The sequence below is a fragment of the Aphelocoma coerulescens genome, chromosome 2 (genome assembly GCF_041296385.1).
Source record: "Aphelocoma coerulescens isolate FSJ_1873_10779 chromosome 2, UR_Acoe_1.0, whole genome shotgun sequence".
NCBI lineage: Eukaryota > Metazoa > Chordata > Aves > Passeriformes > Corvidae > Aphelocoma > Aphelocoma coerulescens.
The window spans coordinates 154,843,613-154,950,056 of NC_091015.1; the positions used below are offsets into that span (position 1 = coordinate 154,843,613).

The following is a 106,444-nucleotide window of genomic DNA, read 5'->3' on the forward strand; positions in this document are numbered from 1 at the left end:
AATAAAAGAAAAAACCCAATGAAAAGTCTGCATTAGAAACACGTAAGAGATACTTTAGCATTACATCTTTGCCCTACACTTACGTGTGTTCTAACATTTATATTGAACAAAATAAAGGAATTCATGTTAAAAGCAGAGATACCAAAATAAATTCTTCAGACTTTGACTGCTTTGCATATTTCCAACAATGCATTAATTTCTATTTTATATGTGTAATGTGCATTCTTGCAGTATTTGGATAATACTCCAATTAAATAAAATATTTTTCCTTTTGTTTTAAGAAGAGTGCACTATAAAGCAGGAGTTTTAACCAAAAATCAGAACCCAGGTCAAAAGCAACTGTATAGGTTACAGGCAACCCATGAGGTTGGAAGGTGCAAAGGACAAAGAGCTTAATCCACCATCCAAATACCAGACTTTAACTTGAATCGATGTCAGGTTATAACTTTGAAACAGTCATCAGTTTTTCAGCAGAAGAAAAACTCGAGCTAAACCACAATCAGTGAGATCTTTGGCAGGCAAAGACTTCAGTTTCCTAAACCTTCCACAAGTGCCAGTCTCATCCAGGGAGGCATCACAAAAACTACACCGACAAAAATGGAAGATCAAAGAAACCATGAAAACAACCATAGCAGTGAGGTCCCTGCACTGTGGCGGGGTGAAGCATCCCATAAACATCCCCTCCAGACATTTGCCCATCTGCTGCTTAAAAGCCTACAAGAAATGAGTCTTCACATCATCATTAGGTGCCTGTTAGAATGCTTTTCATCTTAATATTGAACAAAAATATTTTTTCTTGTGAATAAAGCTAACTTCTCCCTTCCCAAAGGAAGTATCAAGAACAACTGATACACACTTTTTGTTGTAGCAATATTTTAGGTATGAGAAGGGCAAGTTCCTTCCTCAAACTTCTTTTATTCTAGACCAGGAATACCCGGTTCCCTTTATTTATTTTCTTATATGCAATGTTATCTCATTTCCATTTGCCCTCATTTCTTAAAATGTGTTGCCCCAAATCACTGGCACGACAGGATAATTACTTTCACATCTTATATTAAAAAATCCTGTTAATCCTTAAGTGACTTTTACTTTTACAATAGTATAAAACTGCTCACCTCTGTGCAACCTGATGCTTTTTTTTTTCACTGCACCATACAAGATGAGCATGGCTTGCTTTCATGCACTCCATTTTCCCTGGAGTTCAGTATTTCACATTCATTCCTTCAGAATTTCAGTTTGCTTTTTTATAATCACCTGTGCAATCTGCCGAATTATTCTGACTTCTGAGCACACTTACCAGTTTGTGAACATTGCCTATCCATGCTGCACCACCTGCAGACCTCAAACTTTGTATTCCATCAAATACACTAATGGATATTCTGAACCATGAATATGATGAAACCTCAGAAACTGCACTAGAAAAAGCTTTTTTAGATTCTCTCTGTCCCTCCCCTACCTTCCAGTTTTCTATTGGCAGTATCTTCACCATATATTTTCTATCTATTTAACAGTTCACTTAAAGTCATACAGCAATACCTCTGAGGGCACAATTTCTGTGCTACAGCTCCGCCTCAGTTCTCTGCCTGTATCAGTGAACAATACATTTTCCCCCCAGCCTAAGAGTGTAAATCCGCATCTCCAAAAGTAGAAACTACACCAGCCTAAATTATCCATGACCTCATTTTTAAAACATAAATGCATCTGCCTTCAATCTCCCAAACAATGCCAGCTTTCAGTGCTTATTAGCCCAGGTCTCCCACAAACACCCCTGGCACTGTTACATCACTCCTTAGCCAAGGGAAAAACACCTCAAAATATTTCCATTGAGCTATTACTTGCTGTCTCACAAGCAGTGCTGAGCTGCACATATGGTTAGTACCCAAAACACGCTCAGTACCTCTTTCATCCCACGTTTAGGTGTTTCTCTTGCACCGTTAGCTCACCTAAGCTCCAAGATCTTGCAGTTATTGCTAAAAGGACACCCAGGTGGGCTTCCCCTGACAAGGCAAAGTCACAGATCAGGAGAGGCTGCGGTGTTGCCCAGGGCCATTGTGTCTGAATCCAGCCTTAACATGTGTTCCAAGTGCAACAATCAGCACAACTATCCATGCAGTATCGAAAGGATATGGTGTTTGAATAACAAAATAAGTATATGCTTATTACAAATACCTGAACCTATCATCATTCTAGTCTACAGATAACTTTTTATTCCAAGAACTACAAGATTCACCAGCAGGTATAGAATATAAAAGTATTTATTAACTTCCATGAAACAGAATATGGCTTAAAAAAAGTTTTCTTGGTTCCCTCTTGAACTTCTCTTTTTGCTCTAAGGAGGAGAATCAGTCTCTCATAAAAATTTGTGAAAATTAAAAAAAAAAAATATTAACCCAAATACAACCATCTTATAGAACACCTTGTGAACTCTGGGTAACAGAAGCTAACCAGTGCATGGAAATAAAACCCTGCTTCTACACACATATAAAGAAAACAGATAAAAAGTGGCAGAGATTATTTATCTCTATTATTAAAACTTTTTTAAAATTAAGCTCTTAAATAAAACACTTCCTAGGTGTAAATAGTACACTGCATAAAACACAGCTAAAGAAATTTAAATGTATCCATAGTTTCAAGTCCCAGACCTAGTTTCATCTACTAACATATTTCTTCTGTGGATTCATGAGCTGATCTTGCTTCCAAACAAACCACCCCTCAGGAGGAAGAAACAGGTATTTTTCAATATTTTAATTTTTAAGTTTTTCAGATTTTTTTAATTTTAGCAAACATCTTTCAAAAGCATATTCCAATGTTAAACTTCAAGAAAAAATTCTGCCTCTGTCAAAATAATTCGCAAACTTTATTGGATTTTTAAAAGCCTGATTACAGGACAAAACATGCATTACGCATTTTGCTAAAATTCCAAAAACAATTGCAGAATTTAATCATATTCAAAGGCTCATGTCCATAATAAATACTGCCAGCTTAAAAGCAGCCTGGAATTTTTCAAGAGTTTTAGTATCTGAAAAATGCAAATGTTCTACATACTGTTCTTTTAAGTCTGACAACGTTGCAATGGTTAAAGCAAGAAACAGGCCATCTGAAGACTAAAGAAAATCCCTGTCTTCTCAGGACATCTACACTTAGTTACACAATACTGCTCTGGAAACAGCCTGTCACCAAAGGCCTGGCAATTGGCTTCTGCTTAAAACATACTCTGCCTCTAACATTCTTCAAAGGATTAAACCATAATTGATTCTGGCAATACACATGGTAAGCGTGATGTGCAGGGGGTTGCCAGTGGACATGGGGCCCTTACATAAAGGGCTGTTTTCTTTGTTTAAAGTGGAAAAAAGAGTGGGAGGTGTGGAGAACAGTGAAATACAAAATGAGTCAGAATCATAAACCATATTTTTTGAATCAGATTTCAACAACCACATATGCAAAAAGAAGGCTTCAAAGGTGGCAGAGCTTCTGAATTGCTAAGGCAATTCGCATATTCTTAGTTCCATAAAAAAAGATAGAAGCTATAGTTATGTACATCCTTCTAAGCACTCCAAGAATATTGCAAGTTGAACTCCAGAGAAGCCACTGGTATCAGTCTGAAAGTGATGGGGAACGAATTGATCGTGCACTGGCTGGACTGTTAGTGAAAACAAAGGGATCCTTTTCCTTTTCTTTAGTATCATGTTTATGTTTATGTTTATGCTTATGCTTGTGTTTCTTCTTCTTTTTCTTGTGCTCATGGTGGTGATGGTGGTGGTGATCGCTGTGTTTTGAGGAGTTTGATTCTTTACTAAACACAGAGAGTGGAGCTGCTGAGACAGGGTGCATGTTTATCTCTCCCGAAGATTGTTCCTTACCTAAAAGAATGGGGATACAGTGGGATTAGCAAATGTTTAACTTCCATTGTTTCCAAACATAAGGAATTCTTCAATATTAGATAAAACCTACATTATCATTTAAACATACAGACATAGAATCTGTTATGATGCTTGTACCATTTAGCTTCAGAGAAGGTTCTGAACATGCCATTAAAGTTCCCACACTACTGACAATTTTTAGAGATGATCTTTCCTTCCTCAACAGCATAAAAGTATTCCAGACAATCCGGAACTTTGAAGAGCCCTAGGAAACTGCAAGTCATACTGGTGTCCTGAAATTGATTTTCAAATAGAGTAGGAATGCTGCTATAACTCTGAACAATGCAAATATAATTGCTTGTGAAAATTCTGATAAAAAGTGCAAGAGTGGCATAAAAAAGTGCATTTTTGGGATGTGCATTCTTTTTAGTCAGGAAGTAAAGCTCCCCACAAGAACATACAAACCTTCTGACAGTGGAAAATTAAACTGATTTTTCTAAAAATTGCCTCTTACAACCAATTTAGCCTACTTGAAAGATTATACAAAGCTTTTTTCTTAAACAAAACCAAATCCCAATAAAGACAATTATACCATCTTTACCAGTACATATTTCACAAGTACACTAGAACAGTTATATATTGAGCAAGCCTCGTATATAAACCTGAGGAAGGAAATACGATCCATGACATCTCAATTCTCATTCTCTCTTTGGCTCATTTAATATTTCATTATTTCAGACAGATTGCAATAGCTTCAACAGTAGAGATTAAAGGGCATTATTTTAAGGATACCTTTGTTAAAGAGTGCAAATGCTCGGAAGGTAAGAACACTCAGATTCCTTTAGGCTGAAATTGAATCAAATCACATTGCAAGAATGCTTTAACAACTAGATAAATGTAGAAAAGCATCAACAGATTTTTGAAGGCAACTAATCCTCTAAGTTTTACTTAAAATGGATTTTCTTCATAGCTTTAAAAATTTAAACTTTAAAAATGCTTTTTTTCCCATCCAGTTTTTGGTGAAAATATCCCCATTAACAAATAACAAGAAATTGTGTTATGTTCTTTGCAATTACCTTCTCCTGTATATTTGAAAACACATTTATTTTCTAGTGCATCTTTTTGTTTGGCTGGTTGGTTGTGTAACTCAAACGGCAAGAATTATTTGTCTGTGGGAATGATTCCTGGAAGTCTAAAGAGACAGCTCCCTGTACTATGACAAGCAAGTATTGAGAACAACTTCCATGCAATCTTTCTAGCCTTACCCAAAAGATTAAGGACTGATTCAGTTATGAATATATACAGGAAATTTCTAGATGGTACAGCTGTTTTGTTTGTTTTTAAGTAAGTCTGGAAAAAACAAATCTACATCTATACAAAGTGTTTGTAAGTCAGAATAGAAACACAAAACATTTTTATAGTGAGGATAATCAGTAACTTACTATGGGGACATGGTGGAATTTCTACTGCTTGAAGTCTTATACAGTAAAATGATGTCTTTATAGAAATATGTTTGGTTTTAACCACAAGACAGGAGTATGGTGCAATATAAAACTCTGCTGAGGTTATGAAGGAGGCTAGTCTAGAGTACAATAGATTCCTATGAACTTGAAATTGCTAATATAGAAGTATTTTAAAAGCTTTAATTTTTATTTAATCAGAACTAAGCAGCAGTAAGCTCATGTTATCAATGCAAAAATTTATTGTCAGAATTCACAACTTTACTTTTTTATGTATCTTATGGCAGGTAGAGGAGATGCACACCAATTCCAAATTCAGTGCATACCTACTACCACTTTTTTACATTGTTGTCTGGAGCCATTCTCAACAGTGCAGACAGTGTGCAAGTACACTGCATTTGATGTACAAAGGTACAAGATTGCTTCACAATGTAATGATTTCCAACTTCATTTTTAAAGGAATTCCTCCTGTATCTAAACCTATCCCCATAACCTGAGCTCCTTCCTCTAAAGCATTCAGTGCTTAGACAACTTTATTTAGCAGCTGCAAGGATACAAAACCAGCCACTAAACAGAAGACACAATGGTGAAAAAAAGGAGTATATCCAACTCAGGCCATTAGAAAAGGAAAGGGTGGAGGCTGTATCTCAGAAAACCAAAGCAGGCAGTATTTGACCCTGTTAAAATAGTCTGCAATAGTTAAAGGTGAACTGTGGCAGTGACACAACCAGGGCTCCCAGTAACACAGAAATAAAGGTCTTGGCAAAAAGGCTGAAGACCACTTATTGGTTGTATAAAGAAATGTACAAAAGACTACCTAAAGTACAGAAAACATTGTCATGTGTTCTCAAGCTGCAGGCACATGATACATAAAATACACATGGCAAACTGAAGTCAACTTCAAATAGAAGAAAAAACCCACACAACGTGACATAAACTCTTAAAACTTCTCAGCTCCATTAATTCCAAATTGTGGAGTTATTTTTATATGGAAACTAAACCTGTAAGTCTAGACACTAACTTTAAAAATTTTAATCAGAACTGTTATAAAAACACTGGCTTAAGTCTGCAGGGATGATGTAGCAGCAGTGTCAAGTGAAGATGGAGGATGCAAGCAGACTCTCCTGACTCTGTTACACGACCTGCCACTTGTGCTAATTTCCTGCAGTTTACTGAACTACCAGCTCTGCTAAGGCAACAGTCTGTATTATCACCTCATTACTTATTTCAGGTGTGTTATTAAAAAAATCTGTTTGTTAAAGCAGCTAAATACCATTGACTGTAATAAGTTAGGGAGCAAATACAACAGTAGTTTAAACCAACAGGACTGAAGGGGTGGTGGTCACCACCTAGAGAGGCAGGAAGATCTTCAGGAAGGAGAGAAATGGGGTCCAGTTGCAACTCAAGGGCTACTGACACTTAGGGAGACAGTCAACATTGGTAATATGGAAAAGATGTCAGTAAGAAACAAAAGAGTGTCATTACAAAAATCTGCTTCTACTGAGCCAACAACAGGAGTACACACACAATTTCTTCATAGAGGTCAATAGTGACTCTAGTCTGCTGGGTTTTTAAATGCAAAAATAACAGCTATCCAGAGAATTTCCTCCTACTGTTAAAGAGTGCTTTGAAATCAAGAATCAAATACATTGATCCTGGATGATGGCTCCAAAAGATTGAACACCTATAAATGGTCTACCAAAAATGTTACAGATTTCCACACATAAAATTCAGTGTTGAACCTTTTTTTTTTTCCTTTCTTTTAATTAGTATCTACTTACAGCCTATGCCAGGAACATGCCAAGTGTAGTTAAGGAAAGCAAGACTAAAGAGAAATTGCCTCATAGGGCAGTATAATCATCCTTTTATCAATGAGGATAGCAGGACTGATGCAAAGAGGCACAGAGCACTCCCTCTTCCTGCAGGGAACCCACTTCTTCCTGGCACAGAGAGCAGGACTGAAACCCACGTTTCTCAAAACACAGAAATACACAATAAGTGGAGGGCAAGCCCAGGAGCTCGCTTCTGAAGTGGTTAGTAACATTCCTTGGAAGAAAATTCACATACATGTGTCTATCCACATGGATCTCCTCCTTTTTAGGATGTGGAGATTCCAATGTAATTATTGGCTTTGTGGTGTTCCAGCTAGCTGGGTAGGTGTTTAAAATTAGACAGGATTATGATCCCATAGGAGAAAGATCAGAATCTTTGTGTACCATTTGCCCCAAGGACAAATACAAATGCTGTAGATGTTGTGAGAAGAATAAAATATGAAAGCACAGATCTGGTAGCTTAGTTTTAAAATTAAAGGGATTTAGGTCCTGATAAGCTTTAAAGTACCAGAAATTGCTGTCAGATAATTATAACACCCTGCTCACTGAATTTTTTTCCTTTGTAAGACTCATTGGTGCATTAACATTGAACTGTTGTTGGGTAGTGTTTTTCTCTGATTTTGTTATTGAACTTCTACAGTTTGAAAACCTGTAACTTGAGACTTTAACATGTCAACAGGCTTTCATGAGATCTTTCATATGGTCCCTCCTATGTTTCTGACTTTTTCTGTGTGAAGAGAGTGGGATGCCACAAACTTACAGTCTCTGTTTCTTTGCAGGGCCAATCAATGTAAAACAGCTAGCTTATACAGGATTTTTACAAATTGACACTTGTTTGAAATTATCCCATTTGCACCCTGATTTATTCAAATATCAGAAAGGGAAAAACCAAGTTCACAAATCATAGCAAAGGCTGAAGCATGGGTCCTGAGGACAGGCTGGTGCCCCAGCACCTGACATGGACAAACTCTGGGAAGAGGGAGACATCAACATAAGCACGCAAGCACTTAACGTGTCTCTCCCAGAACTCAAAGAAAGCTTACCAGTGAGGAAGAGAATGCACTCTCTTTGCCTAGCAGTTGAACTGCATCTCTGGCTACCATTTTCTATAAAGAGAAAACATTCAAAAAATGGAAAAGACCATAAAAACTGTTTCAAAATTATCCTGTTCTTATTTCTTCTTTTCTTTTTAGTGTTACCCTGGAAACATCCAAGACACACCATTTTTTAATTTAATGCTCTGTTTATGCATCTGTTGAACCACCAACAAAGTAAATAGAAAAAGTTACCAAGCATAAATGATTTCAAGTTTCCAGAATGCAAAGTCCTGTAATTAGTCTAAAGAAGCAGAATTTTCAAATTATATATCTCTGAAAAAGATTATCAATTTTCTCTCTAGAAGAGTGCTCTTAAGGTCCATGGGACAAAAGAGTTTGAGGGTGAGAAGCAAAGGTCTTGTTAAAAGAAATAAAACCAGCCCAAAGGTTTCTGAAGATGTGCTAAGTAAATCAGTTAATTTGGCTCCAACATAAACATTTTAACTAGTTCCAATTTACAGACTAATTTGACTTCAATTCTTCAGTGGGATTTAAAAGCAGATAGAAAATTCCATATAACTATACCAAAGGTATAACTAAAGTATTGTATAGACAAGCTTGTGTTTTAAGTAAAATATACCTTTAACTGGTAAAAAGTTTATTAATTTCCTCATTTGACTTTGATTTAACAACTATATTGCCTTATACTTAAAATAATAGCTTGACTATGGTGTTATTTTTACTTCATTTATTTTAATATTCTAGAACATTCTAGTGAAATCCCTATTTTTGAAAGAAAGAACATTTAAATCAGGAAGCCAATTCAGAATACTTTGTGCCTCTATCAGTTTCAGGTAGTTCACTTGAAAACTTGCTAGCCTTATTCATCCTCTATATTTGAGAGTGTTTAGTTGTTTTCTCAGAGACAGTCACAGCTACAATATTATGTTGTTTTTAGTAAATCATGGAGTTGACACACTGCAGCCACACACTGATGCAATTCTCATTTCTGTTGTCACTATCTGCAAGGCTTGTATTTCTATTAAATCTGCTTTCTTTACTTCAGGGTAAAGCACTGGAAAACACCATTCCTTGTGAAGTGTACAATTAACCACATACTATTTCAGTGAGGCAAATTTATCTACAAACCTCAAAGCCTATGAGCTACCCATTTGGAAACAGTTATATCTTGGGTAATAAAGTGTAACAGATACTGTATTAATATTATGTGTTATTAAGAGACATTCTAGCAGAACAGCTCTAACAACTTTTACCTCCTTAGAAAGTAAAGCAAAAAGCTATCATTGTCAGTGGTGTCCTCATATCCAAGAAGTGTTCATTTATATACTGATGATGTTTCCACAGCACTTTTTGGCACAGAGCCACTAATGGCTGGACTTGGAGGTACCGGAGCATTTACAGCTAACTTGGGTCACTGCAGAGCTTCTCATGCAGTTTGGACTGAATTCCTATTTATTCCTGCATCCAAACTCCAAGTGCAGTGATTTGCACCTTAGGTTTGGATCTGCTGTTGTAAATGTACTGTTTAAATATAGGAACTACACTAGTTTACTTCTACACTTTACTGCAGCATATGCAGTATGTCCAAACTGTTCCAGAAAAAAGTCAATCCAGATAAACCATAATTTCCTGAAAGTGCACTAACTGTGATAAACAAGACCATAATCAACACTATGACTGTGGTCTAGACCTCCAAAGTTTCATGTACATCTACACAGCAAACAGAACAACCTACAAAGTCAGCAATTTCCAATTTGGTTATCCTGGAAAACTACAAAAGGATTAAAGGAATGGCCAAGGAATCTGTTTGATCTGAATCTGAATGCTCAGGATGAGTCCTCAAATCCCACTGCCTCTGAATGTGACCAGAAAAAAGACTGCCAGTGCACAAAGTGAACATCACTGAACTTTTTTTCTTTCCTTTGCAGAAATAGAGAATTGGATACTGCTTTTTATCAACTTTCAAACCATCAAAACTAGTTGGAAAAAGTTCAATCAAGTGTTTGTCAGTGATGAGCCATAACAACATGTAACTTCACTGGCAGATCATGCAGCCTACAGCCAGGCATTTATTTTGAAAGCAGAAAAGACCAGGCCAATCAATAACCACTGACAGATACAGCAGAACCTTTTAAAGGTTACTTCTGATGTACTGTACTTTCATATGAGTGAAATATTAAAGAAGTGTACCTTTATCTGATTTCACTGAAGTCAACAAAGCAAGACAAGTCACCTTACAGCCTGAGAGTTCATATATGTTGCTTACACAAAATCTGATCTTGAAATTCTTTTATCTTAAGATTTAAGTGAAGGGAGCATTCCTAATATTCTTGATGATTAATAGCAAATAAAATCTATTCTCACATTAGAAATGTAGCCTTGCACAGCCTTGGAGGTCCAAAGGAGGCTACCAAGTTCCTAGCCCTAAGGGCAGATGAGTAATCATCACAACAGCATTCTTCAGACAGTTCACAACTACTGTTTTGTTCGTTTTAATTATTTCTTGATAAAATGATTAGATTCGCTCACAACTACCAGAGTCCACAGTTCTACTATCATAGTCAGGATGCTTCAGTAGGATTTAAACCATTCATTTTCTGTATGAACTAGGACAGATACTGTAATTGTAACACTGAAACCTGTAATCCAGCAAAAGCTGTATTAGACTACCTTTTTTATTGTCTCAGCCTTAACTTTTCATATCCATGGGCAGAACCATAAAAAAAATCCACCCCCCTCCCCCCCCAACTTTTAAAGGAAAATCGTATTTTCCTGGAGTTAGGGGGGTTACAGCAACTTGACCAAATCCAAATCATCATTTGCAGTGGTCTGGGAAATGTGAAAAAAAAACAAAAAACAAACAACCCAACAATCCAGCAAAAAACAACAGATACGACAGGACCCAACATGAACTTCCTCCTGGCAGCTGCTTTTCGCATGCTGTGTTTGGCTGATGACCTAACACTTCATGTGACATGTGGGGACATAGCCCACAGCTGGGGGAGGAAAACTGCGGGTGGACTAAGAGCTCACTCCTTCCAAGTAGGAGTCAGAACTGAGGCAGATTTACTAACAAGATACTGAGACCATTTCAGAACCTGCTGTCAATCTATTTCACAACAATCACTCCCTGAAATGCACCTATCCTCCATCACTGTTGTAAAACCTCACAGGCCCTGTGATTACTTTGTAAAACAGAACACTCCTATGTGTGAACAATTTCATTTATGCATGCTTTTATTTCTCCCCATCTGTTTCTTCTCAGCAGTGTACTGTTTCCTAAAGATTGAACTATCTTTATTTATTTACTCAGTCTGTAATTCATACACCTCTACTTCTAAGAAAAATGCCATGAATAAGAAACGGGTGAAATTTTAGAAGCAAAGAATATGTGAAGTGGAACCGTTTCTAACTGCACAGACTAAAAAAAAAGAATAAAATAATCCAAAGTGCTTCAAAATAATGTTTTTCAAAGGCTTACTATTTAAAGTGAATTCTGGTGCAAAACCTGGCATTTGTCTCATTTATTACCTAGGAAAGAAAATGTGCGCTGAATGTCTCAATAACAGAGGTGAGAAGGTCATTCAGGACACAAGCAAGACTTGAAGTAGCTTGTGTCTGCTGTAGGTCTATAAAAGGACCAATCAAGTGGCCATTGCTCCATTCTTGGTCAGACTTTACCCTTTCTGACCTCCAGCACAAACTTAATCCGCGATAGTCCCTGACCACAGAGCTGGCGTGCAGAGGGTCCCCTAAGTCCTATTTGTGAGGTATTTGGCAGAGTTTTGTTTATGACTTTATATTCCACAGAGTGTGTAAATCTAGTAAAAAAATAGTTGCAAAATATCATGTAAGAGTTATAAATACTAATCCTCAGCAGATCAGCTTTGCACTTGCATGCCCTGGATGCATCATTGTTTGCCATAACAGAAAATGTGATGGTTGACCATACCATTGAGAACAAAATTCAAAGCAGCTCTGAGAAGTTTAAACTAAAGCTTTGCAGATACAGGCTCCTAGGTTCATGAGAGTAACCTACATGCAGCCTGCCCCTTTACCCTGCTGAAGTAAGTCAAAAAGTTGGTTTTGCTACTCTAGATAACTAACAGCAAAGCTGTCCTGGCTGTAGGCACATGTTGTTAACTGAAGGCCATCTGGAATCCAGAAACTAGACCTCCCTGTGTCTTAATGTCCCCATATGAACTTAATTTCTTAGCTGAGAAGTGACAGCAGTTATGTTTTATAAAAATAAGGAAATTAAAAGAAAGAAATAAACTTCCTTAGTGGCTACAGCATCTGCCAAAGAAGAAAAAATGTTATGTCCAAGGCCCTAATGGAGTATGAGCATCCAGCTTCTGCACCACTGGCACCAAGGCACCAGCCTCAGCAGGATTCTCAGGGCAGCAGAATCCACCAGTTCTTCTCTTAAAATGGAGCCACTAAATTGCCTGGTCACAGAGAAAGCAGATGAGGTCCCCTGTCAGCATAGCTCAGCACCTAGAGCAACTCAAGATTGAACCAACATTCCAGATCCTGCTGCTAAGGTCTACTCTTTTACATTAGCCAGTCACTGGATAAAAAGAGAAAAACAAGCAAGAGGGCAATTACTCTGAATTCTACTTCTAAAGCCAAAAACTTCACTTTAACACAATACAGTACTGCAACCTTAAAATCTTGTTCTGGATCTGTATGGAAGATCCCTCAAAATGCTCTGTACATTGTCACATGACCTCAGCTTAGCTCCACTGGCATATCCTGGAACAGAATTTTGAACAGTTAAAATATTTTGAGAAAATGAGACTAACCAATTATTCTTTGCTAACGACAGAGAAGCAAAGAAGGTGGAAGTTCATCAATGATGTTCAACCTGTCTTAAGGTTTCTAAGAAACACTATGCTTTGAGAATAATTTTGTCAAGTGTATGAAAATAGATACTAAGAGAAGTAGTGAAAGAAAGGAAGTGCTTGAAATGAAACAATTTTACTCACAGATGAATCTTTTCAGCTTTGGAAAGCCCTTCTAAATACCTTTGAGGCTTGTATGTTTTTTAACTGCTAATATTAAGTTATAAATCATTAATATTTGAGGGTTTTTTTTTTACTTAAGAGTCTCGCTATTTTTTTAACCTTCAAAATTACTATTTTTTAAATGACACCTATGGTGAAACAAGTTTTACCTAAATGCTTATGGGGTTCCACTTCAGGTTTGTGCTCTTTTATTCATTCCTTAGCTTTTCACTTTTATAAGCATGATTTATACTTGTCTTACTTAGTTATGTGTGAAAGTACATATGTATACACTTACCTACACACCTACTGAAACCTAAAGAAAAGTTCTTATGCACCCTTTATAATCCTGGAATTCCAGTAATATTTAACACTTACCAACACTGTATGTATGGAAATAAGCAGTAGCAGAAAACACCTTGCAACTGAAATAGTTAAAAAAAATACAACCATCTTGCCTATAAAATTACTCATACCTGGTGTGGATGGTCTCTCCAGCATATTCAAATGATGGTAAATGAAGGCTTGGCTGTCATGAACTGTGTCCATATCAATTTCCTCTTCCTCTTGAGAGTTAGAGAACTAAGATATCAGGAAAAAAAATAAGCAGATGCTAATAACTCATAAAAACATCACTAAACAGGATTTTAAATATTTCACTTTTGAGGTAAACTGGGGGTGAGAGGGAAAGGAAGTGATATCTACCACTGCAAAGGAATAAAAATTCAATAAAATTAAAAAGGGTCAGTGTGTTTCCTTCTTTCTAATTTACTGTGAAGCTGTGCGAACAAGAGCATTATCTGTCAACTTTAGTTCTTGCCAGCCAATAAAGAATCTGATAGGAAATGATTTTGCCAAAGTAAGCATAACAACTGCTGTACACATATACACAGCATGTCTTTTGTTTGAACACAGCTTCAAGGGAAGCCAGCAGACACCACTGCTGTTATTCTGAACACTCTACACATTGTGCAAGTTGAATTTCCATTTCTTACTCTGATTTTGAGTTTGACTTTACTGTCTTCATTCTTCTCTAGTATTTGCCCTGGCTCCAATGGAGACCCGAGTGGCATATCAGCCTTCCTCTTCACCCCCTGCTGATGACCAGAAATGCTGGATGCTGTTTCCTTAATAAGATGATCATCCTCCTGAAGCGGCATTAAAAGACCACAATTAGAAGATAGCAAGATCCATGTTTCAGAGAAAGAGATCTGATACCTGAAAAATCTTCTGAGTAAAGTGAGTGATTTGAACAGAGTTTTCTCTGTAGTTCTGGCAAGAAGTATTTTCTAAAACCCTGTATGGATTTGTGCCAACCACTCCTACAAACATAGTTTCTCTTTACTTCTATCCCTGCTCCCTCTGCATATCTAGCACTGGCATCTTTTCTGTCGCTTCTCACAATCACGGTACTGTTGGTGTGCAACAACATTTGCTGCCTCTGAATAGCCTTTCTATAAATCTGTGCCTCGCTGACTCTCCTCAGGCCGAATCTCAGTTGAAAAACTGCGATAGCCTCTGATCTACACAAGGGATTTAGCTAAATCTTCTTTCAGTTTGTTTTAAAAGCTAAAGCTTACTTTACTTAGTTCAAATCATAATGAGTACTTATAACTTCTTTTTCTTCATTTTACAACAATATTTACTAAAAAGAATAAAACTGTCTTGTAAATTACTGCTTAGATATAAAAAGAACAAGGTCAAAGAAATATAAAAATAGGAGTCTCCTAAGTTATACATATGGAAATGAAAACAGGAGACAGGTGTTTCAACAAGTCCAATACACAAAATTTAGAAGGGAAAATAAAGTATCCACAAAAGGAAACATAATTAGAAGCTCACTAAAAACTAGATAAAAGGCATATATATAATGGATTCTCAAGGGCATATATTGCTCTCCTGAACTGCTCTTCCTCTCTCCTACAAAGAGCACTCTAGCCCCACAAACTCTTGCCCTGAACAATCAAGTTCCATTTTATGAAGTGGGTAACTTTTACCATCCTCAGCAGCTTTAGTGGCACTCGTCTATCAGTACTGATTTTAACATGTTTATGCTCTCAGAGTATGTCTACTTCAAAGAATCTTGTTAATCTGATAAATTCTATTATCTGTTTATTCTTTTTTTCCCTCAGATACATATATCCCTTTTTTCATCCCTACCATTTTGTCCAAGGCACTGCTATTGTGAAACACTTCTGGATTGTCTGACATAAGAGGCAGTCTTTGTTTTATGCTACTGGAAAATCAGTATCCTGAATTTTGGGGGAGTTACAGTGAAAACGGTTACCTTAAGGTAAGGGGTAGGAAAATGCAGATGAGGAATAGGAAAAGATACAAAGGATGAATTGCAAATTGAAGCTTATACCAGTGCTATATTTCCACACCAGTGCAAGCCAATACGCTGCTAAATGAAGCAGCCTCATCCCCACACAGTTCTGTCCTGGGGTGCCACAAGCATTTTTACAACTACGTGACAAACTGGCTCAGGAAACTGAAATATCTGTTCATAAAACAGTACTGTTCAACCAGATCCTTCCTGATCCAGCTCACTATGCAGCAACAAGGACTATGCTAGCACAAGGAAGAGGAAAGTTTAGGAAAAGAGGAGTTAAGAGGAAATCTTTTGATAGTCTGGCTCAAAAAAAAGTTTGGGTGTTCACTGAACTGCAGCCTAAAAACCTGCCAACAAAATGCTTCCTGGTATTTAATTCTAATGATTAGGGGCAGCAAATTTGGACTTACTACATGCTCTGTAAATATGCAAGACAGGTCTAACAATATCTGACTCTACCAGCGTTTTCTCCCCCTGCTGGAAAGGGCCTGCAGCATGCTGTCAACCAGTACTCTCAGTATACTTTTCAATAAAAACTATTTAGACATTAACTATGGAACTGATAAAGTAACAGTAAACCATCCCCTTCAAAAGGGTGGAGAGAGTTTCAAACATGCTAATCACATGTTTACGTTCTCTTTCAGGATTTACTCCTCGACAGTTTCCACCAAATGCAGTTTTTGAAACTGTTAAGAAAAATCACTCATTTCCATGTGTGTTGATTTTTCTTTCCCTCATAATTAAATCTGTCCAACAAAAATACTTAGTCTTGAAGCAGTGGCAGTTATTCTTGAGGAAAGTATGACCTTAATAGTTTATAAAAATTTATTTTCTAACTACAGAATGGAATATGTGTTAGGACTGAACCCTCTGAATCCAGAAAGATACCAAACTGAATGTATGCCATTCTTCAGAAGTTGTTACAAATCCTGCAGAGCACAGTACTAAAACATCAGATTCAAATGTTCAATGCAGATGTGTTAGAATTCCAACTTTCACATCTCTTAAAGTTATTTAAGATGACGTGTATCTATGTATTTTAAGATGTAATAAATTTACTGATAAAAGGTTTTGTTTTGGAAAATTGGATAACTTGCCTATAAGAAAGTCTCATGAAAAAAGTTTTCATCACAGCATCAAACATTTCTGTGAATCATTTCATATCTCATAAGCAATATATAAAGTTTCGTAAAGAACAGAAATGATGAGACTAGAAAAAAAACAAGTAAAAAGCTTGCATACGCGACACAAAACAGTTAAAAAATGTCCAAAAAATCATGGTATATGCCAGCTTTTCAGGTGGACAGAATAAAGAGCAACGAGGTAAGAAGGTAGCTTAGGTAAAGCATGAGAGGCTTGAACACAATACAAAATTCAATCAGCAACCCATGCAAGAACTCAGAACCAGCTGAATAGGATGGATGCAGATGGTTTGTGCTTACGGTGTTCTGAAATCCTATTGACTGTCCATGATTGTTAGTACTATTCACAGGTTCCTGATTATTTGCAACTGATTCAGGGATAATCGTTGGATTAAGTACAGCCTTCTTTTCTTTTAGGTTAAGAACAAGTCCAAGCTCTGGTAATGGTAAACAGGAAGGTCTGCTGAGGCCAAAGAGTGTGAAATAGAGGTCCACAGCACCACATCGTAATCTCCAGTCATGTGAAGTTCCTAAAATCGAAAAGAGATTGTTAATACAGAGATAAAATCTCCTCTCTCACAAATAAAACAGCTTAAGTAATCTAGGCCCAGAAGAGTATGACATTTTCTGTGCTGGAGCTACACTTCCTTCATTATTCCTGGCTCTTATTAGCTCTAATTCATATGCTTTCTTTTTAAACTTTTTTCTTTTTAAACTTTTAAACTAAAAGGAAGGCTTTAAGTTTCCTGGGTTGTAAGTTAGACATGTTTAGCAGAACAAGACCGGAAAAGTAAGTGCTGTAATAACATAATGAAAAATAAAAGAAAAATAACCACACCCATATGCCTTTATTTTTCAAGTTGCATTCTTAAGTTTTCCTACTGGGCAAGTAAATAGAGCATTTTATTACCAAACTGGCTTCCTGTATCAATGGATTTGGTTGCATTTGCCTATGTATTCCACAAAATGTAGTAAGAGCTTTAGGCACGACTAAGATCTTTACTCTCTGGAAACTCGATTGATAGAGAAATGCACAGGCATGCTTTTTAACACCATTACTATGTCCTGTACTTCACTGAATACACAATACTGTATTAAAAAAAAGTATTCTTACTGCACAAAGCAATGCTTTATTTTTTTATTATTTTTCACTGCAAACTGTGTACTGCTTTTATATCTTCATACACAAATGGTCTAAGCACGTTTGGCACCAATCACAACAGAAAGACATTTAACATCTGGTGCAATCTGCAAATACAGTGATTCTGGTGTTAACTCAGCCCAGCTCCTGACTGACTGCAAGTTTATTGAACATATTGTTCCCCAGCAGGAATTGAACTGTATCTGGTAAACAGGACACAGACATGCCAACTGCCATGTTAATGTGGCTGTGCAAGACTTAGCACAAAATAAAATTACAAGATCTATCCTTGTAAATAGTAGTTTTATGGGGCCAAAATAGTGTTTTGAGTAAGCTTAGCTTACTTACCAGTTACAAATCACCAGTCACACTCACCCAGTTACAAATGAAAGCAACATGAATATTCATCTGGACATTTCTAACATTAAAATACTCTCCAGAGAATGACACATTCAAAAATATCAATTTTAGAACTATTGTAATATTATCAATTTAATTCAGATTAACACAGAGAAAAAAAAGATTGCATATATCAATCAGAGTCTGTTCTCTATTACATGTGCTTATGTTAAATGAAAGCAACTCATGATTCTAGAACCATGCACGTTTAAACATGGCTACTAGCTTGTCACACATTAACAACGTTTTTCAAGGCACCCTGGAAGGCTACAATTATCCCTTACAGAAAATTAATTGAAACATTATGTCATCTTGAGGCATAGAAATTTAAGTGCTTAAAGCCCCATGAACTTTAGTAAGAATGTATACCCTATTTGTTCCTTGCAAAAAGAGGTAATGCTTGTAACACTGCACACACTCTTCTCTCATGAAAAAGCAAAAACAACTTCTCTGATGGGAACATCAAAATTGTTTATTTTGTGTGTCTGACACTTGGAAAATCCTATGAAACTGAACTACTAGTAGTCTCCCCACTTCAACCCCTGGAGTGTAGCTGTAAACTTTCAAACACTAAATATAATGACACACAGAGAACAGAAAGCCTGCAATGACCTAAAAAAAGCTATATAAATGTTTATATGTAATCTCTGTAGTAATGTGCCAGATGTTAAAGGGCAGTTTGTCAGGACTGGATAAAACTGCGTCAGTAATGAAAAACAGGTCAATGGTAAAGATGCAATCCCTTCTCTCACTAGGATCTTTCCTAATCTCACAAGGCAAATTGAGTTTTAGGTCTATAGTGCACTTCTAAAAATCTCATTTAAATTATCTATACCAATGCTGTCCTCTTGTATTCTCTGTAAAAGAGACAAAAAGAGGACAAAAAGAGACATAAAATAAACTCTTAAGTGTGGCACAGACACCATTATTTGAAGAAACACTTCCTTTGAACATTTTTGAACATTAGAAGTATCATTCTGTGAAAAAGGACATCAAAACACACTACATCAGTAGACAAAAGAATTAAAAACAAGGTTTGGTAGCCTATGTCACTAAGAATGTTTTGGAAGCACATAGATGATATTCAACTTCTGAGACTGGATTTTCAGTTTCTAATAACTGAAACTAAGAGAGCTCATGGCATATTCTGAAGCAAGTCTTTATTTCAAAAAACCTCACAATAAAACTCCAACACAACAAAACAACAAAAAAATCAAAAACCCTAACCTGAATTCATCAGTTTCCAAAGCTGATCTACCAAAGCTTCATTACATAAAGGGGACTCCATGTTCTTGATGAAAGGTGGATTCTTAGTCAGCATATCCAAAATCTTATGCCTGAAAGAAGCAGAACAGTAATCTTTATTATCTTCCAAAAGAAAAACCCTAAGGATACAAAGTCTGTTAGTTTGCAATATTCTTACAAAATTCTTAAATGACAAGATTCAATCCAAATTTTTAACCAATGTTTTATGCCTTTAGTTCTTTCTTCTGTCCACAATTACGCACAGACACAGATTTACCATCAGCAATATAACTTGGAGATAAAAAGTGAGGTGCAAAGCACTAGGATGTTTTTAGATGCAACTGTTAACAGTTGTAGGCTACATTAGGCTCTTCTGTTTCGTAATGATCTTTTTTGAACACTAACATGGAAATTTACCAAGAAGAAGCAACACTGGCAAATAAACTCCTTACATACTGATACCAAAGAGTTTCTAAATAACTGCAAATGTTTGTGACGGACACAAAATGGCAGGCCCAAAACCACTGACTTGCACATTTTTCTGAAAACAGACACTGCCACCTCTTAAGTTACATTGGTGTCTGAAGATCCTGCACTTACCATATTGCTTACAATATTTACACACTGAGCTGAAAGTTGATACATTTTTGTTTCTTCAAACTTGGCCTTGAAAACATTTCATGAATAATTCTTTGTTCCATTACTTGTTATTTTAACAATTTTTCTCTGTATAGCCAGCTTTCACCTTGCTGTCTTACACATTTGGAACAAGAAGACTCTTGCAGATACTTTTTTTTCTGCATTTTCTTTTGGAAGAGCCTAACATATAGCACTCAATTCAAATTAAATCTCCTTCTTAAACTGAAGCTAAACCTGTATTTATTTTCATTAACAAGAGTGACAGAAATGAAACAGAACAATCTTGCAGCTATGATATGTGTAAGAAATCACCTATACAGAGAAAGTAAAAGTAATATTATTCAACTCTATATTAGAAGTAATATTATTTAATGGTATTTTAATGGTGGTCATAAGAATAAAGTGTTGGGAAAAAACAATTATGAACCTTGGTGTTCACAGGTTTGTAATGAATATGCTAAAATACCCAACCACTCATGTGAAAACAAAGTTGAAACAAGCAATACTAGAAACTTCACCACATCTTCACATGATCCTTTCACCCCATCTACAGTCTAACAATTGCTTTACACCCCTTGCTGTCCAAATATTGTGTGTACGATGTCTCAGACTGTCTTTTCTAAATATCACAAAGTCTTTTTTGCCATATGCAACATCATATTTATACACTTTATTTATGTTCAGGAAGTAATCTCTAACTTCAGACTTCTGCCACAAGGTAGAACATAAAAGACAAAAATAACATAATGCAGAATTAGAACAGAATATACTAATTTTTGAGATGAGAATTGTTGAAACATCAAAACATGTTTCAATTAATCTAAAATAACAAGAAGGAAAAACAGTTTTGTGAAGAAGCAGTTAAGGATCTGATCTGTTCTAGTGATTCCAGGTGAAGAATTTACTTAGTAGCTTCAGCACTGGTAAAAAACCTGTCTCTTTATTAACTCACCTTATGTAGGGTACAGGATCACTCTGAACCATAGTAAGTAGCCACTGTAATTCTTCATAGCTCCTATCAACTGCAAAGCAAAATAAACCAAAATGCCTATTAGAAGGATTTTGATGAAGACAATCATGAGTTCCTGAATTAGCACATGAAGAGCCTGAGTGATTGCAACTAAAGAGGAATTCCACTAATTATAGAGCAAATTCAAAGTATAAGTGTTTTCCTTTACATTGAAATAGAAATTTTACGAAACTCTTCCATGCCTCAATTGTTCAATAACAACCAATTTGACTATTTGCATCAGCACTGACTGGGAAAATCAGAGTAAAGGCTCATCTTGCTATTGTGAGCTTCCTAAACTGAACACATTCAAATATCCTTTCAAGATATTTTCTGTAGAGAATATACAACTCTCATACACAGGAATCTGTGAAGGATTATCTTTAAATAGGATAGAAAGAGGAATACTACAGAGCTTATATCAAACTGCAGTCATAGCTCCTGTCAGTAGCCTTCATTAGTTTTTTAGATCATTATACTTTGCAACTAAAATGGATTTTGAAACCTATCAGCACATGCTTCTAGAAAATTGCTGTTTGACACTGTTGGAAACGAAGTCAGCTTGTTAGATTGAAATGTAACTTACATGACAAAATTCCTTTGATTATCAGAGTAGTATTGCAAAATATGGGATACCATGATCACTCATTACACAAAACATGAAAGAATTTTTATGTGATCTTTTTGTCAGGTGCATAACTAAGATTTTTTATAGCAGTATTCTCCTTTCTTTAAAACAATGAAGAGGGTGTAATAATCATTACTGGACAGACAGGTCAAAAAACATTTCTGTTGCTTTCCATTTTGTGGTCCTAGCAAAAGGGTCTTTCTTCCCCTAGCCAATCATACTTTCAGTTCTAAATACCTCAGTTCAACTTTTCTTCCTTATTTCTGTTAGTTTTCAGTCAACAATTTTAAAATATAACTTCTTTCATCTGACCAATTCTTATACCTATTATTCTCTTGTTATTTCAGTAGGGTAAGGTGCCTTTAACAGAAGAGTCATTTATTTATACTAGAAGAACCAGCACTTTAGTTCTATTACAAGTTTTAGAAATACTTTGGACAGCTAGAACATAAGACCCCTTTCTGGGCTAGGAGAAGGCAACTACATTAAAATATTGCTTAGAAGATGGCTGAAGAGTCATTTGCAAGCCACTTGCGAATCAGCACTGCTCTTCCTACAGTCCAACCAAAACAAAACTGGTTACACTGGTGAGGCTCCAGTAAACCCTGTTTGGAGGCAGAATGTATTAGCTCACACAGTGCGCTGTTCAGAGCACAGCTACACAGTTCTGCACGATGCCAGAGCAAATTTGTATCCATACACATCAGAACTACAATCTCAGATTTGCCTTAAAATCCAGAGAAATCTTTGAAAAACTATGCCTAGAACATACTTTTAAGGGAGTAGTGACTGCCTGTGCTCAGCTCAGTGCACAGCTGCTTTTCCTGGCTTGGGACAGAAGGCAGCTAGAACACTGCAAACAAAAGTTGTTTTGCATGTAACAAAAATAATATTGTATTACCACACAGCAAAGAATTACAACACTGCAAACATGAAGTCACAATCATTAGCAAATTTTAATTACTTTGACTAACAAAAGGTATTTTAAAATGCTTTTTTGTTAGAAAATGCAAAGTCTGGGAGATAAATCCTTTAGGCTGGCAGTACTGGATAACAAAACTGCGTAACACCATACTTTTTGTAATTTTTTTTTTTGTATTTTAAACTTATTTCTGCTAGAGATGAAGTAAGTCTTCCCTGCTATTTGCCTTATAGTGTAAACTAAGTCTTCTAGGCTTCCAAAGCTTTGCTACTAATGCATTTAACCAGCTCCTCAAATTTACACAGGAACTATGAAACAGTTTGGACAGCAATGACAAATTAAACCTGACCTCAGGCAGAACCAATCTTATTACCCAGAAAAACCATACACCAACCTGGTTTGGAGACCTCGCAAGATAATCTGCTCCAACCTTCCATGGGAAAAGGAGCCTAGATGAGATTATCTAGCACTCTGTCCAACTGCACCTTGAAAACCTCCAGTGATGGGGACTCCACCGCATCCCTGGGGAGGCTGTGCCACTGACTGACTGTTCTTACTGTAAAAAAATTTTTTCTTGTATCAAGGTGAAACCTCTCTTGGTGCAACTTGTACTTGTTAATCCTTCTCCTTTCCATGTGGAGGAGAGAGACACTCCATCCACTTTGCAGCTGCTCTCTAAGTACTGGGATATTGTGATGAAGTCTTCCTGAGCCTTCTCTTCTCCAGTGAGAAAAGACCTAATGCTGTCAAGTCCTCCCTCACAGAGCAGGTTCTGCAGCCCCCTGATAATCTTCATGGTCCCTCTTTGGACCCCAGTCTGCCCACAACTTTCTTGAACTGTGAGGGCTGCAACTATACGCACTGCTGGAAGTACAGACTGAGTACAAAGTAGAGTGGGATGATCACATCTGTCTCTGTTAGTACTGCCCCTGCAGATGCAGCCCAGGATCTGATTTGCTGCAGCCACACACTGCTGACTTGTGGTCAGCTTGTTATCCACCAAGACACCATGTCCCTTTCAGTGATGCTGCTCCCCAAGCACAGATCCTGGCCTGTTCTGGGCTCTTTGGTTATGCTGTCCCAGGGGCAGGACCTTGCACTTGTTAAACTTCATCCAGTAGTCGCTCACCCGCTGTCCCAGCCTGCCCAGGTCTCTCTGCGAGATGTCTCTCCCTTCTGATATGTCCACCTCACAACCAGCTTTGTCATCAACAAACTTGGTGAGGCTGCTTTCAGAGATTTCTCCACATAATTTCTGAAGATGCTCCCTGAGGGACCCATTTGTGACAGACTGCCAGCCTGAGTAAAAACCACTGATCACCACGCTCTCAGTGTGGCCCATGACCTGAATTCTTACCCACTGCACTGACCACCCATCCTGTCTGTAGCTTGCCAGTTTGTCTAGGAGGAGGCTGTGGGAAAAGCAGCATGTGTAGATTTTCATACTTCTGGTAGATATAAACACAAGTCATTGCTTTCGGAAACAAAAATCCTCTTGTGATTTTTTTCCAAATTATAAGCAGTGTTGTCTCAGTTCTCAATTGCAGCAGAGCATCTCTGACACTGAAGTTTAACATTCATCAAATTTGATAATGGTTATTTATTTAGAATAGTTTGTTGTTATCTCTTTTAAGTATGCAACTGCCTTGTTCCATGCAAATAACTATTAATAGTCATATAGCTCTCACAAGTTAACTTTTAAAAGTCAATAAACCCTGTTCACTTCAAGCCACTTTAGATAAACTGTCAAAGCCCTTGTATGCTGCCTCAAGCATTTTAAAATGTTACCATGTCTGAAAAAAACCCTTGCTATTAATGGCAAAGAAAACAACTTATTCAGTTCCATGGAGAAATGATTTCTTTTCAAGTAACTTAAAAAAAGGTAGTGTTATTCCTACTCTGAAAGTTCCACCCAGAAAACACAGACTTTCCTTTTTATGGAAATTACAAAATCTGTCAGCTTCCTTTACAAGAACTGTTAAAAGCCAGCTTTGGCACAAGCAACAGGCATTTGATAGCTGCTGGTTTGCATCCAGTGTGAACTGGAAACCAGGTAACTGGGAACAAGAATCAGATCTCTTGGCAACACATGGCCAATCATTTCTCCTTCTAAAGCTAGGTTTAGGGCTCTGCAAGACAAGCACTGCTAGCTTCTCTATGGGTAGTGGAAGAAGTCAGTTAGCAAACTGTGTTTCCAGATCACCCCTCCACCAAAAACTCACCAGTCTTACAGCAGGAGCAGAAGCTCCTGTGTTCAGTGCTGGAAGCTTGTATTTGAGAAATGACAGTGATGACCAGCTAGACACTAGTCTGTGTGGTGAACTGTAGTGACTTTATAGCAGATAGGTATTTGCAGCTGCTACCTCTGCATCTGAGAAAAAGCTGTTGGCAAGGGGCAAGGCAGTTAGGCACAGTAGTATTCTGCTGTGTCTTTTTCAGATCTCACAGTGAGCTGTCAAAAACTCTGTTCATTTCAACCACTGATTTCAAGTAATCTACTACTTTTTACCATTCAAGTTTTAGCTTCCTGTACAAGGTTTCAAGCAACTTACCCTACTATCTTGCTTATACAGGACCCCATTTGATCAGCTGTTTTAAAGACGTACTTTATTATTTTGTAGTATGCTTTCTTATCCAAGCCACTTAAATACCATCCATAAAAGGTCAAGAATTTAATGAGAAAACATTATTTCTATCAGTTTGTCTTTCCAAAGGGTGGGATGAATTAGTGACATTATTCTAAAGGAAAAGAGCTGATGAGTAAGCTTTCTATTCTCCAGCAAATCTTTCCACGAACATTCTATGAAGGGTGGAATAAAGCCATTAGCCCACCAGTGAGAGATATGCATAGCACTAGCACAATTGTGAATTCTAGCTTGTATCACTCACAGGATTACCAAATGGTCTATGTGCAGTGGGTTATGGATACAGAGTGCCTGGTGGATTACAGGAGGGAGCCTGAGTGCTGCTCAGCGCACAGGCTCCCTCACAGTTACCCGCTGTTCGGAATGACAGCCTTGTTTCAGTCTGTGAGTGGATGCCTGAGTTCCACTGATTGCATTCACTCAAAGATTCTAACTACCTTAAAACCTCCCACTGCTCATCTAGTTTGAGAAGTCTTTGGATAGAATAACAGGAGTAATGTCAAAGTAATACAGCCCTTAAAAAAGGGAGAAAACAATTATTCATGTAACAAGCAAAGGAAACTCTCCTTTACCCTGAAAACAAAACAAACCCATGAAATCTGAGACAGAATAAGTAGAAATCTACATCCACCAGTCTGCTACAGAGGAAGAACTGAAGGATTTGGCCACTCTGAAAGGTATAAACCTTCAAACACAGAAGTATTACAAATCTGCTGAACAAAGACAGACTAACCCAAATAAATGAACGGGACAATATAATACTAAATTAACTTTATGGAATGCAAATCACTGAAGCTGTAATTTCTAACTGCATTAGAAATCTGTCAGGATTGAGCTTCAACTACAATGCATTTAAGAAACTGCCCCGTTTGGTTTTTTTTTTCATGGACCGGCAATAGTCAACTTGGATAAAGGCAATATTAAAAAAATGTAAACATCTCACAAACATAAGCTATGCATAAGGAATGGCAAAACATAATCAGCCAAAATATCTCTACAATAATGTTTCCAATATTTATAGCCATAAAATGCATGCAAAAAGCACAATAAAGATATTAGGAAAAAGGTAAAGCAAAATCAAGGACTTTGACTAGAAATTATGGCTGAAATCAACTAAATCAAAGTCACTGAAGAGTTCAAGAGAAATTACCCAATCCCCTTACCGCCACTTATTATTTCAAAACTTTGGTATCTGATTCAATTTGCAAAGCACTGGGAAACAATGTTCAGCACATCTTCATCACACTTATACTTACTGGGACAAAGCAATAATAGAAATCTCAATTTCTTATTAATACAGCTGTCATCATACAAGCTCTTCTGGTGGACATAATTTCAACCTAATATTAACGAGGCAAGCACTATATTTCTATGAGAATTGTTAAAAAATGTCAAAATACTTGGAAAAAAGTACCTTTTGTGTAGTCAACGACAGCCTCCAATGCTGCTATTCGTACATCCACGAAGTGCCCGTATTCTGCGTACGACTTGAAGAGAGCAGGATCACTTGGGACATGACCATTCTTCTGAAGCACTCGAATAGCTTTTAAACAGCTAGACATGGTAGAAAGAGAAAATTTACATCAGGTTTTTGAAATACCAGCCAAGAAAAACAAAACTACTTTTCCCCAAATTGAATACTGAAGATTTTCTGAATTATGTTATCCATACTAACATGATTACCATGTTACAATTATTTTCACAGCATTAACATACAGCTCTTATTACCTCTGAATCAGGCAGAAACACAAATTAAATTCTCCACCCTGTCAAATCCATTGCTTGGTTTCAGTAAGGCCATAAAAATTTAGAGAAAACACAGCTCAGATGATGTGTGTGCTCTACAGTTACTGTTACAATGCAAAACTTTCATAAATGCTCTTCTTAAAGAGGCATGGCACGATCAACCTGTCTGTTATTAAAAGTCTACACTGACAGAAATTAATGCTGAAAAATAAAGCAATCTAGACAAACTTGCATTTATCAGCTTTTGAAATTTGAAAGGAATTTGACATTTAAGATTAAGACAAACAAGCTAAAATCTCAAAAGCTAACTACAGAAAGGTACATAAAACCCAAGAAAAGTAGTGTCATTAAACCCTACCTGACTGTAATAGTATGTCTGTAACTGGGAAGAAGCTTTTCCATATTCAGAAAACGGGTAATTTCCTCAAGAATAAGTCGTACATCAGGATTTAAGTTATCCAATGTTCGAACTTCATTGTTCACACTGACTGCGGGAGTTACAGAGTTGGCTAGGGCATCAATCAGCTCAGCACGATAGTAGTTGTCTGAAAACTAAATAAAACCAACATTTAACACAAGAAGATATAATGATATATATTCTTTCAAAGCAAAGAAATGCTTAAGCTCTGTTACAGAACAAATCTTAAAGCTAAGACAGTGGGAGAAACTGCATGAGAAAGCAAAACAGGAAAAAATTAGTTCTGAAAATCATACCATGAATCCAGCCAGCAACTTCATGAGCTTCTGAAATGAACTAATGAGCTCACTGCTGCTTAGTGAAGAAAATCTCGCTTCTTCATCCACCCCTCTTACCTGGGCTCGTAGTTTCACCCCTTCCATTATGCTGGCCTTTGCATCTGTTAGTTGTGTTAGTAAGCAGCAAAAAGTATAAAAATAAAATTTACAAAAGCAGAAAGAAGTACTGGACTTGAGTGTTAAGTTACTTTAACCTAAACAAACCCCACATCTCTCAGATCCAGCAGATGTTGTCAAATGTGCAGAAGGGACGTGGAAAAGTGAGGCTGGATCTCTCCCTCAGTGGTGAGAAGATGTCAGCACACCTCACCCCTTTCTGTGACTACTGATTCATGTGTCCAACTCTCTACCTCTCCACCCTCCATCATCCTTATTTCAGTAAAAAGCAACAAGTGTCTTGTTACAGTATGTGTTCTACACACAAGAAAAAATGAGGCTTAAGACACATCAGACTGGTTCCACTTAACTTTGGATACTTAATTGGGAAGATTATGATAGGCTCTGAGCTCGAATTCTCTATCATCTCAGGATCTCAAAGGTCATCTAATCCTCCTTCAGAAGTGGTCTGTGTGGGAAGGAACTTGAGGTGACATTTCCAACCCAGATGTTTCAGTTTAGTGATGGAACAATATTAACCTGTGGTTCAGCAGTTATTTAACTAGATGAAGACAACCCAGTTCTGTGAGCTAGAACTGATATTCAAAACACAGAAACCCAGCGTTCTGTATATTTTAAAGAAAGATTATTTCCTCTCTTTGCTCTTTCAAATACTCTTTTCAAGGTCAAAAAATCATCATAAAAACCAGTGCTTAACTTTGCATGCTACATTCTCTCCAAACACTTCGGTATTTTTAATGAAAAAGAGTAAAGCAAGGAAAATATGTGTGCCAGTGAAGACAGGCAGGTCCTTAGTAAGTCAACAAGCACACAGAGCTTTGAAATATTGTCATGGGTTAGCAAGCATAGTCCCGGCAGTGATGTTCTTGCAAAGGGGTGCTTACAGCTTCCTCTGTGACCTGACCTGACAGAACCTATCAGCTGGCCAGTTTGAATATGGACAATTCTTTAAGCCACTTAAAGTTGTGACCGCCTCTGTGATGCACACTTAAGAATAGAACCCCCCCCCTCCAGCTCTGTCTCGTTTCCGGTGCTGGGACAGGTGGCTGCGGGGCCCCATGTGGGGGTCGGCGGGCCTGGATAAGGCCCTGCTCAGGCCAGGCCAGGCCAGGCCACGGCCAGCCTGGAGCTGATGGGCCCTGTTCCACCTGTGGAACCCCCCCCACAGCTCTGCTGTGGGCAGCCAGAGCAGCCCGGCTCCCCCTCTCCACTGCGGCCAAGATTCAGCTGAAGCTGCCCTGCTGTCCGGCACAGATCGTGTGACCAACAGCGATAAGCAACATTCCAGCTGCAAGGCCTGGGTGAGATTAACCCTTTTAGTGCTGTGAAGAGCTGAAAACCTGAGGGAAAAAAAAGAGGAGATGCTTAAAGCTGAAATTCTGTTGTAAAGCTATGATGCATCAGAGTACCCGTTGTAATTTCATGAAGGCATGGGGGGTGGAGCGTTCAACTTGTACTTGTGAGCAAAAGCACCTGTGCTGAGATAGGCAGATGCTGATGCAGCTGTAATTTCATGAGAAGTTTGAACAGGGAGAGATGGACCAGATGAGGACTTTTGCTCCAAATGGAAAAGGAGAAAACCTCAGTTCCTAGATGCTCCCAGAGATAGTCCTAGAGATGAAGATGAGGAGGACCCTTTGCTCTCAGGGAAGGAGAAGGGCCTCTGTTCTTAGAGATGAAATGCTCCCAGATGGGTGAAGAGAACTTTTATTTCTGAACGGCTCAACCTTAAAATTTTACCCCAAAAAACTTCAAGAGTGGACCCTCGAAAGCAGTTGTGGGAAAAGCTGCAAGTTGTGGGAAGGGACTCACATGTGAGCAGAGAACCAACCTGGGTGGCTGTCTCGTTGTGATAACGTGTTCATAGCATGGGCAAGAGAGACTCCTCTTCCTAAATGGACTGAACAAGGTTATTATGGAAGTGATAAACAGACTGAACATCTCAAGGGTTGTCTTTTTACATTGTCACTGGGAGAAGGGAGGAAGGTGGGGAGGGGGAGGAGAAGTGTTCTGAAGGTGTGGTATGATTTTTTGTTTCTCTTCTTTTAGGTCTGTTAATAAACTTCTTTATATTCTTTCAAGTTTGGTGCCTGCTTTGCGTTTCTCCTAATTCTTATCTCACAGAAGGTAAACAGTAATGAGCATTTTGGACCAAACCACTACACTAAATTGGTGTTTCAGCCTGGTTACAAACCCAACCCGCTACAAATATCCAAGAAGTGCCGCCATAGAATGTCAGTTACAGAACATTCTCTTAACATTTACCATTTAGTTTAGCACATCACCTTTTCATCAACTCTGAGCCAGGTATTTACAGTAGTGGCATCAAACGTCATGCAGGTATTAACTAAAACTTTTTTCAACAAAAAAGGAAGTAAGAGATTAAAATTAACACAGTCTTTACCTTATTCTTCCTGTTATCGTTATACTTGATCAAATCCAAAATAAACATTAAAACCTCCTTAGGACAAAGGTTGTGAACATCTCTCAGAAGGGCCATGGCAACAGGCATAGTCTGTGTAATAAAATTAATACTAACATCACTCTTTACATTAGGGAAATGATAGTTACACCCTGGAAAGAGGTACATCTTGAAAATCAGCAATTAACAAATTTACAATAGCAAGTGTCTGAAAAGTTGTATTTACATACTTTTTGAAAGTCAGACCATATGCTGTATAATTTTCAGATCAAATAAACTATGTAGTTATTGTTCAGTAATTAGTCACAGTACAGCTATTTGGAAAAAAAAGAAAAAGTATATCCAAAACCAGACTCCCAAGTCAAGACACTATTAAAAAAGTATCAAATGAAAACCAGTGATACACAGAAAATGAGGATGGAATTTATTTTGAGACAGACACTGAATTTGAGTGTTTCATGTGAACACAATGTTTAAGCTTCCACTTTGACCGAGACATATAGACCCAACAGGTCAATGAAGCCTGAAGAATTACTAGCCAGACAGGTGCTACTCTGACTAGGTATTTATTTTAGAATAAGCTAAGCAGATGTCTAGGCTCCACTTGACATAGATTTAGGAATCTTACTCTAGATATTCAAACTTGGCACACAGGATTAAAAAGGGAGAAAAAAATTGAAGATTTAGTGGTAAAGAATGAACAACGGGAAAAAAAGCAGAAAAATACAAAAAGAAGGTACAAGAATGACAGGAAGGATGAAACAGTTTTGGACAGAGTAAAAAACCAAAATTTGAGTCTTCTATAGAATCAGTAATATGAAATCTATGAAATAAGAACTCAATCACCCAGTAAAGCGAATCTTGAGAGAAAAACGTAATTAGTTATGTTATCCAATGAACAACCAAAAATTATAGATTGCAGTAAAAAAACCTGTGCTAACACCAAATATGTGATTTGATAACAGAAAGAAGAGGGCAAGGATTATCCAATGTCTTGAACTAAAAAGCCCACCAATTTAAGAGTTTTAAGATTTTACTTGCAGTATGGTATAATTGCTATTAAAGAATAAAGGCAGTTGCTGAATTCACTTAAAAGATAAAATTAGTATCTTCCTTACAGTGTTATTTAAGAATGAGCTCAGAAATAATTACAAATAATTATTATATAATAACATAAAATTCTCCATTCTCCTGAAGAAACTGCTAATTTAACTTCAGCTACTCAGAAGAAATTATATTTTTTATTTTGTTTTTTACTAAGATGGAACAACTGAAACCATATGAGAAGGAATTAGTTACTTTGACTTTTATTACAGAATAATTGAGGCTTGGGCTATCCATGTTCCTGTCATTGTCAACTGTAGGAACATTTTAGTATTTTGACAATTCTTTTAAAACATTCATTGAGAAAAATAAATTTTACCTTTTGAAGAAAGTAGCTTTGAAAGTTCATGAAGTTGTTGGTCTTCACAATGTTTGGACAAGTCTTACAACAAAACATTCGGGTAAAGAGTGACTTCATGGCTGGTGGTCCCGTCCACGTACTTACCATGGAATTTGCAATCTGAGTAAGTAGGGGGGAAGGGAAACTGTATTAACATGACCAGTGCAAGTTTAGTTTGGCTGTAGAAAAGTACACATTTACCATAATCAAAAAGGATAATTGCCAAGAACATTCTCTCCTTTAAATAGATACTTACTTTCATGAGTGTACTATCTTATATTAGCTAAGTATTCACTGTCATTCCCAATATATCTTCTCTACATTAAAGGTAAGTTTTATGAAAATGGTTCCATTTGGAAGACATCTGCAACTAACTACCCTTCCATGATAAACTTCTGTTCTTGATTATTTTCTCTTCTATGTACTTTAGATGAAAATTCTGTGTTTACTATGCCAAGTTCTCTGACTTTACAGAAGCCAGTGATGGAATGGGATTTTGCAATACCAACTTCCCAAATTGATCCTGCCAGTAACCTCAACCTAGACTTTAAAACAGGTCTCAGCCACCCTATTTTTATTAAAGACCACCTCTAAAGTTAAGACAAGGCAGCTCCCTCTAACTTTGATTGCAATGCACTAAAAGACTGTGCACTGAGAACTATTTATTACTATAGTCTGCTTTGGTGTAAGGCAGTTAAGGTTCCACAAAGACAAAACTGCTTTTTGTGCCCTTCCAGCATCCTGGGTTTCATACATTTGCTGTATGGAGCACTGAAAGCCTGCAGACAAGGACACCTGTGCCTGCTGATGGTTAATCTGCCTGATGTGCGTGCACACAAACAAATGGCACCAATGCACCCTACAATGTAGCAGGAATTTCCATTGTTACAGACCCACCACAAACTAAGGAAAAATCTGTTTTCACAAAGAAAAAACTGAATTTGATGACTTCCTTCCAAATTATTTAGCTTGTTTCAAAGGTTATTGCATATGCACTAAGTGAAGGAAAAGCAAGAGACTATCTGAACATGCACAGCAATCCATTTCCCCATTGCTTTTGTGGAAGATGGGTGCTCTGTTACTAAAAACCATTTTCCCACTAATCCAGGCTTCAAAGGAAAGTCAGAGAGGGAAAATACCGCAGTCAAGCACGATCTTCCCTTTGCAACAATGGAAGTGTTTGAACTACAGATGCAGGTACAGCTTTTTCTGAAAGCTACAATAATTCTTCCTGCAGATGAAGATTAATCCCAAAGACTGCTTAGAAACCATGATAAAGAACTTAAAACTGCAAATATGAAATTTATGTAGCAGTGTCCAATAAAACTCAATCCCCAAAATATCAAAGTTTACTATGTTTACAAAATACTCACTATTCCATTAATATCAGGGTGTACATTTTTAAACATTAACTTCTTATTTTAAAGCATTTCATTTCACAAAGTCTGTAGATGAACAACTATTTTCAAGTAAAATCAACAGCAATTAAATCATCATCGTTTCAGTATTTTTTTTGTCTTATATGTGTTCCGACTCATTTGAATTTCTCTTTACTGACAGAATCTGATTTTTCTACTTATTCTACTGAGACATTACACACTTTGAACTAAATGAATCTGTGCATTCCCCACACAGTAACACAAGTGGCGTTTCTTGCATTATTTTTAGTTAAAAAGGCAGGAGGCACACTCCATTTCTGCATCATTCAATTTAGCACAGCATGAAAAAGTAGACTAAGGTGTAACTCTCATGCACATCTATGAAACTCCTCAATGTTTGGGAGGGAGAAGTTTGTGGTGGTAGTGTTCCTATCATAAAGTTTATAGCACATCACCCACACTGCAATGGATCTGAACTGGGAAATCAGCCTGCGTACTCTCAGGAATTAAGATTGTGACATTTGCTGCTTTCTCTGTATTTTTGTCCTGAAGGACTCAGCACAGTGTGTGTGCATGTATCTTCACACATATCTCTTAATTTATCAATGAGGATTTAATATGTCACCTGGATACTTCATGGCTGAGAGACTGAAGTCTTTTTTTACAATGAAATATACCAAGAAAGTGTAGTAAATTCGATAATTGCATTGTCACGTATAATTTCTCTGTCTCACGTGAGTACACCAAGAACATTTGACAACAGTAACTGCAACCCAGCTAGAAACTGCAAACCAACAAAAAAGTACCCTCCTTCTGAATAACCACGAGGGACTTGGCTTTTTTCGATAAAAAATACAAATCCTGAATATTTACAAGCTGAGAAAATTAAACTCAATGACAATAGGAAGTTACTCTCATTAATGTCCTGACGTTGGAATCAGTAATACAATGTTTTACACTTTCCTCCCAGGTAACTTACATAAACATATCTACAACTCTGCTCTGCCATGCTACTTCACCTTCATTTAATGTCACAGCCATACTTTTTGCTTGCCTTATTATCTTCTTTTCTGTAAGTCAACCACCTTATGCATAGACCCAAGATTTTCCATACAATTACAACTGAACAAAACCAGCAATGATTATCTGCAGCCCAACTGCCTAAGAAGTTAAAGACAGAAAAAACTATTGCATTTAAATATTGCAACAACTGCTCTTTTAATATTTACCTGTGGAATATACACTATTAGATATTCCGAGTGAATTCATCATGAAAAGTGCAAACTCTAAGTCAGATACTGGCAGCACCAATACTAGCACATACACTGGCAGTTTTACATCAGTGCTTCATAATATTAAAATAGTTTGTCAAAAACACTTGTATTTTGATTTTCAAAATATGGCCAAACATTTTATTTCTGTATGGGAACGAAATTATTCCCAAGAGGTACACAGCAGAAAGCAAGCTCTATGACAATAATCTGAACTCTACAAATTGGCAATCAATGTCTTCATGTCCATAAAAGTATGTCACCAACATGTCATTTTTAGAAATTATTGTTTTTCTGTTATTGTAAAATTAGGGTTTTACTAATTTTTATTCTTAATGCTAATTGTATGTCTAAGAAAAAAAAAGATCTTCCTTTTTCAAGGCAATTATTTGGCTTCTTAATATTTAATTGTGGCCCAACTTGATGTTTATTTTGTGACTTATTCAATCTGAAACGACATAAAGCAGCAATGGGAATTCCAGTTAGAAAAAGATGAATTTCAGCACTTCAGAGTTCTCAACAGACCAGCCAAGGAACTTCCCAGTAAAATAATAAAAAATATACTTTGGTTCTGAAAAAAAATTAAACAAAAGTCTTTTATTTCTGCCACTTAATGAAATCTGGAAAAATCCCTTGTGGTTTTCATGTCTGACATCTCAATTTTGACCATTATGAAAGCTTTCTGCAGTCTCCACTTACAGACTAAAATAATACAACTTTCCTTTCAAATCAGTCATGTTAAAAATACTTGGCAAATAAATTTAAGAAGTTAAATATCAAGCCAATTTAGGAACTGTGATGAGTTCTGACCCATTTTCAGCCATTTACAAAGTCTAGTGGATTTCTTCCCTTACTCCCATCCACACAACCTCACCTTTGCAAGGCAGAAGCAGGCCAGCATTCTCACCCGGTAGAAACACTGTTCCTGCTCCAGGATATCAGTCAGTGCAAGCCGTGATGCTGGAGTAGGGAACTTTTCCAGTGCCAGAATGGCTTCTTCTTGTGCCACCACATCTCTCTCATATCGCAGCTGATACTGCCACATGAAATCAGACTGTTCAAATTCCACCTTCCTCAGTACTGACATATCGGGATCTATCCTTATCCAGAGCAAGGGGGAATCAGCACTAAGACATGAAAAACATTAATAGCTTATAAAATTTCAAGACTATAGAAATTCTAAAGATCTTCTAACTTGTTATGAGTTATTTGTAAAGTATTTAAATTCAAAGAACTATAACAGAATATAGGTTAGAGGGAACTTTTGAAAGTCTCTGGTCCAATCTCCTGCTTCCAAGATGGCAATTCTATAGCCTCCCAGGGCAATCTGTCCAAACCTCTAATACATCAAAGTGAATGCTGTTTTTGTATTTTTAACCTACAGATCTCTGTTTATGGTAAACTACTGTATAATCTCAATGTATTTAATTCTACTTCCTCAGTTGCAACAATTTTCCTAACTGATAAGTACTTTATCACCTTCTAAAGGTTAGGACTACAAAAAAAAAATCCAAGAAAGAAAATCTGGTGGTAAATACACTTTTTTTTAAACAATAGATGTGAAACTCCTTTACAACCACTCACATGCTACGATAAAAGCTGACAAGGGTAACGATGTAAATGATGATAAAAGTGAAAGTATTAACCAACAGGATTAAAATTATCCTACAGACAGAATAACCCAGTTGTATTCCACCCAAACAAGCATTTTATGCTTTAGTAAAAAAAAAAAGTAATACACTTTAGTATTCACACAGCACCATGACTGCAGAAATAATTTATGGGAGCAAGAAGCACGAATTATGCAATATATTCTCTTACTCATTTTTCCACATAAAAATCACAACCCCAAAATACCGACACGGCATTAGGAGAGTCTGGAATGATGAAAAGGGCATAATCATAAATATGATGTGTATTTCTGAATATATTTGTAGAAAAACTAGAATTACCATCAAGATAGTAGCTAGAGAAGAAAAGACAGTGAAAGTGTGTATACACAAGACTTAGAAAATAGGATAGAATGTGTATTATCATACATGCTTGGAGCAGAGAAGTCCAAACCAGACAACAGAATGACCATGCCACAGATTAGGTTATCAGATAAAGTGCAAGTGTCTTGCATAAAATTCTATACCAGTTCAAAGGTGATTCTAAGATCCCTGAAGTCTCATCTCAGGATAATACAGCAGGGACCTGAGCATAATTGATCAAAAATACTCACAAATATTTAGGGTAATTATCCTTTAATACAATTAAAATTATTCCTATTTCAACTGTCATATGAAAATGACAACAATAACTTGCTCAATATAAGTACGTAATAAAATTTTTTCTCATCATATATTACATGAGGTTAGATTTTGAGAATCTGCAGCACTTTTAAGGTGACAAGCAATCTATCCTTCAAAGAGCCACCACTGGCTTTCAAGAGCAGATTATTTACTTCCCTCATCCAGAAAACAAGATACCAACACCTTCACTATTTCTGAGGGCACTACTGGTTAGGCAGGTATTTACACTGAGCAACAATTTGCTTCCAAAGATCTTAAAAGTTCCAACTGAAATTAATGACAGTGTAGATTTCAGTGCGAAGCACTTCATCATTATTTTTAATCTAGAAGAATTCTTTTGTAATTACAGATTTCAGGAACTTGTCTGTATTAGTGGCAGTTAAATGGTCTTCATCAAGATCCAACAAAAATGGCTCCTAGTTTCAAACAAATTCTTGTTTACATTTTACCTATAAAGTCAGCTGAAAGGTATCATTGGAAATGTATTAGAGTCCAGTAATTTATTGTATCACCCTACCATGCCCAAGTTTTTTATAAAATCTGATTATATTGGTCAACCCATACTTTTTACACTTTGCCAGCATTTCCCCAGCTACAGCAAAAAAGTCTCAAAGAAGACAAAGAAATGTGGGATAGTTTTGGAAGTGGTCACTTGTATAATGAAGTACAACATTATTATCCAATCCTTCGAAATAGCATGCTTTAGACAAGGAGAACATGGCTCAGACTCACACTGGGAAACTCCAACAAGCTAACTTACTCCATAGCAGAAAGGTCCATGTCCACCTCTTCTCCATTCATCAGTGGAATCTTTTTCTTCTTATTTCTATTAATAAAGAGAAAATAGAAAGAAAAAAAAAGTATACTTAGCAGACCGGCAAATTTATGTTTATAAATGGAGTTAAGGACTGCAAAAAGTACTCTGTGTATTTCACCACATAAAAATATAATGCTCTCTCCAGCAAAAAATATTTACAAATTTGAGCTATGCATCCATTTCTATAATTTTTACTTCCACCATTTTTACAATTACATATAAACATAGAACTTTGAGAAGCAGAATTCAAAGTAATTATTAAAATGCATTAGAAAATGGAGAGAATCTATTTGGGAAGTATGTCACTTTTCTTGTTCCCTTGATTTACCAAACAGTCCTGGCACCCTCTTCACTTGAAGCACTCCTCTGGCCTACATTTGTCTTCCCTCTAATTTGTGGTTCCCATTCAAAGGCATTTTGAATAATTTGATTAATTAGAGTCTTCATTCAACTAATTCTACATAAATTAGGTCTTTATAAAACTTTTACAAAATGACTTATAATTAAGAACTGTGTAAAGTCTCCTGCTGTCCCTAAGAGTAAGAAATTTTCCACTTACATCGCAAGTAAGTTTTATTTAATAAGAATAAGAAAGAAAAAGAATATATTTATCACCAAATGTCCTGTATGTCCTAAAAATACCTGCAGTTAGTATTTTAGTTCTTACCTTCTGCTTTTAGAATGGCAAGGAATATCATGTTTAAGACTGTTTTCTTCAATCTGCAATGTATGGTTGAATGAGCCATCAAGTTCTTGCACTGTCACTTTAAGAGGACCCTTGAAGTTCATAAGATTTTGTTATTAACATTAAACCTATGCTTATTAATGTACACATCATACTTGTATGTGTAGGTAAAATATAGAAAATGGACCTTACCACGTATTTCTGAGTCCCAGGAGAGGTGTAATCTTGTTTTATTTCCAATTCCAATACATTCCGTTTTCTATTAAATGCAAAGCTACCATAAAATTTTACCACTCCACTCTGATCCCTAATAAGCAGTATAGGAATTCTAGTGCTCAATGCAATAGTTATAAAAAACCATAATTCTCAATTCTTAACACTTGCTTTACGCTTCTTTATTCTTAGAATTACCCATTCCAAGAAAATCTGGAATGAAAATTTCATTCACGAAATTCTAGGGGTTTAGGTTCTTTTAATCTTTTTTTCTTCAAATAGTTCTTTAATGTCCAATCATGTCTCTTATGGAGAAAAACTGAAGTGCAATAAAAACCACCTAGTATGAAGAAATTCATTATGAAAAACTATTCTGGACTCCACCACATCCAATGTCCTTGGCATGCTCTCAGAGAAAGTAATTGAGTAAGACTTCAGTAATTTCAATATGGTTTGTTTTACTATGTATTTTAGTTAAATAAAACTAAGGGGAAAATGTAGACATTAGCTTGTTTTCTACCCATACTACATTTAACTCCATTATTTTATTGCAGTTTTTCAAACTGGGCCATGTGAGCATTCACATGTGTGTGTATATGAGTTCACATATACATATGAGTGTACAATATGAATGATAAAAAGTAACAATCTCACTCTACATTTTTGCCCAGGCAATGATTCCTCCAAGACAACTTTTCCTGTGAATAATTTAATCATTCATTTCTGTATGACAGCCATTACTACACCTTACTTATAGTAAACAAAAATACTAAAATGAAGCATTTTAGTGTAATGCACACTCTCACAAGTCTCTGACAAGCAAGGAAGGAAAATCTGTTCTTTCATGTACCAACATTTAAGGGAGGAGTTTCCATACTCAAAGACACTTCTTATCGTACAGGGGTTATTAACTTTTCTCCCAAAATTTGACTATTTGGCTAAATACCTCAGACTGGTTCTGTTTGTAGAGGCTGCCTTCATGAAGCTCTGTGACATCAGGTAAGAGTTTAAGACATTTTTAGTGGTTTATTCAGCACAAGGTTTAAACTCAGCATCAACGCAGCCCTTGCTAATGGCAGAAGACAGCAGTAGTTAAAAGCAGTAAGATCTCCTCCCAAACAACAGACAGACCTGCTGCAATCTCACAAGGTGGAAAATCTACTGTCACAGGAATAGCAGGGTTTGAAGCATGGCAGGCAGGTTGCAATCATAGGATTAGACACAAGTTACAGTTAACAGGATCAGCCTTGGGACCAAAGTACAGAGAAGGTGAAAAAAATCCCCAAATATATGAATTATAATTCTTTCTTCCCTACAGAACAGATGTAGTTAAGGTTCACCCAGCTCAGATAGTAACACTGACATTTAGATGTAGCTGTAGTGTGAAAATATGTACATAATACAACTCCTATTTTTCTCAAATGCTTGGCACAGCGAAGTATGGAAATTAGAATAATGTGTATGTATACTTTATGAATACTTCTGATGCAAATAAAATACTAACCTCTCAAATTACTCTATAAATACTAATTATACAGTGCTTTTTAGTTAAGATATTCAGATGCATGAACATTGTTAAGTCAGCTCAAATACCTACTTTTGTTTAAGGTATGTTTTTGCTGCAATCACGTACAATTCTAGCCTGGAGTCACATTAAATAAAACTAACAATTAAACCTCTTAAACGGAGCAACTTCAAATTTCCCCTCATATCAATCCAAAACAAGCAACCCTATTTCTTGACTAATATCACTAAAATTTGAAGAATCAACAGACAGAGGTTTATTTTACCTGCAACTGTACTATTAACACAAGCTACCAAGCTATTGAAGTATATTGTAAACTAATAGTCTGTGCTTTAGGTTACTTATTTCATGGTGATTTACTGGAAATCACATATTAAAATGCACTAGACTATAGCATTTTCCATGTCCAACTTCAGCATATTTCTATGGGCAGTGTCCTCTGGAATCCTTTTAGTATAATTTGGCCTTAAATTCCAGCAGAGTTCCTGTGCTTCTTTCAAAGGAAACCTTAAAATAATGAAATCCCTTCTAGTACAGAACATGCAAAAAAGCCAGCATAGTTCAAAGGACTATGAAAAGATTGTGAACCTGTGGCTCACATATACATCTAATTCACAGAATAATGTACTTCACTGTTTTATGCAAATGTATTTCATACTCTTCTTCATGTTCCTTTGATAGTGCCAATTAAAAAACAAAATTCATTCTCCGTATTAACAATCCAGACCAAGAATAAAAAGGATACACCCACTGCTTTATTAAAGGTTGGATGTCTTTGCCTGAGACATTTGAGATAGATTTCAAAAACCCAGATGTGGAAACCAACATCTGACTCCACATGTGTGACTGGAACTTCTGAGATGAAGCAGTACTGGCCAGACTCAACAACTTGTTGAAAACCTAAAATGATAAAACGTTATTACTTTCCTTAAATACTCATATATAAAATAAGCTTTTCTGTTTAGTTTCAGTTGAATTGCAACTAAAGGTCAATACACTCACTTTCTGATAAGTGGCTTTAAAAAAAGGTTTTCAAAATAAAGCCATTACAGGGAAATTACTTGCTTGACCATATCAGAAATTGTGATTTTCAGTCCAAATGTATCTTCCTGGAAGTTACACATATATATAAATATACAAAATCAATTAAAAGATGATCAACTTTCAAAAATTATCTACAGTAAAAGAAATCACTGACTATATCTCCTTTTTCAGAAATGAAACATTCATTAGATTCTCTGCTGTATTTTCAACCTGACAACTACCTGTAACAGCTCTAGCACAGTAACACACGTTTTTTTTAAAAATAACCCCAAACCAAGGAAAAAAACCCCAACCCCCCCAGAAACGTGGAGTTGATACGAAAATATTACTCAGTTTCTAACTGCTTATTTGTAGCACCATAGTCTTTCTAAGGTAAGTCACAAAAGATATTTAGTAAAGAAGAGAAACTACAGTTCTGCAAAAGTTCAGTGTTTCAGAATAAAATTACAATCTTCTATTCAAATGCTTCCTTTAATATAAGCATCTGTGTTTCACCTAGCACTGAAAATTTTATATAATGGAGAGAGCTGAGGCTGGATTCTCATTATTGCCATAATTTATAATTTAATTAGATTAGCTCACAGCAACACCAGTTAGGGACAGTAAACCAGGCTCTCAGTGTTAACAACTGATCAAAATAACCCAAACCAATGAAACACACTAAGATTAAAGAGAATATGCAGAATATAAAAAGCTTTGTAAATTATGCTTAAGAAAAACAGCTAACTTCAAGAAAACAGCTAACTTAAGAAAAACAAACTAACATTTGTTTAATCCTGCTAAAACTGATGGAATCCTATGATGACCTGTTCTGTTTTTCTCTGAACTCCATTTAACAAACAGAAATGCAATTGAAGACAAAGAGTTTTCTATATTCCACATAATCATTTAAATACCTACCTGTAACATGAATTCCATGCTAATTCTGTTCTCAATCAGTCTCATAACAAGATGTGCTTTACACTGGAACATAGTGTAATATTCCCAGGACAGTGTATGAGGGTGTTTGATAGAAAAATGTAAATGTGATGCAGGGCTGAAAAAAAAAAAATCAAAAAAAGCTCTCTATTTTTCATTTTATTGAATGAAACTTGAAATGTAACCCAGCAACCAAGCTTAGAGCTGCACCAACTTAAGACTTCTTGTATTGCTTTTTGTTACAAATTATGGCACGCTTAAAATAACCACTCACTTGTCCAGAGAGGTGACAAGGGTGTATGTACCTGGCATCCTGCAAGTACTGTACAGAGAGATCAGTGGCACATGATAGCTACTTGATAGGCAATCACTGAAGTTCTCCTTATCACAATTCTCCCGTTATTTTAGATACTTCTCTGTTCTGAGGTAGGGAAGGGCTAGCAACCATGGAAGAATTGAAATTCAAGGAGGAAACTGAGGTTGTGGCTCAGACATTATATAATAATTTGGTCTCAGTATAAAAAGTATTTATCCAGCTTCAAATTATACAGTTGATTGACTTCTGTAAAGTTCTTTTCTTGCAAATTACAACTGAGCCACATTCTTGGCCTTCTTAAATTTACTAAGCGTTGATTGATTTTGGTACTGGTTACATTACTTAACTGCAAAACAACTCCTTGTGAGGCTGTGTCATAACTAGATCAATTTATGCAAGAAAAGAAAACCCAGCAAAAAGCTTGCCACTGAAACCCAGATGCACTTAGTGATCTGACATGTAGCAATATTTTTCTACCTCCAGCGGTTAGTACTACTCAGTGGGAGTATTACAGGAGAGGGAAGAGGAATCATTCTAAACTAGACATACTGAAGCTACAGATATTAGGCAAATAAAAACCCTGCCAGTTCACATTGGTAACTAATAGTACTTCACAGATGACTGACCTAATACTTTTTTACCCACTAATATACTAAGAAATCTCAGTCTAAGACTACAAGGTCTGAGAGCAGAAAGAAAAAGGAACAAAGAATCAGAAAGCTGATGATACCGTAAAAAAGCCTGAAAATTACTAACCACTCCAGAAATAGCTCACGTCAAAATTCTGGCTTCATGTTCTCTCTTATCCTCTTACTAAAAAGCAGTTTCATAACAGCATTAAAAACATTCATTACACTTCATTTCCTTTGAGATTCACATTGAAAGAAAAATAAAACAACAGGTATTACAATATACTCAAGATGTACTTTATGAGACTGGTAATACATGCCTTGGGCAGCTTGAGATCTTGGCCTTGTGCTACACAACACACCCAAGGCATATATTAATGGCCCCATAAAAACATACCCTGCAGTAACTTGCAGCTTAAATAAACATACTTGTCTTTCTCTTTTCCTCCTCCGAATATTGGATGCAGTAAAACTCCACCAGTCTTCAGTTCGTATGCCACGATTTGATCTAACTCCTGGGAAGAACAACATACATAAGTGAGTGTCATTTTGAAGAGCAGAGAAATTATTTAAAGACAGGAAAGCTTTTAATATTGTTCAAGTCATACCTCCTAATTAAGCTTGTTTACAAAAGGAGAAGTATTTTAAAATCAGAGATGTTCCTCAAATGAGAACAATAACAAAATAGTAGAAATTAGCAGCTTATACTTGTTTTGGGGCTGGACAGGGGGCTAACCTCCAACAATACTGAAAAACATTATAACTAAAGAGTATTATTATTCAATAAATAAGTTGTTTCCAACCAAAAGAAATAAATGTGGTCAGCATTTCATGCAATGGAAAACAACTACAGAGACACACACACACATAAATATAACGTATTAAATATAGATATTAAGAAATAAATATATGTATATTTACATTGGGCCCAAGCCCTGCACTGTGTCTGAATTTGTGTGATGCTACGCCCAGGTTAACAAGCACACTTTAAGGCAGGATGTTTGTAAGGGCTCACTGTCACCCAGAACTGAACATGAATCAAATTGTGTCAGCTTAAGCACAGGAAATGTAAACTGATGCCTGTCTGCAACCCAGTGTTAAAAGATTTCCAAATATTTATATGTATTGATATTTATTGATACATATCAACTTACACACTTTCACATATTGGTGACACATTAGAAGAAGGGCAGAACTGGAGGCTGTGACAGTAGCAGCTCTCAGTTCTACATGGGCACCTTTAGCAAGTCATGGGGAACAATGCAAGCAACTTCTGCTGCACACAGCAGGGAACTCTTAGCACAGACCATCAGTTCTGCTGTTCTCTGTAGCACCCACAACACACGACTGGCGAACTGAATGAGCATTAGGCAGCTGAGGACATGGTACTGGGTTCCCATGTGAGTAAGAGATGCAAATGGAGGTAGTGGGGTTAGGATTTACTTTTTGGAATAGGGAGAGTAAGAGAATGTGATGAGAGAAAGAAGACATGTATCTTTTTGTGAATAAATGCTACTGGCAAGGAATGAGGAGTCATTGCTGCTATCTCCAGAAAGTACCTGTCTCAAAGATTACATTTGGAAATGTAAGCCACAGAGACCTTCCAAGAATAGAAACCTCTTCAAAAAGGGGTTTTTTGCTGTTTCATTATTTCATTTAGTACTTCAATGATACTGAAAGATACCGGAATCACCACTGATCCAAGCTAATACTGGAGCCTTTCTGAGCTATATGGATAGCCATCACAGAACAATAAATTTACCAAATACATATCCTTATGAATCCTATATTCTATTCTAAGTATTTCAAAATTAACATCTTTTTCGACTCTTTTTTTGGTGCAAAAGTCCAAACAAAAAGAGTAAAACTAATTTCATGGAGAGACAATGACAATATTATTCATATGGCAGTCACAAAAACCTGTTTTGGTTTGTATGTTTGGTGTTCTTCCTTGCAGCAAGTGGTCAAAATATTTTAGCTCTAAGTTTTGTCACTACTAAAGAGGTCTTCAGATTGCAATGCAAAGCCGTTTCATATTCTGGTTTTATACTGTATCTTCTTTGATGCAAAATGTCTGACAGGTATAGAAAATGCTATGATGTTACCTGTTTAATCCAGTGCCGATACTCATTAACACCAAAGGTTTTTTTCATCCAAAGGCCATAAATGTAACCAGAGATTCCCTTTAGTACCCATTCATCTGACCTATTATAAGAAAGAAACATGAATTATGTCACTTCAGAAGATGTTTTATAAGGGATGGTATTTTTGACCAGCTCAAAAATAGCCACAAATTTCAAGAAGTTGTATAACTTCTCTAAGTCAACAGAAGTCTGATGAGCTGTGAACCAATTTATGGAACTTGGCACCTGGATGAGACCAATGAAACTGAAAAGTCAGTGAAAACTGAACTTTTACCAGAGAAATCCAGATTAAAATATAAACCCAAACTATTTTAGCTGAAACAATAATAATAAACAGGTGGAAATGGACACTAAAGTTAAAGCAACTGCTAATCTGTATGATCTTAATTTCTTGATAAACATCTCAATGCAGTGCAGAAAATCTGGACAGCAAGTAGACAAAACACCTATCTCACATTTGGTGGACACCCTTTTAAACACATCTTCTATGAGTTATGTTCTAAGAGAGAAAAAAATGAACAAAAACTACAACATGATCATGAACTAGGACCTTAAACAGAAGAATGACATCGTACACAGGGTATGATGAAGTAAATAACAGAAGAACATATGACAATGGAGTCATTATGAAGGATGGAAAAAATTGCCTTCACCACAGAAGTAGGCTAGAAATAAAGAAGAGAGCCAGAGAAATTACAACAGTACAAACATCGATTTAAGAACATTTTGATTTCCCTTGTTTTTAAGACAAGGACGCTCTGGGACATAGACTTTTGCCATAAATAAAAAGTCATGGGCTACTTGTGCCCAATAAATAAAGTGTATGCAAAAGGATTTAAAATAAATACGGATCAGAACTGCAAGAGCCATTTGGGAAGGTTTTCTGAGACATGGAGTTATAGCCACCTTAGCAGGAATTTTCCCATTTGACACTAATTTCTGCATTCTCCTCCCTAAAAAACTTCTTAATTTATTAGTTCTGTGCTCTGCAAGTACTTTGCATACTTCATCATCCAAAATATCTAACAGAAATTGACTGATAATGCAGAAGGGTTACCTTTCTAAAATTTTCAGATGCCACAGCATACTACAACATTCAGGAAGATATACTCAATCTACACAATCTTTCGAACTTTTCTCTCTCACATTCTCCTTTCAAAACAACAAAAAATACTAATGGATTTTCATTTATTGAGCTGGGTTTATTATTGCTAATTTTTTCCCCTGTTTTTGCCTTCTTCTACAATTACCGTTTCACTTATTTTTCTGATTAAATGCAATTTTCAAATTAAAATTTGAGCTTCCTAGATCCTCCCCATTTTCTGGAGAATACTACGGTAAAATACTTACCAGGACATTCTGGATATGAAACATCCAAAGAACTGCTGGGCCAGGGCCTGTGCCAAGCACCTCCTTGTCAGTGGAGTTTCATCTATAATCATTGCACTGTGCAAGAGATTTGTGCTGGACCCCCATAGAAAGAAAATTACACAACATGAGTACTGGCTCCAAAGATACACAAGAGACCTTGCCTTAAAAACCAAAACACGTAAAATAATTTCTTCACTGTTTTTCCAGTGAGATAGTAACATCTTTTTTTAAATAATCTTAATGCAGGCAGATCTCCTGCTATTATTATCTATACACAACTCTCTGTGTAGAGCCTATGTAGCTTAACTGGTGAAATTCTCTTGGATTTCTGATACCCTATTTTGGCTGAAGAAAAATAAAACACAGTCAAACTTCTGCATTTAGTTTGAGATTAAATATTTCATGCATGGGCATTTCTAACTCACAAGGAATTGCCAGTTTTTTCTTAAAGTAAATCCAACATCTTTATAACAGATGACAACGGAAATGGTGTTAAAAGCCTGTAGTGTCAATAAAAACAAGCCTTTTCAAACTAGAGAGCCCAAAACTCAGGCTACAAAAATAACTAGTTTCACACATTTCTCACCAGTCTTGGATCTAGAGCTTCAAGGCCTGTGGATTTAGAAGCTGTAACTTTCTCAAATACTAACCTGAAAATACTCATGGATGCATAAGCAGCTACTTCAACATAAGCTTCATCTATAAAAACAGTCTTGAAACAGGAGTAAGGATAGCGGCAGGTAAGAATCTCCTCATAAAATTCAAACACCTCATGAAGGTAAGATGTGGTATGTTTGAGCAATGGGAGGAGCTGTGGTAAGCAAAAGTGAGTCACCTACAACCAAAGGAAAATTTGTTATAAGACCTATGAATATATCTAAATACATAAATATCAGCTATATTACATATCAGGGAAGAAACCCAATTTCAACTAAATTCGCCCCATAAATGCAGACATAAATGGAATTATTGCTTATTTAAAGGCTTTTTTTTTTGGAGACAAATTTAAATACAGGCATTACTAGACAAGCTTTATCATATGACTGTACTGATGAAGGTTGATCTAGACACACACATTCTTGGACTAATATAGACCGACTGCAACACAAAACATCAGTAATTCTTTAGAAAAAAAAAGGAGCTTCTATGACGAAGATTATTACCTCATGCATGTATGGATCAACAAGGATTTCAAATGGTCCAATTGCCAAGGAGATGTTAGAAGCTGCAGTTGGAATAGTCAGCATGTAATGAAAAGTCTTCTTTCTCATATCATGGGTGTACACAGTTTCCACCAAATCTCCGTTTGAAACTGCCACCATTGCAGCATCTACAGTATACTCAAGTTTCCAGGTACACAACTCAGAATATGAATCCACACAAGGAAACCAAAATCTAGGAAAGTTAGGATTGGGGGGAAAATGGTTAACAATTATACTTAACAATTATACTCTTTTTCACAGGTGATTTTTCTTTCAAGTTCCAAACTATATCCCTAAATATTTTAAGAATATATGAATATTGATATACTGACCCCTACAATACATTAACTTGATAAAGCTTCACAAGTTTTTTTGTCTTTATCTCCTGCTGAGCTATAAAGACTAGACATTCTAATTACTAGTCATTAGATGCTACTTCACATTGGTAAGCTCCTTTCAAGCACAAATTAAGTTTTAGAATTTTTTAAACTTAAAAGAATTTGAAGAAATTATTTGTATTTCCTACACTTTGAGAATAAGTAAGAAATACAAGTCTAACATTCCAATACAGTTTTCTTACCTTGTAGAATTTTGATAACCACATGAAAAGACATGAGCCCCTCTTTCTGCCATGTTGCCCTCCATGTTGGGTACCACAAAATGAAGGCCTCCTTTTGGCTGGTCCAGAGAAAAGTTTATATGCACCTTCAGGACTTTTAACTCTGCAGCACAAAGACCAAAATTGGAGCAAGTATATACAACTTACATGAAAGTTATTTCAGAATAGTAATTCAGTTTTGGACTTTAGGTCTTTCAAGATTATGTGATAACTTCATTCTCGTGGACTTCCTGGTCCACTTACAAAGTACAGATCAAAGCTTACAAAACTGAGACCTCCGTAAGCACAACTTACAGGAGATAAATTTATAATAATCTTAATTAATTAATAAAAACTGCAATTGGAGTCACATCTCATCTTCCATTTCCCCATCAGTAAAGCATCTTTATACAGATTGTCCCCTAACCACAATCTCCTTGGTACCTTGCTAAAAAATTTTCTCTAACAACTCCATGTAGCAGGCACATTCTTAAAAGACCTATAATTGTCATTTGCAGTTGCTTAAAACATCTTATTACAGTAAATGCTTTTCCTGTAACTTAAGTGTCTTTGCTTTGGTCTAGTTTCACAGAAGTCTCACCTATGAATAGATTGGCAAGAAAAGAAATTCAAATTTATTCCACAAGTCTCACCGTATTTTGGAACTCAAACTTTGAAAAGTGAAATTATACATGTTTGACTATTTTTCCTTCTAGGCTTGCATGTAAGGCAACAGGGACTCACACAAAAATCAAAATAAACAAGAGTGTCTTTCCCATTAAGGTGCATCTGACAATGCTGCGTGAGTCAGCCTCATGATAACAGTTGCTATTCTTCTCTCAGAGATCTCATAAATCCATGGCAAAAACTGATAAAACCATGCAAGAAATAATACAAGAAACTAGCAAGATCCCTGTAATAAAATAATCAACACTGGAAAGTAACTTATTAAAACAATTACTTATTCCAGGATCTAGTATAGCAGTTTATAAAGGAGTCTACTTTCACTACCAAATCAATTTTAAAATGACCATTCTTCAAAGTGTGATGGCATGAAATTAATATAGCTTTGTAAAAAGAGGTATATAACTATATCCTTGTAAATTATTTTCTTTGTTGGATCACATATATTGTAAGTAACCTCAAAATTACAATTTAGCACCCAGTATACTCCATTATTCCCACTTCCTGAAGTATTCTGGGGTTGTGACCACCCAAGAGAATGTTTGTATAACAGTGTCAAGAAACCTTGCCACACTTCTCCATATTACCGAAAAGGTGTTTTTCAGAGTTCAAGTAGAGAGAAAAAAGGAAACAGTAATCATAAATTCATAAGATAATGTAACATTACTTCTATTTATATAAAGCTACTATCTTCCTAAGGGAACTTGTAGCTGACAACTCTATGACATCTTAAATTAAGCTTTCAGTACAGTGTCTTTACCATCAACATGTTTCCACAGCTCCGAGGGAACCTTAATGCAGAGTTCTCCGTTTCCAGCATCTGGGTCCACAGCACTGACAGCAGCAGCATAGGCATTGGAAAAATAGTTGAGATTCCTCCTGTCAGAAATACCCAGTTAATTATTAAAGTACAGTTGTGCTGAACCACAAAATACTAGTCTGAAAGTTAAGACAATTTCTATACTGAATTTCAAGGTGCATGTTCAACCAAGTGTTTTGTTTTGTTTTTAAAGGAGTGGAAGAGAAAAGGAGTAAAGATTAGATTTCAACAACCAGAACTTTAAATATGGCTCTTGCAGAAGTGATCTGTGATCAAAAAGACTTAAACAGTAATAATTCCCGATAAACTGAGAAATGCTCGGTGTTCTTTTCTTGACAATATGAGTAATATTTTACATTTATTGGAATAGAAATAAAAAATTCTGGTTTTTATTTTGGATGAAGATTGTGTCTTTATCTAAAGCTCTGTCTTGAAGATCTGCTTCCTCATATATTGCAGTTTTGCTCTTATTTTGGTTTTCTAAATGTGAGATTTTAGCTTGGCAATGGTATTTTTCCCGTGTAGCTTGATGGATAAGAATAGGGTTTGTTTTAATGCACTTGTAAATACACATAAAATATTATATGTTAAGAGTTTTGGCCTTAATACACAAACACAAAAATATGTGCTACACTTTTTAGTTTCTAGTTATATTAGAAACATTTTTCTTCTTTAAAGTGTACCATAATTCATTTAAGATGTAAACACAGTTTTTCGTAATTAGGTTTGAGCAACTATATATCATGTGCTCATTAACTGCTCACTTCATTCCAAAGTCATATCATCACTTCAGTTATGACTTAGAGTAACTGTTTTCTACTAAAATGAGCAGGAACAAGCATATGTCTGCTGTTAAAGTACTTACGAGCAGGATGTTACCTTATTATTTAATGTGATTATATTCAGCTACAGGAGGACGACCAGTCAAGTTCAAAAATAACCCTGCTTTAACAGCTTTATGCAATAGCTTTTATACTTTCTCAAAATGCATTTTTAAACTGTTTAAAGCATGGGAGCAAAATCTTTCTTAATTCTAATTCTCCAGTACACACAGTTTTTCAGAAGTTTGCACAACTCGATACCTGAAGAGATGTGTTTGAATATCTTATCACCTTTTCCCCAGAATTTAGGTACTGCTGATGAATCCAAGCACTGAGGAAGCAAGACACAACCAAGCATAAAGCAGCCATAGAATCACAGAACCACAGAACACTCTTGGAAGGGACCTTCCAAGGTTATCTAGTCCAGCTCTCCTGGGGGAGGACAGAGACATCTTACACTATATGACATGGCTCAGAGTCCTATCCAACCAAACCTTCAGTGTTTCCAGGGATGGGACATCTACTGTCTCCCCAAGAAACCAGTGCCAGGGTTTCACTGCCCTCACAGCAAAAGAGTTCTTCCTTGCATCTAGTCTAAATCTACCCTCTTTTAGTTTAAAACCATTACCCCTTGTCCTACTGTAACAGGCCCTACTAAAAGTCTGCCCCATCGTTCTTATAAACCCCCTCTAAGTACTGAAAGGTTGCAATAAGATATTCCCAGAGCTGTATCTTCTCCAGGCTGAACCCCAACTCTCTCAACCTTTCACCACAAATAGGTGTTCCACCCCTCTTATCATCTTTGTAGCCTCCTCTGGATCTGCTCCAACAGGTCCATGTCCTCCCTGTGCTGAGGACCTCAGAGCTGGATGCAGCACTGCAGGTGGGGTCTCAGAAGGGTGGAGTGGAGGGGCAGAATCCCCTCCTTCGCCCTGCTGCCCACACTGCTGGTGATGCAGCCCAGGACACCATTGGCTTCTGGGGTGCAAATGCACATTGCCAGCTCATGCTGTGCCTCTCATCCATTAGCACCCTGAAGTCTTTCTCCACAGGGCTGCCTGCAATCCCTTCATCTCCCAGCCTGTACTGATATTAGGGGTTGTCCTGACCCAGGACTACTGCACCACAATGGAGTAAATTAACTTTTGGCTGGGGACTCCACCTTCCATGGAATCTGAAGTCCACACAAAGCAGACATGATCTCATTTCAGGATTTTGCTTTCATCTAACCAGTCTCTATTCACTATCCACAGAGAAAACCACCCAAATAACAGTACCTTACTTGGAAGAATGAAACACAATTAACCATGCCACCAGCACCATCCTGTAAGTCTAAGTACGTCAAACACCATGCTTAATATTCCTAGTCTTCCACACACAAAAAATTTTGCTAAAACACTGAAATATGTTGAGAACATATTTTCATGCAGTTCTTCATCGTTGGCAATAATAACGCACAAATTCCCTGGCACCTCCACCAAGACCAAGAATGTCAGGAGCAGTAAACTTGTCTACTTTGCTTGGAAGCTTCTGAAAATTGGACATGAATAGTAAATGAGACCATTTTAGTATAGAAACACACAAATCTCAAGTTTTAATACATTTTTTCCCCCCTTTTCACAGCTGAAGTGTACCTAAAGATAGGATACAATGCCAAAAAGTTTCAAAAGCAAAAGGCTGAATTTGTACACTAGAATACACCATAACTTCAGGTATGGCTCCAGAACAATTCCAACCCACTTAAGTCCAGCTGATGTGCTGTCTCCTAGTCTCACTCATGCATTCCTACTACCTCACTCACTAAGGATACTACTGTTCATCTGACCCTGCGGTGATGCAGCTGAAAGTGTCCAATGGAAAAATAAGTATTTTTTTCTAATTAGGCAGCTCTCAGTTGGTTTATTTCCTTGAACTGTCATACTGAGGGGTCAAAACACACTCCTAAGCAAAGTTACTTTAAGCTATCCTTCAAATGGCATCCTAGAAAGGCAAACAAATACCACTGGAAAAACTGTATTTAAAAAGAGACTGCATGACTAAGAACTATTAGTAATTTAAAAAGCTAGCAACAGAAAACAACAGTAACATTCTGTTAGATTGTAAAGTCTAAAGTTTTTAATTTTAATCCAAATTGGTTTTGAAAATTGACTACTATTGATAGGGGATCCCCTTCCTACACATCAGTGAGAATTTGTTCAAACTTTGAAGATTGTGATGAGCTTGTGGCTACACTTTAAACATCAGTGGGTTCACAGACAGGAAAAGGTTATGATTTTACAGCAAAGAAGGTAGACACCAGAGCTTTATTTTATGGAAAACAAGTCTATTCTTATAGTTCTATTTTTGTGAAGTGTTCCAATTCAAATGAGTGATTCATTGTAAAAGAATCCATGAAAGGCTTAGTACTACAGATTAATCTTTTCATAGGCTGAACTATTCTTAATAAACTGGATATGGCCATTTTAAGAAAAATAGAGCACATGCCAAAAGTTACAGCCCAAGGAACAACGATAAATTTTCCTAATGCTAAGTGTAGATTGACAATGAAAAACAAATATGCATTCATGGTTTTCTCCCAGTAGGGATACATTTTATTATCAGAATTCACCCCAAGCACTGTTAATTACAGCCCAAGCATGCAGCTTGACTGACTGTAAAGAAGCAATCCTGCAGAGACTTATTTTTTAAAGCTACTAATTGATTTCAAACTTTCCATAGCATTTCTCACTACTAGCTGCACCAGTGCTACAAATATATGTGCCAAACATATAGTCTATAAACCACTGTTTTCCTAGAGTACTTAACATCAACTTGGCAAAATAATTCTTTGCTCTACCTGTAATTCATTTACTATTCTACTTTGCTTCCCAGATAGAATAAGCACTTGATACTGGAGTGTATACATGATATAGCATTTTAAATATATAATACATGCATATATAGGTGATTTATTAATAGGGTAATGATTCAAATCTTTGTCGTGCTGAAAAACCTAATTTTCACTCCTGGCCAAGTTTAAGGGCTTTGTCATCTCTTTTCAAAAGTTCTCTGCAGCCTTTGTGTCATGGTTTAGGAATTCTCCCATTTAATGTTTCCACTGAAACTACTTCAAACCATGTGCCACTTGATCTCTCGCCCCTGCCCCTGTGGTAGGCTGGAGAGGAGAACTGGAGCCACAAAAGGTAAAGATTATAGATGGAGATAAGAATAATTTACCAGAGACAACAATAAAATAACAAACAGTAACAGCAACAAGACCAATGACAACGTGTACGAGAAAAGAGGCGAACAACTCACATGGTATTGCTCACCCTGTGGAAAACTTCTGCAAATACCTGACCCCTCTGCCATGCTATGGGACCTGGAAGCGAGCCTTTTTCCCATCCCTGGAAAATGAGGTGAGGTGGTATAGAAAAATTTCCAGGCCCTAGCCATGCTCCCTCCTGGCTACTGCAAAAATTAAACCTGTCCTGGCCAGAACAGGGACATTATCTATCTCTTATTCTATATAGTCTATTTCATGCCCAAATCCTACACCTTTCAACTACACATACATATATATACACACACATATATATATATATATATATATATATATAAAAAATATTTCCACAGTGACCATCCCTCCAACACGTTTATTGAGTTCATTTAGTCCATGTGTGTTCTGTCCATCCTAGATGCCTTCCAGGGCAGGAGAGGTGCTGTGCTGTCAACTGGTTGCAAGTTGCATCAGGTACTCACAACTGGTGTAACTGGAGCAGCCCATACTCATTTTCCTTGGCGGTTTTTACATACAGGGGCAGTGTCATTCAGGAACCAATATTATACAATTCAACATTACAGGCTGTTCTTATGCAAAATCAAATCCCCATGAGGTGCACATCGTGCTTCCCCATCCCTCTGCACTACCCACCAAGTGCACCCAGGTGCCTGAGCAAAAACAATCCACAGATAGGTTTGCCTTTTCATGAGGCAGGAGTAATCCAAACTGTCTTCCCTAACACATTTCTCATATGCACCACAGGGACTTTATCCCCTTGTACAGTACATGGGAATTTTTATTGGGCAGGGCCGGCTGGATTGTTAGAGCCTCTAGTGTTAACTAACCAGGTAGCCTCCACTAAATGTAGGAAGGTGGAGGTTGCACTACCCAGGTTCTACCACCCACTGCTTTCAATCTTTCAATGTGGTTTTTAACAGTCCACTGTACCACTCAACTTTCCCAGAGACTGGCGTGTGCAAGGGAGTATGATACACCCACTCAATACCATGTTCTCTAGCCCAGGTGTCTATAAGGCTGTTTCTAAAATGAGTCCCATTGTCCGAATCAATTCTTTCAGGGGTGCCATGTTGCCACAGGACTTGTTTTTCAAGGCCCAGGATGGTGTTCCAGGCAGTAGTGTAGGCACAGGATACATCTCCAGCCATCCAGCAGTTGCTTCCATCACACTCAGCCCACAGCGGTTGCCTTGGTGAGTTTGCGGAATGTGATGGGATCAATCTATCAGGCCTCCCCATGTTTGTAATGTTTGTATTTCGATCATCATCCACCACACCACAGAGGATTTACCCACTTGGCCTGCACTGCAGTGCATGCTTCACAATTATGGATAACCATGGTTAAGTTCATCCCTAAATTATGAGCCCATCTGTACACTGCATCTTCTCCCTGATGACCTGAGGCATCATGGGCCCACTAAGCCAGAAAGAATTCACCCTTATGTTGTCAACCCAGACCCACCTGAGACACTTTAGTCTTGGCAGCTTGATCCACCTGTTTGTTGTGATGCTCTTCAGTAGCCCAACTCTTCGTTACACGTACATAACGTACTTTCACAGCCAACTTCTCTACCCCGTCAGTGGTATCTTACCACAATTCAGCAGCCCAGATGGGTTTACCTCTGGGCTGCCAATTGGTCTTTTTCCATTGATCTAGTCACCCTGTAGAGAATTTGCTACCATCCATGAGTCAGTATAGAAGTGGAGTGGAGTGTTGGCTACTTCTCTCACTCAGTGATGTCCAAAGCCATCTGGATGGCTTTCAGCTCTGCAACCTGACTTGATCCACCTTGTCCCTCAATAGCTTCTGTGACTCATCACCTAGGACTCAGTATAGCAGCTTTCAATTTGCGAGGTAACCCCATGATACAACAGGAAGTGTCAGTGAAGATGGTGTGTTGCTTTTCATTTTCTGGCAGCTGATTGTATGGTGGGGCCTCCTCAGGACGTGTCACCTTTTCCTCCTCCTCTGATGATGGTAGTCCGAAATTTTCACCCTCAGGCCAGTTTGTGATGATTTCCAAGATCCCTGGGGGACTGGGGTTTCCTATTTGAGCTTGCTGTTATGATCGGTGCAACTCACTTATTCCGTGTAGCATCAGGGCTATGATGTGTTGCAGGGACTTTCCCTTTGAACATTGGGTGATTATCTCTGGCCCTGACTCTTCCTCCTATTGCAAGGGCCCTACTTCCTCTTCATCCCTCACTAAGTGAACTGATTTTGTCTAAGATTTCTTCTTCTTCTGAATAGGGGTGCCTGGTACCGACACAGGTTGCTCCTCTGCTTCAGCTGCAGTTTGAGTCGCCCCAGTGCCTGCTGGTCTGCTTTCCTTAACATCCAAAGGAAATCCAAAATTCTCAAAAGCTGTTGTAAGGCACAAAGGAGAAAGAGGGGCTGACAAGCTGGGGGAAATCATCCTCCCCTATTCTCCCCACAGACTGGGTAGAGTTATTAATGGACTCCTAAAGGGAGCACCTGAGGTAAGGGTAGGAGAACAACACTGAACACACATCCCAAATGATCCTCATTGTCCATTATGTCATCATATCATAACATATCCCACAGTACATCAACAAAGCAATCCTGATCCCTCTTCCCAGTCTGAAAAAGAGCACCATGATGGGCACATGGTGGATATACAGAAACATATAGAAGGCTAGATAGCACAACCACTTTGAACAAACCAAGACACAGAGTGACCAGCAGCTCCCTACCTAATACAACAAATGTTTAGATGAAATTTGTTTCAAACCTGCTCTGGGCAGATCTGTTGGTATCTCAACCCTTCATGCCCAACCTGGGCCCCAAATAAGGCTGTCCTGGCTTAGGAATGGTACTCCACCATTTAGTGTTCCCACTGAAACACTCCAAATCACACGCAGCTTGATCACTGGCCCCACCCCCTTCCCTTGTGGGGGTTGGGAGAGCAGAACTGGAGGCATAAAAGGTAAAGATCACAGGTCGAGATAAGAATAATTTACTGGAAACAGCAATAAAGTAAGAGTACAGTAACAGCAACAGTACTAATGACAGAATGTACAAGAGAAGAGGCAAACAATTATTGCTCACCCTGCAGAACACCCCCACCCTGAAAACACCTGACTGCTCCCTCCACCACACTATGTGACCCCAGAGTGAGCCCATCCTCCATCCCTGGAAAATGATGTGAGGTGGTATAGAATAATCTCCAGGCCTTAGCCTTCCCCCTCCTGACTACTGCAAAAATTAACCCTGTCCTGGCCAGGACACTTTGTTTCTTTCTAAGGAAGTTTATCATGAATCGGACAAGCATCGTATCAGTGGAAATAAAGGTTATTTATTGCAGCAAGGCAACACACACTCAGTCCACCAAAAATTTTTCTATTTTGTGCAAAGGCTAAAGGCTTGATCATGGACTTCTCAGAAGAACAAAGATGGACATGCCCTGAAGGCTACCACATTGCTCTCTCTCACAGCTTACTGCTGCTTGTAACTAAAGCAATAGTGAAGTCAGAGGATATCAAAACATCTTCATACTTGTAATGTTCAAATAGTACAGGCTTCAAGCTAAAAAAAACGACAAATGAACTGGCATTGCACAGGAAAGCATTATGTGCATATTAGCTAGCTATACTGAAAACAGCTTCCTTCATACAGAAATAACAGTAAAATGCAACAGCTTCTTGGCCTGGCATCCTAGTTATCCCACAAACGTGAAGCATGTAAGCAGGCACAGTAGGATCACCACAACCTTCACTTATCACAGAACAAACCACTGCATCCAAACTCCAAACTTTTGCTGCACCTATTTAGCAGTTTACAATCTCAACCACAAGATTAAGAAAAATGTATCTCCTTTGCCAGTTTTAAATAGGGCTGATATACAAGCAGTTGTCTCAGTATTCAGAATATGCACTGGGATTTCTACATAGAATACAGAAGTATAGCCCAGAAAAAGCACACTCATTTGTCTTACGCTGACAGAATCAAGAAAGCAACAATTTACAAGGAAAAGAAAGATGAGGAGGATAGACAGCTGTAACACTCAAAATCAGCAGCCCTAAACCATGACCCAAAGAGACATTCTCCACCATTATTTGCAGTCTTCACAAGACTTGAAACTCTTCTCAAAAGCATGAGCAAAACGGGATTCTCTGCCATCCTGTGTACACACAATAAAGCAATGTAAATTATTTCATACCTTACACCACTGTTCAGGTGTTTGCTCAGTCAGGAAGGAAGTGACTGCATTATCTAAGTTCACCCATCTATTCTGATATGAAAAGCCTGGTATTCAGGTTGCCTGAAACCTCCAGAGGAAATTACAAGACAGAAGTCCGACTTTATTTCTAGATAAACCGTTAAACACTCTCTCACTTGTTACCTGAAGTTATGGTTTGGGACTAATGGATAAATTGGCAATGACATCAAAGCTAAAAATATATTTAATGCACTAATTAATGGCTTCCAACCTTTCCTACAAACTTCACCAATTTTTAATTACCTTTTTAGTGAGATATTCAGGAGAACTGACAACATACATGACTGAAAAAAATTGTTTCACCTTCTGCAACACTGAAAATGTGAAATGACAGAGACCACCTGTCAATGATTTTTTTCATCAAAAGATGCTAAAACCCAATAGTACTATTTGAACTGAAAAACAAGTTGAATATTTCAATTCAGAACACAAAGAGGTGATCAGACGGATCTCACCAAGAAGTAGCAAAGAACATCACAGTGAGGCAGACACAATTGTGTGTCACACATAAAGCTGAATTTCTTAACCCTCTTTTAACTGTTTTCTCAGATCCCAAAGTTTGCACAACGTAACAGTGAACCATTTCTCTTAACCTCCTATCAGCAAACATAACCTTTCAAGTCAGAGATGCTGTAGCAAGTTCTCTAACCTTTACTCCATACAGAGTTTTCCATTTTTAATAGAATTCTGTTGCTAATTAAGGGAGTAAGAAGTCTTCAAATTATTTTAACTTTGATAAAAAGGTAGGAAAATGTCCATTAAATTAACAACTTTTCTAAATACTTATGCCTCAGATTAGCTATTCGGAAAAAATTTCTTCACAGAAAAGATTGCAAAACGTTGGAACAGACTGTCCAGGTAAGTGGTTACTGCAGTGGAGAATGCGGGAAGCAACAAGTAGTGGAGTGACCGTCCCTGGAAGTGTTCAAAAAACACGTAGACATGGCACTTGAAGACATGATTTAATGGTCATGGTGATGCTGGGTTGACAGCTGGACTTGATGATCTTATGGGTCTTTTCCAACCTTAACACTTCTATGATTTTATGTGTTCTTTTAGAAAACAACATCTAAGAAACTAAAGGCATTATCAAAACAAACGAAAGCATCTGTATATAAAATCATATAACTTGAACTTAAATTCGCTACACATCACAGGAAAGAATAAAGAATGAAAACAAAATATTTTAAATAAACAGGTTGCCAAGAACCATCTTAATTTCACATTTACTAGTTCAACAGACTACTAAAGAAAACTGTGCAAAAGGTAACTATCCCTGTAACATCAGAAATGAACCACCATGTCTAATCTGGGTCCCATTCAAAATAATTGCTGCAGCTAGTTCAGCTGCAAGGTACAAAGGACATTATCACTAAACTTGCCATTACACATGAGAACTTGCAAGAGATGACCAGATGATTAGATATAAAGACTACTACAAACCACTGTTTCTAGAAGCAGTTCTTTGTAAAGAAGGGCAGAAGAAACACACTGATGATTTTATTGAGGTACTAATTCTAGAGTTTTTAGATTTCTAGTATTTCTGTTTGCAATCCTGCCTTAAGAGCAGAGGTGCTGTATTTAACTACCCAATTGTGACCAGGTATTTCAATGGAAAAATACATCTAACTTCATCTAATACTTTGTAACTCGTGTTGCCTTTAACTTCTGAGATACAGAAAGAGTCATACTAGTTTTTTGTTATGAATATTTGGTGACCTCTGTCTTTCATAACTATGAATAACACAGAGTTATGAAATAAAGAGATTTTCTATTAAGTTTGAAAAGTTTGAATGAAAAACCCCCCACTTTCTCCACAAAATGACCTCTCCTAATCCCTTTTTTAACATAATGGAGTGCTCACTCTGATCACTTTAAATGCTGCTCGCTTCTCACATCTTCCAGGAGTTACACAGGCTTCCAGTTATTACAGAATCACAGAATGACTGATGTTGGAAGGGATTTCTGAAGGTCTTCTGGTCCAACCCCTCAGCTCCAGCAGGGTCACCTACAACCAGTTGCTCAGGAGCATGTCCAGATGACTTGACTATTTCCCAGGATAGAGATTCCACAGTCTGGGTAAATTGTCTCAGTGCTCACCTTCACAGTAAAAACAGTTTCTTGATGTTCGGAGGGAACCTGCTATGCCTCAGTTTGTGCCCACTGTGTCTGCTCCTGTCAGTGGACATAAGTTAAAATACATGAAATTCTATCAGAATACAAGAAAATGCTTTTTACTGTGAGGGTCATCAACACTGGAGCAGGTTGCCTGGAGAGACTGCAGAGATTCCATCCCTGAAGATACTCAAAACCCAAAGGGACACAGCCCTGTGCAACCTGCTCTACCTAACCCTGCATGAGCAGGGGAGTTGGACTAGGTGATTTCAGTCAGTGTTTTCCAGCCTAAAGAACTCTGTGATTTCATATCAGCTGCTATTAAACTTGTACAACACTTTCACTAGGAGTTTTTAACAAGTCAGTAAATTGTAAATTCAACTAAGCCAGCCAAAAGAAGGTGTGAGAATATGAACGTTTCAGCAAATCAAAAGAGAATACTTAGGGAAATCATTTGCCCACCATGCCCTTACCAAAAATGAAAAGGCTTAGAGATTTTTTGCTAAAGCCCCTTCCCGTATCGGTTCCCCAAAACATGCAGGATGCCACATGTTTTTAAACTTACTCTTCAATATCAGATGGTGAAGAAATTTGAAACTTTTCCTTTCAAATTTTAAAGTGAGTTCAGGTAACATTCTAGGACTTACACTGTTATCTACAACAATAAACAATGAAAGTTTGATTCCTCAGGAAAAGCCAAAAGCTTTACTTACTAGCCCTTCGTAACAATCTAGAATCCCTGCAATGAGGATTCTGAATTTTTGACATAATGAGCAATAGCGTCAACAGCAAAAAAAATCAAGTCACAAAGCAAACAGAACTACAGAATTAATATACTCAAGTAGTTCAGTATCAGGACTCAAAGTAAATTTCTTAACTCTGATAATAAATTTGGTGTCCTATATAAACTAACACTGTATTTGTACAATGAATTATTGGAGCTTTTGCGTAACTGATGAATAAAGGAATACACAGTGTCTGTAACAAGCACACAATTCAAATCCAAGGACTTTTTTCCCCATAAAGTACTTCATAGAAAATTTTTGGATACTTTCACAAAACAGTACAAAGATATGTTAGCAGAAGAAATTCTAAAGAAGAATAGTGTAAAAGTCAAAATTATTGCCAAAATACTTCCCCAGAATTAAGGTGCTATACCAAATGTTACCTTTAGGAAACTACCAGGTAAAACTTGAAAGTAAAATAGAATAGGATATACTTACAAGCAACAGAAAACAACACATCTGCAGAGTCTTAAACATAGCACTTACTGCTTTGATTCATGGTGACAGACCTCCAGTGTTGGATCATTATAAATGAAAGCCGCTTCTAAATCATTGACTCTCACTCTGTAAATCCGGCACTGTTTACTGTTCAGCTTGATTCTGTTCAGGTTTGCAACTGTTGGAAATATTGTCAGTTCCACATAACCCTATGAAAACATAAATCAAAATCTTCTGTAAAATATTAATCAACTCAAAAACTAGAGAGATATAAAAAAAAATTATTATTAATACAATTCAAAGAAAATCACTGGTATAAAGATGGTATTTTCATATTTAAAAAGGAGAATGGTTTGCCCTTTAGATGCCTAGATTTTCTTTCATGCTATTTAACAGGTGAATTTTCCCAGCTATGAAATGAAACAAAGCAAAACAAAACAAAACAAAACAAAACAACTGAACTTGACTGACAGTCATGCTTGTTTTACTGGAAAAAATCTGCTCCTATGACTACATTTCAAGTTATTAGCATCACTATGTTGTAGGTTTTGGTATCTGAACTTGAGACAGGGATTCTTAAAACTTAAGAAGTATCCATTTAAGCGGATATGTAAATTGACAAAGACCCTTGGAGACTTTGGGCCTGAAATGATGAAAGTCTTTTCAAAGCCCAAGTGAACTCACACACATGCCAGAAAACCCTGTAAGCCTATCCCTAACATCAGCTAACACGGTCTGAGCATGCATTTTGAACTGCAAATTGCTCTGTAATATTTACAATGCAGCAGCCTTCGTTTAGAAAGCTTTCTCTTACAGAGCAAAAAGTGTTCACCATTAGAAGGCATTTTACTTGATACACCTCAAGCAATGACAGACTTATGAGAAAAATCAGCTTAGAAAAGTGTAACATATGAAGTAGCTGAACAGCATAATTAACTTCTGAGTGCAGTTTTTTCCTTAAAAGTATGAAGAAAACTCAGACATTTAATTTCTACTTTCACACTTTATTAAAAAATACTTACTACAACAGACTTTCTCTGAAAATTTATGTTGTTGATACAAACTACCTGATGAGTTGTGCTGAAAGAAAAAAAAATAAGTAAGGTTTTGCACAAATGCCAACATATAAAATAATACTTTAATCCAGTTTAATAAAGAGTCAAAGAAGATATATGTACATATAGATAAATACTGCATCTAGAATATACTTGCATAAAAAGAATTAATGATTGTCTAAATCTCTTATAGGATCTAAACCAAATCATGAATAGAAGTTGCCCACAATGTCAGGAAAGTTCCAAAAAATATCAAACACAGTATCATACCAGTATGAACACCACTAGTAATACAGGAAGATAACAACACCGTTTTTGAACATCACTTATGTGTATGCAAAAACGAAGAATTACTAATGGCAGAGTGTCGAGGTTACTAACACTGTAGTGGTGAGCAGTATCAGTAATGACATACAGCCGTAACACCTGCAATCAGAGACCTGTGGAAAGTCTACCTGGAGAGTTGACACTTGCACATAATTTATATAAGCAGGTATTACACATTAAAAGATAGAGTGTGTGCTTTTAAAATAGCATGCCAGAAGAACGCATTATGCAAAATAATGATAATATATCAATCATTATGGGCATTTTATACTAGTCAAATGCATTTCCTTAAATTTGGAGTCACATATTAGAACTCCTGGTAAATAAAACTCAGTGATTTAAAAGGTGGAAGATAAAGTAATTCCAACTTCTTTTAAACCCTACAAGTTATTTCTATATATTTTTCTGTAGTAGGTGGCTCCTTCACAGTAGTGCATTTCATGACTCAAGATAAAACCTTGAATTCAACTTTTATGGCACATCACACTTTATGTGCACATACTCTGTGCATTAAAAAGTGACATTGCTTCAGATGAGACAAGATTTGATAAAAATTCCTACAAGAGATTACACCTAAATATGGATTCAGACCTTACCTACATGTAAGTGTATATAACAAGACTGATTCTACTTAGAAAAATACATTTGTGTGACACATTTATAAAGGAATCAAGAAGATATAACGAGAAATATATAAAAATGCACTGAAATCCACCACCAACTGCTCTGTAGCTTGGTTACAAGCCAAATAGTGAATGTGTAAAAATGAAAATTTGCTTAGCAAAGCTGCTTGCTGCAAAAGCAAGCATTTTTTTTATATGTAAAAAAGCCCTTAAGTCAAAAGGGCTTTTTGACACAGCAGTAAATATGGAACATCGTAGTATGGTCTTTAGTACTGAGACTGTGTGGAGAAATGTCTGAGGTTTGACGAGCATAATGTAAATATCTTCGTGAGACTGAACAGTTGACAGACTCGCTGCCCATAAGTAAGTCCATTTACACATTAAAACATACATCTGTAACACACGTTTTCTGAATGCAAGCTACACCACAAGCAACAGCTCCAACCTTCTGAAATAAATCATTATTAATCAGCCTGTGACTTGATTCAATGTGCACTGATTTCAAGTACAGCAAATAAAAAAAAAAAAGGATACTTATAATTTATAGGGTCTTGGGCTTTCAAATCCTTTGTCTCCTTTCTTCCTATTCATCCTGAACCGTAGCACTAAACACACGCTGCTGACCGTCAGACTGGCATCAACATCATTCTCGCTCAATGGGTCCTTCGATTTTTCCCCGTGTCACGTCGTATTTGATCACTCATCTCCTCAGCGGATGTGTGACCCCCCAGCAGTCAGGAATCTTCAGCTCGAGTGTGCACCATCGTTACAGCACCACCAACACGCAGTGTTTGCACATAACCTTCTATGGGTGCACACACAGCCCCTCTGTCCGCTCTGTCTGTCTGTACCAGTCCAGAGGCGCTTCCTCTCGGCGGCAAGTACGGAAAACAACCGGCTCAGCGGGCAGTGGCGGCGGGAGCGACGGAATCAGGAGGGCCGCAGCCGGGACGGCAGGGCAGACACCGGGGTCCGCGCTCTGGGGAGCGCCGGCTGGAGGCAGCGCCGTCCGCTGAGAGCCGGGAAAAGTGCCGAGGGTCGAGCGGGCCGGGCGGTGGCCGGGCCCGGGACAGGGTCGGCCCCGCGGGTCTCCCTCAGCAGCGCGCCCGCTGCGGCCCTTCCGCAGCCGCCGCCATCTTGCCAGTCACCTCCGACCCCGCGGGTGAGAGGTCACGGCCCGATGAAGTGAGCTCTATCGCTAAAGGCGGGAAGGGCTTTTGGGAGTCTTGCTTTGTACAGAAGGGCGGCCCAGCGACAGGGGCGGCAGCCGGAAGGAAGAAAGAAAGAAAAAAAAAAAATAAAAGGAAGAATAACCCCCGCAATAATCCAAAAGCCGGGAGAGGAGCCGGGCCGTGTCCCCGCGCGCAGGCGCCGCGCTCGCGCAGGCGCGGGCCGGGGTAAGGCGGGAAGGGGCGGATTGGAACGCGAGGCGGGACAGCGGCGGCACCGCCCCGCGCAGCGAGCTCCGCCTCCCAGCCCACGGGCGTCACTGCGAGCAGCGGGACCCGCGATGAAGCTCCTTCATAACCAAGACTGCTCTATTATAACTAAGTTTCGATTCACCCCTTTGAGGTTAAAATAAACGCTTGCATCAAAGAAACGGATGGAGTTTGAAAGCATCATTTCATTTTGAACGTCTAACAAAACCAATTAGCAGCACTGAACACATGGAATGAAAACACAAACAAAATTAATTTACAGGAACTCTTCTCACAGCTGTAATAAAGCACTATTCATTAAATACTTAGTTTATTTATTTTACAAAGAAACCCCTATGTAAAAGCAAACTCGGACAACAGACTACAAAAGTATCAATTGCGTTGTATATTTATTTCAACTAAGGAACCTTCTGTGATGCAATGGAAGAATTTCCAAGGCTTTTCCATTCATATTACCATTGATCTCTCGAGAGTGAACTTTCTGGTGCTATTGGAGGACGGCAGCTGTTGGAACCAGACGGCAAACAAGGCAGTTCTTCTCAGCAGAGAGCCATTGCACATCTCTGCACAGCTGGTCAAACACCACACCCCTGCACCAGCAACGTGGAGCACAGGGCACTGACCTTGCATTACTGGGCAACAATAAACAGAGCTCAGGAAGTAGCTTTTAATTCTGCTTTTTATCTGTTCCAAATTCCAAGTACAGACACCGTGCATAAGAGTTACATTTGGTTTAGGAGGAGTTTCTCTCCTCTCCCCGCTCACCCTACAGCTGGAATGCTGGCAGTTCCAAGGTATTTCATACCTCACATCTGAGTCTGATGGAAAAAATGCTTTTTGTATCAAATAACATATAACTGTTAAGTTTAAAATATTAATCTGAAAACTATCTAATATTAAACTCTAGTTTACTGACATGCAAACAATCCTTGTTTTTAAGGCACAATTTCTATGTGCAGTTATTTGTCATAACAAAGTTTTAAAAAAATAATTGTTTGTAGGTTCTTTTTTAAAAAGCACAAGTAGTCTTCTGTAAAGCATTAGTTTTACCTCAGCTACATTTTAATAAGTTTATAGGAAATTCGTAACACAATGTTCAACTACTCTCTTATATTCACACTTCACTACAATTCGAGGTTTTTTTAATACATAAAAGGCCATTCTGCCAAGTATTAAAGTGTCAGGTGCTTGTGCTGATTGTGTTCATAGACATGACCTTCAAAAGAACCACTTTTCAAAATCAAGACCAGTGTAGTCTCAATGGGGAATGATTTGTTCATGAGCTTGATGAGCTCTGTGCTATTTAAAATGTGAACACTGCAATGAAACCTTAATCTTTAAGAATGGTCACTAATGGGCAGAAGACTAAAATTTCCATTTTGGTACTCAAATCCATTCAAGTGATTGAATTATTATCAAGGAGGTTTTACATTTTTATTTCAGACGTACAGATAGACAGATTTAAGTGTACCCAAGAAGTAGCTTGGCTCCTGGCTTAACTAGACACAAAGGAAAAAGCAGTTGGGCAAAGGAAGGTTGGCAAAGGAAGGTGAGCTGAACCCCTCACACTCTCCTTAGCTGAGCAGGAAACACAACTTGTTCAAGTAGCTTAGCTGCTTAAACTCAAGTACAACATTAATGTATAATGTTGGTTGGCAACTCTTTTCCCCAGAAGGCAGCAGCAAGTAACATTCACTGTTACTACATTCAGTATCCTCAGTTCTTCAAACAATACTTGTTATGAGATGGGTCTTCTAGAATTATAAACTTTAACACCATTCAGCATTGAGGAGCGAGCATATTTTGTGAGAAGAGCACCAACAGTCTGCTTCTCTGCACACAAGTCTCTAAAGAGGAAATAAAGCACATGACATTGGCATTAAAAGATACTCTCACACAAAATGAATCTGTAAAATACTTGTAACTACAGCAATAAACTGGATTAGGATATTAGGAAAAAAACCCAAACTACTGTAACTGTCACATAATGCTTTAAATTACCTAAAGTTTAGAACTTACCTTGACATTTAAGGAATAGGCAAAACTACATTTCTTACTTCAGAAAAAAAAATTTTGGTTGTTAGGGGGAGTTTTTATTATTACTGTTGTCTAATGAGTTTTCAGTCTAGCAAAACAGTTAGCTCTGAACTATTCAGTTATTTTACAGTAAATTTAGAGCCACTCATAAAGGGTTGATGCAGTTACTTCTGGGTTACCATCAATATCTGCTCAAACATATCACAGCTGGGCATTCCAGATAGTGCAGTAGTGTGAGTCTTAACCACCAAAGGAACAAAAGATGCAGTACAGGAAGCACTCCTGCTCTATAGTTCTAGTGTTGTAAATATAGAGACTGATTTTACTTGTCAGGAGGTTTGGCCTTTGAATTAAGTCTGCCTTAATCAAATGAGAGTTATCACCCATTTAAATCCAGCAGCATCAGCTTTTTACACACATTTAAATCCAAAAAAGAGAGTTACAGATCCCAGAGGTGGGTATTCTATTCATACAGAATCCATATTCATTTAAAATGCAAAGTATAGTAGCTGAGGCTACTGGATGATAGCTCATCAGAAGCCAGTTATGCAAAAAGGAAAGAATATAATACTAATTATATTTTAATAAAAAGAAATACATCCTTACTGTATATAAGGGGTAATATCCACTTCTGTCCACTTTTCTCGTATGCCAAATAAGCTGTTGAATCTTTCCTGGTTGTCTTCAGGTAACTCTTCTACTTTTAGCAGACAGATGGTCTCTGGTCTTGAACTTTTATCCACAAGAGCCAAGCCCTGCAGATCAGCATCGGAAAGAAAATGTTAAGTACAGATACAATTAAACTTCCTTCTTTCTGACAGTATTCCATACAAGTTGCTCTTTGTAGATCCAAAGCCTTCTACAACTGCACTACCAGAGAAACCGAAGAAGTATCATAAAGGTGCTGTTTTACATGCAGTGTTTATAATTTTCTTTATGACAAGAAGGAAGGGATAATCCATTGGCTTCCAACATCTCTCTGCCTCCTTTGAGGAAAAGGATTCCCATAGTGCTTGCTACTCTACTGGCTGTCACTACAAACTGTTCAACAACCTGAATGATTATGATTCCAGACTACTGGTGCTCGTAGAGGATGTCATAAAGCGTACTTGAATTCAAAAGCTGACAGAAACAACACAATACCCAATAATGGATAAAATCTGTATATGACAAAGTCAGTTACAGCCTACTCACAAAAGAATCCATACATCTTTATGTGTTTACCTGAAGCTGATCAAGCCTTGTTGTCATCCCCTCAGGGACACTCTGTTGCCAGACTTCTTCAAACTCTGATAGATTGAATTTAACTGCATTTTGCAAAAGCATTTGTGCTATAGCTCTGCATATTTTATCTTCACACATTTCAAAGAAAACCTCCCCTGCTGAGAAGCAAAAACTAGGTTATCTTGGGTTCTTGCCTTTTGATAAAAGAACAGAGAACAGCCTTGTATTTCCATTCTGTTCTACAGTCTTCTATATAACAAGTATCCTCTTTTTTCTTTTCCTTGGGAAGTAATGAGACTTGGTATTAATTTGGATAAATTATGGTATCTTATTCTCAAGAACAAATTATGCAGAATACAGCATATACAGCAAATACAGTATTAATTCATATCAATAAATGTATTTGCCCTCCATGTTTTCCCCTTTCACAGTGTACTGTTTCTCCTACAGCTTTCATTCCTATTTCTGAATGGCTTGTTAATTAAAGCATTTGCTTAAACAATTTCACTTAAACTTTCACTTCTTTAATCACCCTTATAAAATTATGAAGGGATAAGACTTCATTTTCTCTCACACTGACTTGGCTAAAATTCTCTGAACAAAAGCAGGAATAAACACTTCCTTCTGTTGTTTCAGCCACCTGTCTGTAATTCAAACTGTTCCTTGTGCAACCTACTTAAATATATTAAGACAAGAGTCTGTTGTCACTCCAGTTACTTTCCTATGTGCTTTAAGGTTGAGTGCAACTCCTCCTTCAGCCGAAGGTGAGATGAAAGCAACTGTGGGAAAGAATTCAGACTGAGATTAAGGCAGTGCAATATTGTATCTGCGTGTGAGATGGACAATGGAAATCTAATCAATACCACCAGCGGATCTTGTGGTGCAGTTCAAGAGATCAAAGGCAGATACCTACTTCAGGCAAGCTGAATTCATGCCATTGACTATTCACAATAGCACAATTAATTGCTTAAATATCTGAGGCCTTCTAGGGTATCTAAAGAGAGATGTCATCTAAATTTTACTAGTGATCTCTCTTTAGTCACAAAATTATGGCTTGTAGACACGTAGTAAATCACTTCCAGTACCTCTGCTCACAATTTTCCCTTGTGTCTTGTACAGTTTAATAGCCTTTTTTCCTATGAAACTTCCTTTAACAATTGTACTGATTTTTAGCCCAGTTTGCTCCCTCCTTATACTGGCACTGTAACAAACTCGTTTGTTTGGGCCATCCTTTACAAAATCTACATTTCCTCATTAATAACTATGTATTTTATGCAAAGTTAAAACTTACCATCAACGTATTTCCTGCCATAGCTTACAAGAATGTGTTCTATCATCTCTCTGGAAAAAAAACAACAGAAATCAAGTTCTAACACTGTTCTTTAGAACACTACAGAAACAGTTACCAAGAAGATTAAGGTATGGAGAAAAAAATAAATTGAAGAGACTAGATTATGAGACACATTTTTGTGGGTGAAATAAAGAAACGGATTAAAAAAATAGAAGTAAAAGAGATAACAAAAGGGGACAAATAACAGATGGGAACTGATTTAAGCCTGTCAACCACAAAGGTCTCTTCCACTTTCTAGGTATAACTAGCAAAGACTAAAATGCATAAGGAAAATAAGGAAAAGAGATTCTTGCAATATCACTTCTTTCCAATGATAAAGAATGGTATCAAAAACAGTGTGTTCAGCAGGACCAGTGCGGTGGCCGGCTAGCCTGTGGTACAAGGGACAGAGAGAGTTCTCAGTAAGACAGTCCCTGGTGCCAGAGACTTAGCGGTCATGGTGATAAAAGAAGCCTCTCCCTGGATGCTTTGTTCTGTTATGTTAATCTACCCCAGCTCTGCTTCCCCGGTTGGCTGTTGGCTGCTCCGCCTCCTTGCTACCTTATATGTTCCATGCCATTGAAAGTTCTCCACTCCAGGTTGCCCCCATTGGCCTCTGCCCCTCACCACTCCCCAGAGCTCCCCCATGGGTCCCCATTCCCTAGTCTCGCCTTTGTGCCGCCCCCATGCCCTCACACCTTTGGCTTCTGGTGCTAGCCCCACCCCCGTAGTTAAGCCTGAGTTCTGCATTGTTCTGGGTCTTTGCCTCTGGAACCCTTCACACTGTAGAAGCAATAAACTGCTCTTGTGGAAATCTATGCAAAGAACCTTCCAGTCTCTTTGCCACTGACCATACTACTGAAGCTATCCGTGCATTTGTGCGTGCACACGTGTGTGAGTGGATATAGCTGATCCCCCCCTCGCTCCAGCACAGAAGCTACAGAGCCAGAGGGATAGTGATAGACCAGGGCAGGGATTGTCCCCCTCTACTCAGCACCGGTGAGGCTGCACCTCAATCCTGTGTCCAGTTCTGGGCCTCTGACTACAAGAAAGTTATTGAGGGGCTGGAGTGAGACCTGAGGCAGGGAATATAGCTGGTGAAGGGTCTGGAGCACAGGTCAGATGAGGAGCAGCTGAGGGAGCTGAGGGTGTTGAGCCAGGAGAAAAGGAAGCCCAGGGGAGACCTTATCACTCTCTACAACTCCCTGAAAGGAGACTGTAGCCAGGTGGGGGTCAGGACTACTCCCAGGCAACAAGTGACAGGATGCAAGGAAATGGCCACAGATTTAGATTGGATATTAAGAAAAATTTCTTCATGGAAAGCATGGTCAAGCACTGGAACAGGCTGCCCAGGGAAGTGCTGGAGAAAACATCCCTGGAGGTGTTTGAAAGATGGGTAGATGTGGCACTTAGGGACATGCTTCAGTACTGGATTTGCCAGTGCTGGGTTAATGGTTGGACTCCATGATCTTAATGTTTTTTACCAACCTGAATGATCCTATGATGCAAGTAAAAAATTTGGCAGTTAATTATCCCTTACCAAATAATAGGCACTTTTCTGAAACTCTGCAATAAAATTAAGAGCCTAACTGCAGACACTAAAGCAAGATATGTTTCTGAGCCAATAGCCAAATAAATGGAAGATTCTACATAATATAAACTTAAGACCTTCTTTGAATGGTGATCTTGAATTACTTAAAGACTTCAACTCTTACATTCTGAATCCAGCATTACACCAGAAAACACACCCCCATCTCAGATAGTATGCAACAGGTAAACTAAACATTTTTGGCTAGCTATAGCTTCAGAACAGGTATTTCAAGATGCTCAGCAATTTACAACTTAAGTACATGCTACTTCCATCATTTACAACTCAGCAATAATGTTTCTACTATGAATCAATGGAAATGCTACCAATAAACACTAAAATCAGTTTACTAACCTATCTGTCTAAAAATTCCTTTGTATATTTTTAGAAAAAAAGAAAATGTATCATTTAGACCATGGTAACTAGAATCTAGATTTGCAAGACTATAATTCTAGTAAACAGTTAACAAGTACTGTAATTATTAATAACGGATGTAGGCAATTTTGAGTACTAAAAATAATTGTTTACCTGGGTTCTAGAGATCCAAGTTCTTCAAGGCAGGCACATAGAGGAACCTTACTCAAAGGCCAGGACTCTGCATCTATTAGCTGAGTCACGTGATTCAGGAGTTTCATCTCATAGTCAAAGTCTAGGATTCTCCAATATCCTGCAAACAGAGCACCACAAAACACTATTAGAAGAACATTAACACCTTAATTCTGTTGCCATAAAGATACATTACTGGAGTCTGGACATTCAGGTCACACCTCTACAAAATGCAGTAGCATTGTGTCTTTTCCAGGATTAAAAGCTGAGAAAAGGAACTAAATAAGAGCAAATGTAAAGGAGAATGAAACTTAATTATCTCAATTGTTTGTAATTCTTTAGTAATTCTTTAACTGCCACAGATACAAAGACATTACAAATATCATTCCAAGATGAATCAGATATGAAAAAACTAATAATTAGTTCAGGCACAGAACTGCATACATTGGCCCTACAAAGCAAGGTCAGGTCCAGAGAAGTTCACAAAAATCCAGAAATCCAGATGACTCTAGGACTGCCATCACCTTGTGTCCAGTGGGGTTCGGGCATGGCCAAGTAAAGGAGGAGTAGGAGCTGTCCCAAGGTGAGACACTTGCTCAAGCCTTGCCTCACATGGTAGGAAGACACTGAGATAAACTCAGTCTGGGAGGAAGAAAGGACTATGAAAAGGCTGGGCTGGGGTTACCTAAGAATCAGCTATTTTTTCCGCTAGGGCTACAGAAAGCAGCACCCACTTATTCATGAAGAGGGTGACCAGCTGAAAAATATTCATGCTGAGGGTGGGACACTCTGATGCCAGTGTTTGTAACAGCAAAGAAGGAATCATCCTGGAGAGACTGGCAGTGCCTGCTCAGCTTTATCCTTCTGATCAGATTCATAGCAGCAGAGAACATAGATCTATGGAAACAAATCTTACAACTTTGAAATAACTTGCACCTTGAAAGACGAGGATGTGGAATGGACCTTAGAAAAATGAGACATATATTTTGGGGAAAATAGCAGAGTTACTTCCTCATAGATAATAATATTCTTCAGATATGAATACCTTCAATTTTGCAGGCATCTATAACTTGCAATTGGTGGAGTATTTCTTCTTCACTTGCCTGAATCAAACTTAACAAATCTTCTGTTGTGTACTGCAACAAGGAAAAAAAAAGAAGGAAATAAAAGAGGTTATTCTTATTCCTTCTTTGCTTCAGTGACCACGCTAAATGCATTATAAGCTATAATGAAGGGAAGACTTAAGATGGATTTTTCTTTTTCCCCAGAGTCTGAATTTTCTAAGGTTTACCACACTCTCTGAAACTTTTCCTGTAACTTAAAACATTTTCTCAAAGGGTTATTCAATACAAAAACCAGTCTAACTACAGGAAAGTCTTTGTACCAGGCATAAGTAATATACCTGTATTCCCAGAATGTCAAACTAGCACAAGCAGACATTGTAAGTAAAGCATCCCAGCAAGAATGAAAAGTGAATGTGTTCTGGCTTTCCTGAAATCACACATTTTTTAATCTGTGAGATTCAAAGAAAAGGCAAAGCAAAAATCACTTATCACATCTGGATAGAAATCAGAACCTGAACTTAGTACCTCCACTGAGGGAAAGCCTCCTCCACCATGACCTCAACAGCAACATGTTGTGTTTTGGTGTCTGCTAATCAACTGGCACACAGGTAGCACAGAGCCAGCCATAACACAAACACATCCTTGCAGAACAGTTATGAGGTGAGATGGGAAAGTGCTGTGGGATACTGTGCTAAAGACATGGGTGGAAGAGAAGGTACCATGAGGAGTGAAGTAAATGGAAGAAATACTAGACTTCAATCCACAGGAAATAGGGCATCAATTCCTTTATTCACATTACAGCCTATTTAATCAACTTTAGTATTAAAGTTCTGTTGATTATAGCTTAAAAATATTTCCTATCAGAAAGAAAAACACTGGATTAAGTAAGTACTGGATTGAGATCTATCAGACTATGGGAACACAAATGGCACAAACCAGCACTAAGTTTGGTACATCCACATGTTAAAAAACCATTTAATAAATATGGAAAGGTCTCCACTTCGGCTATGCTATTCCTGTCAGAGTATGTTGAAATACCATCAGGCCAAGCTCCCATCAGTATGTCAATGAGAGATGAACGTATGTCTTGGGGTGACCCTTTGATGTGTATCCCATATCGCTGCCCATGCCCAGAAATTAATTCTTGTGCCTTTCTATGCCTCTAAACTGAGCCTGAGAGGAGGAAGGAAAAACTGAGCAAAACTTCTTCAAAGCAGTTTGCAGCTTGTTCAAGGTCACACACAGATAGCAATTGGTTTTCCCAGCTGTAGCAGGGGAGGGAGGAAGCACCCGGCTTGCTGTTTCCCGAGGACAGTTTTTTGGCCAGTTGTTCAGTTTCTTTTTCTCCAGAGAGAGACTGAGAGTTGAATTTTTCCTTCCCTGGAATTCGGATTTTCTCCCTTTTCTACTGGACTGCTTGATTGCTTCAACCTCAGAACACATCGGGAGGACTTTCCACCAAGCACAGAGGGCCTGGCCCTGGCCCAAGCCCCAGCTCCGAGGAGACCAAAGGGTGGACTCTAACACTTTCCCAGGTTTTTCCTCCACAGCGGGAGATTTTATTATTTAGCGTTATTTTCCTTTCCCATGTGTTTGTTAAATAAATAGCTTTTATCTCTTTCACTTTCCTTTGAGGAAAATTTATTTTTTCCCGAACCTGGTGGGGGGAGGGGTGGTTGTGCCTTCTCTCAGAGCATATATTTCTAAATTTGGCCAAACCGGAACACCATATTATCCAGTACTTAAAAAAAACACTGCTAGCAATTGAGAGCAAAAGTATCCCCAAATCAGTAAGTGTGTTTGAAAATTTAACTCTGCCATTCAGATGCCCTGCACAGAAGTCCTTGGCATGTTCCTGTTTCAAGGCCAGCCTAGCAATTCCAACAGCTTTTTTGAAGACATCACTTCTCTCAGCTCTGATGCTTCTATCAGCTGCATTGCCCTTGCAAACATAAAATGGAATGGGTTGACTTGCACCATGTTAACACCAGCAACTTCTAGATAATATGTGTGATATGTTTCTTATCCTTATTCACAGATCTCAGTCTGTGATCATCTGAGTATGCCCTATCATTTCACTGTAAAATTCAGTACTAGCCTATCTATTTATAAGGTTTCCTCTAGTTTGCTAAATCACATCACTATGCAACAGGTCGCCTACAGTACCATTGATCATTATGGCTTTGTTGCTGGGGTTCTCTCGTATGATACAGTCCTGAAAACCATGAGAGGCTTACAGTAAACGACCAAAAGAAAGTAATTTGTTTTCAAACAGATTAAAGGTGACCCCAGCACCTCAGGATAAATATTAAGTGTAAGCAAACAAAACAGTGGAAATCATTACTACACATATATTGTTGGGCATTTCAGTGAGAATTAGTCCCATAGGAAAGAGCTTTCCCCTGGAGAGCCTTCAGATTCATTTCAGAGTTCCACCAGAGGCAAGGTTAAGACTCGTCTACATTTATCAAGATATATCTAGTTGTTCTTGAGTAAGCTCATTCAGAGGAAATACACTCTCCTTCCAAATAAATGGTGATCAATCCTCAAACCAGGCACTAATGTTTGGAAGACACTGACATCTTCTTATAATATTCAATATTATGAATAAATATTACTTAATATGATTTTTCTGTGTTGCTAGCCTTTGTCAGTGCTTATAATTTTTAGACAATTTAAGCCCTTTAACCTTTACCATCTCCTGTTTTGCTGTACATCTTTCTATTCCTAGATCAGAGTAGGCAGGCAATTCTGGGGGCAAGATTCTGTAACTGATCAGAAATCAGTCTGTTAATCATCCAAGAAGAGAGAGGCATCATGTCTCTCCAAGGGAGAAAAGTAACATCCGTCTTTGCACGTCCAAGCACACGCAGATGGTTTGCTGGTGTCAGCTTCAACCAAGCCTCAGCATAAAATACTTGGGAGCAACTATTTTTTGTTTCAAAGTCAAAAGGAAAAGAATGTATCAACCAAACTAACAAAACCCCAGAATTTTTATCAGCCTTTTATCTGAGATCATATGCTGCACAGTCCAGTCTCTCCATTACTCTTTAGGTCCTAAATTGAATTTCCTGGAAACACAATAGGACAGCACGACAGGATTTTATTTGTGTTTTCCCTTCTTGTAGTGTCAATCTTATTCTGCGCCTTGTATCATCCCTGTTACTCTCTTCAACTCCCTTCTTCTCCTTGTCATCACAGTTACTGACTGGCAAATGACTTGCACATAGCTGTGCTCTGACCTCATACATGGCAGACCCAAAGAAGAAGGAGAGGCTGCATTATACCTTAGTAGTCATATAAACTGTCAAGGAATTTAGAAAAGGTTCTGAAGGCTGTCCTCCAGGAAACTTCCCATAGGAAAAGGGAAATGCCCAGTCTCTTTCTGTGTCCTTAATTTTCCTCTTGTAACTAATAAAAAGGTTGCTTGCCTGTACTCACTGGAAGTGCTAACAACAACCAACTTGTTTAGAATAGAAGGGTTAAAAAATTATTTACCTTTGAAAATGTCAAAGTCTGCTCTTTCTGACTATCAGGCCCGTCATATGGATCTTCCATTAAAAGCTTCCTCAGTTTCTTCAGTTTTGGTCGACATCTCCTTAATTCCCAATAGTTATTGGAGAAACCAGCAATCTACAAGAAAAAACAGTGACTCTTAAAACACTAACATACTATCTGGATTCAAAGCTGCTTACCAAAAATTATCAGCAAGAAGTGTTAATCTAGTCACTGAAAACAAGAAACTATTAATAGGGTAATTAATTTGACGACAAAACAATCACTGCAATGTTTTCAGTAAAAAAATTTACTACAGACAATGAAGAATAAAAATCCACTGTTGATTGATAAAAATATGTTTGTAGTGCATAAGACAAAGGTAACAACTCAACTCTGCACACAAATGACAGGAAATCACCACGGGAGATATTTCTGCACAATTCTCCTCAAAACTGCTTTTTGTCTTAATCGTAAATTATACTACTGCCATAAAAGCCCTCCTGTATTAACCTGAGTCTATCTTCCACACTTCTTCTCATGCTTAGGATCTACTTCATGGCCTTTTTACTCCTTAATGAATCATCACAGCCCTAAGCTCAAGCAAAGCAGACATTAACAAGGACAGTGAGCTACACTTGCACACAACTGACCAGACATCTCTGTTCCTTGCCCTGAGTCAACACACAAATGAAGAGTGTGCAACAGGAAGCTCAGCTGTACTTGATTCAACAACACCATTTACCAAAGCTTTACTTTCAGAGTAATCCTGAGGTGTTTCACAGGGTACAGCTTGGACTTCCTACAAGATTCTTTGAAGAGGACAGACTACTGGAGGCTTTTCAGCATTGTTCTTGCTATTTACCAAACTGACAGAAACGGGAACAGAATGGCAGAGGCAAAACAGGCTCCAGCTTAGTGACTCCGGATCCAATCACTAGTTCAGTGTTAAAAAAGCTTCCATGAAAAAACCTCTAGACAATACTTTAAAACACCCTAAGTGCTTTACCAGAGTACTTGGGGTATTTTAGAAGTTCTCCATTAAAAAAAAAAAGCACCAAAACTTTAAAATAATGTTCCATTTAAATGAATAATAAGAAGAATCACCTATATAGATAAGAAATCCTATACAAATTCTAATACAGAGAAATCTCTCAATTTTAATCAAACTATTCCATAGCTGGCTTAGCAAAAAAAATTCAGGTAAACACCAATTTCCTGATAAACTTCCAAGCTCCATGTCAAATAGCATTTATTAAGTGCTAGGCTTTTTTCCTGCCAAGTTGTTTTCTGATCAATTTGGTAATAAGATACTCTGCATAGAAAAGAAAATAACTAATTCTACTTTATATTCCAAAGCTCATAACCTGAGCTGGGCTCTGTGAGGTGAACAAAATGGCAGATACTTTGGCTGTGAGTATCAGCCATGCAAGTGACACAAAGATCAGCACTGAGACTGCAAGTGAAGGGCAGTGAAGCCCCAAAGAACTGAGTACACATAGTATCTTTTGCTATGCTTCACAATTTGCTGTGTCAATGAACCATCTAACATTTTTGAAATAATCTTGAGAGCTCTTAGAAATAAAACTTTTAAAATAGTTCCTAAAAATCACATCTATGATGTGTAACTTCACAGAAATAGTGAAATTATTAAATGTAGCACAAAAAAAAAAAAAGTATATGGAAGAATATTACTTTCTCATTCATCTACTTCAGCTTGAATTAACTTTTTACATTAGCTCATTGGACCTCATGGAAGAACTTGGAAGATGTTGAAGCAGGATTATTCCTCAATGATGCCATTATGTCCATTACAGCAAATAATTAACTAATATTTGCCTAGCTATTTTTAATAGAATTTTATTAACTATGCTTCAGAAATGCAGAGAACAATGAATTCTTTAAACTGAGAACTCTGAAGTCATTCACTCCAACAAATGTTTTGATATGCTAATTGAAAGAGCCACCTTTGAATATATTTCTATATTTAAAAAATATATAAAATACTAAAAAAAAAAAAACTAAAAATAAAAAAATAAAATACTAAAATACTAAAAATTAAAAAATACTAAAAAAAGTATTCAGGCATGACACAGTAAAATCTACCTTTTGGGGAATGCGCTCCTAAAAATCAACCTGTAACTAGCTTATTTTAAAAATAGTCGCTCACACTGAGAAATTATATTTTCTTTGCAAGCTTTTAATATCTACCACAAGTAATTACTATGCACTGAAAATAAACCAAAGTTTTAACTTCTTGGAAACAATAATAATCATATATTACAGAGAAAGTTCAACTCAAAAGAAGGGCCCTAAAGACATAGCATGGCCCTGTGAAAAAAGCATATTTATAAGGACATCCTCCTGGAGCTGGTCAATATACAAAGAAGTTACAGGAGACTCATCCTTTCTCCAGTGGCAGCCTGCAATAGCAGCTAAGCAATACCACAGGGCATCTAAAATGGCATTAGAAGCCTATGTTTAGGCAACTGAATCCCAGCTGGGTTTCATATATACATCTTGGACAAAATACAAGAAATTACAGAGAATAAGAAAGCAAAGAACTAAAGCAAACAAACAAAAACCTTGAAAGACATACCTGTGAATGAATAACATTACAAGATGCCAGATCTGCATTCAGCTCCTCTGGAGTTTTGCAACCAGGAACAAACAGGAGCATATTTGAGGTATCTGCTATTTTCATGTCATAAGTTTTATCTTTGCTGCACAACACTGCATGTTCATCCTTTTCACCACGGATTACTAGGCTGGAAAAAAAAAACCAGCATAAAGATGTATTTTTACCTCTATTTCAGGATGAACACTTGTTAAACTTGTCTGATATTTTCTCACATTTATACATTTGTAAAGAAGTTATAAACTGCAGTTCTGTTTTGTAGCAGCAGTCACAGTTTACCAAAATATAAAGATGCAAATGTCAATTAATCTATGTTTTCCCCTCTCATTTTAATGTGAGAAAACTCAAAAGACAAGCATTTGAAGTTTTCATGCAGATCACAGCTGAAGCCTATAGTAATACACCGATTCACACAATCCCCCTGAAACACTGATTAAGTGATGCTTAACGCCTGACTAGTTCACTAATCTTAGAAATTAGATTATTTTACAGATAGAGTTGTTCTTTAATGAGGACTGAAACTGGCCCAGTGTGAAACAAGAAAGCAAACAGAAATTGTGTCTATTGTGCAGAGCCCTTCAGATAATTAATATCTATTTTCTTGCAAGTGATTCCAAGAGGGAAAGAAAATCATCTTCTAGAACAATTCTGGACAATGTAAACTACTCTCTTCAGCTCACATACTTAATTAAGTAAAGATTCTGCATGAGAATATGGTAATACCAAAGCAGGACCACAACAGTGGAGCATACAGTTCCCTCCCAGGCTACACTAACTCAAGTACTCAGATTCAATTTAATTGAACTGCTCCTCTTGCTTCCCAAAGCCTGCATGCATGAGCAAAGCTCACCTGTGCCCCAAGGGGTCCTCAACATGGTTCAGGCCTCTAGCAGATGATATTTCATCAGTATTGCACTAAATAGGAATGGGCTTACATCTCAGAGACTACCTTCTTTAGAGGGCGTTCTCATATTGTATTATTTTAAAGATTTTCCTTATGTCACTGGCATTGCCGTAAAGGAAGAAATTTAAAACAGTATCAAAAACTTATCTAGAAGCTGCTCTTGGTCCGAGCTTGGTGTCACATAACCATCCTACCCCATGCCCATGCTAATACTGTACATCCTTCCCTGCCAATTTATCTATCTTGTAGGCACCCTGCCATCCATACAGGAAAATCGTAAAGTCAGCAGGATTCTTTTAGAGACATAATCCCTTTTCTAAACCTATATCCATAGAACTGATCATAGAATCATAGAATATCCCAAGCTGGATGGGACCCACAAGGATCATTGAGTCCAACTCCTGGTCCCGCTCAGGACTGCCCAAAGAATCACACCATGTGCCCGAGAGCGCTGTCCAATTGCTTCTTGAACTGCGGCAGCTTGGTGCTGTGACCACTTCTCGGGGAGCCTATTCCAGCACCTTCTGAGTTTCGTTTAGAAGCCTTCACAGCAGGAAGCTGTCCATATAAAAAACCCCAAACAAACTCAACAAGCTTCTTATAGGTTAAATAGTTTTTAGTTTCCAATGTAAGTGAGAAAGGTTTAAGGAATTTAAGGAGCTGTTATGCAAACCGCATCAAAAGAACACAAGCGTGGACAAAGCGCCGTTCACAGGACGTCCCCGCCTCCCCCGCACCCCCCGTACCTGTGCCCCGCCTCCAGCTCGGCGCAGAGCCCCGGTTCCAGCTGCAGCAGGCAGCACTCGCCGCCGCCGGCCTGCGGGCCGAAGCTGAGGCAGTGCACGGCCGGCAGCAGCTCCGCCGGGTTCAGCTTGGCCGTCTGCAGCGTGGCGTCCACCTCGGCGCGGCTCCGCATGGCGGCCCCCGCTCGCTCCGAACTCCGCGCCACGACCTCCATCCCCCGCCCCTCCGGGGAGGCGGGCCCCGGCGGCGCGCGCAGGCTGGGTTGATTCTGCGGTTCACGGCCGCGCGCTCAGCGGCGGCCGACGGGGCGGGCGGGAACTGCTTCGGATTACACCAATCGCTCCCCTCCGCTCCTCCGCCGAGTCTGATCTGGGACAAACCTCCCGATTTCTGTCCAGCTGCACAGGAGCCGGGCTGTGCTGCAGTAAAATCTCTCGTTTTGCCAAAAATGCAGTAAAAATCTACAAAATGTGCAAAACTAAATATAAAGACAAAACACTACAAAACCAGGCCCAATATGGAAGTCACTGCCCAGCTCTGAGGCAACATAGAATTATAGACGTGTTTAGGTTGGAAAAGGCCTCCAAGATAATCAAGTCCAAGCCTTTATCTGGCTCTGGCAAATCCAGCACTAAACCAAGTCCCTAAGTGGCACATCTACATGTCTTTTAAGCACCTCCAGGGATGGTGACTCCACCACTTCCCTGTACAACCTGTTCCAGTGCCTTTTCTGTGAAGACATTTTTCCCAATATCCAATCTAAACTTCTACTGGTGCAACCTGAGCCATTTCCTCTCATCCTGTCACTTCTTATCTGGGAGAATCCCTGCCTGGCTACAGCCTCCTTTCAGGGAGTGGTAGAGAGCATTAAGGTCTACCCTGAACCTCCCTGTTTTCAGACTAAACACCCGCAGATCCCTCAGCTGCTCCACATCAGACTTGTGTTCCAGACCCTTCACCAGCTCTGTTGCCCTTCTCTGGACACACTCCAGCCGAGGGGCCCAGAACTGGACACAAGACTTAAGGTATGGCTTCACCAGTGCCAAGTACAGGGGGATAGTCACTGCCCTGGTCTTGCTGGCCACACTGTTTCTGATACAGGCCAGGATGCCACTGGCTGCCTTGGCCACCTGGGCACACACTGGCTTATGTTCAGTCACTGACCAGCACCCCTTTTCCACCTGACAGCTTTCCAGCCACCCTGCCCCAAGCGTGAAGCATTGCTGTGGCACTCTCTAGGTTCTTCCTTGACACCAGAGCATGACTGTGACTGTGGAGAGAGGAAGAGACTGCAATGGGGCCTGACTGTGGGTGGGAAAGCACTGCTGAGGCAGCTGCCACCCACTGGCATCACCCATCCCAGGTCCTTCTGTCCTTCTGGGGACTGTCTGACTAAGGGCAGCTATCTGCAGGTTCTCATCCATGCATGACCCCTTAAGAAAGGGCTTGCACAGCCTCCACACAGAGGTTTGTCTCCCCATGATTCAGGACTCAGCTCAGGTTCTTGCTGTGGCCTGACAGGGCTCCCTCTGCCAGAGGAAGCGGTGAGGAAGTGCTTGACCTAAAGTCATGGCAGAAATGAGTGGAAACCACAGGCATGCGCAATTATTGCAATGGAAATAGTCTGCAGCTCAGAGATGCAAGGGGAAGTCTACTGACGTCCTTAAACCATAAGAAAACAAAAGCGGAGGCTCAGAACACAGCAGCTCAGCAGCAGTGGGAGTCAGACTTCTGCAAGGAGCAGCACAGGATGCCTCTTCCCTGCCTTGTCCAGGACAACTGGCTCCTCAGACACTCACTGATTTTTGCTGCAGGGCATATTAACATTCAGCCTGGTAGTGTATTAGCCCTAGCTGCCTGCTGTGTGCATCAGCTAACAAATAGTTACTCAGTGCTCCTAAGTTATGTCTATCCACTTGCAGAGTACCTCTGTGCTTGGTAATAGTCTGTGCCAAATGACCCAGATGAGGCGGTTGTAACCCCTTTTATGTGGGAACCTGAAGCGGGAGCTGGTGGGATGGAGTTGGCTTGGTCCAGTCCCAGCCTGGCAGAGACCAACTGTTGTTGTATGTGACTGAGTCAGGCATCTTCTGCCTTCAGAAGGTGGTGCCTGAGTGGTGCCAGTAAGGCAATTGGCCTCAGAGAAAACTTTGACCGAAGTTATTAGGCAGTTACTTCTGTCAGAACACATGTGCAGTGGCTTGTTCAAAGACTCAGACATCTATCATGTTTTCACGTTTATTTCAGTTATTGGGAGGTGAAAATACCGTCATTGTGCACACAGGAAACTAGAGGCATTCCAGCTTTGGCTAGTTTCTACTAATGAGTAGGTGCAAACTGATATGTGTACAGCCTTATTTGAGACTTACATTTTGCTTTAATGTAAATCTCTTCCTGCACACTTCTTAGGTAAACCAGAAAATCACTTTACCAAGTAAATGCTCACATAGTTACTAACTGTTTAAATAGCACCTTAATTGCGCTGGCTTTAATTTATACCTTAATTTGTGCAATTTTCCAATGACCTTGCGCACCTGCTTCTTCTTTCTAGTTTTCATTCTGTGAAATAAAAAAAGGTTCTGGTATAGCCAAGAGACTGAATCCAAGGCATAAATTCCTGGAGTTTGTATATTAAGAGTTCTGCTATGTAACAGAAACCCAATAGGAATTAAATCACTGGATGTTATTCAGGAGTTGGAATTGATCTGTGGTCAGAGACATTTGTAGTAGTTATTAATTTTTCTAATCAGTTTTGTTTATCCTGGTAGTTCTGCTTGAAGATGCTTTTTACGTATTTTTGCTTAGGAACGGAAATGTATATGCTTGTGCTGCCTGCTGCCATCTTTGTCTGCCCATCCCTCGCTTGCTGTTCAAGGTCAAGCAAATTTGGCAGGTAAATTTCCTGGAAGTTTGGTAGAAATCAGCAGCTGGATGGTATATTGAAGGCCCTACTTAGGGGAATGCTGCTCTAATCCATTCTAAGAGGCAGAAGCCAACTGGCCTATCAGCAAACACATGGACATAAATCTATAGATATGTCTCATTTCTCAGGAAACAACTGGTATTATGCATCTGTTTTCACTGAGAATGCTTTAGAGCACTGACCTAACTGACAAAAATGGGTTCATCTAGGAACTCAAGAAGTTGGCTTCTTGAAACATGGATGAATCATTTAATGAATTTAAATTGCAGAGAAAATGAGATGATGACCTATCAATGTTGCTGTCAATTTATAAGGAAATGCATGCTATGGCAAAGGAGCTTGGTAGGATCCTGAAATTATTTTATATTGATGTTGTGGGGTTATTTGCTTTGGAGTTGCTATCGCATAAATGAGTTCTGTTTTCAGCTTGAGCTGGTCTGGTGGGCTGAAAGTGTCAGGGTTCAGGAGCATGTAACATCATGGTACAAACAGGGGTGAAATTCACCTGTGTAACATCATGGTACAAACAGGGGTGAAATTCACCTGTAAGAGAATGGAAGCAAAAATTGAATATGTTGCTTTAACACAGGCTGGATTTTGCTGGGGGCGGGAGAAAAGCTGATCGAAACTTTTGTGTCCAGCACAGAGCCAGTTGCTGAAGGCTCTGATGATGGGCAGGTTACTAGCCTGATTAGACAAGTTGGTAACGCCTCTGTGATGACATATTTAAGAAAGGAAAAAGTGTGGGAAGCTCTCTTTTCTTCTCTTGAGCAGTGGTGAGGCGGCCGCCGGGGCGCTCCTGAGGCCGGGGCTGCCCGTGTGGTGCTGGTGGGGACCACGCAGCTGGGGCCACCCATGCAGTGTGGGCAGAGACCCTGTGGCCAGCAACAAAAACATGGCAAACAATTCCCCGATATGGAGCCCAGAAGAAAGCAACCTTTTCAGTGCAGCAAAGCTCTATTAGAACTTTTCAACTGATGGAACTTGAGAACAAATGAACCTACAGACACCAACTTTCTTCCGAGTCAGAGAAAAAGGAAAAGTGAGGACACATGAGGAGAACCATCATGGCAGCATCGAGGTCAGTGAAAAGAAGGAGAGGAAAAAAGTGCTCCAAGTGCCAGAGCTGAGATTCTTCTGCAAGCCGTGGTGAGGACCATAATACAACAAACTGCCTGTAATTCATTAGGTGCCTGGGGGGGGTGCAGATATCCACGCGCAGCCCGTCAGGAAGAGTACTCATGCTGGAGAGCGTGGATACTGAAAAGCTGTAATCTAGGGAGGAATCCGAACAGAGACGACCCTTGCTTCCAGAGATAGAGAACCCTTGCTTCCAAACTACAACACCTCATCCTTAAAAGACTAAACCCCATGAACTAAAATGGCCCACGCTAGGCAGTTGTGGGAAAACTGCTTGGTCCATGGGAGGGACTCATGTTACAGCAGGTCAGGCGGACTGCTGTTTGTGAAAGTTAAAACCACACTGGAAAAGTTCACAGAGAACTGTCTCCAGTGGGAAGGATCCCATGGCACAGCAGAAGAAACTCTTTTCCTTAAGTGAACTGAAAAATGTTTTTTAAGAAATGAAAGACTGACCAAAACCCCATGTTTTGTCTCCTTGCATGGTCGGTGGGAAAGAGGGAAGGACTGGGAAGGAAAGGTATTCTAAAGGTTTATTTTAGTTCTCATTACTCTTTTTACCTTTAATTCTGTTAATAAATTTTCTTTATACTGTTTAAGTTTTAAACCTGTTTTGCCTTAAAGAGTTCTTCCTCTAATCCTTATCTCAACTCATGAAGTTTTCAACTCCCCCTCCTCTGCTCAGCTATAGCAGAGGAAAATAAGTGGATAGTTTTTTGTGGGTGCCTGGCATTTAGCCAGCTTCAAACCGTGACATTGAGGAAGCAGTTAATTCAGCCATCCCAATTTAACTAATCACTGGCTGCAGTCAGCCCACCCAGGTGCCAATTGAAGGCTTTAAGTGGCTGCTGTGAATGTACAGCTGTGAGGTATAAGGTATACACACCTGTCAGCATAAGGGAGAAGTAGACTGAACTGCTAAATAGCCTCTGCATCCTCAGCTGGGCTGGGGACGGGGCAGGAATGAAGTAAAGCCTCAAGCAAGATAAGCTTTGGCATAGTTTTTCAATTGACAAATGTTAATGAAAATTAGTGTTAGTGGAATGCGGTTGACGATTGTTGAGTGAAGTTAGCAAACAAAAAAAGGATTGTTGAAGATTGTTATAGTCTTGCTTTTGAACTTCTTGTCCCTGTATAATCTTTCCCAGGAGTCAAACATCAGGGATATGAACCGTTAAATAAATGAAGGGCAACCGTTAAATCTGAAGGGCATTTGACAAATCAAATAAAAGAAATAACTCCAAAGCTCCACAACTGAAACATAGAACAATGAAGCAGGAGATAACAGTGCACGTTACCACTGTCAGGCTCTAGTCATTAGGTAGTGTGTTAGGAGGATGACTTCCCAAATGATTGCAATTCAAGTGCTTGGGAGCTCTACAGTAAAATGTAGTGAAAAATTGGGCTACATGAAATGGGGTGTTCAAATGACAAAGATGTACACACTAGAAACTTACAGATGTCCTTCAAAGCACAACAGAGGTAGCGGAGAAAATAATAAAAAAAAAGATAAAGCCAGCACTGGAAAAACTGGCACAGTGCCAAAGTGGAATACAGCAATACATTATCAGCTCAGTGATAATTACACAATTCACAGTTACAGTTCTTAGAAATTATTCCACAAGAGAGGCTCATTTTGATTAAAGCCTCATAAACCCTAGTTCAAGGATTTCTTTTTTCAGCTGGAATGCCATCTGCAATATTTAAAATTAGCATGTGTGTTACATTTTCACTCATTAAATGACAGTTTCTCATTGTCTAGAAATACCTTGGACATGCTCATTGTGTTTCAGTACAGAAGGTGACCACCGAACCTGTAGGTGTGACAGGGGTTAGATCTTTGAATGCTGTTTCAGCACATTTCAGACTCCCATGAGACACTGGGAGAATTACTGTCTACAATGAATGTGTTACATTTCCTTCCTAGGAAAACAAGAAAGAGAAAAGAAAGACCACACAGAAAATATTATGCCACTATATAAATCCATGGTGCACACCTATCCTGAATAATGACTGTCTAGTCTGTCTTAAATGTAAGAACTGGGGATTACTGATGAAAAGAACAGAAAGTAATGGATAACAGGAGAGAATCAATTTCTATGCAACACATTGAGGAACTTGGGAGATGTGGTGAAAGTCAAAATTACTGTGATCCACAAAAGAGTTAACCAAGTTTATAAAGGCTAGTTGTGCTTGTCTCTGTTAAACACAATATTCAGGTTATAGTCATAACTCAGGATCCTAAATAAATTCAGCCCCCCTAAATCACTAGAGCACACACTCTTCTGCTCTCCATTGGAGCTGGTTATTGAGACATACTTTAATTTTTTAAACTTTTTTTTTTGGTAGTGAAAGGTAAAATAGCAAAACAGTGACTTGCATATTCTATGTTGCAGACCTTGATTCATTTGTATTACTGTACCCCAGTAAAACCATCATACCTGGTTATGTCAGCCAGAAAAGCACCACAAAGCAGGAGCTAATGAGTCCAAGACTCAAACAGGGAAAATTTCAGCCAATTAGTAAAATAACCAGATAGCTCATTGTTACCTCAGACAAGGCTGTCTTGTCAGTCTTAACAGGCCACCAGGGATATGCAAAACAGTTATATTCAAATTAGGTGGAAATAAACAGTTGTGACCAAACATAAATATTTGTGTAAACCATACAATAGCCTGGAGTATCTCAGTGACAAAAAAATTGGTTCTGGTCTGGAAAGACTGGAGAAGAAACACTCAACCAACAAAGCTGGAAAGCATATGCTAAAATAGCCAGAGCACAAACAGTTTGGAAATGACTTTAAGAATTTCATTGTATGCAGGTGTGACAAGCAAGAACCCAGATGCCCAATGCTTATGAGACAACTAGCAATTAGAGACCTGTTCCTTGGCTATGTTATTTCTTTGTGTGAAGAATGAGACCACTCTTGATGTTAATTAAAAATTAACAACTGTTTTATTAAAAGAATAATTTTAAAAATTAATTAAAGCTAAAATAATTCAGTCCAGGAAAATCCACTAGTAAGGAAACCCAAATAAAAATCCCAAAACCTGGGTCCACAGTGATTAGAGACCTTTAGGCCTAACTGGCACAAGGCCCCAGTGCAGGAAGCCTGCAACGCTGGCTTAACTTTGGCTTGTCCAAAGTTAGATAATTAAAATGGTCCCTCTGGGAAATAGAGGCCTGAGTCACCAGCACTGGGCTTTGCCCACAGCTAATCTGAAGCAAAAAGAGAGCGCCAGTGCTGTGCACTGAGTTTTATAGTGTCCATGCTCCGCCCAGGTCCGCCCACAGTCCAGCCCCGTGGTCTGGTGCGATTGGTGGAGTCTTGAAGTGAGGTCAACTGATCCTGCCAATGGCTGGCTGTCGTCTGGGGTAAAATTTGGGGATGATGTCACTTGCTTGAAAGGCGGGAAGATGTCCTCATTGAAATTCATGTTGCCACGGAGCTGAGTTGCAGGTTAATGGACAGGAGACTAAAAATAGCTTTTGACAGTTAAAAGTCTGCTCTTGGAGCTGGGCTTGGAAACTTGAAGAACTTAAGGACAATTAACAAAAGCATTAAACTGCACTACAAACACTTCAAAGAACTTTTAAACAGAACAATCAACATTTTAAGGAACTTTTAAAATTGAACCATAAACACTTTAAGAATCTTTTTAAAACATACTAATTAACTTGGATAACTTGGGTATGTGCAGGAAACAATAAATTTGTAAGTTTTAATCTTAAGGAAGGGATTAAATTTGGGAGTATTTTATTAACAAGGATTTTTAACTAGGAACTGTGTGATTAAGTGATTCTGGGAATTAACTCAATAACTTTAACTAGTTTGATGGCCATTTTAAGTATGTAAAGACTAATTTGGCAATTAAAACACTTAATATGCAAAAATGTAAAACATCTTATGCAAAATCAGGGCACTTAACATGCAAAGGCCAATTTGGTGGATTTCATATATAACAAGTCCCCCCTTTTTCTCTTTTGCGCAGGCTGTTTGGCTTTTGCATTTAAGTGAAGGTGGATAACTCCTCAGGGATGGCATTGAGTTCTTTAAAATGGTCCCACATCTGCTGGGCTAGCTTTTGCTCTTTTCCAGTTTCCTTTGGCTGGTTAACATGCATGATCTTTTGGGTGGAGGCTGGAGGAAGTCAGTTGTCCTTGGAGATCCTGAATAAGGGGCATACTTTGAACAACAGAAGTTATTAAACGAATAAAACAGGGAATTAAGCAGAGAAGAAAAATTAGACCAGTAAGGGAAAACCCAATGACAATTAAAATCTTTTTCCACCATTCTTTTTGGAAGACAGAATTCCACCAATCTGCAGTGGTAAGTGATTGCCACTGCTGCACTGGAACATGGGCAAATTTTCTTATATTTTGAGTAATTTTTGTGATGGTTTCTCCATGATTGTCTATGTGCAAACAGCAATCAGATGTATTAAATTTACCACACACTCGGCCTTCTTCTGCTAATAAATAGTCTAGGGCAAGGTGGTTTTGATAGATAGCAGCCCTGGTTTGGACTTGTTGTGCGTTAAGTAGTTCAGTGGCAAAGGATGTTTGATTAGTAATTACTTAGATTAAGGCTTGGAGTCTGATGATATGGTTAAACATATAGATGGGGGTACGATAACCCCAACTTCCATCTTGCGCCCATGTTGCGGGTCCATAAGTTTCTAAGATTCTTTCTGGTGGCCATTCCTCTTCCTTCCACTTTTGTGTTCCTCCTATTACATGTCTTTCAGCTCTAGTCAGTTCATCATAAAGTGCAATTCCTAGATGGTTTCCAACATCTTCTGGTAAAAGGAAAAAAATAGGTTGGATAGCTCTGAGGGTACAGCTTCCTCGCCAGCAGGGTGGTAGTTTGGAATAGACCTTGTTACCGTAGATCCAGTACAGATCTTGAGGTGCTTCCCAAAAGTGAGGTTGGATGTTAGAAGCAGAAGTCCAATATCTGGAGATCTGTGGCAAGACTGAGTAAGGATTTCCATGGTTCCAGCATTGATAGAGTTGTTCCGTGGGATTTAAAATACAATTTTTGTTTTTAATTTTCTCTTATGACCAGAAAACTTCTGGTTCTTGAGGTATCCACCAGTACCTTTGCCCATCAGTCACTAAATACCTTTTACAAATTGTTTCTCCAACTTCTTTTGTAAACCTGTTCCCTTTTCTCCATACGCATTCCTCTCCAATAACCGTGTTCTTCAGTTGCCAGGTTTCATTATCATGTTGGGTGGTAGGAGAGAGGTCATTTAGTGGGATTAAATCAGGGGGTCCAATACTGACTCCCCACCAAGTCCAACTTTCCGACTCCAAAGTTCCCCTGCACACCCAGCAATTTGTGAGGTTCAGTTGTTGACTTATTCTCTCAGCCAGATCAATGAACAAATTTTTACCTGACACCAAAGGATTTTCTGCTTTTTGTTTCTCTTTCTCGTTGATTACCACTTCTTGGATCAGGTCTACATCGTAAGGTTTTCTTTTGATCAAATCTTCTGGTTTTGTTATATATGTAAAGTTAAAACAGAACCAATCTTCTTGGGAGGGGCATTCTCCCTTTTGTTTACAAACCGAATTGCCAAGATTTCTTCCAATCCAGTATTTGTGTCCTTTTCCGTGCAGGTACTTAGTGTAGTTAAGTTGTAACAAGCTGGATTCACATAAGTATGTGCACGGAAAAAAGTGTTTAATTTGATACGAGTTTCCTTCTGTCTCATATACTGTTTTGTAACATTTGTTACATCTGATGTCAGCTTGGGCGAAGGGAAACCACAGGATCAAGAGGGTTACAGCATAGAACAGGGTGCATTTGCTCTTCTTTGACAGATTGCTTTGAGGAGAGTTGTCATCACCCCAGGTCTTTCTGTCTCTGGGTGGTACCATCCCTGCTCCTCTGGTCCTTCTTTTGGGTTTTACACCTTCGGATGGACTCTTCATGTAATCAGACATCAGGAATCCCTTCATTTTTGGAGATGGCCTTGTTACAGGTTTGAATGGTTTTGCACTGAAATTTAGAGTCAGATTAAGCTGTTATTAGAGGTGAATACTATCTCTAAGTGGAGCATTCTAATGTGGAAATTGAGGAAACAATTTTTATGATGTAACAACTTTATAGCAACAATAGTATTTGGAACAACACTTAACACTTTATAACTGGGGAAAAGGTAGCAATTAACTTGGATGTCTTGAGTTAATATAAACAGTGAGATAAACAGTTTTATTGGAGTTTTACTCTGATGACTTTTCTTCAGTTGGTGGTGCTACTGGTCATTTGACACATTGGATGTGTGTCCACCCTTTTTCTAGAGTACGCACAGCTGTCTCAGTGGTCAGTTGAACTTGGAATGGACCTTCCCAAGCTGGTGTCAGTGACTTTTCTTTCCATGATTTTATCAATACCCAGTCTCCTTGGTTGATGTGATGTAAATTAAAGTCCAGTGGTGGTGTCTGTGGTACCTCTCTCTCAGCTGCTTTAAATTTCCTGCAATCAATTGCACATATTGTTGAACATTTACATTTCCGCACTCTTTTGCATCAGCTTCATATTGGGTGGCTAAGTATGGTAACCCGCACAACATTTCATAAGGGGAACAGTTTAAGTCAGATCTTGGTTGGGTTCGGATCCGTAGGAGAGCAAGTGGGAGGCACTTTATCCATGACCACTTTGTCTCGATCATTAACTTTTTTGAAGTGCCTTTGAGGGTTTGATTCATTCATTCCACTCTCCCAGAATTTTGTGGATGCCATGGAATGTGCAGTCTCCAATTAATGCCTAATTGCTTTACCAATTGTTGTAGAATTTGGGAGGTAAAGTGTGTACCTCAGCCTGAATCAATTTAGTGGATTATCCCGTAACGAGGGATAATTTGTTCGAGGATCACCTTGCTCACTGTTTGAGCAGTAGCGTTTACGGTTGGTATGGCTTCAACCCAGTAAATATGGTGATCAACTATCACTAATAAATATTTCCACCTTTGGATGGGGGGCATTTCAGTAAAATCAATTTGTATGCTTTGGAAAGGTCTAGTGCCCAATTCAATTCCTCCACTTGGATTCTTTATCATAACTTTTCTATTTACCTTTTGACAAATTATGCAACTCCTTGTGATTTGATTAGCCAGTTCGTAAATTCCAATGCATCCAAAAGTTCTAAGAACGTGGTCTGCTAGAGCTTTTAAACCCCAGTGATGATTTTGATGAATGTTCCACAGGATTTCTCTAGCCAGATTTTTATTTAAAATTTGTCGGCTGTCTGGCAGATGCCACTGGCCTTGTGAATTTTCTTTCCCTCCAATTAAAGTTAATTTGTGTTTTTCTTGATTGTTAAAAATGGGTGTGTGCAAAGTGCTGTTTGTTAAAGTACTGTCAATGTTATTGGGAGGTGTTTTCACCTCCATTACCTTCTCTGTTGTTTCTATAGCTGCTTCCCTTAGCTGCGAGGTCTGCAAGAGCATTTTCCCCTTGCCTCTCTGGTGTTCCCTGTTTGATGTCCTGGAATGTGTACCACTGAAATCACCTGAAGTTGTTTAAGTGCTTCCAAAGTCTTTAAAATCAACTCTTTATGGAGGATGGCTTTTCCTTTGGTGTTGAGGAGCCCTCACTCTGTCCAAATTTTGCCAAATGTGTGGACTACCCCATAGGCATACCTCGAGTCTGTGTAGATGCTTCTGATGCTTCCGGCTAGTCTGCAGAGGGCTTTTTCAAGGGCGTATAATTCACACAGTTGAGCTGACCAAGTAGCTGGTAACTTTCCTTTTTCTAAAACTTGCATTTGAAGCCCATCTACAACAGAATGGCCAGAGCATCATTTCCCATCTACAACTCGGGATGACCCGTCAATAAAAAGGACTTCTCCTTGATCAAGGGGGCAGTCCACTAGATCTTCCCGAATTTTTGTTTGTAAGTCAGTTATATCAATACAATTGTGTTCAAGGATGTTTTCAGAGGGGGTTCTGTAAAGAAATTGAGCTGGATTTTGGATTGAGCAAGTAACCAAGCTCAGGTGATCAGTATGCATTAATATAGTTTCACATTTCACCATCCTTGGATCTGTTAACCACTCAGAAGCTCTCTGACTCAAGATGGTCCTTATTGAGTGTGGTGTGTAAATGGTCAACTTACCCCCAAAGATGAGTTTCTGGCTCTCCGAAACTAGGGTGGCTGCTGTGGCAATAGACTGGATTAAGACTGGCCATCCTCTTGACACTGGGTCTAACAACTTTGAGAGGAAAGCAACTGGCTTTCTGACTCCACCCCAGTCCTGGGTCAAGATGCCATAGGCGATTCCTTTCTCTACGTTGACAAACAGGTCAAATGGCTTTTCTAGGGAAGGTACGCTTAAGACTGGTGCCTTTGTCAATTTATCTTTTAGATTTTGCAGGTTTTGATTGTCTGATTCTGTCCAATTGATGGGTTCATCTTCAGTTAATTTTCCATGTAAGAATTTAGCAGACTGGGTATACTGGTCGATCCACAGTCTGCAATACCCAAACAAGCCTAATAATTGTCTGACTTCCTTTTTTGTAGTTGGAGGTGATACATTTAGGATCCCTTTAATTCTCTCAGCACTCAGCTTTCTAGTGCCATGGCCAAGTACATGTCCTAAATATCTCACCTCCTGTTGGACGAATTGTAATTTTTGTTTTGAGACTCTCAAGCCATTCGTCCCCAGAAAATTTAATAATTGAATAGTGCCCAATCTGACTGTGGACTCCTGCTCTCCGAAGAGTAGCAGGTCGTCCACATACTGTGTTACTTGTGTCCGTGTAGGTGGAGAGAAGGAGCTTAACAGGTCCTCTAGCGCTTGACCAAAGAGTGTTGGTGCCTTGGTGTAACCTTGAGGAAGTCGAGTCCAGCGCAGCTGCTGCCTCCTTCCAGTGTCTGGATCCTCCCATGTGAAAGCAAAGATGTCTCTGTAATGAGAATCTAGAGGACATGACCAGAATGCATCCTTGAGGTCAATAACAGAGAACCAGGTATGCTCTGGCGGTACTTGGCTTAGAAGGGTGTAAGGATTTTGTACCAAAGGGTACCTGGTTTGAACTCTCTTATTGATCTCATGCAGATCTTGTACCAGCCAAAAGGTCTTATCTGGTTTCGGGACAGCCAGAATTGGGGTGTTGTAGGGCGACTTGCAGATCTTGACGATCCCATCCTCTATGAGGTCCACAATGACAGGTTTTAGTCCCTGTCTTTTGTATTTAGAGAGTGGGTACTGTGGTACTCGTATCGGCTTGGTGTCAGAAAGTAGTTGGATGGTAAGGGGTGTGATATCCATTTTAGCTCTGTTTTTAGGCCTTGCCCAAACTATTGGATTGATTTCTTTTTCATCTGTCAAAGACAAAACAAACAGTTTAGTTTTCATTTGACCTCCTTGAGGTACCACTCTGATTTTAAGTGGTACTTGGAAGTCCTGGCCTAATAGGTTAGCACCTGCTTGAGGCAAATACAGAATATCACCTTTATGGGTGCATTCATAACCAGTAATTGTCACATCCTTTACCAGAGGAACCGCAAAGGTTTCTCCTTTGGCTCCATAAATGTTTAAAGTGCTTGTTGATATTGTACATCCTTTGAGTTTTCAGTGACACAGGTCCTTTTGGCACCTGTGTCTACCAAAAACTCCATTGTCTGTTCCTGGGGACCAACTTTTAATTTTATCAAGGGCTCTTGTAGATATTTCTGTTTCCCCAGGTGGTAGAGCCCCTGACATCTTCAGTTATTTAATACCTGCCCCTCCATTTGGAAAGCCTCTTGATCTCTTAATCTTTTAAAACAACGCCAATGGCCATGGCCCTCTTTATTACAGTACGTGCATGTGATTTTTCTGGGTCCTGAGGTTTCAGAGGTAGATTGTTGTGGGGATCCCTCAGAGGTTTTCTTTTGGAGAGAAGGGTTAAAGGAGGGGTTGTTTCCCATGTTTAACATAACTTTGGCTATGTTTTTTATTCTTTCCTCATCTCTCCTAACATATACTTTTTGTGCTTCTTCCAACAACTCATCCAGTCCTCTCTCTGGCCACTTTTCCAATTTCTCTAATTTTCTTCTGATGTCAGGCCAGGAATGCAATACGAAGTGGACTTTTAGCATAGTTTTTCCACCTTCGCTTTCTAAATCAATTTCAGAATACAATTGAATGTTACTCCTCAACCAAGTCATCCAAGCGGTAGGGGACTCATCTTTTTCCTGTTCCCCGCAAAAAGCCTTTTTCATGTTGTTAACACGGGGAACAGCCACTTTGATTCCTTTAACAATTAAATTCCGGTAATCAGTCATGTACCTCCTTCCCTCTTCTGAATTTGGGTTCCAATTAGGATCGGTTATGGGTAATTTGTGTTCGCCAACTGGACCTTGGTTTGTATTGTTTTCTCTGTCCCATATGTTTACTCCTGCGGCTCTAATCATTTTCCATTCCTCAATGGTGAACAGAGCTTGGAGGATAGATTGCATTTCCCTCCAAGTATAAATGTTAGGGCCGAAGAATTGGTAAAACTGTTCTGCAAGACCCACTGGGTCAGTTAACAAATTTTTCATTTCCTTTTTAAACTCTCGTACTTCTGACGATGCCAGTGGTACGATGATGTAAGCAATTCCTCCCTGAGCGCCTCCCATAGGTACCTCTCTGAGGGGTAAAATTTGGGAATCTTGGGGTGCGCTAGAGCAGGTGGGACATTCAGGTGCTTTAATGGACTTCTTTCTAGTATAGAAGGCTGGGCCCTTCTGGCTAGAAAGAACTTCATGTTCAATTATTTTCTTCTGAGAGTTAGAGGTAACAGACACTTCCCGGTTTATCTCTATTTCATTTTCGCTTTCACTTTCAGAATCCCCTTCAGTTGATTGGATCGGTGGAGGAAAAACTCTTTTACATTCAATTTGGACTTTCTCCCTTGGAGGAGTTGCTGGAGGAAGGTGGTCTAAGGGATCCCATTTTGGTTGATTTAATTTCTTTTTAGATTTCTCTTTTGGTTTTTCTAAAATTGGTAGGACCTTGTTTGATTCTTCTTGAATTTGGTTTGGTTTGGCTTGTTCTCTTTCTGGTTTTTCCCAATATTTCAACCAAATTTTTGCATATTCCAATTCATCGGGATCTTTTGAGGCTCTGTAGTGCACACAGGAATAAAGCGCTCTGCAGAGCTATGCTTCTGAGGACCCATGTTTTGGCCATTTAAGGCCATCATGTCTGATCTTACATTTTGGCCATTTAAATACACAGTACTGAATCATTTGATATTGGTCTTTTTCTTTAGTTGAGTTATTTTTCTCCCATTCAGTTAACATCTGCCCTAGTGGGCTGTCAGGGAGAATTTTGTATTTCTTAAAAGGGTTGTTCCTTTTGCTATTTGACTGCCCCATTCTGTTAGTTTAGGACAAACAAATAGCTGATGAAAAATTCCCTTTTTTATAAATCAACTAAAACCAATATAATTTAATACTTAGAACAATATAAACAACAATTTGTGTAATGTAATAAGCAATAAATCAAGACTTTTTAGTAATTAGAAATAACAATCCACTGCGAAATTAAGAAAATTGGTAGGTCCGTGGGAAAAGTAAAAATTAATTTAAATAATATTTTATAATAAAGACTCTAATGGTAAAGAGAATAAACATGACAATAGAATAACTATCTAATGCAAAGGTAAGAAAAAATGGCGAATCTGTGGGAAAATGAAATTAATTATAAATATCTATAATTTACAATAAAAATATTATTGTAATTAGGATAAAAACAATGACTGAATACTACAGCGGTACTTTCGGATTAAAACAAATAACGAAAATTACTGTGAAAAACCACCAAATGATTTGGTCGAAAGCTGTAGGAACCCAGAGTGCCGAGAATATTTCTCTGCCTGTTTTTAAGGGTTTTTACCCCCCTGGACAACACTGGTATAGCTTTAAACCTTGGAAAAAATTACCAACAGTTAGACAACAGCTAGAAAATACAGTGGTGTGAATTAGGTGATAGACTATTATGTAAGATTGTCATATAGTGAAAAATTTAGAGGTTTTAGGCTTCTCTTTGTAGTAAATAGATAAGAGTAAAAATATCAAAATGGAGGATTGTTGTTGTTCTCTGGACCTTCTTCTCCTTCTCTTACCACTCCATGTTTTGCACTAAAAGTAGTTAGGATTGATTGGATAGAAAATTGCACAGTTCCTAGTCGTGTTACTGAATAATTGGTAAGAAAGTAAAAATAATGTACGTTTTTAGTAACTATTGGTTAAAATGTCTTTAAAAGGCTGTGTAAATCTTGATAATTAGGCTTTCTCGCTCTCACTCCTACCTTTCCTCTTTCCATGCTGTACCTGGGTCATGCTAGTGGCTCAGTTTCTCTGATAAGACTTAATAAACAATTATCTGGAAGCATTGAAACTAAAGAAGACGTCTCGTTTTATCTTTTAAACTCCTTGCAAGGACTTTCAGCAAATCCTCTCCCATCAGGAGAGACTCAATTTATGGCACAATAAAGTGTCAGAAAGCCACAAATAAAATAAAAGAACTTGCTAATATGCTGTACAACAGTCCAACTAAAATACAATCACACATAAGACTAATTAAATCTTTAAATCTAAAGTGCTAAAGGTGTGTAAAATAAATCATTTAAATTCGGCAGTAACGTCAGTAGTGGCGGCCTCTCCGCTCAAGGGAACTTAAAATGGTGGCCCTGCCCGCCGAAAGAACACAAGAGAAAAAGAGGTTAGAGAGTGGAGTGTCCTTCTCGGTTCTAGACCTGAGATGGACTAGGGATATGAAAATGTAAAACGTATTGGAGTTGTGCACACTCCCAAGTATGCTACCACACTGATTTCGTGATAAGGTGGGGTAAACCTGAACAAGCTGGTATCCAGCCTCGTTCAGAGCTTCTCCCAGTCTCAGCCAGTCAGCCAGGACATTCATTGCTGCACAGCGTGTCCTCACAGTGTAAACACTGGTGCAATGGGTGGGAAGGTACTGTGATGTCTGTTCCCACTGGCATGAAAGAGCAAGCTATTTTTTTCAAGAATGTAATAATTACAGGAACCGTTTTAAATTTAGAGTATATGTCAGGCAGCCATGTTAGTTCATGCATGAGTACATCATTAAAATCTTTTGCTCCCTGTACATTATTTTCTGGGTAGATCTCCAGAGTGCTTCTACCACAGCAAAGCCTGTAATTCAGACCCAGATGATTTTGCTAGTTGGGAAAATTAACAGCAATACTTTACTGCAGGCCCTAAAATTTAATCACATAAAACATTTGCTGCTAGAAATATTTGAAATGGTGTTACCATTAATATCTAGGAGTTACATGAGATAAATGCAAATAAATGTAATATTTTTAATACTGTGTAGAGAATTGTGTGGCTAATTTCAAGGCTCAGTCTGGAGACCTTTTTAATAGTGACAACCTAAATATCAGTATGTGTCATCTGGCAAGTTATCCCATCATCTCACTTCTTGACTAGCTACTATTTACCTCAGAGAGTGGGTGATTTTTAGTTAATCTATTATGAATTTTTAAGGCATTGCTAGGGATATGTACTACAAATATATCCCAGCAAACTACATACTTACACTTTTTATATGAATCTAAAATAAATAAATAGATTAATCAAATTCATGTGAAAACCATAGCCATTTTATGCAAAATATTTTTAAAAACCCAAACAGGAAAATCCATCAAGTATTCTATTGATAAGAGAATACAGTGGAGGAGTATAGTGGCACAGAAAAATGGCAGTGAAAAATAGCAGGATGAAAACTTAAATGAGAAGAAGCCAATATAGGAAAAGCTCATGTAACAAAGCGAGCAGAAGCCTTACATGGGAAAGAATAAAATGCAATACAAATGAAAACATTATAAAAATTCTGCCCAACAAACGTAATGCTGGAATGAGCTACAGAACAATATCTGATTCTCTTACATTCTAGGTGTTTCCTCATGTTTCTGCTTGTAGGGCCTTCTAGTTTCACTCTCAGTTGTGATAATGAGATAATGAGATCTCAGGTTGTAACCATCTGAGAATTACCAGTTCACTCAGTTTTGCCACTCTCCACTTCCTTCCTGATGCTGAAATGTTAGATGGGCAGGCTATACCCTTCCCATCCTGCTCCCCAATATACCTAGAAGCCCTTCTAGTCCCATGCCCTTTTTAGCCCCAAACCATGAACCTGACATGGAAGTGGAAAAACTCTGCAGACATCTCTGCAGGAAACATTTTGTTCTGAAGATTTCCATTTACCCCTCTCATCAGGTACTGGGGCCTATGCCTAAAGCATTGTATTTTTGAAATTTTTCTGTGAAGATGCTAACCATCTCTTTTTTTTTCTCTCCTGCTGCTGAATACTGGAGTTTGTAATGAGGACAAACATTTTTCCATTGTAATCACTGTGTCAATGAATAGCTGGAATTTTTTTCTTACAACTCTGTGAGTAATGAATAGTAGTGAGTATATCACAAGGGCTATCAATGTCTTGAGATACTGGACAATTTGACATCATGTGGTAGGCTATAACTGGGACAACACGAGTAACTTTCCATTCTCAGATCCCCAATCACTGTTGGCTCAGAAAAGTAAGTTCACTGCCTGTACACTTAGGAGAGATTCTTGTCCTCTCATCTTCTCCTGTCTAAGTGTTGGAGACTGGGTCATCAGTTTTGACACGGACCTTATCTAACAGAATTGCCTCTCCCTGGGACATTGTTCAGTAAGTGGATGAGGAGGCTACTGTCATCATGAACTGCTTCAGAAGAGATCCTGTGTGAGGCATGAGAGGAAATACTGTCCTTTAAGGCCCTCTTCGGAGACCTAAATGAGTTTTCATCCAAAATTTAATGATTTGAATGAGAGAAATATCAAAGGCAATTAAAAAACTTACAAAGCTTTAATTAAAATTTCTATGCAGGTTCCATTCCTGGGGGAGTGCACACTGGGATCTGCCAAATTGTGTTATAGAAGAAGTACAGGTTTAGCTGATCCTATTCCATGGTGGGGATGTGCAGTATTGGTCTTCTGAGATGCTTCCAGGTGAGTTTTCTATATTGACATCTTTAAGTGTGACAATTTGGACGGCTCCTCTCCAGAGAGAGAAGTCAGTGCAGATAGGGAGGGAAGGTCTTGTCTCTCTGACAGTCGCTGTGAAGCCAGTGTAATACAGGGGGAAAAGCTCTGAGGGACATCACAATGAAAATTTATTCCTTCCATCCGCTACCTCAGCCGGGCTTTAGTGCTGCCGTTCCAGCTTCTTTCCCTCTGCTTTCTTCAGCTCAAGCCCTACTTATGTTTTTAGTGGGATGCTTTCCCCACCAATCCGTTTTTTCTCCGGTGCTTCCTGGACCTTTTTATCCTCATTTCACCGCTCTTCCCTGTGGGAATGCACCTTGGTGAAATTTTCTTCTTGGACACAAGAACTACAGACTGATTTTTACATGCTTTTTTTTTCCTGCTGAGGTGTTGAGGGCAGAATAGTCTTCCCACTATAGTTCAGCCCTTGGCAATATTGTCTACCAGGTTCTCTATTTCAAGAAACCTGAATTTGGTCTTATGAGAAAACTTTGATGTGGTTCTGTTTCATCCCAGTTCTGTCTTCCGTGCCTCCTTCCAACAGTTTCTTTGGCATCCAGTTACCCTGATGCAGGGCTGCAGAACTCTTTCTCCATTGTTGCGGTGAGCCAGGAACAGCCAAATCAGGTGAACCAAAAGGTCCATTGGTTTAATGTTTCCACAGTCCAAAATCCTTGAGCATTCAAAAGACTTTGAAAAATACGTAAATCCGTGCCTTACCATTGGCCGCAGCCCTCCCCTCCCCTTATTTCTCATATTGGGTTGTCTTCCAGAGAGTTCTGTGTTCCTCGGTATCTAATTGCCCCTGGTTACTCCTCCCTGCCTACCCCCTCTCCCATTTGCTGTAATTCCTTCTCCCCGCCTTGGTAACACCCCCTGGCTGATGTTCCATTGGTTACTGTGTGTTTTCCACGCCCACTCTGTGGGGTACAAGACCCCCTGCAAGACACGTTGCTTCGGCTTTTTGCGTGGATTTTTGCTTTTCAGAGAAGTGTCTGCCCCCAGGAAGGAGTCCCTCCGCTTCTTCCCTGCCTCCTTCGCGCGGCCTCGCCGTCGGTGGGCAAGGCCAGCCCGAGCAGGTGCTTCGCCTGCCCTCCCGCGCCTCCCTCCTTCCCGCTGGGAGCAGGCAGAGGATAGCCCGGTGCCGGGACAGCGTGCTAGCCGGATGGCACTGCGGCACTCCGTAAAGAATCCTGGTTCTCGATAGCACTAAACATACCTTCTCTTCAGTTCAATAAAAGGACTGGTGATAGCTGATCATTTGCTGATCATTTTGCTATATCTCAACACAATACAGATTCTGATTTATTTTGCAATAATGTTCTACTGAGTTAATCTCATTGCTTTAGCGCTGTAGGACGTCCAGAAATATTTTGAGAACCCAGGAAGTCCCAGACAAATGCTTGCAAAGTGCCTTCATGAAAGAGAATGTTGACTTAGCCAGTTTTACTGACTTTAGTTTTTCATTTTTACTAGATTGAGCAGTTATTTTTTGTATTCATTGGGGAGGGAAATAAATGATGGAGTAAAATATGTTTATGTTTTTAATTGTGTGCAAAGGTTGTATTGCCTAAAGATTACTCCTTTATAAAATTAGCTTAATTTAACAGTCTTTTTCTTTCGTGGACCATCGATTAACTACAATTTCTAATTGGCATTTTCATACTTAAATTCTTGAAGGGGCCACAGGGTGGCAGAACGGTTAAACACTGGCAACAGTTCTTTAAGTGGACATGGACAAGAGTGAGGCACGCCAGTGTAGCTGCTGTGGTGATTATCCCAGTGGAGCAGAATGATGCCATCAGTTTGGAGCATTGGCGATGTCCCGCAGCAGTCGTGGCACATTGTCAATGTGCTGTGCTGCTGCCTGTGTCCCAGGGAGGTCTGTCAGCTGGAGGAGCAGCTTCACTGGCGGGTGTTTCTCAGCCACGGGATGTCTCTCTGTGCCCCACAGCCTCACCTAATGAATAACAGGGTAGGATGTGGTGAAGGACAGAGACAATGCTGAAGCTTCATTAGTCTGTGAGGAGGACTGTGATTCTGTGCCTCATAGATGCAGCTGTTGGGCATTTGTCAAACTGTTTGCCTCTGTTCCTGCCACCAGAACCATATATCCCCAGAGACATGCACACTGCATGCTTGCACCCACCACCTACCCCAAGCCCTGGCTGTGATGCTTACCCTAGGAAACAAAGAGCCAGATCCCCTAAGGCAGAGTGTGCTCCATCATGGCGTGGAAAGAAAAATAGTCAATGGAAACTTGCACTGAGAAGCAGGAATAGGTAGCAGAGGACTGGTAGGACACTAAGGTATCTTAGACTGAATCTCAGCTGTTAGGTCTTGTCTCCCAAAGAACAGGAAAACCAACCCATGCCTGAGTGTTCAGGGCTGATCACAACTCAGTGTCAAACTGCCAGTTCAAGCCACAGTGCTTTAAGTAAACATTTTAAGTGTTGCAACCAGACATCAGAGTGCATTAACACAGATGCAGCTGGCAGACAGCTTAAGAAGCTGGCTTTTACCATTGAGCTAGAAAGTGTTGTCTTCACACTTGAGAAGTGGTTTAGAAAGCAGTTCTTTTTCAGCTCTTAGTCACACTTCCCAGCTGATTCACACCTCCCAGTCCATGCATTAGGCTGGATACTACACAAGTCTAGAACTATGACTTGGACTAAACATATGATATAGACGTAACTCTAGCTGAACAAGTTCATAATTGCTGTTGATTAAAATGAAGAATAAAATAAAGAGAAAACAAACAAACAAAAAACTACTGGAAATACATATGAACTTCTTTAAGGATGACCCTGAGATTTCAGAAAGGTTTACAGGTGCTTTTTGACTTGTAAATGTTTTTGTGATGCTCAAAATCAGAAATCATTGCACAACAAATGAATATATGAAATAAGAGGAATTAGAAAATATTCCAGGTATAATAAAGTAGGGGGACTTGAGTGGACAGAACAAATGTCAACATGCACTGGGTAGTGCAAAATGCTGGTTTAACAGAGCATACTGTCAACTGGAATTATTTGGGTTACTGGTCTAATGCAAATTTCTGATCTTTTACCTTATTATAGCTGCTTGTTTCTATAAAATACTTACCTGCTCACAAGAGCAAGCACTAAAGCAGGTACCCATCTCTTGGCATGCCTTAGCCGTCAGTCTGCACAGGAACCTCTGTCTGGCCTAGTAAGTGTTTGAATATTTAATGCAAAATGGAAAAGCTGTGTAAGGACAGGCTTAGAAAACCCCTTTCAGATTGTCTCTGCATATCTCAGGATCAAAATGCTTTTTTCTCTGCACTTCAGCTCACTATTGTAACAACTACCAGGTCAGTGACACATGAAATATAAGAATCTAAACAGATATGAGTCTCACTCTAGTGCTGAAAAGTTGGGACAGACGGTGAAAAATTCCTTTTGTTATCTCATCGTGGAGGCTTTTGCAGGAACTTGGATGCAATAACAGAAAAAGAGAAGTTTAAAACATATCCTTTTTCTTCTTTCTTTTTTTTTTCTGAAAACTTACTAACTTTTCCTGTGGTTTACACGAGACTAAAATTAGCTTGGTGAGATGCATTCTCTCCTTTGAATCACACAAGCACTGATTCTTATGAGCAGTTCCTAGCAGGCAACTTAAATGGTTCAAACTTAGAGCAGCAGTGAATGTAATCTCTGCACTTCCATGTATGGGAAACACTATTGTACATAGCCTGAAAAGAGGAGGGGAGATTGGACAATACCTGGTAGTTCATATGGTTCCCCTTCCCAGGCCTCTAGTGCGAAGGAAGTCAACCAGTTGAAACACAAAGACAAGTGAGCTCTCTTTGCAAATAAGCATGGGAATATAGGAAAAAACCTTCACACTAAATTTCCATGAGTATTGCAAGAGCTACTTAAATAAAAGGTCAACTTAAAAGCCAAAAACCATTTTGTATTTGTCTTTCTCAGCAAAGAGAGTGACCAACTATTTTTAAATTTTATGTTTAAATAATGTTGTCTCTTATGCAAAAGATGTTAGGAAAAAAACCCCACAACCATCCAACAGCTTACCTGCTAATGCCTTTTGTTCCTGAAGTGCTTCACCATCTTTTGCATCTGTGTCATTTTCCTGTTTAAGAAGCTCTAGTCATACCAGCAAGGGAAAGCAAAGAACTTTATATGGGACTCAAAAACAAGGATATAGGAGAAATGAGAAATATAGACATGAATACTTGTAATTCTTTCATGAGGATGTCTTGTGTTAGAATAAGCTTGCAGAAAATTGATTAGTGAGACTAAAGAATTAATTTATCAAATACCAGATTAATTTATTGAGTCAAAATGTAGGCCACAGATACAATAGCCTTCAAAGCAATGAAAGCAATATTCTTATTTCATTATGTAAACATCTAGTGTTTCACCACTTGAGCATTTACTAAACGAGATAAGAAAGTTTATACAACTTACTAACATGTTTTCTAAACCCAGTACTCTAATACAATGGGCCTATTCATGCATGAGGTTCCACAGAGTGTTGTGACCTTGGCAGTTCAAGTGTGCAGCCTTATACCTTACTGCATGCCAGAGAGCTTCTAGTGTCATCAAAACTCACTGGAAGACACTTGAGCTTCCCCTCACACCTGTGATACCAACCCTCTAGCAGACCAATACAGCTTTTGTTACTCTCTTGATGTGGAGGACAAGTTTTGAAGCATCCCAGGGCTCTAGCTCAAAGATCTGTCATGCTTTTGGCTGAGAAATGCCTTACTATTGGCTAGCTACCTTCATCTCACTTAACTTCAGCCATGCTAAGGTAAAACTCATGTATTCATATCTAAAATAGGCACCGACTTCTAAAATTGATCCTATATCTGAAAAAAGAAATCAGTCTACTTCCTGGAGGTTATCTCAGAGGGATGCCTCTCTCTCTCTTGCTGTCAGGATTTCAGACTCTGCACATGCTGTCCTACCACTTAAAGGAGTGTCTCAGTCTTCATGACCAGTCTCCCTTGGGAGGAAGGGTGAACACAGCCTAATTTTTTGCTAGACCTTATGTTCTATAGCAGTCTGTAGATTAAAAACAAGTTGGAAACATCCAATCAGGTTATTTTGTGTAGCTTTTTCCTGGCTTTTGGCTGAAATGTGACCCTTCAAGGCTATGTCAACCTTTTTGGGTGACAGCAGGCTTGGAGTGACTGATAGCCAATTCCCTCCTCTCAGGATAACTGTAACTCTAAGAAATTTCAGTGTGAACATATGGAACAAATTACAAATGGGATATCAGTGTGCAAAGGCCAACACAAAATTCTATAATCATTAAATAATCCAGTACAGGAATTTGCACTGGCCTGCATTTTCCAAGTTGCAGAACTGTCCAAGGAAAGATACGGATTTCAGGCTGCAGTTCCATAATGGCCCTGTCACGATACCTTGTCACCGCATAAAGACAGCTTCTTCTCCCTCTTCCACCTCTTTTGTTCCTGTTTCAAGCTGCCAAGGCCCACTCTACCTTGGTGTCGGCTCTGGCACTCTTTGCACCCTGCAACCATCTGCACAGCTCTGCTCACTAGCTCAGAAGAAAGTTCTCCACTTTCTGGTAGTCTTCTGCCTGTTTAGTGAATTGAATTGCAACAAGCAGGGGTCCTCAAAGTGGGAAAACCAACATAAGACACATTGCAGATTGTGCTGCCAGAGCCTGGAAGAACAGTGTATCTCTTTTTAGCAACAGTGAACGGATGAAATCAGCCAAACCCAGGTGACAGAACCAAGGAATAGTCTGCAATGTACGTTCCCTTGAAATTGTCTTTCCTTCATTCATGTGATAAAGTGCTTGATAAAAATTATTGTGTACATTCTTTGTCCTAAAGATAAGGTCAGATGAGATGGTTGTTTCAATTCCCTTTTTGTTCCCAGCTCTGTGAATCTGTATTTTGTATGTTTGCAGTGTGAGGGGAATTAGAGGGTGTTCGCAAGTATTCAGATTAAATGTGTGTCTTCCAAATTTACAGAAAGTAATCTCAAACTGTAGTGGTTACAGTCCTGAGGTGTCCCTATCTCTGGCCCAAATGAAATGAAGGCAGATTGTGCTTTTCTCCTTTTGTCATTTACAGACTCTAGTGCTCTTTGAGACCCACAAAGGTGCATTAAACTCTACTGGATTGAACCAAAGGTCCATCTAGTCCTGTGTTCATCTCAATGGCTATAAACAGATGCTTAGGGAGCAGCAGGGAAAGCACATATGAAATGTCACACAAGTGCTTGCCTTGTGAGACAATTATTTTTAGAACAGAGAATTTCCTGAGCTGGATGTGGCTGCTGTCTGCTTGGTAACCCTCTGTAGATTTTTCTTCCAAGTATTTTTCTCCTTGGTTCCAAGTCCATTCTTTTACATCCAGAGTCACCTTTGGTAATAAATGCCAGAAGTCTACTATGGGCCATGTAAACAATACCTTCTTCCCATTGTCTGCACTCTGGTTACTACTAGGTTCCCATGATTCACTCTTAGTTGTTCTTGTGGTTCTATCATTTTGGTTCTGAATCAATGACAGTATTGCAAGTACTTTAGCAGACACAATTTCCATGCACACAGAGTATGTGCAGGCAGAAATAAAGGCAATGAGTAGGCAGTCAAGGTATTACATGTGTTTGCAAATGAAAACCATGGCTGGACCCCTGCAGAAGATGCCTCCTCCTGGACTTTTTTAAAGAAAAAGCCGACCTTTTTTTCCCATCAAAAATGTTGACAAACAATGTTCCTGACCTTGCAATTTATTTCCCGTTGCCAAGACAAAATGTTTCTCTGCCCTCAAGAATTCTGCATCCTCTGTCGCCTGGAGACAAAGAGTTGACGTGAGGAGGGGACCAGGGTCTGAAAATAACCCCTGGATGGCAGATAAGCAGAAATGTGAACAGCAGGAGGGCAGTAGCAGTTTTTGAGGGT

At 38.6% G+C, this 106,444-nt stretch overlaps 2 protein-coding genes across 3 annotated transcripts; both read right to left on the reverse strand.

The window, feature by feature from the left end:
- Nucleotides 1-2,237: 2,237 nt before the first annotated feature.
- Nucleotides 2,238-64,726, reverse strand: TAF2 (TATA-box binding protein associated factor 2). 2 transcript variants are annotated; one of them, XM_069005387.1, is made up of 26 exons: nt 63,935-64,726; nt 62,415-62,468; nt 61,441-61,601; nt 49,654-49,772; nt 48,192-48,333; nt 47,573-47,804; nt 47,060-47,244; nt 46,389-46,502; nt 45,000-45,099; nt 43,324-43,409; nt 41,932-42,067; nt 40,733-40,887; nt 38,442-38,556; nt 38,232-38,341; nt 37,508-37,573; nt 35,328-35,580; nt 31,783-31,923; nt 30,342-30,452; nt 27,423-27,616; nt 26,733-26,872; nt 21,067-21,136; nt 19,458-19,567; nt 16,991-17,220; nt 14,212-14,364; nt 13,693-13,798; nt 2,238-3,860 (listed from the first exon to the last, which is right to left on the reverse strand). In XM_069005387.1, exons 1-26 carry the CDS (start codon nt 63,986-63,988, stop codon nt 3,595-3,597), a joined length of 3,603 nt encoding a protein of 1,200 aa, XP_068861488.1. In that variant the 5' UTR covers nt 63,989-64,726; the 3' UTR covers nt 2,238-3,594. The 2 variants fall into 2 exon arrangements, with proteins under 2 accessions (XP_068861488.1, XP_068861489.1); XM_069005388.1 differs by lacking the exon at nt 14,212-14,364 and having other exon boundaries at nt 63,935-64,725.
- A 1,530-nt stretch (nt 64,727-66,256) lies between these two features.
- DSCC1 (DNA replication and sister chromatid cohesion 1) lies at nt 66,257-80,643 on the reverse strand. Its single transcript, XM_069005389.1, has 9 exons — nt 80,409-80,643; nt 78,720-78,888; nt 76,124-76,258; nt 72,607-72,697; nt 71,544-71,682; nt 69,389-69,438; nt 68,098-68,255; nt 67,480-67,628; nt 66,257-66,683 (listed from the first exon to the last, which is right to left on the reverse strand). The coding sequence occupies exons 1-9, from the start codon at nt 80,618-80,620 to the stop codon at nt 66,575-66,577; spliced, it is 1,212 nt and encodes a 403-aa protein (XP_068861490.1). The 5' UTR covers nt 80,621-80,643; the 3' UTR covers nt 66,257-66,574.
- Nucleotides 80,644-106,444: the final 25,801 nt, after the last annotated feature.

Excerpts from the sequence above, each read along its gene's own strand:
- DSCC1 (XM_069005389.1), bottom strand. The coding sequence starts at position 80,620 with ATGGAGGTCGTGGCGCGGAGTTCGGAGCGAGCGGGGGCCGCCATGCGG. Across the intron at positions 76,259-78,719 it reads GTAATGTTATTCATTCACAG|ATTGCTGGTTTCTCCAATAA; the intron begins GTATGTCTTTCA and ends TTTTTCTTGTAG. Across the intron at positions 72,698-76,123 it reads AGACTTTGACATTTTCAAAG|TACACAACAGAAGATTTGTT; the intron begins GTAAATAATTTT and ends TCCTTGTTGCAG.
- TAF2 (XM_069005387.1), bottom strand. The coding sequence starts at position 63,988 with ATGAATAGGAAGAAAGGAGACAAAGGATTTGAAAGCCCAAGACCCTAT. Across the intron at positions 48,334-49,653 it reads GCTGTGGAAACATGTTGATG|AGTTAAAAGTCCTGAAGGTG; the intron begins GTAAAGACACTG and ends TTTGTGCTGCAG. Across the intron at positions 37,574-38,231 it reads TGCCATTCTAAAAGCAGAAG|AAATAAGAAGAAAAAGATTC; the intron begins GTAAGAACTAAA and ends CTTTATTAATAG.